At 37.5% G+C, this 144,179-nt stretch overlaps 4 protein-coding genes across 5 annotated transcripts; all 4 read left to right on the forward strand.

Moving 5' to 3' along the window:
- The first annotated feature begins 34,721 nt into the window (after nt 1-34,721).
- On the forward strand, nt 34,722-99,281 carry LOC6575887 (roundabout homolog 1). The gene is made up of 14 exons (XM_002001855.4): nt 34,722-35,304; nt 73,675-73,865; nt 75,512-75,614; nt 78,179-78,472; nt 78,571-78,711; nt 80,698-80,829; nt 80,942-81,879; nt 81,950-82,069; nt 82,138-82,543; nt 86,699-86,794; nt 86,877-87,123; nt 87,405-87,568; nt 90,579-90,843; nt 96,442-99,281. Exons 1-14 carry the CDS (start codon nt 35,064-35,066, stop codon nt 97,490-97,492), a joined length of 4,389 nt encoding a protein of 1,462 aa, XP_002001891.3. The 5' UTR covers nt 34,722-35,063; the 3' UTR covers nt 97,493-99,281.
- Nucleotides 99,282-122,013: 22,732 nt separating this feature from the next.
- On the forward strand, nt 122,014-123,257 carry LOC6575888. Its single transcript, XM_002001856.4, has 3 exons — nt 122,014-122,412; nt 122,470-122,583; nt 122,651-123,257. Exons 1-3 carry the CDS (start codon nt 122,341-122,343, stop codon nt 123,086-123,088), a joined length of 624 nt encoding a protein of 207 aa, XP_002001892.1. The 5' UTR covers nt 122,014-122,340; the 3' UTR covers nt 123,089-123,257.
- An 11,528-nt stretch (nt 123,258-134,785) lies between these two features.
- Nucleotides 134,786-137,634, forward strand: LOC6575889 (apolipoprotein D). The gene is made up of 6 exons (XM_002001857.4): nt 134,786-134,923; nt 135,015-135,132; nt 136,142-136,272; nt 136,343-136,422; nt 136,836-136,934; nt 137,143-137,634. Exons 1-6 carry the CDS (start codon nt 134,907-134,909, stop codon nt 137,364-137,366), a joined length of 669 nt encoding a protein of 222 aa, XP_002001893.3. The 5' UTR covers nt 134,786-134,906; the 3' UTR covers nt 137,367-137,634.
- Nucleotides 137,635-137,965: 331 nt separating this feature from the next.
- LOC26528154 (apolipoprotein D) lies at nt 137,966-138,909 on the forward strand. Of its 2 annotated transcripts, none has more exons than XM_032728972.2 (5): nt 137,966-138,075; nt 138,125-138,367; nt 138,430-138,509; nt 138,572-138,670; nt 138,733-138,909. In XM_032728972.2, the coding sequence occupies exons 1-5, from the start codon at nt 137,993-137,995 to the stop codon at nt 138,870-138,872; spliced, it is 645 nt and encodes a 214-aa protein (XP_032584863.1). In that variant the 5' UTR covers nt 137,966-137,992; the 3' UTR covers nt 138,873-138,909. The 2 variants fall into 2 exon arrangements, with proteins under 2 accessions (XP_032584863.1, XP_015020355.1); XM_015164869.3 differs by having other exon boundaries at nt 138,016-138,075; nt 138,128-138,367.
- Nucleotides 138,910-144,179: the final 5,270 nt, after the last annotated feature.

The raw sequence follows: 144,179 nt of genomic DNA on the forward strand, positions 1-144,179 counted from the left end.
GTCTGCCGCGACAGCCACTCAAATTTCCACACAGCCAGAACAGAGCCGAGTCGAGCAGACCTGACTAAAACTAACCCATGCAGTAGACGATGCCCCACCCCATATCATATTCCTTGGCATTCCTTTTCCTTTTGCTTTTTTTGGCAGCTACTCTACTCTGCTGGCTTTCAATGCGGCTATAAATGGAATTAAAATTCCAAATTAGCTTGCTGCAGTTGCAAATAGTCAAAAGCAGACTCTGGACATAAAAATAAAATAAAACGCCAGAGCATTATGAATTTATGTGCGGGATTTCAGAGTTTTAGAAGGCCCTAATGCCAGATGATTATTTAAAATATAATTTATAATATTAAGGAAATTAAAATTTAAAAAAAAAAAAAAAAAAAAACTATTCATATGATGTGAGTAGTTCTTGATAAAGAGTCGAGGTAATCAACAATTTTTGAGTAAGATAAATATTATTACAATATATTTTTGAGACTGTTAATGAATGAAACTAAACTTAAATCGGATTTATAATTAAATTTAAATAAAACCAAATCAGATTTTTTTATCATATTCCTCCACTTTATCTTACACATTTCTACTATATATTATCATCCAATATGACAGAGCCTTATAATATTTGCAACCATTTGGCAAATTGTATATCTCGGCTTTAAGATGATAATCTTCAGAGGAAGACAGTTCCTTCATTAGAATTTTTTTATAAATATAAGAAATAGGCCAAATGCAGCTGCCATTATCTTAATAGAAACCCTAAAAGATTTAGCTCTCTAGAGGAGGAAGTTTGAGTTGCTAAAGAACAGTTTCGAAAGATAAATATCAATCTGACAAAACCATATTAAATTTCCTTCATTCGAGAGTTAAGCTCTTTTAGTTTTACTATTACAATAATATTGTATGGCTTCGTTGAGATGATTGCAATCTTTAATCAAACTTATCGAGATGACGCTGCAGTGAATATTAAAAACATTCACAGAAATTGAGCTTTATTGAAAGTAAGTAAAAATAATAAACTAAAATTTTAACTTTTTAAATATCTATGCTATATCATGCTTATAAAAACAATAGTCTTAGAATTTTAAGAACAAACTGGTTTATATAAGTAGAGAGAGCTAAAAATCGCAGAAGCCATATATATAGTTTCCCGTCGAATGTTTGCCACAATGATAATCGAAATGAGTTGCATACTTATTACCACAATTTAGCCACCCCGCACCGCAACTGTCCAGCAGCGTCCTCCCCCTTGCCCTCGTCCGTACGCTGTGTCCCGTCGTCCAAGGCAATCAATGCGCTGCTGATTGCGTTTTGCCGTAGCCGGATTTATGCGTCATTATTTTGTGTAATCCCCTGACCCATGTGAAATAGGGGCAGCCAACACGCAATCGAAGCTCAATTTTACTTTTCGGGAAATGCGTTCAAGTGCGAAAAAAAGAAGAAAAACACAAAAACAAAAACAACAGCAATAACAACTGCACAATTGCTAATGGAAAACTGAGAAAAATCTAGGCTATCGAGGGTTGGAGTGGAAAATCGCTGGCTGAAGTGGACTGCAATCGTATGCGCACATTAGCCGGCTGTTTGTCATGGCTGTGACCAGCTGCACCGAGTGCCAGTAGCTCCTACTAACCCTCCTCCTCCTCCCCCTTCTCCGTCTACACCACCCCCTGACCGCGTGCAGTCAAATGAAATTTGCAAACAATCGAAATTGAATTTGTGTCTCGAATTTGATTTTCGAGCTTGGACTCGGACGCATGCGGCTGCAAATGAAGACATTTGACAACTTGATGACCGCGCATACATAGTTGCCTCAGTGACACGCCCACACGCGGTGCCGCACAAAAGCCGAGGAAGATGGCAAGTTGGAAAGAGTACAAATCACTCAGCAAGGCGACGTCTGCGACGCATAAATGTCTCGCAGCGAAACTGCATTTTAATTGCCCAACAAAATTGAGAGGCGCTTCGCCAACTGACAGGCCATACAGAGAGAGAAAAGGTGAGCAAAGCATGGACTGGCAGATACCCTTTAAATAAAACAATGGCAATAGTACAAGTATTTGCACTTAGTTAATTAAATTAATAAATCACTGAATGATAGAAAAACTGATTGACGGAAAGTCTCATCGAGCCACTTCAATTTTATTGACTGACTGACTGGGTAGCTCACTGAATAGCTGACTGATTGAATTCGTTTGGCTGACTGATTGACTGCGCAACTGATTGAATGACTGACTGACTGATTAATTGACTGACTGATTAACTGTTTGAATAACTGACTGACTGATTGACGGAATAGCTTATTGAATGACTGACTGATTGATTGCCTGACTGATTTTACTTTCTGTCTGATTAAATGGCTTACTGATTGACAGACTGATCGACGGACACATGTATTGACAGAATTGAGAGATTTTATTGACGACTATAGTGACTTGAGTAAATGATTGACTAAATGATTGATTGAATGGACTGACCGAAAGATGATTGTCTGACTGACTGATTAACTGAGCAACTGTCTGATTGACTTACTTGACTTACTGAATGGCTGACTGATGTACGGACTGAAAGGCTTAAAAGATTAACTGACTAGTGCACTGACTTGACGTAAGTGATTGACGGACTGATTGACTTTTTAACTAGGTATTTTTTAATAAAATAGCAAAAATATATTTATCTTCCAAAGTAATTTTCAGCTTCTGGTTCCACTTAACATACTTAATAATTTATTTACTTTTTACTCATCGCCTTAACTTACCAACAAAGCACTCAACAAAGCACTCACAATTCTACAGGGTATATAAACAACAAAGCGACCACAACGGTCACAATCAGCGTGATTAGCTCGTAAAGCTGCGGCATAAAGTAAAAGGTTTTTGGGGTTTTACAAAAAATTATGAAGTAAACATAGAGAAGAAAAGAAAAATGAAAAGACTTGAGTCTCGGAACTTGGGAATATATCATAGAGCGTTTGCCCCTTGAACAGATGCAGCCCACATGTGTTCCGGGAATGGGAAATGGGACTCGGAACGGGAATGGGTATACGGCATGAATGTGGCTATGGCTATAGCTATGGCAGTGGCTATTGCTGACTGAGTATGGGGGATCAAGCCGCGTGCCGCATATACACGTGTGCCATAAATTTTATGGCATGTTGCATGTAGCATGTTGCATGATGTTTGAATTTGAAGTTGAGTCTGAGGCCTTTCCGGGTACGCTCTTTGAAGATGTTGTCCAGTCAAAGGTCGTTGCATCATAAAGCCGCGAACATTAATGACGCCTGGACGCTGGCCAGTTACGAATCGAATAGAACTAAGAGAGGGAGAGAGAGAGAGGGAGGGGGAGAGAGTAGCAGCGACCTCTTAAGTATGCAGAGAGACATGCATGTATTGGTATATATTTGGATTATTTGTCGCCAGCGTTTTGTGTCGCCCACACAAACTTGCAATTACGTTGTTTATTCTCAATGACAAGAGCCAAATGGGAAATGCATACAAATACTCGCATGCACTGGCACAAAAACCAACTCTGGCAGCCAACATCCTCAGCAGCCTCCGCCAGCTACTCCGCCTCCGCTGCAGCTATAGCCTCAGTCTCAGTCTCATCTTCATCGTCAACATGCTCATCAGCATCATTATCATCATCATCATCATCATCATCATGATTATTTTTGTTGTCCTTTGCGAGGGCATGCAAACATGCAGACATGGATGAAAAATGGTAGGAATCAAACGGCAAATAATGCAGACAACGACAGTGCCAACAATAACATAAGTAGAAAGTAAATATTAACTATGGAATACTTGAGACTATAGACGAATCGTTGCTCTACTCCTGGCAAGTGGTATAACAACCGAGCAAAGGAGGAGGAAATAGAAATTCGAAATTCGAAATAATTAAATATAATAATACAATATATATATTATTAATATTTATTATTAATATAATATAATAATAATATATACACTAAGAAAGACATTTTTTTCACGTATAAAAACTTGGCAAAAATCGTTCATATATAAACAAATTATTTAGTCTTATATACTGAGGAAAAAAAAAATTTTGTTTTTAAATATTTAAACATGTTAATATAAAAATAAAAGAATTTGAAAAATTTGTATGCAATTTATTCTTTTATTTTATTTGTCTTAAATTAAAAGGCAATTACTAGAAAACTAAAAAAAATGCATATAAAAAAATTAAATAAAATAATAAAAGAAATTCGTTTACATATAAAGTTTAAGATAAAAATGTTATTTCAAATAAGTTAGAAAAGCAGCTTAAAAGTTTTAAGAATTTCTTCAGGTAAAAAAAAAAAAAAAAACTTTTAAATTATGTAAAATAATTTTTAAACATTTAATACCCTGTTTTTTTAATGAATTTGAAATTTGTAAATACTTGAATCTCTATTTGCTGAAAGAGAAATTGTAAAGTAATATTTCTAATAAGAAATTAATTTATTAAAATAAAATATATATATAATATATGCTAACAGTATTTAATCACACAATATTTTTACATAATTTCATTTTTAAATCACTTTATTTTTAGCTAATATACAATCGTTGACAATCGTTTTACTTAGTCTCTTACACAAGATTTCATAAATATTTGATACTCTCCATGAGGAGTTATTACAATGACGCCAACGTTGGCTTATGTCTTGTGCTAGTTTCTTGTTTTTTCATTTTCTGCATATTTTAGCACAAAATGAAGAAATAATTTGAATGATACACACACAGACACACACACAGAGACACAACTGTATACAACTATATAATATGTAGTAGAACCTAGTTCCAGTTGCTTTGCTCGACTGTGGTGTCAACACAATGGCACCAAATTATTTAATACTTCAAGTGTCTGTACTTCTAGACCCGGATCTGTGTGTCGCCGCCTTGGCTGCTGTCCGCTTATTGTATATGTGTGTGTGTGTGTGTACATTCATGTGTGTGTGTATGTGTGTGAGTTCGCTCAGCAATTGCAAAAATTGTAAAATGTTTGTGTAACAGGCCCAGAGACATGTCACACTCACAGAGAGCATGAATATTGTCGCCAGACTCCATTGCTGAGCTCTTTGAGCGCAATCTGCAATTGCTTTTAGTTTGAATTTCATATTTAATGAAGCTGCATTTCTATTGTTGTGCACCCGAAAAAAGGAGAATTTGACATCAAATTGATTATGTGTGCCTTGGATTTTTGCCTATGCAACAAATGAGGCAGCAAAGCTGAGCGAGAGAGTCGACCATGGAATACTATAGAAATGTATGTTGGTAGGGTATGAATACCTCATCATATACATATTCATACATATACATATACATATTCACTTTAAAGTTCCTTAAGATATTATATTATATATATTTCATGTTTAATAATTAATAATTTTAATAATTAAAAATAATTTGTTATAAATTACTCAAAATATAATTCTTATTTTTTAATTTTTTGGGATAAAAGTCAGAATCCTTACGGTCTCTGATTTACTCTGTAAACTCGTCACCTTATACAACGCTGCCTTAAAATTAAATTGATTTTAATAAATAATATATTTATTTATTTAATCTAAAAACTAAATTAATTCTAGATCCACCAAGTGCTTGAAAACATGCCACAGTCCACTTGTGTGAAGTGCATTTAAATGAGTGAAAAGCCCAAATTACACAATGCTTTTCCGCACTGGCATGAAAAGTGTTGCCTAAAGCTTGCAACTGCATGGCTGAATGATTCCAGATGAACAGAAAAAAGATGCTCTGACCACCACCCACAGCCTCTTCCCAAAACTATCTTCAAGCGACGAGCTGAGCATCGATTTTAAGCGTTGCATTTCAATGTTAATTTCCATTCGAGCTGAAAAGTGCAGTGAATATCAAATTTCAACTGACTGCTGACTTGCTGCTCGTCCACCACCCTGAATGGCACGCCCCCGCCCATTTCAGCCCCTTCGGGCGCTTTTACAGGCCATTGCAAGTCAGCACATTCCTGGATCATTAACTCAACTGCACAATTCGCCTTTAACAAGCAATTAAATCGAAACAAAAAAGAAATGCGCTGCACAGCACTCGAAGTGCTCGGGGTGAAGCGAATGCCAGAAAAGCTGCAAAGGTGAGCGAGAGTAAGAGAGAAAGAGAGTAAGAGAGAGAGAAAGAAGGTTATTCACAGAGCTAACGAGTGGAACAATGCAGTTCGGATAAAAACGCTGTGACATTGATTTATTTAACAATTACAACAAAACGTAAATTTTATAATTATTGCGCATGTAAACATGAATTGTATAAGAGAGAGTAGGGGAGATTGACTGACTGAGAGAGAGAGAGAGAGAGAGAGCAGGCTAATGCCTGCGAAATGTCAAAGTGAAGTGACAGCTGCAGCAAAAAGCGAATGAGTTTTGAATCTGGACAAAGACACAAACCCCTAGCGCCGTCTTTGCTTCAAATAATTACTTTTTGAGAGCAGTGAACACATCCTAGCCCACACCAGCGAGCCCTCTCCCTGCAACACCCCCTGCTAGCAACCCCGTGGCAACAGCGCCCCTGCTCCTGCTCCTGCTCCTGCTCCTGCTCCTGCCCCCAATCGCGTCGACGGGTTAGGTTGGCCCGCTCGCATATGTCGCCGTTGCGATTTTAATTTTGAAATTTATGCCAACAGCAGTTTGAGAAACTGCAAAGCGGTAAAAAAATAGAAGGAAAACAAGTTACACTCAATTTATGGGGTGTGCACGACCAGGAGATATGCTATAACATGCAATTGGAAGTAGCTGTGGATGAAGCAGCTTAAATTTTCTTTAGTTTGTCGAGTCTTTTGGTGAATTATGTGTATCCCTACTGGCTATTATTATAGGGCATTTGTTTGGGCATATAAAGGTTGAAGCATTTGTATCTTCTAAAAGAAAGTTTGGTCTTATAGTAAACTTAACATTTAAAGTGAAAAGAAATAACTAAAAACTTGTACTAAATATAAAAGGTTTTAGATTGATGTTGTATGAAGAAGACAAGGTTTAAATGCTAAGTGATAAAATAAAATAAAATTATAAAATTCACATTTGTTAAAATTGTAACGATGATCAATATACATATATATCCACATCTGTGTACCCACATGAATCAGAGATATTCTTCGTTGCTCTACACAATTTCAAGCTAGCCATTGTCTTTAACCCTTTATTTGACTACAGGGTATTAAAAAACGCAGTCAGCAGGTTGCCAAGGGGTTGGCAGCAGCAGCAGCAGCAGCAGCAGCAGCAGCGGGGATGGGGTGTAGTAGATAAGAGGTAGCGGGAGTCTGAGGGGGTGCGGGTAGTTGGCAAAGCAAATGAGGCAGCCGTATGACATTATTTGTGCAGCACTTTTTGCGTTTTAGACCCTTTATGTGTGTGTGTGTGTGTGTGCGGGTGTGTGTGGGTGTGTGCGTGTGGCGTTTGTGCCGAGTGGCTTCATCAATGGACAAGGCTCAAACGGCATCGGCAACATTCATCCTGTTCATCAGCCTCATCAACGCAAAGTAAATATTTGCATAATGTGCAACTGTGTCTGTGTCTATGTCTATGTGTGTGTGTGTGTGTGTGTGTGTGTAATTTGTGGGTGGCAACGGGCGACAGCAGCACTTGGCATGTTTACTTTACAAAATGCAATAACAGCAGCAAACGCACAGAGGAAACACAGCAGGAGGCAAGACAGTAAGAGAGCGGGATGGAGGGCATCGGTCTGTGGACGTTGCTAAACAAAACAACATTTGGTTACCCACACATAAACACACATACCAAGCACCAGACCGCATGATATATTATAAAAATTAATTGAAAAACCATTCGAGTTGTATTGAGTTCCGTTAACAATGCAATCAATAATTACTCCTAAGAAGACCCACATCTCCAAACGAGCTGAGCACTCATCAAAACTTGAAAATCATCGCACAGAACATGAAATTATGAAAGGCTAATCCTTGGAGCACCCATTTGTACAACAGAGCCAAACATAAATACACACACACACACACGATTGAGAAGTGCTCGACAATGAATCATCAACAGAAAATACCTGGAAATGATGACCGAATGCTGTTCCCTAAGACGACCTCTGTATACGCTAAGCTATAGGAAGAACTAACGAAATTATGTTAAAGGCTAACTGAAATTTAGAAAATTTTAACAAATTCAATTTTTTTTTAAACATGTTTTAAGAAATAAGTATTTGAAATAAATATAACATTTAATAACAAAAAAAAAAAAAAACAAGTAAGAAGGCTCCAGTCGAGACTGCTCGACTAGGAGATACCCTGAACCCTCCAAACTGATATTCTAATCATTCTGGACTTCTTTTATGCACACATACATACACATGCACGTATAAGCACGCGCTCTGCAAACTGCGCAGCTAGCAGCGGCTGCGCTTGGGCTGCACTGCAGTGTGGGCAATATTATGAGAATTTATTTGTTGAATAATTTCTCTGGTAGACATACGATCTTAATGAAACTTTTAGAGCGTATTCATATGGCTAAAATGTGTGTACATTCCAAAGCACAAGTCTCTAGTACTTGAAATGCGTTTTTTACAAATTGGGGGCGAAGGGGGCGTGGTATCCAAAATCTGTAAATTACAAAATCTTTGTATCTATTAACTTTATATACAACGCAAATTTGAAGTCTCCAGGTCTAAAAGTGTTCAAACTAGGCTGAAAAAACCAAGTCGATTTTTCGATTATTCTCGATAAAAAAGTTATCGGACGAGTTATCGAAAAAATAAAGCAAACTTGTACTGCCTATGGTATACACGAGTATGCATGCCAAATTTCAGCTCTCTAGCTCTTATATCTTCTGAGATCCTTTTGCTCATACGGACGGACGGACGGACGGACGGACGGACGGACAGACGGACAGGGCTATATCGACTCAGCTCGTCGTCCTGATCAAGAATATATATACTTTATGGGGTCTGCGATGATTCCTTCTGTCTGTTACATACTTTTCACAAAACCATTATACCCTGATTTCCCATTTTCAATGGGTTCAGGGTATAAAAAAAAAAAAACAAATAAAATAAAATTAACAAAAAACTAAATAAATTATTAAAAAACAAAAGATTCATTTTAGCGTTATAAATTATAACTGAAAAATCTTTTTTTTTAATAATTTCGTAATTAAAAAAAATTTTTTTTTTCGTTTTTTTTAAGTTTACATTTTTAAATTTTTACTTTTTTTTATTTTTTTTAAATAAATATTTTTTGTTTCGTTTATCAATCAATACATACATATATAAAATATTGATATAATTTTTTTTAAATAATTAGTATTAAAAATTGTAAATTATATATAAGAATTAATTTTTAAATGTCTAAAAAAATATCAAAATTATAATTAATTACACTTTATTTAGCAACTAAAAAATTAGGATACCTAAAAAGAAATAAGTAAATAAATAAAATACTTTTTAAAATTGTAATGAAAAATATAAAAATATTATTAATTCTAATTAAAATGTTCTATTGTACGACATTTAAGATGTATATATGTTTTTCGCGATTTTTTCAAAACTGATGTCAACAAGCAGACTTCACAGCGAAGTCGAAATGCTTCCTTCCATGTAGTGTAGAAAATTTTGAGAATAGTTGTTAACAGCAGCCGCTTCCTGTGCTGCCCGTGTCTTTTGTGCAAGATATTCCAATGCGAGAGCGTGTCTCGATATGGTGTAGGGTTATCTTTCATTGGGTTTCCATTTATCAAATGCAGTTCACAGCTGTCGTGGCTGGAGGAAGAACCATGCCTAAGTGTTTATCGCTGTCTCCAAGTGTATAACGCCACGCCCACTGGACAGAGATGCTACTCTTTTTCTCTCTCTCTCTCTCTCTTTGTGTCACGCTCTCCATTGAGAGCGAAATGTGTCCTGAATTGTACTTGAGATTCGTCACATGTCATTTGTGCTTATGTAAATAGCCAGCGAAGGGTGTTCAAGTGAAATTGATAGTTTGTGAATGGCATCGACACGCTGTTGCTAATTAAAATAGATGATCGATGGACCAGGAAATTTCTGGTAAGGGTAGTCAGCCTCTCGCGCGCGCTATAAAAAAGTGGCGCGTGCAACCCTTGAGAACCGGATATGACCAACGGGCAAGAAAGGAGACCAAGACTCTCTCACACTCTCTACTCAGTCTCTCTTTGTGTTGCTGTTAAGCCCCAGCTTAGCCACACCTCTCCAAGCCGAGCTGCCTGCATGCAAATCTCTTGTGACAACATAAATATAGCAACATGATTTAAGATCGTTGCGGGATCAGCCACACATTTACAGCTGGGATTACAAGTCAGCGCAGCACGCGGCAGCAGCTTCGATCGGACTCATCTATATATACACATACACACACATATACATACATATATTTGTTGTAGCTGAGAGTCGCGCACCGGGTGGTTCGTGGTTCCCTTTTTTTATGCGAGGGGTTAGAAAAATTGTTGATTAGCCTTCTGCGCAAGCGGAAATGGGATGGCACAGCGTCCCGTTTTGCAGTTGGTTTTTTATGCGTACTGCTCCCATAAATTATAACTAAACGTGCCACGGCCTTTGTTGTAGCCATGTAATTGGGTTTGCCATGGTGCTGAAACTATATACATACATACATACACAGACTAGTAGTAGGTAGAGAGACTGCCAGGGGCCTTCATAATCAAAAAATAACAAACTGCGCAGGATAATTGCAGCGAACGTTGTGTAAATTGTGTTTGCCCAAAACAATGAGAAATGCGACATTTTTCTCTGGGCTCTGTGCAAGGTTTCGTCACAGGTAGTCAAAACGCGAGAGATGTGTGATGTATGTTTGGGGTGCCAATAAGTTGAAACACAAACTAATTCGCATAGGTGATTTAGCTATGGAGCAGGGGTGCTATCAATCATTGACTCGATCAGTTTCCCTTTAACAAGCTGATGAGTTAAATAGTCGAGATGTATGAGTACATAGCTGTAGGCATATCTATCGATTCCATATGTAGACATATCGAAAAACTCTTTACCTAGACTTAATGCTCGATTTACCTCATCCATACCTAATGAAAGTAGCTTGGAAATTGTTTGTGTGGCATTCATAATTTATATCAAATTTTTTGCCAACATCCCAGCATTGAGATTAAATATTCATAATCCTAATCCTAACAAGTAAGAAGGCTCTAGTCGAGACTGCTCGACTAGGAGATACCCTGAACCCTCCAAGCTGATATTCTAATCATTCTGCATTTTTATGCACACATACATACACATGCATCCACACGCACGCATAAGCCTGCGCTCTGCTAACTGCGCAGTAAGCAGCGACTGCGCTTGGGCTGCGCTGCAGTGTGGGCAATATTATGAGACTTTATTTGTTGAATAATTTCTTTTGTAGACATAAGATCTTAATAAAACTTTCAGAGCGTATTCATATATATATGTGTGTACATTCCAAAGCACAAGTTTCTAGTACTTTAAATGCGTTTTTTACAAATTGGGGGCGAAGGGGGCGTGGTATCCAAAATCTGTAAACTACAAAATCTTTGTATCCATTAACTTTATATACAACGCAAATTTGAGGACTCCAGGTCTAAAAGTGTTCAAATTAGGCTAAAAAAACAAAATCAATTTTTCGATTATTCTCGATAAAAAAGTTATCGGATGATTTATCGAAAAAATAAAGCAAACTCGTACTGCGTATGGTACACACGAGTATGCATGCCAAATTTCAGCTCTCTAGCTCTTATAACTTCTGAGATCGACGCACTCATACGGACGGACGGACGGACGGACGGACAGACGGACAGGGCTATATCGACTCAGCTCGTCGTCCTGATCAAGAATATATATACTTTATGGGGTCTGCGATGATTCCTTCTGTCTGTTACATACTTTTTCACAAAACCATTATACCCTGATTTCCCATTTTCAATGGGTTCAGGGTATAAATATTCATAATCAAATTTAGATCAGCAATCATCCAGAAAAACTCGAAAAAACTAAGTTGGTTTTACCAGAACTCTCTACCTATACCGAAAGCTCGATTTATCTCATCTGTACTCAATGAAAGTATCTTGGAAATTATTTCTGTGGCATACATAATTTTTAAAAATTGTCAGCATTTCCACTTAACATTTATAAATCTAAATCCTCAAATTCATCAGCAATCATCCAGAAAATCTTTCTATTAACTCAATTCAAATTGCATTTAATCTCATTCTATACTTCATTAAACCTCAGAATTCATGTTAACTAAATTAATTTCAAATTTTAATATGCTTAAAGTCTTTTGACTTTACTCTAACTAACATAAGCTGCATCTCATCATAATCAGATATCTTGGATAATCTCTCACTAATTTATGCCTACGCCTAAAGACATTTCTGGGATCAATCATAACATCAACGGCATCATGAAAACTTCACATTTTGGGCAAGTTGCTCGATGCATATAAATCAGAGACATGTAAAGTTTTCTTAGTGCTGGGAATATTTTGTTTTCATTAACGATGTCAATTTCGAGGCATAAATTTGGAACGTGGCTCATAAAGTTGGGAATGCAAACAGCTGCAGCTTCTGATGTTGATGCAAGCGCTGCAGGGCAGTTCAAAGCAAGGGGTGCGGCAATGGGGGGCGGGCATTACAAATATGAATAATGTAAATACGGCAAAGAGCAGGACTATAAAATTAGCACGAAGTGCGCCTTAAACTAATTGCATTAATATGTCAACATGCTGAGCTGTCTCGCTGTATGTGAGCGAATGGGAATGTGTGTCAGAGTGGGAGAGTGAGTGAGTGCATGGCTTGCACTACTTAAGATTACACAACAGCCAACAGCAATTTCGAAAAGTACTTAAAGTTTATTTATTTTGCGTCTGCTCGACACGCAAACATAAAAACCAAAATAAAAAGGAAAAAAATTTTCGAATTGAGGGGGTGAGGAAGTGAGAGTCCGCTCACTGAAGAAGCCGCAAATTAATTCAGTTGCCACCCACTTGGCAAACGTTTGTCGAGTAAAAATATTTTCTTTTAGATTTCAAATATGCATTTCGTATTTGTCTGCTTGGTAAATGCTCTCAAGTGCTCAAAGACTTGCATTCGGGTTTTCTTTTGCTGCTTCTCCTCTTTTTATGATTTATGCGACTGCGATCGAGTCGAAAAATCAACACATTAGCAGAGTGTACGAGGCCTTTGAAGTGCCCCACGAGGAGTGAGCGAAGCAGAAATGAGGGGAAAACATCGAAAATATATAAATGATGTGATAATTTGGCACAATATTAAAACAATAATTAAAAATGCATTTGGGTGTGAATTGCAAATGATTTTTTATAAAACAGACCACAGTTTTTGGATGATTTGAGATACCCTGTAGAAAGTATATATGTAGGTACAGTGCAGGTATATATTTCTAACTATATACCATAACATTTGCTACATAGAGGAATGACATTTTCGAATTTATTTTTAATAAATATATAGAGATTACATATAATTTTATAATATTTAAAAAAATAAAAAAATAAAAAATTTTTAACTGCAAAAATAATTTTTAGAAAAGCAAATATATGCAAATAAAAAGACATTCTTTGCAATTTCAAAAATTTTATTACAATTTATTAATTATAAAAATAATAGCCGTATATATTTAAAAATATAAATGCATATACTTATGATTCAAAAACATTTTTTTTTTAAATGAAGTACAATAAAATTCTTGAAATTAAATAAAATATCAATATATAAAACAAATAAATAAGAATAAAACTTGAGCATTTAACTCCATTTTAAACTGCATATAATTTCATTTAATACTAACAGTTTCTACAGGGTATCTGCAAGTCACCCAGCCGCTTAGCTCATCCGCAACGGCTTGTTGTGTTCTGTTCTTAAGTTGTGTCTCTGACACATAAAACAACATGCGCATGAAAAATGAAATTTATGCATTTTGTTGAAAGGGTTAATGAGGCGTATGCGCAATGCGCTTTCCTATGCCGCCAGCAATTGATCATTGTGTGTTTTATTTTTTCCAGTGCACATTTCAATACATCCATGTAGTGCAAGAGGCTAAAGATATATGTTTCCATACTGAACTTTGCCCAGTAGCAAGTACTTCCCTTATTTATGTACAAAATTTGTTCAACAAATAAATCTGAGAAGTTTACAAAATTTCGTAATGAAAATAAACGATGTTTATTTATAATAAGGAAACTGGCCACCGAATTGGACCTCATTGAAAAGAGAACAATTTGTATATAGTATATATAGTAAATTAGCTATATAATATATGTGTATCAAGTTTTGGGTGTGTGATTCGAAGCTTTGCTAATTAAACTTAATATTGACAAATGATGCCAATGTTGGACAATGTCAAGAAGCTGTCGCGGGTGCACGCTTTCGCTCTCCCAGACACACACAGTCGACCGCCCTCGCACCCTTAAAAAGTGTTGACAGATCTGTGGATGCCGCATGTGTCGATGTTGCCGCCTCCGCTGATGGCGTCGCGTCTGTTGCTGCTGCTGCTGCTGCAGCGACTGTAAATGATGCATGTTTAATTGCCGTCGCATTAATTAAATTTTGGTAGAGCGTGGCGTTTCTCTTTTGTATGTGTTTGAGTGCCTGTGCGTGTGTGTGTGTGGCCTGCTCTCATTTACATACAGCGTGGGCCACACAGGCATTGTTTTTGTTGCTCTTGTTCCAACAGATATGCCCAATAAGTCTGTCAGTGCTGCAGCGATCAACTGACTTGACATCAAATTTCAGTTTTTCTTGAGAAAAAGTTTTGTTTTCTAAGCGTCGCAGTCTGAGTAGCTTTGCATGAAAAAATATTTATAGATAGTAATATTGACAAAAGCAGCGTTGACAGAAACCAAGAGAAAAAACTTTGTTTGTGATTCCTCGAAGCAACTCGCTGTGCTTCTATAGAATCGTATAAGTAGGGATTTATTCGGGGCTTATATATAGGATGATTGGACAGCAACTGCTTCTGACGTAGGTATATAGTAGTATAGTAAATATAGCTACTGCCAGTCTAAGTTGAAAATATATCAAAGATCAAAACTGTTTGGCTCACAGCAGACACGACTAAAAATACATCTCGTAGTAGTCTGTTCAATTCCTGAACTTCCTTCCCCCAACTATTCACATTCTACTACCCATAGCAAATCTATTCAATGACTCTTTCACTTGCTTCACTCACTCGATAGACATTAACTGTGATTCAAGTTGAAGTCAAAGGCCGCTCTGGCATCTGGCGCTGCACACTCATAGATACATTTGTATCTTGACTTGGCTATCGGCGCGATTGTCGCATGATTAATTATACAAATAAGAAGCCACAGGCATGGCCGCAACAATAGCGACACCTTCAATGTGCCACGCCTCGATTGAATTGATTGAATGAGCGCATGAATAATTGTTAGTTGGCAATGGCAACCGAAATGTGAACTCATCTCTCGAGTCGGCTTGTATGTCTTATCTGACTCTGTCTCGAGCCTAAGACGACATTAACAATCTCATTGTTGTTGTTGTTGCTGGTTGCTGTTGGTTGCTGGTTGTTGTTGTTGTTGTTATTGCTGTGACGCCTGTCTGCGTATTTGGCCTGTGATTCACTTTTTGGTAGACAATTTATACAATTTATCTGGCCTGGATTAGCTCCGACGTCCAGACACAAACGCACCCACAAAATCCTTTGGCCACTTGAATCATTAGGCGTACATTGATACGCCATCATCATCATCATCATCATCATCGTGATTGTGGCTGTCATCATCATTGTCAGCTGGCAGCAGCAGTGGTCAGCAGCATCTTCTGCTGGTTTGCATGATTTGCATTAATTTGGCAAATGCTGTCGATGAACGGACGCGTCCGATAAGCGCTGACATGGCTCCAGCTCCAGCTCCAGCTTCGATCCGCTGGCCCATTAATTAGCCCACGCCATGACGTTCGCATAATAAATTACCAATTCATTTCGGGGCTTAGCATATTGTTGTTGTCGCTCGTGTTGTTGCTCTTGCTGCTGCTGCTGCTGTCCGATTTGCTTTCGCTGTGGCCACAAGCCTCTCCATGTCCAACAAGTAAACTGCATTTCGCGCACCACAGCTCAGAAAACACATTCCGCGAAGCCTCATTTGGGAAGCAGGAAACGGTTTTTGTTTCGGCCACAGGTTAATTGAAACATATTTGGGGTTTTGGGCCTGATTTGGATAGAGCTGCAGTGGACCAAAGCCAAAATTATAGATTCAGATGCATCTGTATCTGTATCTGTATCTGTATCTGTATCTGTATCTGTATCTGTATCTGTATCTGTATCTGTATCTGTATCTGTATCTGTATCTGTATCTGTATCTGTATCTGTATCTGTATCTGTATCTGTATCTGTATCTGTATCTGTATCTGTATCTGTATCTGTATCTGTATCTGTATCTGTATCTGTATCTGTATCTGTATCTGTATCTGTATCTGTATCTGTATCTGTATCTGTATCTGTATCTGTATCTGTATCTGTATCTGTATCTGTATCTGTATCTGTATCTGTATCTGTATCTGTATCTGTATCTGTATCTGTATCTGTATCTGTATCTGTATCTGTATCTGTATCTGTATCTGTATCTGTATCTGTATCTGTATCTGTATCTGTATCTGTATCTGTATCTGTATCTGTATCTGTATCTGTATCTGTATCTGTATCTGTATCTGTATCTGTATCTGTATCTGTATCTGTATCTGTATCTGTATCTGTATCTGTATCTGTATCTGTATCTGTATCTGTATCTGTATCTGTATCTGTATCTGTATCTGTATCTGTATCTGTATCTGTATCTGTATCTGTATCTGTATCTGTGTCTGTATCTGTATCTGTATCTGTATCTGTATCTGTATCTGTATCTGTATCTGTATCTGTATTTGTATCTGTATCTCATCCGATTCGGATCATTGGACTGACCATCGCATTGATTGTCTTCCACGCTCGAAATACTTTGTGTGCACACATAAATCAATAAGGTAAAATAACTGTAAATTACAAAAGGATGTTTCGAGGCAATAAACGTAATTTTCAACGTGAGTTTGTTATGGCCATCAATTGAGCACAGGCTGAAGTACGTTGATAAGATACAACTTGCAGCTAGACAGTCGTAAAGGGCTAGCTAGAGATGAAAAGATACTTTTTATAGTATATAGAACGCCAGACAGGCAGCAACTGTCACGCTCAGGTAGCGCAACTCCCCATTCATAAAAACCGCTCGAGAGTAAAGCGTGCAACAACGGGTCGCACGTATCCTGCCCCCTCTCTGTCTCTCCGCCGTCTGCTGTGCTGTGAAAGTGTGAAACGTGTCCGAGGAATGCCAATGAATTTCTTTTCGCCAGCCTGACACTTGACGTTGAGACAAGCTGCATGGGAATGAAAGAGAGAGCGGCGAGGAGAGAGCGAGAGAGGAGATGTTGGTGCAAGCGGAGTTGAGTTACGCGCATGCAATGGCCATAAATAAATGCGAAATGCATTAAACGGCGAGGCAGCAGCAGCAGCAGAGGCAGCAGAGTCAACGAAAATCTGTTGTACTTCGCTCAGCGCACGTCGACGTAATTAATTAAAGCATTAAGTGCTAATTTTACGACAACTCGATTTGTGCGTCAGGCACCAGGCCCATGCCCATGCCCATGCCCATGCCGATGCCCAGGCCCTTGCCCCACACGCCTCACCTGCGCCTCTGCTGCGACCCCAAAGGCAATTTGCATGCTGCCATCGCCATCGGAATTTGGCAGCCAAGTAGGAAGCGAAACGTCTCGTCGGCTGTCAGCGGCGACAGGCGACAGTCAGAGCCAAAAAAGAAACAAGTTCTCCCCAATAGCCCACATATATATATATGTATATATACATGTATATATATATATATATTGCCCGACGATCTGCGATATCCAACAACAACATTTGTTCAACTTTTCAACTGTCGCCAAGATTTCCATCTGACTTACTGTTTGTCTTCCTCTTGTTGTTTGTTTGCCTCCTTGTTGTTTGCCTCCTTGTTGTTGTTGTTGCTGTTGCTGTTGCATCCTCCTCTCCGTTACATCGTCGCAGTTTGCACTTCATATTTTCAGCGGCCTTTGTTTGCTTTGATGTTATTTTTGGGCAATCTCTCTAGTACCACCAGAGGGCAACAAGGGACAAGAGGTGAGGCACCTTATAAAGAATGCTCGTTTGTTGTTGCTGTCACACGAAGAAGTTACCCAGCAATTAATCATATGCATTGCTTTCTTCGCCTGTCTAGCTCGAGTCACTTTTGAGCTCTTCTTCTTCAGCAACTGCTGCGCATATTGATGGCAAATCAAATGGGCATTTGACAACTGCCAGCAAAATAGAAAATAACGAAAGGAAAAGACAACAAGAAATAGGAAAAAATCATATTTCACATAGGCCATCTGCTTTGAATAATGGGAATATTTCATAATAAGCCTTTGAATTTATGGTGGGATTTCCTATCAGAAAATAATAATTTAAATATTAATTATCATATTATTGTAAAATAATAAACTGTTGAAGCAAAATAAATAATTTATGGGATTTCATATTAGAAAATAATAATTGAAATATTAATTATCAAATTATTATTAAATAATGAACAGTTGAAGCAAAATAAAGAATACACTTTAGCTACCAAATAAATCATTATAATTTAATATATTTTTATAATATAAAATAGGAAGATTTAATTTTATGTAAAACTTAAATTTATATATTGATTAAAATTTTATTTTATTCTGCTTCTTCTCTTGAGGACATGTCTTAATTTAAATCGTATCAAATGTAATCCCTTCCCTCATAAAAAAAAAATAAAATAAAATAAAATAAAAAACATTTTTATGTAAATTGTTTTCTTAATTTTTTTTCTTTTTATAAACAATCTTTTTTTAAAGAAAATATATTTTCTTAATTTTTGAAATATTTTTTTGCACCATTTTTGGCATTTCCTAAATTTGTTTTAGTTTTTCCCAATGTTAGATCTGCCATATTTATCTGTTTTTAATCTACTTCTACTTTTTTCTCTTTATCTCCCACTCGATCTCTATCTAATGAATCTTGATGAGCAATTCTCTGCCTGCCTGACTCGCTGAACACTTCAAATGTCAATTTAGCAGCCCGCACATTCCTGACTATAAAAATCTTAGGCGCATTTCTAGTTGCTTTGACATTTCTCTAACCAACAACAGCCACAAGAATAACAACAGCAACAGCAACAACAACAACCACAACAACAACAACATCATCATCATGATGTGCTTAAATGCAACAATGAGCCTTTGGGGCTTACCCCATGTGAGAGAGAGGCTAAGGCAAATGAAATGAACAGAAATTTATCAGCTTCATTGTTAGCTTTATGCCTTATAGACGCCCATTAAAGGATTATAAATGGATGGGCTATCTTTTTAAAGGGTGCTTAACAGAGATTTTATTGTGCAGAGCGGATTATTGTGGTTGAATTTTAAATTTAGTTTATAGCCGCTTGGCCATAAAGTAATATTCGAAGTGAATAAAAGATAAAATAAAGTTAATTTTACTTGACCACGTTCAGTGGAATTCTGTACTCAAACAGCTACCTACAGCTGCTCTAGCTGATGTATTTTCCAACCATTCAGCATTGGCCTGAAATCGGTTTGAGTTTATGCCAATGTGCTCGCAAATTCAAATTCAGGTAGAGAGCCATTAAAATGTAACACAATAGTTGCGAAAATGTCTATAATTACATGAAATGGCAGGGGGAAGGCAGCTGGGCGAGAGGAAGAGAGGGGAGAGGGGAGAGGGGAGAGCGTATCTTGAATGCATTGACTGCATATCCGCATTTTGCGATTGTGTGCAGGATGTGCGCAGGACATGAGTGTTGGTAAATAATTGGTTATGGCTATGCCATGCAGAGAGTAGCTGGAGCAGGAGCCGCAGGAGCAGCAGGGAGAGGTAGCAACAGCAACAGCAGCAGCAGCAGCAGCTATACGCCAGCAGCTTAAATCAAATATATATAGAAATCTATATGCCACTCGACTTTTCCCACAGCATTCTGCTGTCCGTGTCGGTGTCTGGCCGTCTGTCAATCGTTTTGATTTCTCAGTTTTTATGCACGCATTTCCAGTTTGGACGTCTGTCAGCCACAGTGAGCTGCATTTTATATCATTTGATGCCTTTCTGTCTGTCTGTCTGTGTGTCTTTTATTTAATTATTGCTGTAAATTTGTTCAGCAATATCATAAATTACAAAGCGACCCACACACACACACACACGTAGCCAATACTTTGATGGGCGTTGCTTATTTAAGAAGTGGCCAAAACGAAATTTTGTTTTATATTCTAAATATTTAGGCACACAAATTTGTGAAGACTGTTGAGTGTTTAAGTAAATGTTGGCGGAATCGGTAATGGATATTCGCTTAATTAATTTCATTATATTTTAATTAAAAATTATGTTACAAATCTGCTTGAATTTACGTTTAAAATTTTTACTATATAATTTATGAGCAATTTTTTAAACTATAAATAGCTTGGCCAGTTTGTAAAATTCTGAATATTAAAGAATCTTATACATATAAATGGACTTCAGATGTAACAGAAATTCTTAAACTCACTCAAATCTCAAGAATTTGCAGATCAACAGAAATTTTTTAGCTGTAATGATTTTTAGGTGTGCGCCTTTCTATGCGATTCTCAAACTCTGTTTAAAGGCGGGAAGAATATGGGGTTTCTTCATGTTATTCTAACTCTTCCAATAATTTGATGGGACATCTTTTGGAGAAGCGAAAAATTGTTAGTCTTTATTGAAACATGATAAGAGTCTTCCATTAGATCATAAAATGAGTACTCATATCATAGGATATGCGTATATACTAAGATTATATTCTTATTATTAAGAATCTCAAGTCATATTCATATATAAATTTTATACTCGTATTCTAAAAGACTTCAACCTTCAATGTTTCCTGTATGGCTACGTATATTAACTGTATATCACATCCACGTCACACCCTTCTATTCGCTTCTCACACCCACAAAGAACACACTCTGACAACAAATGACTTCCTTATGCCGAACATGCAAAAATGCTGAAAATGTTCAGCAAACCTTCATTTATTTTCATTTAAGAACAACATAAAGTGAACTTTAAATTTGGAGAGCAGCAAATGTGACTTAAGTGATCTTACAGCTGTATATTCCTTTGGGGCCCGACCGCAGCACAGTGGATTAAGCAATGAACTCGAGATCTTGTTGATGCGTGGGGCAAGTGGCTGCAAAGTAGCTGCCGCTATTAAAGAGCCTCCACTTAAGCTGCTGTGTTTGTGCAACACCCCCAACAGCAACAGCAACAGCAGCAACAACTGTGGAATGTTAATGCGCCAGCCAAAAAGTAGCCGAAGCCCCACTCATGTCGCTCTGTCACCGTTGAAGGTGAATCAGCGGGGTGCGACACTAGCAGAAGGTGAACATCAATTTGAAAACTGAATATATATATATAGTGTATATATATTTTGAGGAACATTCGATGGCACGCCCCCGCTCATTAGGTGCTGCCTACCCCTCTCACTCTCTCTCTCTCTCTGTCTTTCTCTCTCTGTGGCCACACAATTATCCAGCACAGCATCCGTCAACACGGCGCGAAGATCCTCTCTATAACGAGTTGTGGAAGCGTGTTAAGTAATGAGTTAATCTGCGCAGCCTTCGCATGATTAAGTGCTTCAAGCAGCCTTCGCTGAAAGGGCTGAAGGGGGAGGACGGTGTTGGAGCTGGTCGCTCATGTTGCCTGTAAATAGAAACATTTCGACTAGTCCCGCGTTCACTTGACTGATGAATTATGATTGAAGCTGCCTGAAAATGCTTGCACATTTGTTGTGGCCATCAATTCGAATACCCTGTAAAGGAGAAGCACTGTGTAGAGATGTCAAGCTATCATTGCGGCCATATTAAAATAATCCAAATTATGAGAAAATATTCAACAAATATAAATAATATGTAGAAGCCATAATGGAAATATCTCTTACGATTTCTTTCTAATATAGAAAGGTTTGTATTAATGATCTCTGAGGAAGCTTTTAGCCTTTTAATGCTGATATATATTATGTTGGATTCACAGCTTTTCTAGAAATAATATTTTAAAAATAATTCAAAATTTAAATAATAATAATAATTAAATAAGTCATTCAAAGCTTGCCTTCTATACGATTTATTATACTTTAACTACATATATGCTATATGACTTATATAGTATAAATATCGCCATTATAATATAAAAAGTTTCTGAGAAATCATATCTGAAAATCTTATATATCAATACTTGAAAATAAGAATTCATTCATAATTCGTATATACACAGCTCTTAGCATACACTCTAGGGTATCTTCTAGTTCAAACTCCATCACGTAGATTCTCTTTACATGTTTTCCCAAGGATTAATCGCGTAAATTAAGTTAATGCGAGAGATTAAGGAGAGCGCTGTGATCATTTAGGAACTGGAATTCATAGTTAAACTTATCTACAGAGCATTTAGCTACCAGTGTTGTTAAGCGGCGGTGTGTTGGTGCGGTGTTGCGGTGGTGCATTGCTGTAGTTGCTCTTGTGGTGGGTTAAAGTGGGTTAAAGTAAAAGCCGCTTTTGACGTCGCAACATTTGCGGCTTATCAATATGATAAATTACGATACAGATATCGTCGAGCGCCGCGAGCCGAGAGCTGCGTATACGCCCGTCCATATCTAAGTAGGTGAAAGTGAATACAGTAGCCACTGGCTCTGATTGACATAATTGGGCTTAGCACATAAACCAAGAAAAAAAATCAAAGAGAGCAACAACAACACGCAGACATCGCATTCGTTTATAGTTTATGATCGCCCAGACAATGATCAATTACAATGCGCAATCTGTATCATAAATATTGTCAGTTTGACTTTTATGAAGAGCAACAAAAAGCATAATTCGAAATTAAATATATACGTATATACATATGTGGTATGTCTATATGGCTTATATATACAAGTTTTTGCCCAATTAAAACTGTGATTAGCTGAGAGAGAAGGAGATAGGTAGAGAGAGGAAGCGCAGCTAACTCATTCTAGATTGTACACATATATTTGTGTGTGTGTGTTTGATACTTGTTGATTTTTGAGGTAGGTGAACACACAGCGAGCCATAAATTATAATTATCGACAAGATTAACTCTTTGCCGTAGCACTTAACGCCGATGACACATGCGCTCGGAGACGGCTTCTGCCCCTCTCCTCCTCCTGCTCTCGTTCTCTCTCCGCACACTTCTCCCAAAACCTCGAAACTCCATTCGTAGTGTCCAGCTCTTCAGCCTGTTGCTGTTGCTTGTCGAAAGAAAGCCAACCGCAGATAAGCAGCAAAGAAGACACTAAATCGTATGCGATAGCAGCAACAACAGCAAATTAAAAAAAATAAAATAAAATAAAAAAAAATTAAAGACAACTACATTTTGAATTCGAATGATCCATTTTTAAATACCCTGTAAGCTTGGAGCTAAAAAATAAATACATAATTAATAATAATAATAAGTTATATATTTTATATTATTAAAGAATAATCAAAATAAATAAGATTATGAAAAATATTGTTTATTTATAAATCTTTTTTTTATTATTTTATTATAAAAAAAATAATAATTTGTTATTTTATTAAAAAAAAAAAAAGGTTTGCTTGTTACATAACAAAAATTTTTTTTTTAAATTATATCCTTTTTTAATTTTCCATTCAAGTATAAACATGTTTTCTAGACCAAATAATATTATTATATTATATGCTATATATCACCCCATTGATTAACTTTTTGCTTTCCATTCTCTTTCTGAAGCCCACCGCACCTTGATCAATTTTTGATACCCTGTAAAAAATGTATAAATTTCTTGATAATTCCATGCGGCATAAAAACATGACACATGCCTGGCAGAAAAAAAAAAAAACAAAATCAAGTAAATAATGCATTCAAAATGTTGCCTGGTAAAAAGCTGACTGAAACATTCCTTGTTTTTGTTGTTAGCGTTCGTCGTTGTTGTTGTTTATTATTATTATTATTTTTTATTTTTATTTTCTTTTCGTTTTTCTTGTTGTTTTTTTTTTTTCGTTTTTGGCGATAACTTAAGGGAGACAATGTGGCAAGACGCTGGTCGTTGTCGGCGTTTTCATTGATATCTCCCGGGCAGTGGCAAACAAACGCAAGAAGCTCAAGAATTTATGACCCCCTGTGGCTTTATCGACGCCTCTGTCAGGGCAACCCTCCAGCGCCGATTGACAACAACAACAACAACAACAACAGCAACATTGTCACAGCTCTATAAAATGTGAAGAGAATGGAGTTTGCAATGCAATGCACAAAGGTCTGCTTACCATGCCCAATCGAATACATACATGTGTGTGCTTGAGTGTGTGTGTATGTGTGTGTGTACCCACTTCATTCAGCACACATTTCATTCATTGACTGTGATTTGAGACGCCTGCAATCGTTCGCTCTTTGGTAATTTTCAATTTTTTATTGTCGCCAAGGGTCGACGACGCTCTTGACCCGCGCAGATAAGTCTCAATGCGATGCGATGCGATCCGATCCGATCCGTTTGTCTCTCATCTTATCAGCCAAGCTGAAGCAACCCAAATCAAATCTTACTGTTCCTTTCCAGCATTTTTTTTTTTTTTTTATTGATGCCAACCTAATGCTTAATTATTGCAAATTGCATTCTGACTCTAGAATTAACACGAATTTGGAATTTTCATTCCGTTTCGTTTCGTTTCGTTTGCTTTCTGCGTAATATTTTAATTAGTGCAACGCTCATAAAACTCGAAAAGAGACGAAACCCTAAGACGTGGCAATTTAACGACCTGCCAGTAGCAGGTCCCTCCACTACGCCTAAGTAGCCCCAACTGTAGGCGACTAAAAATAAAATGTTTAAATGCGCGTAAGAAATCGTCTTAAAAAACGCACATTAACTTTCCACATAAAAACAATCGTGTGGGCCCGAGACTCAAGCATTTCTCTGCAATAGCCTTTCTGCCTCAGCAGACGAGCCGAAACGCCGTCTTAATCTCTGAGTAGAGACAAGAAAGACGTGGGCCTGACGTTGCCAAAGCCGAACAAAATTGGTTTAAGCTTTGTAGCGCTGCTAGGCAGACAAACACTCAGCTGTGAAGCTTCTAGACTTACACACATGCGGGAAGAAAGGCAAATCTGATTTTATATGTCTAATCTGAATAGCTTGTGGATCTCCACATATCAACAAGTACCAGATAGAAAAGAAAAGCCGCTTTTATATATTTTATTTGAAGAGCTCCTATGTATACATATATCATCAGCTTCGAGTGGAATAAAAGGCCCGTCCGAAATACCATTAATCATCAATAAATAATTTTAAAGCACATTATAGCGTTTATAAAAGTTTTCATACATGGTATCTTTAAAAACTTAATCAGTCATTTGATTTGAGCGTATGTCAGCCTATTTTTCAGTAAAATATGGTAATTTCTTTCATAAATTCATTACCTTTTAAACATAAAACTATGCAAAAAACAAAAATATTATTCATAATTTTTTAAAAAGCTTTAAATTAATTGAAAGTTTTTATTAATTAATTAGAATTAGTATTAGAATTAACTTACAAAATATTGATTGATATAGACTACCATATAGAACGCTTCAAATTTATCAAGGTTTCATAACTAAAGCTCTCAAATCTATTATTTTAATTTACAAAAACTTTTTCCATTATATTTTAATATTTTTAGCACTTCATTATTTCAGCAAATAATTATAAATTATACAAACAAATATAGCTGAAGATTTAAGACAAATCACTAGATGATGAAAATGTTTTATTATAATTTAATCAGAAACTTTCGGTTCTGGTATACCTCGCTCAGCTCGTGTCATTGCCGCTTAATTTGTATCCTTGACACTTTTGCCCTCTTCTGTTTTCCGCTTCGACAGCCGCAAGTGGCTGTTCGGGGGCATTAGAGAAGCGTTTATGGCGCATGCTCTGCTTCTTGGAAGTCTCTAACGATGCAGAGGTCTCTGTCTTCCTGTCTATCTATTGGTCTGACCGGGGCACACATCATAATGATCGTGATCATGATCATTAGTAAGATCATTGCTTCCTGTCTGCTGAGCTGCGATCGATCGAGATCGGATTCGACATTATTGGCGTTTCCCAAGTCGATGCCCATAGCCCGAGTCCCATAATGTCCGCGTCTGCGTTTTAAATTTATAAATTCTCAAATTATCAGTTTATGGCTGCTTTTAGTTTTATGAACCGATCACGTACGGACCATCAATGCCGATGCCGAAGACGAAGACGAAGACGAAGACGAAGCCCGATGACGATCTTCTTGGTTTGTTTTTTTGCTGCGTGCGAATCTTTATACCCAACTGCCGCCCTCTCCAGTTCACCCTCTCCCTCTCTCGCACTCTCGTTCTCTTTCTCACTTTTTATTTGTTTCGCTTCGCTTCATTTTCAGCGCATTTTTATCGACTGCACAACTAATTAAAAAACGCTTCGCTCTCGCATTCGTATTCACAAAACATACTCCAACTCCGACTGCGACTCAGCAACCCGATCTCGAGTCTAGAGTCCCCACTTGAAGTTCAAGTCTGCGCTGGCTGTTTGGCTGGCTGTCTGGCTTTGTGGCTGCCCTAAGGCCTTGCAGGGCTCTGCGCTTGGCGCATTTAGTTTGAAATTTAACAAATTATTTAATGATAGATGGTTGTTAAATTGTTGGCTACGCTTGGCTTAAGCCATGGCATCATTAGCTCTGCGGGTATTAAGTGATTATAGAGGACCTGCCCGATCGACTGACCAGCAAAAGCTGATTCATGCTTATGTGTGGCACATCAGTAGCTCACATAATTAACCAAGAACATTTTGATGTCTTGTAAGCTGAAACTGAAACTGAAACTGGAGCAAATAAATAAAGTATAATGTATAAAATTTTTTTTTTTCGTTTTTTAGGAATTTATTAAAATTATTTTAAAAAATTTTTTATTTATACTTTTACACAATTATATTATTTTATACATAAAAGTTATAGCATTTTTTGTCAACTGTCCAATATATTTTTTTTTTAATTTGAAAAAAAAAAAATTTCTAGATTTATTTTTAACAATTATTTTAAGAATTCCCTAAAACTCTTTTTCTACAGAATTTCAAAGTCAATTTTTACCATATTTTAAGCCGCTTTATTCCTTTACTCAAACACCATAAAAATGTTTTCAAAATTTCACATTAAAGTCGCCCATAAAAGTAAATCCAAATCCTATTAAACTTCAGCATTCGTAGCTAATGAAATTAAAAGTCAATTAAATTTGAAACTTGGGCAAAATAAAATGCGTGCATAAAATATTTATAAATCAAGCGCAAGAGATCACAATTTCAATAAGGCATAAATCCAGGCATTAATTTTTACTCCACATGTATTATGTTGCATAATTAAACATTAATATTGACATTGGATGTGGGCCACAAAAATATGACTGAAATGTGCGTATATAATATACATATATATATATATATATATATTTATACATATGTATATATATTTATATGCATGTATATATGTGAAAACTGAGAGACTTTAAGGATACTCTAGAAAACTAACTTTAAATCAATTAACAAAATTTTATATAAAAAGAAAAAAAATAAATATATATTATCAAACATTTTTTACTTTGAGATTGGCTTAGAATATTAATAATAATATATAGCGAAAGAGAACGTAATGGAGATTAAGGTAGTAGAGATGGAAGAATAGTTTCTTTGGTCTTTGGGATAAAGAACTAAGGATAAGGTATTTCATTTCTCTCTCTCTCTCTCTCATTCTCAATAAGTCTCATTCTAGTTACAGCTTGCAAATATTTACACTCTAGTACTCTGTCATAATACCAGCCCATAACAGCATCTCTAATCATTTATATTTGATGCTCAATAACTCTACAGGGTATTTCACATATTATTTAAAATAAGCTCATAAATTAGGCTTCATATTTGCAGGCGTTTTGTAACAATTTCATGGGCCTTAAATTGAATATTGTTGATAACTATTTATCAATATTTGTGTTTTATGGCATTTAATTAATATTTTCAGTAGTCGGCGGCGACCACCGACGGCGCGTTTGATAACAGCGCATTCAAATCGAATTCAATGGGCGTGTGCATCTGTGTGTGTGTGTGTGTGTGTGTGAATGTGTGTGGGTGTTTAAATACAGCTCATACATGAGCTTCGAAATGTTTCGAAATCTAGATAATCATAGAGTGGATTCATTAAAACGAAATATGAGCAACGATACAGCAGCAACAGCAGCAGCACCAAAAAACAATGAAGCGTGCTATGCGGGGGTATGATCGAATACTAGATAGCCTGCATGTGCGTATTGAGGAAAGGTTAGTTACGTGAGCTTTGCGTGAGCGCTCAAATGTGAAGTATTATCAGCATAGCCTTAAGAATGATCTATGTTTATATATTTCTTATCGATATTTATCGATATTAAGACACAGAGTATTACGAAACTTGAAGAGAACAATTGAATAATTTACCTAAAAGGGATAGGTGCAGAGATAGATAATTAAAATAGAGTTAGGGTAGGAAACGTTCGTTAAAAAGAGAAAACACATTGAACCTCTAGCTACTGTAGTTCTTATTTAAAATAGTATTAGAGGAGCTAGAATCAGTTGCGATCTTTACTTTATATAACATAAATTTACAGTTCTAGATAAACTTAATCTTATGTAGAAATTTGAAAAAGAGATTTCTCTGTAAAGGATAAAGATCATTTCTTAAAATTAATCTCTCTCGTTCTCACCGTTTCTCTTTCACTGTTTCTCTCTATTTCTCTGTCTTACTCGCTCGCTCGCTCTCTCTCTCTCTCTCTCTCTCTCTCTCTCTCTCTCTCTCTCTCTCTCTCTCTATATATATATATATATATATATATATATATATATATATATATATATATATATATATATATATATATATATCTCTGATATCAATTAAGCTTTCTCTAGCACCTCCACACTAACCAATCTACCCTCTGCTTTTCATCAATTTCAACCAACTACAGGGTATTACAAAAGGCACCCATTTTTATGGAGCTGCTCTCCAGCACAGCTGCTGGCGGTCCATGTACACGCCCCCACAGCCCCTGCCAAGCTCCTGCCTCGCTTTTTGTGTGGCAAATAGTTTTGTAGATTTCTATCGACGCGCTGTGAGTTGTTTTTTGGTAGCACCAAATAAACAGCAGGCGGCATAAATGCAGCCCATATAACACACACACATACATGTATATTCAAATGTACATACATATATCTATTTGGATCTATCTACGTATTTTGTTCATGAATTTGTATAATTAATTACATATTTCAATTGTGTGACATTTGGATTACGAAATTGTAATACTCATTCTTTTTGTTTAACGTTTTTTATGCTTGTTTGGTTTTTTCTTGTTTTTTTCTCGTTTTTCGTCTGTTTTTTGTTTATTTTGAACTGCGCAGCGGGTTTAATTATGTCTCATATTGAATTTCTATGCACACAACTCAATTTTATATATATATACATATTCGTTTTTTATGCCTTTTTATAATTGTGAAGCACTTCATTGAATATTTTATAGGAATTTGAATGATTCATACCATTCAATACCGATTTAGAACGCAAATCGGCTCAGACTGATTTATAAGATTCGCATGCAAAAAAATTGTTTTTTGTTCTGTTTGTTTTTTATTTTATTTTATTTTTATTTTTTTATTTATTTATTTTCTTTTTTTTACTTTATATTTTTATATTGTATATACTTTTGTGCCATTTATATTTTGCTGTTTAATAATTTCTTTTGTATGTTTTGAGCTCTCATTGAAGCTCATTGAAATGAATAAATCTATAAAGCTTTATGTCTTTACCTCTTAAAATTTTATAAATTTTAAAATAATATGTAGCATTCTCTTTCATATTATTCAGTTGTTTGATTAATTTTAATTTTAAAACTTTTATTAATACATATACGTGTATATAATATATATATTGTACAACTGAGAAGCAGTTCAAAATGCTTTATGCACCGTCATTACCGACTAAAAATTCCTCTTCTAGGTCTGCCTTCAACCACGGAACCAGGAGCTACCTCGCATTAACTTAACATTAAGGGTAGCCCCATCTGTGTTCCTGCGCCTAGTCTGTACTTTTTCCAAGCATCTATACTAGCTGTGCTCTTTACTGACTGTGCTCTCTGTAGTCTCTACTTGGACTCTACCGCGAATTTCTTTAAGGCACTCATACGTAAGCTCCAGTCTATAACCAGTTATTGAAAACAGTACAATACGTTCATATGCATAAGAGTCTCGAAATATTTGTATCGCTGCTCACAAAGTTCTCCAATCACATTTGAAATGAACAACAAATAAATAAAACTTTTTTTTTTTTTTTGGTAGAGTAAATCAAAAGGCTAGAAAAAAAACCTTGACACATTCTCTTAATAAACATGTCAGAATTATGTTCGTTTACTTTTTCCTTTATGTGTCTATCTATTCATTTGAATATTTGAGTGTTCCTTAAGTTATGTTCCACAATTGAATAATATTATGCATTATACAAAAAAAGAGCTAACTGGCTCTTGTCTTAGTCAATGAAAACACGATTTTAATCGTCGTCATATATCAAGTGAATAATTGAGGCATAAATTCATTATCAAAAACACACACAGTCAGACGGATTTTTAATTATAATCATCATTCACGTTGGCCAACTAGAAGGGGTTGGACGATGGCGCAGAAGACGACACTCCTGTACATAAATTTCACACACTCGAATCCATTTCCTGCTCATTATCATATCCCTATATGCAATATATATATATAAATATTTTTTCTTTCCAGTATTATACAATCTGCAGAGTTAGATGAGCATGCGTTATACGCACAGCAGACAAACAGACAGACATACACACAGACAGACGGACGGACCTCTTCTCCTGGGCTCCACATGAGTCCCAACCCATCTGCGAGTTTCCTCATGTGCTGCCTTGTCCAAGAAACCCACTCAATTTGGGTTTGGCTTTGGCTGTGGTTTTGGCTTTTGCGGGTCGAGTGGGCGAATCGTCTTGCCTTGCTTCGTTGCTCGACGTTGGGCTCCAAAAGGTTCGGGTTCAGCTCTTCCCTCTGGAGATCTCAGCTGGCAATCAGGCTGTCACAGACGCTAATTTCAATTATCTCGAGTGTGTGCGTACGAGTAATTTGTTGACTTTTGAGTGCCGCTGCCAAAATGTGCGCAAATTTACCCAAAAAGAGGAAGATAACGGCACAGAGGAGGCCGCCACAAGTCTACTAAATAATAAATAAATGCGGAAATATCATCTTGAATGCGTTGTTAAGTAGTCCGATTAAAGTATTACAAAAAAATTTTGAAAAATATGTATAAATAAAATGAAAAATTACAAAAAAAAAGCGAAGCAAAACAAAGAAATAAACTGAGATAAGTTACAAAAAAAATAAATAAATAAATAATAAAAAAAAAAAATTATAATAATATTAAAATAAATGTAATAATAAGAATAAAAGATATAATGTCATACCAAATACAAAAATTAAAATTACAATAAGAAAAAAATTTATGTATATAAAAATAAGTAGGAAAACAAATTTTGAGATTTAGAATGAAAATGAAATGAAAAAATTAAAATTCATCTTAATATATAAATATATAATATCTATATTACTATTATAAAATTGATTTAATATTTTACTTATATTTTTTTTATATATAATTTAATGAAATAAATGTGAATTTAATTAGGAATTAATATACAAAAACTTAGTCAATATTTAATGTTATTTATTTTGTAGTGAATGTGAAGCTTAAAAAAATGTAATTAAAAAAATTTATTTTATATTTAAAATAAAAATTTTAGTGTAAACAATATGAATTCTTATTATTAATATAATGAAATGAGATTGACAGTTAATCGCACATTGTAATATATTGTATTCAAGTGCTATATAAAACCAAAACTTTTCGGCTCTGCTTGTTAAAGCAATCATATGCCAGACGAATCAGCTTGCGGAACTCAATTAAAACAAAGTGAGAAACAAGCTCTTGGCCTTTATTTATTATTTATATCTATTAGCCTCTATTATCCCAAATGAAAACAAAAACCTCGCGCAGCCATTTGAGTCTGTTTTGATTGGCATATTAGCCGACGAGCACAAATTAATTACGAAAAGTAAATGTCGTGTTAAATAAAAACTCATTTTATAAATGTACATAGATATCTATATATATTCAACTGAAGTGTAAGAATGAACTTTGGCTGACAATCAAAATGTCATTTCAATTCGTAAGCTAAGAAAATCCGCAATTGAGACGCAACTTACATGTCATTAACAAGGGCTTAGGCGCAGCAGACAAGACACACAGTCTGAAACAGAGAGAGAGAGGGATAGAGAGAGAGAGATAGTCAGAGACAGTCAGTCAAATAACAATGTGACAAGTTGCGACTTTGACAACTACATTTAAATCGTCCCTTAAGCCAGCAAAATATTTTGCCAGAGCCAACTCCGAGCGATGTTGCCAAAGTTCGGGCAGAGGACTTGGTGAAGTGCGACAACAGCGCTGTTAAGTTATAAAGCATAGTGCTAATCCATATTTAAGGCAGGTGAATGCTTAGACAAGGTATTCAACGTTGCCAAACTTCAGTAGAGGCACAAAGTGAAGTGTGGCAACGGCGCTTTATTTCTAATAACTTACCCAGTTTCAGAACTGTAAAGTATTTCGATTTCGTTTATATTTCGATTATACGTATTAATATATAATATTGGCTATCTTAACGAAGATGAAATAAATAAATAATGTTACAGTTATTTTTATAATTTATTATTATTTATTTTCATCAACTTTGTTAAACTATTCTAAAAAGAGCGACGTTGTCAGTTTTCAGTGCTTATTGAAATACGGCAACAGCGCAATTTTCAAATATCTTCATTCCAATCGAAATATTCGCTCTTCTCCGCCTTCAATTCGCATGAAACTATTTCTCATTTGCATGCAACGTTGCCCGTTTGCAGCGCTCTGTGAAGTGCGGCAACGGCGCAGCGGTGCGCTGTAAATTGGCCAATTATCGGCCATTTGAAATATGTTTTACCTGAACGTTTGCATTCGATGCACTCGCTCTACCTGCGGCCCGCCGGGCTACGTGCATTGTACGCACTTGTGACCTTTTACGGTGAAGACAATGCGCATTGTTGTTGCCACAACACCTGCCCCCCTCCCGCTCTCTGCCTTTGGCCCTATCCCGAATACCTGACTGGACCTGAATGCACGCACAATTTTCTATATAAAAGATACACACCTTTATTTTACACTTTTCGTAAATGTATCTGTATCTCTCGAGCTGAGCTGCATTAATGAACTCAGTTCACACTCCAGGAAAGGTAGACAGAAGAGAGAGAGAGAGGGAGAGAGAGAGGGGGAGAGGTCGGTTATTCAGTTATTGATTATTTAACTAACGCTTGGGAAATTAGGCAGCGATTTATAAAACGTCTCGTTTTTTTTTGGGGCTTGGGGTTTGGGTTATGCACTTTGATAAATTAATACAATATCTATGTCCATTCAATTGATTTTGAAAATTCATTAGCGGCTTCTAACGGACGCCGATATAAAAATAATATGCAGCTCCCTCTCCCACTCTCTATCCCTCTCTCTCCCTCTTGATATCTAAAAACCTAAAATTCTGTTGTGAAATGTCTTCAAACGTTTTTTTTTTTTTTATTGCACTTTGGAAATGGATGAGCTAACAGCTGGAGAGCGAGTGCGGCACTCGTTCAGATTAGATAGCAAATGGTCAACATTATTAACTCACTTCTATTTTTGAATAGAGCTCTTTAAATGTGCGAACAACTGGAGAATCGAAAAAAAGAATGGAGAACAAGAAAAATACATGACAAGCTCAAGATTCTTACATGTTTAAAGTTTTAACGAACGCACAATTCAACGCCTTCAGAAGATATGCAAATAGTCCATAAATTGAAAATTAAATAAAACTTGGAATAAAATATAGTGTTGGAAAAGTAAAATTTTAGAATGTGCAGAAACTACCGGATGTACATATATTTCACATTTTAAAATAAAAATATGCACCCATCATCTCTTCGTATCAGTAAAAAACTATATATCAGGCAAAAAATAAAAAATAAAATTCAAAAATTAATTACCCATCTAATTAAAAGAATTACTAGAGCATGTTCGTGATTTTTACCGTATTATATTTTTATGAGCTATAAAAAATAGAGACAAAAGCGACAACAAGACATACGCTATGTATAGACATGTTCCCTCATAATAAAAATTAGATTTATTTAAATGTTCTACACAATTAATTGCAAAGCAAAGCAAATGTTGCCATTAAACACGCTTGGCAACATTAGAATGTTGCTGAACATTGCGGTGGAACGAAGCGGCACAGCGAAACAAAACAAAGCAAGCCGCTGCAGATGTAAACAAAGCGCATGTAAAGCCAAAACAGCTAACATCCACAGCATGCAACAAGTTTAACAGCAAGAACAAAAACAACACACACACAGAATTGAGTATTTTAACAGTGCAGAGACACACACATGCATAGCCAACCACACACAGTTGAGGGAGTAAGATGCTCTGTTAACAGTGCCAGTCGAGGTGCTGTGTGGATTGTGTGTGGAACGTGCGCTGGTAGCTTAACAGGCCGAAACGCTGAAAATGTTGCTAGACGGATTCAATTTGCTGCTGGTACTCGGGCGCTTCGGTTGTGCGAGCGGTTTCGTGCGCTGCCTTACGTTACGTTGCGTTACGTTCGTTTCGTCGAATTTCGCATGTTAAACGGAAAATTTGTAGTTCGTATCGTCGGCAGCGCGAATTGTCGTGCGTAACGGGCGAACGTCATTGGCTGCACGCGGTTTCCGGTTTCCGGTTCGTAGCGCCATGGCTTAGAATAAACAAATTATAAAAACGAGTGAAATATAAGTGAAAAATCGAGCAAAGTGAAACGACAAAAATCTAAGAAATAGTGAATTCTATAGAAGTTAGAAAAACAACCCGAAAAATTCTTGACAAAATGCATTCAAATGAAATGTGTGCTCACGCATTTGGCTTACAGAATAAAAATAAAATCAAAAAGATCAAACAGTCAGAGGAGGAAAATAGAAACAATCAAAATGTCGCCAGAACGTCGCCGACGCATCTAAAATTAGAGAGCGCAAAGATGCGTCAGTTTGTTGCATTGTTGCAACTGCTGCAACCGCTGCTGCTCGTTTTGGCTGGATTAAATGGATTAACACTAGTTGCCGCACTCAAGGGTAAGTTTTCACTCTGCATATTGCAACATTTCTGCTCCAACTCCGCCTCGTCTATCTTTTTGAAGGCCAGACCTGGCCTTCATTTCCGGCCATTTGCACAAATCCTTTGTGGAAGTGCAACAAAGTCTTGCGCCCTCTTGCTCTCTCTCTCTCCCTCTCGTTTATTTATTAGCCTCATTTGTTTAGTCTCCATTTGGCTATTTTTGGCTATAGCCAGATTGCAGCGGGGAAATTAAGGCAACGCGGTTTTTATTTATGCGCCGCGTTTGCTAATGGATTTTAATGCCGCTTTATAGACACGACATCATCGCACATTATTCAAAAATATGGCCAGACAGACATGCAGAGTAGCATATTGTAGGAGTGTGTTTATTTAGGTGTATATGTGAGCGTGTAGTTATAGTTCCCTGGAACATTTACCGACGGCCGCAGTTCACAATTAGATTATATAGAAAAAAATTATTAAAATTTAGTAGGAAAAAAATTGAGAAAAGAAGGGAGATAAGATTCTATTGAAAATTGTCTAAGTTAACACAATCGACCAGCAAAACATAAATGTTCAGATTGATCACGCGCCGTCAGCATGAATGTAGCCGTTCCCAGCGGATATTGCACAACAGCAGCAGTGGCTCCAACGCGCAACAATGTTGTTGCCCGAAGTAATGCGATGCCTCGCGTAAATATGCAATGTCAGCATAATCAGGGTTTAGGGCTAGCTTTGGATATAAGAATTTATGTCACTGTACTTTAGTTGATTTTTGATAATAAAGAACGTCGGTCGTCGCCACGGGATTATTGAAGTCTACTCATTTTGTGCAACACCGCACACTAACATCTAACAACTACAGCAAAAAAGCTTAATTGGCGCCCAACCGAAACGAACCCAAAAACAAAAAAAAAAAAACGAAATTAAAACTTCGATTAAAACAAGCATTCAGTGAGATAAATACCCCACAAGTGCAAAAAAAAACAGCAAGACAACTAAAACGCATAACCAAAACGAAAAAAGAAAAAAAGAAAGCAGCATTAGACGAAGCAGTACGCAGCGAAGACACCCACCACGAAGCGGCTCATCAGCGAAGAAACACACAACATACAGTCTACTAACATAATATAAGAACATGTGAGTAGAGTGTTCATTGCAAAAAAAGAAATTAAGGAGTAAAAACAAATAAAAATACAATTTCAACCTTTAAATATTAATTATTAATAACAAAAAACGCAGCACGCAAAATTCCCTGTCTTTACTTGCCCTATGAGTGATAGTGAAATACAAGATTTAATAACAAATTTTCGAAAAATTTACAACACAGAAAATTTAAAAATGGCTTTGAATTCAGATCAATTAAAAGCTATAGTAGAAGGCGCAGTCGCAAGCGCTTTAGCTGCTCAAAAAGATAGCTTTGATAGAAAATTAAACGAAATTGAACAACGTATAAATTCAGTACAGGTTAGCGCACCCGAGGTAGAAACTTTCAAGGAGGCAGAAATCAAAATAGGTGTTATTTGCAACGAAACCCTTGACATCATGAAGTCCCTCCCGGACTTTGAAGGAAAAAAGCGAAACTTATGTATCTTGGAGAAAGGCTGCGCATATCGCATACAAGGTATATGAGAAATACGATGGTAGCTCAAAGCATTATCAAGCTTTGGGAATATTAAGAAACAAAATTAAGAACGCTGCTGATATGGTACTCTCTTCTTTCGACACTCCTCTAAATTTTAAGGCCATTATAAATCGGTTAGATTTCACGTACTCCGACAAACGACCGATATACTTAATTGAACAGGAGATGTCAACACTCCGCCAAGGAAATTTGACACTACTGCAGTACTACGACGAGGTAGAAAAGAAACTGACTTTACTTATAAATAAGACAATCATGACCTACGACACCACCGTTGCCTCTTCGCTAAATGAGAAATATAGAGCAGACGCCCTGCGAGTATTCATCTCAGGAACCAGGAAGGCCTTAAGTGATGTCCTATTCTCAGCTAGACCAATTGATCTTCCCTCTGCATTGGCATTGGCTCAAGAAGTTGAGTCAAATCATGAACGTTATATGTTCGCCACAAATTTCGCCCGCAGTATAGAAGAAAAAGCGCAGAAGATCGAACAAAGACAGCAAGTCAGAGACAAGACTCTAGCTCAAGACCCAAAACACAACCAACCAGGAAAAAGCCCACACTACAAAAGACCAGAATTCTCACCACGACAAGAACAGGTAGAACCAATGGACGTTGACTCATCTTCTCGCTTCAGACAGGCTACGCAACACCAACAAAACGCGACCTTCTCGAAACAGACTCAGTGGCCAAATCAACAACGACGCACTCAATACGAAAACTACAATAACCAGGGACAGGCAAACAAACGACCAAACAGCGGTAGCGCACGGTTCACAGGACCGAAACAGCAAAGAGTTAACCACCTAGGAACAGAAGATACAGAATACGAGCAGGACAATAGCGAATACCAAGCGATCGCAGAAACCGAGACAGAAGACGTTGACAATGAATTGGACGAATACGACCAGGTCAATTTTTTAGGAATAAATCCCTGCTCCCGTTCATAGAGAGAACGATAGCAGGGAAAACCATAAAGTTGCTAATAGATACCGGAGCCTCAAAGAATTACGTGAGACCATTAAAAGAACTAAAAATATTACGCCGGTAGAAAAACCCTTTCGATTAAAATCAATCCATGGCCACAACGTAGTTGACAAGAAATGCATAATGCACCTTTTTAATACCAAGACAACATTTTTCTTATTACCAAACCTCACGACATTCGATGGTATAATCGGACTTGACCTACTAAACCAAACCAACGTTTTATTAGACTTCAAAAATAAGAAACTAACAACAAACTATGGTTCTGAGACCATTAACTTTCTAAAATGCCCAGCCGTAAATTTCACAAGTGTCAAAGAAATAGAAGCCCCTCAGGCTATAACAACGGAATTTCAAACAATGCTCAAAGCCCGAGCAGGAGTATTTGCGGAACCAAATGAAGCGCTTCCGTATAATACAAATGTCATTGCAACTATTAGAACAGAGGACGAGAATCCCATTTATTCAAAATTATATCCATACCCAATGGGCGTATCAGAATTCGTAAACACAGAAACTCAAGATCTGTTAGAAAACGGTATAATACGTCCGTCCCAGTCACCATACAATAACCCCGTGTGGGTTGTAGATAAAAAAGGTACCGACGAGCAGGGAAGAAAAAAGAAACGTTTAGTTATAGACTTCAGAAAACTAAACAAAAAGACAATAGATGACAAATACCCCATTCCCAATATAGCCTCCATTTTATCCAACTTAGGCACAGCAAAGTACTTTACAACACTAGATTTAAAATCCGGATTCCACCAGATTTTACTTGCCGAAAAAGATAGAGAAAAAACAGCCTTTTCTGTAGGAAGCGGAAAGTATGAGTTCTGCAGGCTCCCTTTGGCTTGAAAAATGCACCTAGTATTTTTCAGAGAGCCATTGACGATGTGCTCAGAGAGCAAATTGGAAAATCTTGTTATGTTTACGTAGACGACGTAATCATTTTTTCTGAAAATATGGAAAGCCATGTCAAGCATATCGCCTGGGTCCTAGATAAACTATACGAGGCCAACATGAGAGTTTCACCAGAAAAGTCGCACTTTTTCAAAGAAAGTGTAGAATACCTAGGTTTCGTAGTCTCAAGTAATGGTATAAAGACATGTCCAAGTAAAGTTGAAGCGATTCGTAACTATGAAGTACCAACAACTTTGTTTAACGTCAGATCATTCCTTGGGTTGGCAAGCTACTATAGGTGTTTCATCAAGGACTTCGCGTCTATAGCAAAACCTATAAGCGACATCTTAAAAGGCCAAAATGGCAAAGTGAGCGCCGGACAATCCAAAAAAATTCCAGTAAAATTTGACGAGAGTCAACATGCGGCATTCGAGAAGCTAAAAGAGGTTCTTGCATCCGAAAATGTAATGTTGCTCTACCCTGACTACAAGAAGCCGTTTGATTTAACAACGGACGCTTCATCCTCTGGTCTTGGGGCAGTTCTGTCACAAGGTGGAAAACCAATCACCATGATATCAAGAACATTAAAGGATAGAGAGCTTATCTTTGCAACAAATGAGAGGGAACTACTTGCAATAGTTTGGGCTTTAAAAAACCTCCGAAATTATCTATATGGGGTAAAAAATTTAAATATCTTTACGGACCATCAGCCTCTGACGTTTGCAGTATCCGACCGAAACCCGAACGCAAAAATCAGGCGTTGGAAAGCTTTTATAGATGAATATAACGCAAACATCTATTACAAGCCAGGGAAGGAGAACTACGTTGCGGACGCACTGTCACGGCATAATATTCATGCCCTAGAGGACGATGTACAGTCAGACAGAGCCACAATTCACAGCGAAATATCGCTCACATACACCATAGACACAACAGACAAACCAATCAACTGTTTCCAAAACCAAATTATAATAGAAGAAAATAATATAGCCTCTGATCGTACAGTTATCCTATTTGGTAAGAAAATCCGACATACAATTCATTTCTCAAACAGAGACTCGTTAATCAAAAGAGTTTGCGATGTAGTCAAAAAGATGTCGTAAATGCAATCCATTGCGAGTTACCAATATTAGCATTCATACAACATAAACTAATAGAAACTTTTCCAACAACAACATTTCGATATACAAAGTACATAGTAAATGACATTTTTGATAAAAACGAACAGAAAGAAATAATTGCAACAGAACACAATCGGGCTCACAGAGCAGCCCAAGAAAATGTGAAGCAGATTTTACAAGACTATTTTTTTCCGAAAATGACAAAATTAACGAACGAAGTTGTTTCAAATTGTAAAATTTGTAAAACAGCTAAGTACAATCGTCACCCACAAAAACAAATACTTGGAGAAACACCCATACCTTCCTATGTGGGCGAAATACTACACATAGACATATACTCAACCAATAAAAAATACTTCCTTACGTGCATAGATAAATTTTCAAAATTTGCAATTGTTCAACCCATCGCTTCAAGGACAATAATTGACATACAATCAGCAATTTTACAACTTGTAAATTTTTACCGGCATACCAAGACGATCTATTGCGATAACGAGCCCTCCATAAAGTCCGAAACAATAAAATCTCTGCTAAACAATCAATATAACATTCAAATCGTAAATGCCCCACCACTCCATAGTACATCAAACGGACAAGTCGAGAGATTCCATAGCACCCTCGGTGACATTGCAAGATGCCTAACAGCTCAAAGGAAAATTACTGACACTGTTGAAACGATACTTCAAGCAACTATCGAATATAACAATACAATTCACTCAGTAACGGACAAACGACCAATCGATATAATCCACTCATCCTCCCCAGAACTCGAAATAGAGATAGGAAATAAAATTCAAAAGGCACAACAACTCCTAACAAATAGAGTAAACGAAACAAGACACAATAGACAATTCCAAATAGGCGACACAGTTTTGGAAAAAACAAACAGACGCTTAGGGAACAAACTGACACCACTATACAACGAAGGCAAAATTGACGCAGACTTGGGGACAACAGTCTTAATAAAAGGGAGGGTGGTCCACAAGGACAATCTAAGATAGGCAAAACATTAAATTCCCTTTTTTTATCTTTTTAGGATTTGGACTATACTTCTTTTTGCTACAACGATAACAGCGAAATTGACTGACTATACTAACATGGACTACATACCGATCTTGGACGGATACGTAACCATTTGGACGGATTTCCAATACTTGAAGCACTCAACCAACCTTACCCTATACTCAGAAATAGTAAAAAATACGAAAGAATTAGCAAACCATTTCCCCCGATCACATATGAGAATGTTATTAGACGCAGACATACAACATATAGAAACATTAATAGCTACAGTAAATGTCCACCATAGACATGCTAGGAGTATCAATATGCTAGGCACCGTTCTAAAGGTCGTAGCTGGCACGCCAGACCATGATGATTTCGAGAAACTAAAATTTACACAGAATGAACTTGTAGAGTCAGAAAATAGGCAGATAACCATAAACACAAAAATGCAGGAACAAATTAATAAGCTAACTGACACCGTAAACCTCCTAGTAAAAAACACAAAAGTAAAACAAGTAGACACAGAGCATTTATATGAAACGCTGCTAACAAGAAATAGAATAATTATCTCAGAGTTAAAAACCTTAATACTATCAGTAACACTTGCAAAGGTTGGAATTGTAAACCCCTCCATTTTGGATTCCACTGATTTAAAAAACATTGTTAATGAACACTCTATAAATATCACTATTACTGACTTAATGGAAGTATCTCAAATTAAAGTTTTGTTAAGCGAAAATTTTCTACATTTCATTATAAGATATCCTAAGCCTAGCATAGTATGTAAAAAATTAACCGTATACCCTGTCCAACACAACGGCATCATAATAAATTTCGCCGAAGACTACAATTTAGCTGACTGTGGAAATCATGTAATATCAATAGGAAATTGTAGTACAGCCCTCACAATAACGTTCTGCAAGAAGTCACCCTACACAACATGCGCTCAACAGCTACACTCAGGTGACACCGCACATTGTTCAACTCGGCCCAGCCACCTCGAACCTCTAACCATAGTCGACGATGGAGTAATCATCATCAACGACGGAGCAGCTACAGTCAACGAGCAGATGGTAAAAGGGACGTTCCTCCTTACCTTTGACGACAAGATAAAGGTAAACAACACCGTATACCAAAACCAAAAAAACTACGTGAGGAAATCCCCGGGACCAGCGGTATCTGCGCTCTTAAATATAACAGACCACCAAGAGATACCAAGCCTGCCATACCTGCAGAAGATAAGCATAAAAAATCTGCGGGATATTGCTCAACTAGAGGAAGGGCTAGTAAGAAGGCCAATAGTATCTGGGCTAACCGTGGCCATCCTTTTACTCTCCTGCTACGCTTCGATGAAACTCTATCAAAGACATCAGAGGAACAAACGTCAACGTGATCTTCAAACATTAATTAACAGTTTCAAGAAAGCCGAGGACGTCATTCATCTAAGTGGGGGAGGAGTTAACACAATCGACCAGCAAAACATAAATGTTCAGATTGATCACGCGCCGTCAGCATGAATGTAGCCGTTCCCAGCGGATATTGCACAACAGCAGCAGTGGCTCCAACGCGCAACAATGTTGTTGCCCGAAGTAATGCGATGCCTCGCGTAAATATGCAATGTCAGCATAATCAGGGTTTAGGGCTAGCTTTGGATATAAGAATTTATGTCACTGTACTTTAGTTGATTTTTGATAATAAAGAACGTCGGTCGTCGCCACGGGATTATTGAAGTCTACTCATTTTGTGCAACACCGCACACTAACATCTAACAACTACAGCAAAAAAGCTTAATTTCTATATTGCTGTCGAATGTCTTTCAAGAATTTACAATGTATAAGTAATACATTTATTTATTAATGTATTATTATGATGCTTAATAAGTTCGACTAGATTTTTTTTATTTTTTCTTTTTTTTTAAATGCATTTTTAAAGAAATAATTGACAGAACTATGAACAGTTTGCTGATTATTAAACATATACATATTTTTGCATAGATATGCATATGGACATAGTATATTAAACCTATCAAATGTAATAATTCTTAAGGCTTGGCTTATAAAAGCTAACCTTCTTAAAAGAATTTGTGTGAAATATGACAAATTTGTTTAAATGGAAAAATCATCATCGATTTGTTAACTTAAATATACATAAAACAATATTAAAAAAAAAAAAAATAATAATAATTAAATAAAGAAATGCAAAATAAAAAAATATAAAAAATTCATCCATTTATTGTAAGCCATATGATTCCTCTTATAAAACTACATTCTACAGATATTCTTCTTATTTTTTGTGATTTGCATTATATAGGAATGACTACTATTATAAGAAAGCATAATAGTCAGAGCAGAGAAAACTATGATCTAAGGTTAAATATAACTGTTTCTAAACTATGACATATTTTCTTATTCATAAATACAACTATTTCAAATTTCCAAATCCCATATTTAATCAAAAACTAGTTCATATTATTCTCCACAACTGGATCTACTCAATGGGAAATTTCCTCCCTTCTACCTTTTGCTCATCATCTCTGACTCAACGCACTTTCATATGGCAGCAACATGTCTCTTGTCATCATCTGTTCGCTACCAAGGCTTTCGCTTAAGCATACATATATACATACATACATGCATACATATACATTTATATGTAATTCTTGTTCGATCTATTCTAAAGCTGCAACAATTTCCATTACACAAAACATTTGTTTATAAAGCTGCGCCGCATTATTTCCTCCTTCTCTCGTGGGCAATTAAATTGTCCCACAATAATCATGAAACCGATTGCGTTGCCTTAGATTCCATTTTCTTGGCCAATTACATCAAAAGCCAAACATACTTAATAATAAAAATACAAAAAAAAAAAGATCTAAAAAAAATATAGAGAAATAAGCAAATACAAAACGAAAACAGTTTTTGAGGTCTTTGTGTGGTTTTTGCGGTTAGTTTTTGACTTTACAAATTTTCAAATACACAAATACATATAGAGCTATAGACACACACACACACACATACATATGTATGCACACCTAGTATATGTCTATAGACTTAAAGACAAAGTCGATTATTTTGCTAGACTTTGTCTTCATTTGCTGCGGTTGCCCATGCAAAGGGAAAAGGGAAAATGCGCTGCTTCACTCACATGTGCTTTGCACTAAGTGGAAAAACGTGGAAATTGTTAAGGGAAAAAATTATGAAAATTTTAGCCTAGAGTCTTTTTCGAATTTAGCAGCTTATGAAAGGTAAAAAGAGGCATATTTATAATGGACAAAAATAAAAAATACAAATTTGAATGAAATAAAAAATTAAAGTCATAGAAATGAAGTGCTTAACATTTATAATTATTAAAAAAATAAAAATATTTAAATTCATTTTTAAAAATAAATAAAGAAATACAAAAAATTGCCATTTCAAACGGATTAGGGACTAAATATAAATATATTTATATTCATTATATATTAAAGTTATTTTAAATTTCCTAAAACAAGGAAAAGACAAAAGAAAAATGGTAGAATTGAAATTGAAAATTTGTGAATAAATATTAGTTTTTATTTTGATCTCTAACTAGTTAAGGAACTTTGAGTCAATTTTGTTTTATATTCATTTATAATTAGCTTATCTATCCAGAGTCGTATCTCTTGACATATGTATTTTATATTACAGCACTCGCTATAAATTTGATCCGATTTACATTTGACTTCAAATTAAAAATGTTTCAAAATTCCATAAATCAAAATCTAAAGTTTTCAGATAAACAAATTTCATGCAGAGCTTAAGCTGTGTGTGTGTGTGTGTGTCAAGGGGAAATCCCCTTGAGGTCATGTACGCTATCTTACGCTCTGTTAAAGTTCGCTGCATTAAGTGAGATAATACCAATAAAGCTTAGCAAAATGCTCACCCTTAACCCGAACAGAATCGGTTAACTGCTAAAAAAAAATAAGAAAATGCTGCAACGTGTAATCTAATGCTTATTAAACGCTTTTTAATGCAACAAGCGGCCAGCGGCACGCAACACCAGCGCCCAATGCCGATTGCCAGATATACATATATACAGACATTTATATATAACACGATTCAACACGCAGCAGTTGAGGCTGCCACTGATGAGCTGTGTGGCTGGCCATGTGGCAAGTGTTGCACGCGACGTTGATAATAAATTGTATAAAATTATCTCTCGCACACGTCACACGGCAGCCACCGAAGGGGGTGAACTGAGCAGGGGCGGGTGGGTGTGTGTGTGTGTGTCCGATTGAGAGCTGGTGGTGGGTCAATCGCTGGCTGCTTGTGCAGCACTAGCAACACTTACGAAAAAAAAGAAGCGGAATCAGAGCGGGTCATAAAAATTATCTGCTGCTAAACGCCCTCAACATGTGACAGTAAAATAGAGACAGAGAAAGAGAAAGAGAGAGAGTGTGAGAAAGGGTGTGAGACAGAATGAGCGAAAGAGCTAGAGCTAGAGCTCGAGCAGTCTGCTCTTAATGTTACTCTGGGGAGCGTTTTGCCCAGCTGGAATGCAATTTTTGAAAGAAGCAAGCGCTAGAGTAGAGCGAGACAGTCAGCGTAAGACAGAGAGAGAGAGAGAGAGAGAGCGAGAGGGAGAGCGAGAGGGAGAGAGAAGCTTTGTCTCGCGGGAATTTCTTAAACAATTTTGTTTTATTGCCTAGTTGAGATTTTGGCAGAAGGAAGGAAAGAGAGAGAGAGAGAGAGAGAGAGAGAGAGAATAGACTGTAAAAAAAAGTGTTACAATTGCTGCGGCTCAATTTTCGTCTGGCAAACGTTTTAGGCCTTTGGCGCTTTTGTAATTTTGCAAAGTGGCTTGTTTTGTAGCACAGTGTAAAAGCCAAACAAAAACAGAAAAAAAGAGAGAGGAGAGAGGCCAAAGAATTCGTTCACTGCAGGCAACTCATGTGCATTATGCGAAATTGGGCTAAGTAGCAGTTCGGCTAGCTTATGCAGTTCCTTACATTTTCTTTCCGATTTTTGTTGTTCTTTTTTTTGGGTCGTGGGCCATGGAGGCGTGGCTGATAGAGAGTTCAATCTGTGCGAGACATGTAAATGAAGTCAAGTGCTGAGGCTGCTGCTGCGGCAACGTGTTATTTGAACAATCACATGATTGGCTAACTGATTTTGTTGCCTGCGAAAAGATACTTTCAGCTCGTAAAGCCGAAAGCCCTTGAGTTATAGAAACTAGGCTAAGTGGGCAACATATACATATATAAGAAACTAGCTGTAAAGTCCCATTCTCTGCATAAAAAATCTATGTGAATTGAGTTGGGGCAGATAATTATCTGAGGATTAGAATTGGAGAGTTTCATTAGAGCATTTGGCATAAAAGTTTTCTCTGTTTGTGTTGTCTGTCCTATACGAACTCAGCTTCTACTAAAGATGCTCTATTGTTATTTAGTTCCCAGCATTGTAGTCATTATATTTGCGAAAAAAAAACCTAGAAGCTATGTTATCTATTTAAGTTTTAGTTTATTTCAGCAGCTCTTATGATTGTCAGCAGCTGAAATTTGGTATCCAGTCAAACTGCAGTGTATCAATTGACATACAATAGTATTTCATCAGTAATATACGTTATATAGACTATCATATAGACTAACCTTACTTTTAGTTCCTATTTGAACTCAACTCTTAGTCAAGTTATAGTAAAATTTCATGTCTGCTCTTATACGCCAGAGTATTTTACCCCTAATTTCCTAGCTGAACCCAACATACTTTTCTTCAAGAGCTTACTCATATATAGTACATTTACAGCTCAGTAGCCAAAAAGATTTGCATATCTTCAACTAAGTTTGATCTTTAGTAGTTCTTTAATAAATCTTATCTCTTACTTAATCTAATTCTTAGACGAAGAAGAATCTACATAAAATATTTGTAAGTCTATGGGAGTCTTCATTTTGTGCGTGAGATAATTGATATTTTGTGCTATTTTTATTATTTTTTCTTTTAATTAAGCGCTTGCATTTTTTGTGTCCACTGAGCTGAGTTATTTGATCTGCCAGGGGCAGCTCTTTCCAGCTAAATAATAATTAATTATGAAAAACCAACTAGCGAACAGGCCGAGTCTCAATTTAAGCTCTCCTCCTGCCCGCCTGTCTTCCTGCTGCTGGGAGTCGTTGTCGGGTCTGAGGCTTAGACAAGCGCCAAGTTTTGCCTACGCAAATACGCAAAGAGTTTTGCTTCCTGGACATGGACGTGATTCTGGACATAAACTTGCAGCAAGCCACACTCTATATAGATAGTGTGTGTGTGTGTGTGTGTGTGTGTGGAAAATGCAACGAGTCGCCTTTTGTAGTTGATGTTGCTTTACATAGCCGTGGGTTTTCTTTCATGTCTTCCCATTTCAGTTCGCTCTGCGCGATATTAAAAAAATAAAAATGAGTCAAAAAAATTAAGCCTGGCAGCCGCGTTAAATGCAAACTTTCAGCCATTATTTTGGCTATTTTTTTTTTTTTTTTTTTTGCAGCTCTTTTTTTTATTTTTTGGCTGCCCAAATGTTGCACAGTTGTTGCATGCAACGAATGCTTGGAAAATGCTGGAGTTTTTCCTTTTCTTTCTGTATTATTTTTGAAGAGAAGGCGTTGCTCGTACTGCCAAAAGCTCGAAGCGTTTTGCGAGCATAGAAAAATAACACAGAGAGAAGTTGAAAGGTGATTTGGCAGCTAGATTTCCCGCTGAGCTATAATCAAGCTGGCAACCAACCAACCAACACCAAGGGATACTCGACCATACGATTTGGCTGACGCCTCAAATTCTGCTGAGATTTTAATGGAATTTTTTGCGGTTTGTCGTGACAAAATGAATATGGCTATGAATTTGTAAGAAAGATTTGTATAGAAATCGAAAGACTTGGACTACATGGATGATGAGTTAGGCTCAAGTTCTTTTTATCTTATCGATGAAATTTTTCTTATATATGAATCAAATGTATATGAGATGATGATAATGATATAAAATATAAAAAAACTGGTAGATATTTTACATTCACTTCTTTCATAAGTCTTACATAAGGTATATGGTATACCTGCTGCGTTTCATAGCCTTGTTAGGGCTATTCCCGCACTGAATCTAATCTGTTTAGCCAGCTGCTTTTATTTTATATTCATGTTTTTTTGTAGTCAATCTCATCCTAGCACATTACATGAGTAATGCAGCACAATATTATTTTATGTTATATTATATTTGACTATATATATTTTGCTATTTGCTATTAAACAATATTTTTTCAATTGTTTAGACTCGCAGCCGTTTTGCTATTTTTATAAGATTTTTTATTATATTAGTCTGGGATTTTTTATGCACACTTGATAATGCTTTTCCAAGTCTGCTTAAAAATAATTTTTTGGTTAAAGAAAAAATTATTTAAAAATATTCATGTATATTTATATATTATAATATTTATATGAACTACTTATATTTGAAGAAATCGTATTATTAATAATAAAAAACGTATACATAATAATAAATATTTGACTCGAAATTATATAAATTTTATAACCAATATTTGAATAGAAATTATATAAATTATATTTAAGTATTTAAATAATTGCCATAATTGCTTTATATAAATATCGATGCAGCCTATAAATGGCCGCTGCTAATTGCCCAAAAAGCCATTTAAAGCATAAATTTCGTTGAGCAAGAGTTAATTCAAGAGTTGGAAATAGAAATATATAAATATGTATGACTTGAAGCTGGCAGCTTGATTTGCGGCTGTTGAGTAGGTTTGTGGTTCGACAAGGATTTGCTGCAGCGTGGAGCGTGCAACCCAAAAAAAGAAAAAACATTGCAGATTTACATATTTGCACTTGATGAAGTTGAAGCTGGAGCTGAAGCTAAAGCTAAAGTTTTCTGCAGCGTTTGGGAGTTGGCAGTTGCCGGCAGCGTTTCCCAGTTGCAAGTTGCAAGTTGAGATTTGGTTGGCTGAGAGGCGCTGCCTACGCGGCGGCACACAAACAAATTATACAAAAAAATTTGCTAGCCGAGTTGCCTTGAGTCATCGTTTGTGTCCACGTTGAGCGTGTGCAGCGTGCCACAGAGTCGCCAACGTTGGCGTTGAGGCACGTCGCCAACAACAACAGCAACTACGACAACAACTGCAGTCTGCAAGTTGGTAAAAAAAAAAAAGTTTATAATTTGCTAACAAGCCGATCGACGGACGGCGCCAGAGCCGTCTGCAATTATGACAAGTTGACAAACGGCTTAATCCTAATCTCTTTCACTCCGACATTTCATAAACTGTGCAATTTGGTGGCCCAAAAGCTGTGCGAGCGAGCAGATGCCACAAGCGTAGTCGACTCTGGCATTTAAATCAATAAAAGAATGCTTAACGTTTATCGCATTTCTGATATCTAATACCAATGCGAGAGCTGAGAGACAGCGAGATAATCAGACAGCCAGACAGACAGTGTAGTGTGGACCTGTAACGTTTTGGCCGCCCAAAAGCTCAACTTGGCCCAATCTCTCCCCTCTGTGGCCGTCGCTGGCATCTTCCGCCTCGTCGAGTGCGACACATGCAAATTGGCCATGTTGCTAAACAAGTTTGCCGCTCTGGCTCTGACTCCAGCCAGCACTAGCTGGCACTGGCACTGGCACTGGCTCTCTGGCTCTGGGCGCTGCTTTCTTGTAGTCACCTGCGTAAGCGACAACGACAACGACAACCATCAACGGCGAGTCGCAGCAACGTGCAGCAGCAACATGCAAAATTGGACTGCGCTGCGTGCAAATAAGGCTAAAAACGGCCAACAACTGCAATAAGAGGCAACTGGGCAAGAGTGAGCGACTAAGAGATGCCCTATAAGGCGAACATAGATTATGATTGCCATGAAAATTCTATTTTTGTAATTTATTAGTTAAACTAATAGCGTTTAGGCAACAACATACTCTAGTTCTTATAGTTGTCGAGTTATAAACAAAGAATAATGCAGTTGTTAAAGTTCTCGATCTGTACAATAATAAAAAAAGAAAAATTTATATCTTCTTTTATATAATCCAAGATCCCACATGCCAAATTTATAAGCTTTTTATCTTATAGTTCTCGAGATATAAATAAAAAATCCTAGAAATCTCGGGCAATACCAAAGCTATGAATAAAATGAAATGATTATTAGATTTCGATATTTCAAAAGGACCTCAAAATTTTTTTACTTTAGCCTTTTGAGCCTTTAGGGTACTCGAGTTTAATCTATAAATAGATATCGAGTTGTGAATGTAAGAAAGGAAATCAGTTTTGTCTTCATAGACTTGAACAGAGTCTATAAACCAAATTTGTATGTCTCAACTGCTATGTTTACCGAGCTATGCAAAAATTTCTAAAACAATATATAGAAATAGGAAAACATTCGGGAAAACAAATGTAACACAAAAACACAAATTCAAACGAAAAAGTAAAAGCATATGTCTTCACATTCCCAATTGTTCGTATATAAGAATTAAATTACCTTTGTTGGGCCAACTGTTTTCGATAACTCGTTTACCCAGTTGCAAATGGCTTTAGGGTATAACAAGTACTATAAACAGACGCTGACGCTGCCACGCAGACAATCAGCCATAAATCTAAATGACTGTCAACCCGTGCAAAAGCAGCAACAACAGCAATAACGGCAACAACAACAACAGGAACAACCTACTATGGTCACTTGGTCTTGCAACATGTTGCCCACAGCTTGAGTCAGAGTCTCTCATTCTCTCCCTCCGTCTCTGTCTCAGACTTCGACTCATTTGCCGCCGCCTGATAAGACACTGAAATATGTTAAGAACCCGCATTCGATATTGATATTGCATTGCCATCGCATTTAGCATAAACATTAAAAACTTTACTTATTGCATACGAAATATTTGCAACAAATCGTGGGCAACTCCATGAGAAATAACAAGTAGCTAACGCGAAAGACATCTTAGGAATGCTAGACTAAGTCTAGTGGTTAAGTTTGAGTTATATTTGACTTGGGGAAATTTAAGAGAATTTACATGTAATAAATTCTATTTGATTATACGGTTCATAAAAATATATAAAAATAAAATAAAATATATATATTTAAAAATAAAAATAAAAATTATATAGGAAAAAGTAAAAATAAATATATATTATAATATAAAAATACAAATATGAATAACATGTAAAAATAAAAATATGTATAAAAATAAAATATATACAATATAATAATATAAAAAATATAATTAAAAAAAAGTTTACATGTATAAAAATAAAAATAATAAGAATAATGTCTTCAAATGTTACATATCAATAGGAGATCAATCGAAAAATGATTTTTTTTTTTAATGAACACTTAAAATGTTTTTAAGTTAAAATATAAAAAAATGTTTATAAAAAATTAAAATTTATTTTTTAGTTAATTTTTATTAGAACTTATGAATACGTTTATATTTTAAAATTATCTTCAGTTAAGCTCATATCACTCATACCATACCACACATGCCATTCTCTTTATGTATTTTCTAACGAGATAACTCTTAAAATATTTCTAAATGCATAAAACTTGATTTACTGCTGCAGTTTAACGGAGATTTTAGCTTTCTGCTTTTACGTAAATGCAGCAACTATAAAGGCAACCCACGCGCTCATATATAGAGTTGATAAACCCTAGTAGCTTTTCAACTAGTTTTGTCATCAAATTCATTAGCTTTAGAGTTGCAGCGATTGGCTTCCAGAGTCTCCCCACTCCAGTACGATTTTATATATATTTTTAATAGATGCCAAGTGCGAAGCGGGTTTTCTATTTAATTTATTGCACTTTTGCGCCGTGTGGCAAATGGCTAAAGAAATGCGATAGGCCAATCACTTGCAAGAGTGCTGCGACACTTTGAATGCGACAGAGGCAGGGGCAGGGGCAGGAGGCAGCTCTCGAAGAGGCATGCATTTAAGATAAGGCGTCACTTGTCGGCGTCGCCGTCGCCTTGGCATTTCTTATATTTCCCTCGTTTTAGCATTATTTACATTTTAAAAAAGAAAGAGAGACCGTCTTGACTGACAGCAGACGCCGTGCCTCTGCCTCTATCTCTGTCTCTGCCTCTTGCTTTGTTTTTAGACTATATATAAAATCTAGCCTAGGCTCAAATTACAGCGTTCCGACATTTGTTTGAAGAGTTTCGGTTTGTTTGGCTGTTTTTTTTTTTTTTTTTTCTTCATTCTTGTAAAGTAAACATTGCAATCGAAATGTGAACTGGAGCTGGAACTAGAACTGGGTTAGCCGGGTGTGGCTCAATGTTAAATATTGAATCACTGACGCACCTTGTGGGAAATTCAGTTCGCTGTCGACTTCTAGGAAAATTTCGAAACATTTATTTGCGCAGTCATCGCGGCGAAGATCTGCAGCGCTGCATGATTTGCTCTTATATAAATTGTCGCATCGATTATTATCGATTAATCGTTTATGCCCAAGCCTAATTGGGCATTCAACTGAACAGGCTCTACGTGCGCCGACTGCATAAGCGCTTTTGCTTCATAAATTTCGCAGGAAAACCGAAGCAGCGGGAGAGAGAGATAAGAGAAGGAAAATTAATTACAAAACGCAGCTGCAATTTGTGCAGCTAATTAATCATGCACAAGAATTTGCATGACGATCCTTGAGGCCAGAGCAAAGGACAGCTGAGTGATCCTCAGCTGAGCAGACAGCAGACAGCAGAGCGAGCGAGCGAGCGGTTGGGTTGGGCGTCTCAAGAGCTGCACAGATTGATGTGCGGGCATCGCGTGTCGCCATCTCAATCTGCAGCTCGATCTGCTCACTCCTCACTCCCTCCTCTCGCTCTCTTTCTCTGGCTCTTTCTTTGGCGCTGATCTACACAGCACGATCATTAATAAACCGCTGTGAGCTGTCAATAAAAATCAACGTCGAGACTTGAAGATGGCTGCGAAGAGACTGCAGATTGTTGCTGTTGCTTTTACTGTTGCTGTTGTTGTTGCTGTTGCTGTTGCTGTTGGATTGATTCACACTGCATTGCTGTGCGGATCAACGAACAGTGATCAGTGATCACAGATCGTTGATCGTTGATCAGTGATCCCTGACAAACTGACATCGTTTGGCACTTGCTGTGATTTGGCTTATGGGTGACAATTGGCTGGCATTGATGTCTGTATTCAAATGCAACTGTTGCTGCTGCAGATGTTGCTGTCGCTGCAGGAGTTTTTTTTTTTTTTTTTTTATTGTAAATATTTACTTAACATATAAACATTCCCAGGCATGGTGCTGTTTACTCCGAGCCCAGTTCAAGTCATATTTGCAGCAGCAACTGTTGCTACCAGTGACAGCAGCAGCAGCGGCAGCAACATGTCGCCTTATAAACAATATTAAATAATGCATAGAAGCAGGGAAAATAAAGTGTGTAAGCGAGCAAGGTAAAGGCTGCTGCTTCATAAAATAATGATGATGAAAATGTTGCAACAACGACAACGACAACATAAACGCTGTTGTTGCAGTCGAGTAGTCGGGCAGCCGGCTGACAATGATGAGGCATGATGACAGACCAACAAATCGAAGGGCAACGCGCTGAATGCGCCCATATCCAAACAGATTCCCAAAGGAAGAGCAGCAGCAGCCCCAGCTCAACTGGAGGAGGCAGATTGAGCAGGGAGCGAGCCTGCAGCCAAAGTTGCCACCGTTGTTGTTGCTGTTGCTGGTGGTTTGGTGGTGGCAATCGTCATCGTTACCGCAACAGTGGAATGTATTGTAAAACATGCAGACAAAAGCGCAGCGCACATGCGACCAATCGCCAAAGCAACTCGAGGGTTAAACTCAAGCATGATGTGAGCAATTTTTGTTTCTTTCTTTCCTTTTCTGTTTGCTGCCGCTTTTGTATGATTATTGTAGAAGCCTTTAGGCGTGGTTTATGCGTGACAGCTACTCATGATTTTATAGATGGAATAGTTTAAAATGTTGATGTGCCATGTACATATATACATATATGAATTATTTAGCGATATGGCAACGCTGTATATGAGTTGAGAGCTATCAGAAATTCAAATGTGATTAAAATCAGCAATATGAATTGTGAGAAGAGTAATTCCTAAAATTTGTATGGCTTAGATAGTTCTTTCTGAGCTATGTTATTGTCTGGCAACGCTGTAAGCTAAAAATTTACTCTAAAATATACAAATCAAGTCTCTAACTATCATAAAATCTTCAACTCAAATTTGATATAGCATATAGAAAATACTCATGATTTCCTCAAATTTAAACAAATTTTGTATACATCTGGCAACGCCAATCAATACTTTCGACTCTAAATGCATGCTTATATGCAAAGAATGGCTAATTATTTTCCAACGTTGACTTGAAGCTGCTCTAAAACTGAATTTTAAACTCAAGCTCAACAATCTGGCAACTCTGTCATTGGTATGCCACTCCAAATAGCAGCTTCGCTTTTATTATTTCAATCAAATAGCTAAAACGCGTTCGCAGTCACATTAGACTATTATCGCGTTCATCTGGCAACATTGTTCATGATGCCCCTTCGATGGGGTTGCCTTTTCATGCACGCATAAACATGAACAACAGCAACAGCAAAAAAATACGTTTTCCTGACCCTGCGAAACACTTTCCATGTGTCTGTCTGACGGAGCAACAAAAAAGAGCAACAACAACAACAGCAACAACAACGTTTGCCGTCGGGCAGAAATTAATTTTTCATAATTTTTTGCGCCCTTTTTTTGTGCAAGTGGTGTTGTTGTTATCGCAACTTGTTTCCCCCCATTCGGGTCCGCTCGAGTCCTGCTGGGGGTCAAGGCTGAGGTTGAGGCTGGAGCTGTAGCTGTAGCTGTAGCTGGAGCTGGAACTGGAACTGGAGCTGGAGCTGGGGCTATCTCTATTAAAGTTGATTGTCAAATGCGGCGGCACTTAAGTGATTTTCATAGCACTTTAATTGGAGTCAAGAATTTGTGGGCTAAAAGGAAAGCCGCTCGCGCGAACTTGGCCCAAAGCCGCCGGACTTAATTGCCAAAGCCCTCTCAGAGAGGTGTCCCTCTGGTCTCTGTGTGTGTGCGTGAGGAGGCGTGTCCAGGCAAAGTTGCAAACTGTTGACAGAATGACGTGACAACATGCAATGTAAATTGTGAATTGTAAAAAAGGCGAGATAAATGAAATAAAGCCACGGTTCAGATGCCAAGTCATATCTCTATTAGGCAGCGACAGCGCGACAACGCAACAGAGGAGAGAAACATCAGATGCAGATACAAGTTGTAGATAAATGTGAGCGCTGCATAAATTGCCAAAGAGTTGACAACGGGGCAACAGGGTGCCACGGCGACAGGGTGCACCGGGTCAGCGTGCAAGACAATGCGTAGCATGAGACAACAATGCGTAGGGGTCAGCAGCAGGAAGCAGCAAGCAGCAGCAGCAGGAGCAGCAAACAGAATTACCAAGAAGAAGTTGCATTAAGTTGGCTTAGCAAATTTTCACGCTTACCTGCATGCAGACAATAACTCACGCAGCCAAAAAAGGGAGCGAGAAACAGCAGGGCATGCAGGGTATGGCGGAGGGTTTGGTAGGGAGAGACCAAAAGCAATAAGCAACAATTTTCGTAGAATCGAAAACGAAAGAAAAACAACAACGAAAAAATCAAAGGAGATTGAGAGAGCGAGCAAAACAAAGCCAAAGTTGGCAAAGTTGTATAATTTCGCATTGGCAGCCTTAATCCCACACAGAGTCAGGTAAAACCCACACACACACACACACACGCACATTTGCCATAATCTATATGGTTTTTATATACAATGATTATACTCAGTTGCAATAAAGGCCAGCGCAGTCGAACAGAAAAATGGGGCAGAGAGTGAGGTTAGCAAAAAGAATCTTATTGTATATTAAAAGTATTTATGGCTAGATATGAGATACCCTGTAAAAAAGAAAAATGTAAACATATATGAAATAAAAATTATACATACTAGTTAGCAACTTTGATATAGAAATTACATATTTTAATCAAATATATTTACTTAAGCCCATTTTAAAGCGCTGCAACCTCAAGGAACTCAGAGTTTGCAGGAGCTAGCCTCCTGAAATTTGATATAAAAGCATTTGTGTCTTTTACAATGATTATAAGCAACAAGACACCTAGATAGTCATTAACGAAACCCTAATAAACAACAGTTCTAAGTACTTAAGATCATATTATGCTGATCAAGCAACATACAAAAATACAAATATTTTTAAAATTGTAAAAAATATTTAGACACATGGAAAACTTGATTGAACTGCCATTGATCGAAATATCCCAGTAAATAGCCTCATTGAACTCAGCAACTACCCAAGCAAAGGCTTTGATATTTTTTATATAGGTTCTGCTATACAAAATCTATTTAAATTTATTTTAACTCTCATGTAGATCTTTCAATATATATAAATGATATAAGGTAAAGTAAAATTATTTTTCAATATACAAACTTCAACAATGCTCGTCAGACAGTATTTGCCCGGCAAACATGCCCCGCAAGTCAATTTTGTTTGTTTGTTGGTTTCGACAGCATAGCCAAATAAAAAACAAACCAAACAAGAAAAAATGAGAATAAAAACAGCTGCTTTTGATGTTGGCCAGTGTTACAAATTAAATTTTTAGCTCAGTTCTATTTGTATGTGTATGAGAGAGAACAAAAAACTTTACTAATAAAATTTAACAATTTTCATGCTGCTAAATTTTTATGATTATCTGTTTGAACAGCAGGAGCGAAGGGAGTTTGGACAGTTAGAGCCATTTCCATTGCCATTGCCATTTCCATTTAATGTGCAAAGTTTTCCTTTTGCCTAATTGAAGCAACAATGCAAAGGCGGCGAAAAATTATTTCGATGGAAACTTCAAAATGGCCGACAAGGCGATGCTCTCTCTCTCTCTCTCTTTCTCTATTTGTCTCTCCATCTATCTCTGTCTGTCTGTCTCCCGAAAATATTCCCTTTGACCAGACAAAGGCAAGGTCAAAGGCAATTTGTACCGCCAAATAGAGTAGAAATTTTGTTGGTGTGCCTGGGCGCTGCGAGGTCTCTAAAGAATCGAGTGCGTAGGTAGAGAAAAACGCAGCCGATTAGCTGCAGCACACTAAACGAATGCCCAAACAATAGTCAGACACGCACACACATATATCTCGGTGTGTGTGTGTGTGTGAGTAGAAACAAGAAACGCATTCTCAAGCTGAATGCAACACATGGCTTGGTCACACTCCAGACACTAGAGCCGAGACCCAAGACAACGAGTCATAAATTTCAACCAAAAATAATAAAAACCAAATAGTCGAAAAAAAAAGAAGTGCACACAATAGAGCAGGGAAAATAGAGATAGACAGAGAGAAAGAAAAATAAAAGAAAAGGTTCAACAACAATGGCATTTGGTATGTTTCAAGAGTTTAGGTAGAAGACAATTTGTGCTGCTCGATGTTGGTAACAATTTCTCTCTCTCTCTCTCTTTAGATACAATGTAGTCGATAAAGTTAGGAAATGCAGGAATAAATATATAGATATAGCTATATATATGTCCTGCAAGGCAGGCAGGCAGGTGGCTTAGACGGAGGCAAGGGCAGAGGCAAAGGCAAAGGCAGTTTGGGTGAAAGGCAGCATTTGGAAACTGGAACAGATGAAAGCAAGTAGATTAGGCATTAGTCCTAAAAAGGAAGTTATACTCAATGTAAATGGAATTTATAATACAACAAGATATAATCCAAGCAAAGAAAAAATGGTAGAGAAATATAGGTAAAACGGGAAATGTTTGCTATAAAAGCATCTAGTTCGAAATTTTATGATAGATAGAAATATTTACAAATATAAGGAATCTCTTAAAAGATACAAGTATTATATGTTAACTTGGAACTTAAAGTATTGAAAGATATATGTAAAAAATTGCTAAATTGGAAAAAACAAACGGGAACGCTGTTAATTATTCACAGACCAATATAAAAAAAATTAAATAAAATATATTCAATAAATTATGCACTTAAAACTTGTAAATTTGAATATTAGAAACTTCTATTTATTGAAAAAAAAAAAAAAAAAAAAATTAATAAATAAATAAATAAATAAATCAGAAGAAATTTTAAAAATATTTGTGTATATATTAAAAATTCAAAGAAAAGTTTATAAATAAATAAATAAAAAAATAAAAATTAAATACAAAAATTCTGAAAAATAAGAAAATACATTTATAAGCATAAAATAAAATATTGTATGCCTTAAGAAATTGATCAAATTATAGAAAATATATTTCTTTACATACATTTTAATTTTATATGATCCTTCTCCATTTTTTCTCATTTTGTTTTAATTGTTTATTTCTTTTTTTGCCCTGCCGTGCCTCTAACATCATTTTGTTGCTATTAATACAACTGATTCTCTGAGAATATTTTTAGCTGAAAATTCAAAATATTTAGCAATTAGAGCCAAGCGAAAAAAAAAATAAAATAAAAAGATGAAATCCCACTGCAGCTTTGTGCCATCATTAAATATAAATAAAATGAAAAGATTTCACTCTAATAGTTCTTTGATTAAATACCCAGAAATTAGCACGAATCCATGGCTAAACGTGCCACTGGAGGCATCATTAGAGATCTCTTCACATGCGAATTGGCCAGATAAACGAATGCACTTGCTAAGCGGCAATCGAATATGAAAGAGACAGAGAGAGAGAATGATAGAGAGAGGGAGAGAGTGAGGTGTATCTTAAGTATAGCTAATCGTAAAAACTGAGCTTCATTTAACTGATAATAGCTGCAAAATGGCCGTGGGCTGATCCACATAACATCGTTTATAAAGATTTGCAGCTGAATGAGATTTTAGCGAAGCAAGGCCCACTTAGCCGCCACTGACTGGCAATATCAGTGTTTAGTTAAATTACAGGCTTGAAGGAAAGAGTTGGGTTATTTTGCTGTTTTGAAAACGGTCTAAGCGCCCACACGCGGCCAAAAATGGCAGCTAATTGGCAGTGAATCGAGTTAGAGTTTCCTACACGCATGATGCTCGCCAAATAACATGCCAAAAAGCAGAAAAAAGCAGGCCAGCTAAGAATAAAAGGAAACGGCTAAAAAAAAAGCTAAAAGGAATGCCAAAAGTTTAGCTCTTGTATCTTGCGCTGTGTATCTCATAGTTTGCATAGCTAATTAGCCAAGCAGCAGTCGCCCTGTGATGTCGGTGTCTGATCATTGATCAAGTCTCTGGAGTCGCGAGTCTCTTGCCGCCGCTGCTAACGAACGGCGCGACGTACCGAATGTATTATCTGCTGGAACGTTCTCACATTAGTCACGCGTTTAACATATTTCGTTTCGTACGTTTAATATATTTTGTATCTTGCAGATACAAAACTCTGCAGACGTCGCTGTCGTCGTCGTATGCAAATAATTTTCACGTATGCTGCGTAGCGGACAAAGGCCTCTCTCTCTCTCTGACTCTATCGCTCCTCTTTCCTCTCTCTCTCTTTCGCGCCCCCTCTCTGCTGCTATCTGATTTGCGACAGTCGAGCGTTTCTCGCTAGATATCTGCCTGTTTATATATGGCCAGGCAGCTGTAGCTGTAGCCGTAGCCTGAGCAAACGCGAATTAGGAACGCGGAATGCGATCGATACGTGCGGTCATCTCTCCCAGCAGCCAAGTAGCAACAACAGCAGCAGCAGCAGCAGCAATAGTTGCTGCTAGAGACTTGACTGCAACATGTTGCACATGCTGGTCAGCGATTCGTTTGGCAAGACAAAGTCGTGCGCCTCGGCCAAAGGGGCAGCTGCATAGCTACGCCGGCCACAGGCAGACAGACAGACATGCAGACATTGCTGGCAATTAAGGGGCGGCGGGTGCGGGGAGGCGTGGCAACTGTTCTGTGCAACGCGCAATTCTTAACGGTAATTATGTTGTTCGTTTTGGCAGCAAAAGCATTTTGCGTAGCCCTAGCCAAGCAACAATTGCCACAGCAGCAACAACAACAACAGCAGAATGTCTGCAACAGCAACAGTTGCTGTTGTGTTAAATTGGATTAATTTGACAGTAAAATGCAAATGAGCCCAAATGCCAAATGCAAAATGCAACCTGAAAGATGCTGCTCCATGTTGCTGGCAACAAATTATGTTGCTGTTGTGTGTTGCTGCTGCTGCTGTTGGCTGTCGGCCGTTGTCCTGTTGCTGCTACGTCTGTCGCAAACCCTGCACCGCCCACTTGTCTTGCACGCCTCGCAGCAGCCAGTGCACTGCAGTGCTGCTGCTGCTGCTGCTGCTGCTAAATAATCAACATGTTTGGGGCAGGCACATGTTGCCGCCGTGCAGCAATAATTTTTAAATTGAATTTTTTTGTGCGCCCAGAATGAAAAATAAAAACAAATACGCAAGTCAAGTGAAGCCTTGGCTGTTGTTGTTGTTGCTTCTCTTATTGCTGCTGCTGTTGCTGCTGTTGCTGTTGCCCTGCAGCAACATGCATAAAAAAGCCGGCGCCCGTTTTTCATATTTCTCGGCTCACATGTTTTTTGCATTTCGCCTTCTCCTCTGGCTGCGCTTTTAATTCATTTTCGCTCAACTCAGCTGCGTCCACAGATAGCTTAATCGATTTGCCAGCAACAGCAGCAACAACTTGCTGCAGCAACATTGCTACATGCCACTGATAAATGGTGGGCAATGTGTTTATTAATTATTGTGAAATAAATAGAAATGCAAGCAGCAACCACCAGCAACAATAAGAACTAAAAAATAAAAAAAGAAAGAAAAAAGAAAAATGAAAGACAGCAGCAAGTGGCTTTGCTCTGAGGTGGTCGCTGGCTGCAACAAGCAACATGGCTGGCAACATTTGAGTCATGTATTGCCTCAAATTGTATGCAACCGACTGACAACAACAACAACAACAACAACAACAACAACAACAACAACAACAACAACAACAACAACAACATTCTGTTGTTCATTTTTGGTCATTTACAAATAGAAATTGCATTGATTTTGCTGCTGCTGTTGCTGCCGTTGCTGCTGTTGCCTTTGGCTACAGCTACAGCAGCAACATCTTTGGCTCTCTTGATCTGGCCTGCACTTTGATGATATATCGCCGCCAAGCCAAGCCAGCTCAGTCTGCTGCTGCTGCTGCTGCTGCTGCTGCTGTTCCTCTTCTGCTCTCTTCCTCTTGCCATCCATATTTGATGTGCAGTTGCATGTTACATGACGTTCTCGTAAGTTGTCATTGGCCAAACGAGCCACAATGTTGTGTGTTTAGCGTTTTCTTTCTATTCAGTCAGTCGCTGTGCTGTGCCCCATCTCCCTCTCTCTGTACACTTTTTTTTTTTTTTTTTTTTAGCATTTATTAGCATTTTGCCCTTTACTTGGTCCGCTGCTTGATGTTGTCCTCAGTTGTCCGCTGTCAGTTGCTGCTGCCGTTGCTGTTGCTGCTGTTGTTGTTGCTGTGTGTGGCAACATTTTCAATTCAATTATATTTCATGTTCATGTTGCATCGATTTACATTATAATTTGTGTCTGTAACGGAAGTCATTTGTGGCTGCTTTTATTACAGTCTATACTTAAAGCTGCTTTCCAGCTTGACTCTGGCTTAGTTTGTTATAATAATCATTTTTCCCCTTTATTTCAAACGATCTGCTAAGAGATAATATGTAGCCAATTAAACGAGCGTTCAGCGTGTTCAATCAAGCTTCTAAGTGATACAGCTTTGTGCTCTACCAAGCTTTAATGAGCTTTAGAATTTACTTTATTTATAGCTGACAAAAGTTTAAAAGCTTTTTACGAAGCAAAAAACTAATTTGTTGATTAATTTACAAGTTTTACTAAAAAAAAAAAAAAACAATTTTAAGAAGTTTTTTATTTGTAATCATATTCATTTTAAGCAACATTCTTGGGATTTAAGCTCTCAATTATCTTCATGCATGATATAGAGGCTTCCAAAGATATACTATGTACCTGGAGCTTTCATAGCCGCTTGATCGCACCAACTTTTTAAGCGATTTTTGCAGAGCTTTCAAAGCTGCTTAATATACGCATATCACATATACATATGTAGCTCTCATTCTAATTCAATAGTCAATAAAATTAAGCATTTTCAAATCACGAAAGCTTGAAGTTTCTAAGTGCTTTCAAAGCAGCTCAATTTCTAATGCTCAATCTCTATTCAACTCTCGTTTAGATTCAGCTCTACTCCAGCAAATAGTTTTCCTCCGCCAGTATAATTAAATTTCAACTTTCCCATTCTCAGTTTCTCTTTCAATGCCCGAATTCTGATTAAATGCCAGCTCGATTTCAGCGCCCACATCTCAATCAAGTCGAGCCCCTCTCACTCCCTATAAGTGCTACTTCTGCGCCGACAATGAACTTAATATTTGGTGTAACAAATCGTCTCATAATTTTTTGATTAGTCAGGCTGGCAAAGAGGCGCAGCCCTATATGTAGATATATATATATACATACATATGTAAGCCCAGTCAAGTGTCGCTTTCATTAAGCGCATCGAATTTCCCGCGCACTTAAAAACAATGACAGCTGCGAGAAAATTTCTTGATGAAAAATATATTTCTATAGAGAAATATTTATCTCACATATTTTTTTTTTTTTGTTTTTCGAAAAATATTTCAACAAGTCCCAAAAGTATTTTTAGAGATATTTGAAAAGCCATTTTTCTAAACACCTTTGACATTCGTGTTTGACTTCTATAGGCATTTAGCCAGGCAGTCAATCACACTCCATACATCAATCAATCCATCAATCAATCAATTAGGCACTCTATTACATTCCAAGTTCCCATTTTGCCCTCTCTCTCCCATTCGCTGTTCTCGTGTTAATTTTGAGCTAAAGTTTTTAGTTGAAGCATTTTTCCTCGGTTTTCCCCCATTGCAGTATTTTCCCTTTTTCCTTTTTCCTCGTTTAATGTTTATAATAATAAGCAGAGTAAACAGTTTTCCACGACTAATGAGCTGCCCTTCTGCTGTTGCTCGCCGGCTGCAGCCTCCTCCACATGCCTCGCAGACATGATCTAATGTTATGACAGCTCATCAAGTGTCAGCGCAGAATGGCATACGACCCGAAACACCACGGCCACCTCCCGCCTCCCGCCTCCCACCTCCTGCCACTATCCTAAGTGTTTCAGCGTCTCTTTCACTAATGACATTTACTTTCAACGTTTATTAAATGTTGTGTGAGCTGCTTAAATCAGTTTAGCTGGACATGGCCTCTGATAGAGAGAGCACAGAGTGGTGTAGAGGGGGAGCAAGTGGGCGGATGCAGCTGAGGCAGGAGTCTGGGCATTTAGATGGGAACTGAGCGGACTACACTGAGCGAAAAGGCTAGGTTTTTTGTATAGAAATGAGATTAACTCCTTGTCTTGAACCAAGCTCAATAAATCATTTCTGTTCATCATTTTCTCTCTATCTCCAGCTCCCTTTAATTATTTCTCTATATCTCCCCTCTCTTCTCTCTCTTTCTCATTTTCTTCTTCAGTAAATCTACCTATTTTCTTTTTTCCACTCATTTTCGCTGAGTGTAGCTCTATTAACCTAACATATTTCCTATATCACATATCACATGAGATGTCTCTCCCTCTCTTTCTCTCTGCGTTGCTCCCTTTTCGCTTTTATTTTGTGCGGCTTATAAACCCTCTCTTCTCTTTCTCCCTCTCCCCTGTTTCTTTCTCTTTCAACCTCTACTCCCAATTTGTATTATCATCAGGTTCGATATTAATAACTTTGCTAAGCATTTTTGTTGTTCTGTTGCCTTTCTGGCTTTATCGTGGTTTCTCTTTCATTTGAAGGCGATTTCATGGCTCTTGATTAAGTTAGTTTTTTTTTCATTTTCTTTTTTTATTGTGCTCGCTCTTCTCTTCTTTAAAAGCCTATTAGCTTTTGGGCTTTATCTTTGTGGGCTGGTTCAATGTACGCGCCATAATTATGCGCTTTTGGCAATTAAACGACAGTCGGACCCCCGAGACGGCTCCAAATATGGAGAGTGTCATAATTCTTGTCAGTTTGCGAGCCCCCAAGGGCACCGGCCCAGGCAGAGAACTGAAACAGGAGGAGGATAACAAAAAATGAAGGAGGGAAAAAACGAAAACTGCATAAACATTTGCTGATTGAAATCAACTTTGCCATGAAATCAATCATCGCAGCAGACGGCGGCCCTTTTTTTTTTTTTTTTTTTTTTGCCCTCGAGTCGAGTCGACTCTGTGTCCTGCTGCCGCTTGCTTATCCAATGCTAAAATCTTTTGGGCCTGGCGGCTTTGTCGTTTCGAGCTTCAGTGTTGAGTTTCGCGCTTCAAGTGGCCCCCTTAACAATTGTTGTTGTTGTTGTAGTTGTTGTTGCTGCTGTTTGTTGCCTGCAGGACATGCAACATGTGACATTGAAACCAACAACTTGAACTTTACTCATGACTCATTGCTGCAGCAAAAACTTCACTCTAGCTAAAGTCTCCCCCTTGTCAGAGTTTCCCTTCTCCCTCTCTCTCTCTCTCACTCGCTCTCTTCCGCTTAGCTCATTTATTCATATTTACATTTAACATGCGTTTTTCTCGTCGACTCTTCTAACGAAGTCAGCGTAAATCGATATTCAATAAACGACATCTGTGTGCATTTTTTTTTTTTGTTCCTTTTCATCTCTCAATCTCCCTCTCTCTCTCTGGCTCTTTCTCTCTCTACGATAATGATCTCTTTGTTTGAGGTAGAAGCAGCTGGGCCGGCATTCAGTCAGGCAGTCGGGCTGGACTGCGCTGGGTAGCTGCGTAGCTTGTGCCCAGGGGTCGATGCATATCTGTCGTAGCTGTCAAAACGAACATAAATCGAAAAACCAGAAACGTAAAAATCGCATCATTTATATGCGGCATATGCGACAGTTCCCTGAAACAAAGCTAGCCCATTCTCTATAAGAAAACTACAATTTATACAGTGAAATAATTAAACAACACTTTTTGAAAGATTTTATACAAAATGTAGCAAAGAAAAAAATTTTTTTTTTTTTTTAATTTTTCATAAAAAAAGATTAAATTGTATAAAGATAAAAATAAAATAGATCAAGTATTTAAAACTAATTAAAAAAAAGTATTTAAAACTAAAAAAAAAATTAATTAAAAATAAAAAAAATTTAATTAAAAATAAAAATATTTTTAAAAATAAAATACATTTTATTTATTTTTAAATTTTGAAAAAATTAAACTATAAATAAGTTTTTATAAACAATTTTGAAATAAATAAAAAATGTATAATTATTAAATAAATGTGAAAATATAATAAATATTTTTAGGAGTCCATATATTGAAAATCATTAATGAAATTAAATTATCGATTTTGAAATGAAATAATATTTTATTTCTTTAATTCATAAATTTAGCTTTGTCTATCTATCTAAACTCTTTTATGAAAGCTTCCCAAATATAAACCCAAAATCTAATCACACTCTCCTCTCCTCTTTCTCTTTTTAGGTAAGCACCACAAGAATACCTAAAATATGCCAAGGAATACCACAAAAAATACTACAAAATACCAATAGACTGAGAGCAAATAGTTAACAATCTATTTCTTTCTCTATTGGTGCAGGCGAGTAAAATAAATGTGGAGCATTTGGAAACTGTGTCACGCCCATAAATCAAGCCTCGCACGACTGACACATTCAAAATTTTCAGTGGCCCTCCCAGTCGCAAGAGACATCAGCCCCCAGTCCCCACAGTCCGCGCCGTCTCCCATCCCACACCGCACATCTATCAAATATAATTAATAGAAAAGTTGTCGAAATGTCAATGGCTATGACAAATCTAATTAATTTTAGCTTTTTTTCCACTTATTTAAACAAAGAGCAAGCACATTTGACAAATTATGAAAGCAAGAAGAAGCAGAAAACCACAAAATATGAATTCATATTGTCCTATAGAGTAGACAGGTTCCTAACTCAGTGTGTGAACTATGAGATTTGTTGAAAATCGGCTTACGAAATCTGAAACGAAATTCAAATCGAAATACTATAAGACAATTCAGAGATTAAGCGAAAATGATTAATTGGATTTCACTTGATGTTATATTTTCTAGCTGTCATATGCGAGCTATTTGTGAATGTTAGGGTAGGCCCCAGACTTATCAGCTACAAAAGGTCTGACAGCCGCGTATTTAGTGTCAGCTCTTATCTCCGATTTGGTTCATTCATATGAACTGCTTGTCAAGTATTTCATTATAAGGCAAAAATGCTGTGGCTGTTCTTTTAATAAATAATTGAATACATTGCATTGTCCGATTATATATAAGAATTTTTACAATATATGTATATTGTATATTTTCAGTATAACCTCGAAAAGGCAAAAAATTTGCTTAGATAATTGCTAAGAAAAATCAATGATTATTACTTATGCTAGAAAATTAAAAAAAAAAAAAATGATTATAAATTTTTTCCAATTTTAACATAATATTTTAAATATTTTGGAATATTTTTTTTTTTAGTTTAATTCCCCCTTTTCACATTGTTACTTAAGATCTCTGACTTCTACGTTCATAATATTTTTTAACAAATTAAAAATTTGCTTCAAAAATGCTGAGAATTTCATAGAAGTGCTCTTTTATCTGTTAAGCGCACTTCTTAGGCGCTGTTCTATACGATTCTCAAAGTTATATAAAAGCAACCTAAAAGCTCGAAGACACTTCAGTATTTGCTTTTGAGCAGTGTGAAACTTGCATAGGAGAGCTATTGATAGTTATCTAAGGCGTCTCCTGAAGGCGCTCTTCTCTGCAATTTTCACCATAGCATAATTCTCAAACTTGTAAAGCTGTCTGCTAACTTCTTCCATAAACAACTTTGCTCTTATAATTCTACAATTTGAAGCTCATCTTATTGCTCATGCAGAGCATTTTAGAGTCTGCTTTGGGTAACTCTAAAACCCTCCATAACTTTTCATTTACACCAACATTTTCAGTTTTTTGACAAATGGCGCGCACATTGTAATGCAGATTTTCGATTCAAGGTAACCCGAAACCGGCTAAGCTGAGCGGTTTATCCACTCGCCGGGCTTACATCATTTTTAGGTCTATTTGCATAAAGCACTTAATAAGTTTATGAAGAGTGAGATAAGCGCCTATACAAGTTCTTAATGCAATTTGGAAAAAATGGAAGAAAACCGAGATATAAACTATAAACGATGATAAAGCCTGAATGGTAAATGGATGCAAAGGAGGAGACGTTGGGCGGGAGCAGGGCGGAGCAGGAGGCTCATATAAATATGCGATGTGACATTGATCGCTGTCCCATGTGTGAGCGTCCTTTATTTTATCTCCGGCAGCTTTAAAAGGATTTCAATGTTTTTTTGCTGCTGCTCCGGCTCTTCGGCATTTATGAATTTATTGATAAGCGAACGCAGAAACGAACCCCTTTTTTTTTTTTTTTTTTTTTTTTTTTTTTTTGCGCCGGGGCCTTTCATTCATTCATAAAAAAGATAACAGCCAATGCATATTTTTTGAACAACTTGCAGCTAAGTAAAAACAATGGGCGGCGTATGTGGGGGAATCGAGGAGGCGTGGCTACACAAACACACACAAGCACAGGGAGAAGGCTGTCGAATTTAATTAACAGTTGAAAAACAGAGTCGCAGAGGGAAAACCCCAAAAGTCAAGACGAAAGGAAACCAAAAGAAAAAGCTCAGACAAAACAACTGAAAAAACTGAGGGGGTAGTAGACTAAGAGATGACCTGTAAATGATGAGTATGGGCATGTGTATTAAAAGATGAATACATAAATATATAAATATATGATATAATAAATAGAATTATGCATAGGAGCATTTGAAAGTCGTAGAAAAAATATAAAAAAAATTATAGAAAATTTCAGAGGAAACGGAAGATTTGAAGAGTATAGAAAACGGTTTGAAAAAATTGAACAAAATTATTAAAATATTTATAATGAAAAGAACTTACAGAGACTAAAAAATATTAAAGGATACTCAGAATTCTAATCGAACAGAGCAAAAGTTTAACAGAGCTTTTACTAGGATTTACATGAAAAGCTACCCGCTTGCTTGTCCTTCTTTCTACAGGGTATTCGTTACAATTTTGAGTGGCTGGCCGTGTGGTTCGAACCCCAAAGGCGGCGCCAAATTAACAAAATGCGTACAATGTGCGAAAAAAACAAGTCTAATGGAAGAGCGAGAGGGAGAGGGGCAGACAGAATGAGCATGTGGGCGAGAGAGACAAAGCAAGTATATGAGTTTGTCTGCAAAGCTGTCTGAGAATTTTCCCTATTCTCAACATTATCCGCACCTTGGGGCGTTTTGGCTCATTAGCGCGGCAGACAGCAGAGTGCGCGTGGGTGTTGGTATGGGGGCGTGGCGCCGATGCCGGCGTTGCCAGACGCTCGGCGTGCTCTGGCATAAATTTGACATTGAAAATATTGAGAGAGCAAAAACCCTCGGGAATTGCCTTTGCGGTCTCTTCATTCCAATCAAATGTTTCTTGCCCGAAGCGTTTTTTGTTTATATGCAATAAGGATATACGCTATATCCTCATATATCCCTACATACCCTTCACATATCCTTATGCTATTCGGCATTTATATTAATATCAGCTCGCCTTGAATAATTTATTTGATTTTTTGATTTCTTGCATTTTGTTGCAATCAAAATAAACAGAAGGCAATAAAATTGTTGTCTTTTGCTTACATGTTATTCTCCCTCTCCTTCTCTCTCTCTCTCTTTCTGTCTCTCTGTCGCTGCTACCCTCAATGAAAGTCCTCATATTATGGCCATAATCCCCGTTGGTTTATTGCGGTTTTTATGGCCCGGCTGTCGGCTGTCTTCTGTCTTCTGTCTCCTTTGCTCCTTGTGCATATTACATAAATGTGATAATGATTTATGCGACTCCAGGTTCCGAGTCACAATTCCGACTCCTGGCAACTGGTTCCGTGTGCTCTGCCTCCTCCAGTGTCTTGGCCCACATCCGCTTTAGCGTAAATACCAGCATTTAAATAATTGGCAGCCAAGCAGCTTCTGCTCTCTCCCTGCCCGCCCTAACTCCCTATACCCATCTCCCTCGCCCCCTGACGAATGCCTAAGCAAACAAACAACAAGCGAGGCGCGCAAACACAAAAAACAAATACAAATAAAGTCCCACTCTCTCACACACACACACACACGCATACATGCATGCTGTATAACAGCACCGGGAAGAACAATGCGCACTTTACACCATTTTTCTTACACTTTGCATTGCAACAACAACAAATTCCGTTACCCTCACACGCCTTCTCTCACCTACACTCTGGCAAAGTTTTATTGCACTCTCAGATTTGCAGGAGCAAGTTTTGAAGTGGAGAATCATTTGTTTCGCCTCTCGTGAATATTGCAATGCATATTTGTTATACGGGCTTCCAATAGACAAGGTAGCAGTTGATTCGAAGCTAGTATTTGAGTTTTAATGCCGTTATGCAGGTGTACACGTACTTCTATTTACAGTTGAAAGATTCTTTGGCAGCACCTCAAGCGCGCATAACCTCAACAACGTGCAATGGAAATCTTATTAAAAAGTATTTAAGCTCTTTTATAAGATTTGTTCTTGTATGCTGGCGAACTTATAAGAGTTACCAGCAAGTATAAGAGCTTTTTTTTTTTTTTACCAATTGAGTATGCAAATATACTTATATGTGAATCTTCTAATTAGAATTGTTAACATAACAGTTCTTATACATGCATAAATGTAAAACGATTACAAAATATAAGAGCTAAGTTCATGCTCACTTGTGAAAGGACACATCAATAAGTATAAGACAATCTGAGCTGCATGCTAAGTTAATCTTATACGCTGCTTATATCTATTCCTATTTCCTTCCTCTCTTCAACGCATTCAATTGTTGAATTTAAAGAGATTTTCTTTGACTTATGGCAGGTTTTTCAAAATTTTATGTAGTCAACTACAACAATATGTAAACACACGCCCACACACTCACACGTGCAGACAATGCTCTCTCCCCCCTACCTCCTTTACACAAACATATTTACTTACATAAAGCTTAAGTGGCAAAAGTTGTGCCAGAGGCTTACAAAACTCTTAAGCCCCTCGCCTTGCCCGACGCTAAGGCAACCCTTTTTCGCCATTTCAGCTGGCCCCCATGCTCCTCTCTTCTGCTCTCTTCCACTCTCTTCGCTCCGTTGCCCTTTGGCATTCATGGCTAGTTCTCATAACGTTCGCGTAAGTTGCATGCACATTAAAAATTAAACATTCAACATAAATAAATAAATGGTAGCAGAAGTAGAAATAGCAATAACAACAGACAAATCAAAAACTTAGCTCTCATTGTTGTTGCTGTTCTTGTTGTTTTTATTGTAGCCACTTTGCTGCTGCACTAAAAGCTTATAAATTATTGTCGAGCTGCCATGTTGAGCCATTGCAACAACAACAAGAACAACAACAGTTACTCTATTGGCAGAGAAGCACGCCCGTTGTCAGGCTTTGTTAATTTTTTAACAGCAACGCCAACGCCGCAGTCGACGCAACCGACGGAAGCAACGCCGCTGTGTCAACGATACAGTTAGTTGATTCCAAAGAGAGCTTTTACAGCTATTTGAAGCTGTCACAATTTGACTTTTGTGCCTAATTTCTTTACAAAAAGTTTGCCTTGCCAACGCACACTTGGCTCGAGGCGCAAAACTAAGGAAATTGTATAAAATTTAAACAAGCAAATTCTATTTTCAATGTGTGTTAGCTAAGTCAGCTGGTGTGAGGGAGACAAACATATCATAATCAGTGGTTTTCCGGCAGGCTGCATTTACAGCTAGCACAAGAATTTGGCTCAACAGCTGGACATTTTCCACCTGCACTCGACTCCATGTCCAGACGGGCAGTCTATTTGGTGTTTGTTTGATTACAAACAGATGCACAGGGACAGGGGGAGAGAGAAAGCGATGGAGTAGAAGAGTGGGCGTAGAAGAGTGAGCGAGAGAGGGCAAAGGTATCATAGCGATGGCAGCACAACTACTTACATATTTGCATACAAGTATTTATGTATGCATTTGTGCAATTGCTTCATCTCCTGTTGCGGCTTTGTCATGTAGCCGACGGCGCGTCGTCATCGACGTTGATGTCTTCGTCTTCGTGTTCGTCTTTGTCGTTTGTGTTTGTCGAAAGTTGTGATTTTGTTGCTGTTGTTGTTGACATGCTAATAATGATCGTATATTGGCGCAACTGCTCTTAGCACCCAACAGAGCCGCAAATTAGCAGTGGAAGAGAGTGGCAGAGCGAGGACGCAGAGCGCATATAACAGCTGCTGCTGCTGCTGCTGCTGCTCGGGCTGCTGGGATACGCCTCAAAGGCAGATATTTTTATGCTTATGCCAGAACAATAACAACAACTGCGGCAACAGCAACTGCAAACAACAACAAAACGCGCAAAAGCACATAAACTAAGATAACATACGCACAAACAGCAGCAGAAGCAACAGCAACAACAACTGCATCAACAGCAGCCGTAGATTTCTTAACAGCGGCAACAACAAATGCACTTCCTGTTATTATTGCTGCTGCTGCCGCTGTCTCTCTCTCTCTCTCGCTCTCTCTATCTAAAGTTTCTGTATGCATATGTGTGTCTGTTTGCATAGGTGTATGTGCGCTTGCATGATTTCAACGCCGGCAGCACTTTGCTGTTTATTTACACAGACTTCTTTTACATTATTTCATATGCATAAATTGCCACCCACACAAACAAATGCACTTGTACACACATGCAGCAGCACGCACGCACACACGTACAAAGTGCGTACACCAAATGAGCGTAATTAAGTGCAAAGTCAGACTTCCTTTGCTGCTCACACTCCCACTCACCATCGCGCCCGCACTCTTTCATTTATTCTAGTGCTAGCTTAATAACAAACGAAGACCAGAGCTTTGAAGCTGTTGCGGTTTCTCTTGCACCGCAATTTTCGACTGGCATAGCAGAGAATGAGAATATGCTACACAGAGTGCGCAAAATCAATCAGTTATCTATTAGTAGAGTATTCAAGAGTCATCATTATGTATACCTATTTGTTATTTTTAGAAGTTTGTGCATGAAAGCAACGAAAAAGAAACTTTCGTCTTTCTGACTTTGCGTAGAGATTCTTGTTGTAAATTCTTATTTGATTCACGATGGTTTTTGCAGTTCGGCTGCTCTAAAGCTTATCAAAGCTTGTTTTACTTGAATTTTCTACCTTTTGGTGCATGTGTTAAAATTGCATGCATTGCTTTTTCTTTTCTATGCGTGTTTGTGTTGATTTAGCCTGCAACATATTTTTGCTTAAATAAATATTTTGTTAGCTGCCCAACGAATTTTAGTTGGCCAAAGGTGCATACATATGAACTAATAAAAAAATAATTGAAGAAATAAAAAAACACACAAATAACGCTCTGGTTGGTTTGTGAATTTTTAATAATCAGTGCTGCCGCAGTGCAGAGGTTTGTAAGAGCGAGAGAGATAGAGAGAGGGCGAGCTTTTCAGTTGACATTTACTTTATATTCAACTCGTCTCTTCAGGCATTTCATCATTTAAATTAGCAAGCGCTGTCGCCTTGACAACAGCAGCAACAACAACAACAATAGAAAAGCACGCAATGCACACACACACAGACACAGAGAGAGTGAGCGAGAGTGAAGAGAACGCCCAATCAGACAATGGCCACAGCATTGCATCAAACAAAAGCGTGAAGCGCACAAAAGGCTGATGCTTCTGCTTCTGCTGCTGCTGCTGTTGTTGCTAGCAAAGCACAAAAGCAATTGACAAATTTACCAAGGTGCGCTCACTCACTCTCACTCGCCGCTCTATCCCGCTCTCTCGTGGTAGAAGGCATTTGAGAAATGGCTCACAGTGAATTCACTGAATAGTGATTTTTCATAGTGATAACAATGGCTCGCTCTGATTTGATTTGATTTGCATGCGCCATACATATATCTGCCGTTATAGTTTTTTCTACCCATTCTCTTTTGCATTGTTTTTGTTGTCGCTGGCCTTAAACTCTTATACGTTCGCTTTAGTTTCCATTTATGGGCCGCTCTCTAACTCTTATATCGCTTCAATCATCGCTCTCTGTCGCTCAGCTCTCATTACTATCCGCTTTCAATAAATCTGCAGAACTTAATTTCCGGCTGAATGATGTTACTATCCAGCATCTGGCAGCCAGCATCGAGCATCGAGCTTCTCCCATCTCCATTTTCCATTTTCCATTCTCTCCCACACATACATAAATTTTCACCTTTAAGCGCTTTTTGTAATTACATTTCAGTCGGTTCTCCATTTCGCTGGACATTCTTATACTTGTTGTTGTTTTTGGCTGCCGCTTTTAATAAAGTTTATCTAGCGTTGTCCTTTGTTTCATCCTTATCGACATGCTTGTAAATTTATGTTTAGTCTGCTCTCTCACTCTCACTCCCTCTCTCTCTCTCTTTCTGTCTGCACCGTGGGCGAGCAAATATTTTCTTGGAGTTAATTGAATTTGTGGGGTGGACCAAAATTCAAGTGAATTTCAGTCAAGAAAATTTCAATGCTCCTTAACAGAATTTTAGGTGCTTGATGGGGGGCGACTTGTTCTACATAAGAACTCCTAATGGCGCATTAATTGCTTAAGTGACAAAACTTGTTTTAAGGAAAAACGATATACGACCTGTCCCTAGAGGGAACCACTTAAGAGAACATGCACATATGTTAAATCTTTAGTCTCTGGGTGGGATCTGTGCTAGAAAACTCTAAAGTACATATTTAAATATTAAATCACCCCAAGAAACAATAGACATCAGTTTGTAAAACCTTTTTCTTCCTTTTTTAATTTTCCAACTCTTTTCTGCTCAACAGGTGAAAATCCACATATCATCGAACATCCCATGGATACTACGGTCCCCAAGAATGATCCATTCACGTTCAATTGCAAAGCCGAGGGCAATCCACCTCCAACGATTCATTGGTTCAAGGATGGACGCGAACTGAAGACGGACGCGGGCTCACATCGCATAATGCTACCCGCGGGCGGTCTATTCTTTCTGAAGGTAAGTCTTCAAGTCTATCATTATATTACCAGACTCCCTCAATCCAGCTGCTCCACAACGATTTCTCCTCTCGTTTCATCATTTCTTGGGAATCGCAACATTTGTGCATCAAAATTGTTGCTCATATTATTTTATGCGCTTCCGATTCGTTGCATTTCGATCGGCAAGTAAAACAAAGTGCAGACAGCTCGTAATAAAAACAACAAGCGATAAGAATGGAATGGGCATAAGTATGGGCCCCCCTTTACAAGCCTGCCAAAATGTCTAGGCTGAAGAACTGTTCCTGTTGAGCATTAGGGATGACATAACATTTAAGAAAAGGGGTGGGAAAGGGAATGCCAGAAAATATCGATGAGGCAAAATAAACTGTGAACTGTTTTTGACATAAATGATGGGGGTGAAAGCCATATATAATATACAGAAAATATTTTAAATACTTAAAGGAAATAGAATAATATGAGGTGCGATTATTATTTTTTGTTAAAAAAAAAATAAATAAATATTTCTAAAATTTCCCCGAAAGTACTTAAATCTATTCTATTATAAAAAATAAATATGTTTCTTTAATATTAATATAATTTATATAAACTTAAACTTTTTGTAATTAATTTTGATTATTCATTTCATTTGCATCTTAATGATTTCACATTGTATTTAAATATCGTTCCTTTTGCCATCTCTAATTTTTTCTGCATTCTCTTTCCCTTTGCCTCCTCGTGCGTGCACATTTCACAATTCAAGCTAACGAGTCTTAATGCAGGGGCAGACGATGGGGGGTTGGGCGCAGTCACCCTCTGCTAACCACCCCCAACTCCCACCCCTGCACTGCAATTTTTGTCAGTTTCTTTTTTTTTTTTTTTTTTCCTTTTTTGCCCCGCCCTCGACTTTGTTTATATTACATTTTTGTATACCCCCCGCTCAGTAGATTTTCATTAAATGCAACAAAAATGTATTTGATATAAAATTTATTGTTACTTTTTCCTTTGCTATTTTCCACTTTAATGGAATTTAACGAATTATTTCGAGTTGAGCGCGTTTTGAGTTCAGTTTTTGTTAAATTTCAACAAATTATTTCTTTGACGAATGGGTTGCAATATTCTGGACACCAGTGTCGAGTGTTCCATGGGCCATGGGGCAGGGGAGGAGGGCTATCATTATCATTAAAAATCATCATACACTCACTTGCGCATATCTCGAGCTGAACAGAACCCGGAAATTCGAGAAGAGCTGCCGTCGCCTACCCCTAGTTAATTTTTATTGTTTTCAATGGCATTTTTGGAGTCGTGCCCCAATCCTAAGTGACTTGTGGGCCGGCTTACAGTTTGTTGCCAATTAAAACTGAAGAGGCCAAGTGATTAAGGCACAAACATACACACGGACAGACACGACCCTCTGTAGAGGGTACTTGTTCTTGTTTTTTTTTTTTTTAATTAAATTAAATTGCGTATACGTCGAGTGGACTGGTTGGTCAGCAGTTGAATTTTGGGTCTAGAGTTTTATTTGATTTTTGGTCGAGCGCATTTCGTTTTTGATCTCTGCACCGACACGTGTCGCTCTTAAGCTTATAACTACTCGCAATAATATTACACATATCTCTTCTGTAAAGTATCTAATCTCTAATTCTCCCCCTCCTCTCTTTCTTGCAGGTCATACACTCGCGGAGGGAGAGCGATGCGGGCACGTACTGGTGCCAGGCGAAGAACGAATTGGGCGTCGCACGTTCCAGAAATGCAACATTGCAAGTAGCATGTAAGTAATAAGTCTATAAGTCGGGAATTTTAAGGACAGTCTATTAAGCTCTTTTGTATAAGTAAATATTCGATAGTCCTCGAAATTTACTGAAAATTTCAACGAATTTGTATGTGAGTTTAGGGATACTGATTTAATGGGCATCGATTTATTATAGCTATATCCTATTGAAAAGAGTTATCATAAAGTGGGAAATTTAAATAACGAAAAGACTGGCATATATGAGCAGGAAAATGAAAGTCAATCAAGTATGAAGATGTTTTAATAAACATAAGCATTTGTATCATCTACAATTTTAGCTCAATCATTGTAAAATACTTACGAAATTTATGAGGAAGTAGCCGAAATCTTATATATATACGATTTTAGCCAAATCGCGTGTAAGTTAAGGGTTGCTGTTTTAGGCAAGATAGGATTTTAGTAAATAAGTTTGAAATGAACAGGAAAACTTATAAGTTTTAGTTAAATTGTTGTGTGTTAGAGATATTATTATTCATATTAATTGAAAATGGGGTCATGTTAAACAGAGGTGCATATTAATTATAAAAATCATCATGCCATACATAAATTGAGATATATCCTTAAAACCGTTTGACAAAACTTACTTTAAATCCTCCTCAAACTTATGTAAAAGGTTTTATAAAAATCCTATGTCATTTAACCTTTGCTATTCCATCAAAATGAGGTTTATCTATGTAAAAATGACTTTTTAACTAACTGCCCGACTGCCTTAACTCATATTCCGACATCATTTAGTTGCCAGCATAATTGTCAAAAGTTTTTTGTAGTGTCAAGCCAAAAAGAACACAAAACTTCAGATAGGCACAATGCCAAAAAAAACGAAAACTCACTCAATGACGTTGATCGATTGACGTTGCACATTTACAGCTAATGAACTTTTGTGGGCAGTCTGACTGGCCAACCCTTCAGCAACTGCATTGCATGTCCAGTTGCGAGTTGCTGTTTCTGTTTCTGTTCCTGTTCCTGTTCTGGTAGACGCAGCACGTCATGCACTCGCATTGCTTTCTAATTAATAAAATAAAGCAGTTCGCAGTTCGCAAAAATGTTTTGTAATTGATATCCAGAGCAACAGCAGATGGAACGATTAGGTTGATGAGGGGGCGGAGCGCACACGTTCACTGTATACTGTTTATTTTTGGGGCTGCTTTGCGTTGCCAGGGGCTGTTCCCAAGCAGATTAATTAATATTGCGTAGCCGCAGTCGAGAAAAGGATTTCAATTTCAATCCTTGCAGTCCTTGAGCCTCGGTTGAAAAGGGCCATCAGCTTTCGCATTTAATAGTCTTCACCTGGCACTCTCAACAATTGTTTATCTTTAACAACATTGTACGGTCCACTTGGACTGAATGCTGGATTGGTTCGTAAAGCTCGCATTTAGTTTGCGAAGCTGCTTTTTGTGTTGCCTTTGGCGTCCAGTGAAGCGCATTATGCGTTTATTGAAGTGCATTTTGCATTTTGCATTCTGCATTTCACATTTCGTATTTTACATTTTGTTATTCTCCATTTAAATACCCTGTATATGTAATTGGCATGCAAACGTGGTGCTTGAAATGGAATACTTTTTGTATATTCTATTTTCTGCGATTATTTCTTGTGGATAGGTATAGCAGGAGTTTCTTCTGTAGAAGTGATTGATCGGGAGCTGAGGAACAGTCGTATAAACACCGCAAAGCTGACAGTTAACAGGCCGAAATTAGGAAACAGACTATCTGCTTAACTATATAATTTCCTGATTCTCATTCCTCAAGTTTAGAAATTGAAGATCGTCTTGGCTTAAATGTAGATTTGAAATAGGGTCAGTAAGTTTTGCCTAAGATAGCTGAAAGACAGTCGAAAAAAGGTTTTTAAAGAGTATTTTCTATAAGTCCAACTAATATCTAAGCTTATCCTCAAAGTACTGTACGATCTATGAAATATGATATATGATCTATTAGTGTTGTAGAGCCATTATCAATAGTTTCTATAGCTACCATTCAAATTCAGTTACCTTTGACTATTCAAACTCTATGGTTAAACAACACTCACAGGATATTTGCCAGTCGACCTTACTCGCTTATTATCAATTTTGCAATTTCTGTTAGTAAAATAAGTAAAAAGAAAAATAACAGCAGGAAAATACGCATTGCAAATGCCAAAGCTTATTAATATTGCAGCAGCAACAACAGCAGGAGTCGAAATAGCAGCAGCAGGAGCAGCAGTAGCAGCTCAAAGCTTGGACAGCACATCATTATCAAGGTTTTATTGGCATATTGAGCGCAAGCAGGTGGGCGAGGGCATGGGCGTGGGCGTGGGCGTGGACGTAGCTGTAGCTGGGTAGCTTTCAAATGGCAGAGGGCATTAAGTATGAAGAAGGGATAAAGCAAATGCTGCAGGATGTTTGTCTCTGAAGCCGGTGTCCGTTACTCCAGCTCTCCCCCCTCACTCAGTCGGAGTTATTAATATTGAATCAATCAAAGCTTAACCCATAACAAAATTCACTCTCTCTCTCTCTCTCTCTCCTTCTGTGCCTCTCTCTTACACACTCTCCCATTTATTCTATTTACAGTTCTGCGCGATGAATTTCGACTGGAACCGCAAAACACACGAGTGGCCCAGGGCGAGGTAGCGCTGATGGAATGTGGTGCACCGCGTGGCTCACCGGAACCGCAAATCTCCTGGCGCAAGAACGGACAGACTTTGAACCTGAATGGCAACGGCGCCAACAAGCGGATCCGCATCGTCGATGGCGGTAATCTGGCCATACAGGACGCCCGTCAGTCGGATGACGGAAGGTATCAGTGTGTGGTCAAGAACATCGTGGGCACTCGCGAGTCGAGCACCGCCTTCCTCAAGGTGCACGGTAAGTGCGATGAGCTCCCATACCTGAAGTACTTAACGAAGACGGTTTTACTACATATTTTACCTCTCTCTCTCTCTCACTCTCTCCCTCTCTTGTAGTTCGTCCCTTTCTCATACGCGGACCACAGAATCAGACGGCTGTGGTGGGCAGCTCCGTTGTTTTCCAGTGTCGCATCGGCGGCGATCCCTTGCCGGATGTTCTCTGGCGTCGCACAGCCTCCGGCGGCAACATGCCTCTACGTAAGTATCTGCAGAGCCCTATTTTACTATTATTATAGCCATCAACTAAACTAGTGCATAACTAGACCTGTGGCCGTGTCGCTTACGTGTTCAGTCAATTAAGCGGAATTTAGTTTCATTTCAAATGAAATTTAAGCTTTTGCTTTGCCATATTTGCATAGGGCGAATAGTTTTTATAAAGGCAGCTGTCATGGGTCGAAAAAAAAAAATGGCAGAAAATAAAAACAAAGTTAGTTTCATGCGGTTACTTTGGCCTGTGGCCTTTCATGTTTACACTGCAATAGCATTTGCTGAGCTACACTGCGAGAAATTATTGATTGATAGATAAATTTATTGAATTTTATTTATGTATCGGAAAGTTAATTGTCTATGAAATAGCATAGATGCATTGAAGGTCTTGAGGGTATTTAAATCATAGAGTTGAAAAATGCATATTATTTTTAAATTATGTTTCATATGGTATTACCTTATATATAAGACTGATTACCCCATCCGCTTGCTGAATATTAAGGTGTTATTTTTTCCATTCCGAATCAACTAAATTTAAGTATAATTTAGTTCCATTGATATCTTAATTTAGCTCTAGACTGATAATTAAATAGAAATTCGTTTAAAAATCCCTTGTAAATACCTGAGTCTTAGAGCTCCACAACATTCTTGAATTTGGGACTTCTCATAATTTCTCTATAGCATCTCTCTTATTTCCATATAATATCCAACATTAGCTTGGACTAAGCTTCACTTTCTTCGCTCTGTCAACTCATTTCGCTCAGTGTAATAAACACCTATACGAACAGTTAGTTAGTTGTTGTTGTTGTTGTTAGTGCGATTGTGGTTGTGGGTGGGCCATGCCACGCCTCGTTCGTCGTAGCCCCCTTCCGTGTGTAAACACAACTGTAACTTTTAATTCCGTTAATTGCCAATCTCTGTTGGCAGCAATCAACAATTTTGCTTGCACAACACTCGACTGTTGCAATGTTGTCCTTCAGACAGGGACGCACTTTTCCCCCCCGAAACGCCAACGCCAAAGAGTGCAACTAACCAGCACGAGGGAGTGGGGAGAGGAGCTACACAAATGTATGGAAGAGTGTTGGGGAATGCTCAGCTCATACACACACACACACACACACTTAGTCTGTTTCCCCTCTGCGAGCTAGTTACGCTTCTTTAAACTGCCCTCGCAGCCAAAAGCCGTAAAAGAAAATACGGTAAAAACACATTCCGTCAGCTCAGACGAGACTTGAAGTTAAGTGCGAGAGAGAGAGACAGAGAGATAGGGAGAGCGTGGGCTAAACTTTTGTTAAGCAAACAATTGGCACAGTGGCCACTGAAGGAGCAACAACAACAGGAACAACATCCCGAACAACTACAACAACAACATTTAAAACCTATTTCGCAGTCAGTCAACCAACCAAAAAGAAAGCAACTTACCAAGGGGTAGTTAGAGTGAGCCAAGAGAAATTCAACGCATTGAGCAAAACATCTGCTGGAAAGTGAGGAAGGGAAAATTCAGTGCCATGAAGGAAAGTCTGGCTGAAGGAAAACACAGGAATATTCATATAACTCATATATAGTTTCTGTTCTCATCTTACAGGGTATTAGCGCGTCGATATCCATCACAAGAGTTTCCTTTCCTAGCTTCCTTTTGTTATAGCTCAAGCTCCGTTTGTTGTTGTCGTCTATCTCTTATTGTAGGACACAACCACAAAAGCTAGCTGCTCAATGTGTGTATCCGACCCTGTGTCGACGACTACCCCCACCCCCTGCTCTGCCCTGCTCTCTATCCACCTTTGGCTAGCTATTCTTGGCTTACTTTGCTGCGGTTATTTGAACTCCTTAGCTGGCAGTCTTGGCCATTTTTACGCTACTTGAACTACTAACGAAGTAGAAGAAGACGTCCGAGTTAGTTGCTCGTTTCTGACTTGCTCTCACATGTTACTTACCCCATCTCTCTATCTATCTCTCTCTCTCCTTCTCCCATTGCAGGCCGTGTGCACATACTTGAGGACCGCAGTCTGAAGCTGGACGACGTCACGCTCGAGGACATGGGCGAATACAGCTGCGAGGCGGACAATGCGGTCGGCTCAATTACAGCCACGGGCATACTCACTGTGCACGGTAAGTTAATTGCCCCAAAAGCCAGAAGCCGGCTACCCTCCCCTCTCCCCTCCCTCCGCTCACTTTACTTTAAAACTAAACAACCCGCTGTTTGCTTTGCTCCCATCCACAGCTCCGCCCAAGTTCATTACACGGCCCAAGAACCAGCTGGTCGAGATCGGCGATGAAGTGCTGTTCGAGTGCCAGGCCAGCGGTCATCCTCGGCCCACACTGTACTGGTCCGTCGAGGGCAACAGCTCGCTGCTGCTGCCCGGCTATCGAGACGGTCGCCTGGAGGTCAGCCTCACGCCCGAAGGTCGCTCGGTGCTCTCGATAGCGCGCTTTGCCCGCGAGGACTCCGGCAAGGTGGTCGTCTGCAATGCCCTGAATGCCGTCGGTAGCGTTAGCAGCCGCACCGTTGTCACGGTGGACACACAGTTCGAGCTGCCTCCACCCATCATTGAGCAGGGTCCGGTGAATCAGACGCTGCCCGTCAAGTCGATTGTGGTGCTGCCCTGCCGCACGCTGGGCACACCGGCTCCACAGATTTCCTGGTACCTGGACGGCATACCCATCGATGTGCAGGAGCACGAGCGTCGCAATCTGTCCGAGTCCGGCACATTGACCATTTCGGACTTGCAGCGCCACGAGGACGAGGGCCTGTACACCTGCGTGGCCACCAATCGCAATGGCAAGTCATCGTGGAGCGGCTACCTGCGCCTGGACACGCCCACCAATCCGAACATCAAGTTCTATCGCGCCCCCGAGCTATCCACCTATCCGGGTCCGCCCGGCAAGCCGCAGCTGGTGGAGAAGACCGACGATTCGGTCACCCTCAGCTGGACGCGCAGCAACAAGGTGGGCGCCTCCAGCCTGGTGGGGTACGTCGTCGAGATGTTCGGCAAGAACGAGACGGATGGCTGGGTGGCCGTGGGCACACGCATACAGAATACGACGTACACCCAACTGGGCCTCGTGGCGGGCGTGAACTACTTCTTCCTGATACGCGCAGAGAACTCGCACGGTCTATCGCTGCCTAGTCCCATGTCGGAACCCATCGCAGTGGGCACGGTGAGTAGAGGAGGGATTAAGGAAGCCACGCTTGAGCCTAGCTTAACTTTAATTTCTATTCGAATTGCAGCGGTATTTCAACAGCGGCTTAGATCTCAGCGAGGCACGCGCCAGCCTACTGTCCGGCGATGTGGTGGAGCTGACCAATGCGAGCGTTGTGGACTCTACCAGCATGAAACTCACTTGGCAGGTAAGAGTCGAGAGCCTAAAAGCCAAAGCCCAGCCACTGGAGCTAATAAATTTTGTTTGCTTATGCAGATCATCAATGGCAAATACGTCGAGGGCTTCTACATCTATGCGCGCCAGCTACCGAATCCAATAACAAACATGCTCACGGCCAATACCAATCCACTGCTAGCCTCCACGTCCGCATCGGTGTCGGCCTCAGCGTCGGCTTTGATTTCGACAAAACCAAATATTGCCGCTGCCGGCAAACGTGATGCCATGGATGGCCCGGAGTCACAGACGCCGAGCCAAATCCAAATCCAAAGCGCGTACAGCACCAAATATCGCATGCTCACCATATTGAATGGTGGCGGTGCCTCGTCCTGTACGATGACGGGACTCGTGCAGTATACGCTCTATGAATTTTTCATGGTGCCATTTTACAAGTCAGTCGAGGGCAAGCCGTCGAATTCGCGCCTTGCCCGTACCCTCGAAGATGGTGAGTACTTCATTTCAATTCCCGTTGTGGGAGCAGCCTTTTGCTGCTGCTGCTGCTGCTGCTGCTGCTGCTGCTACTTTGATGTATTATTTATGCGTGGCAAAAAGTTGTCTATGCAGTTGCCTAATGAACCGGCTAAATCGCAGCCCGAAATCTAACAAACCATATAAATGCCAGCACAGGCCACAGCCACACACAGCAACCCTCTGTGTGCCGCGGGGGTAGTTCTATGTGACAACCAATGCAGCTGAGGAAGGGATGGGGCTAGAGCAGTTCGCATTGCAACAATAGCCTAATACAATAAAAGGATATGAGCGCGTTACATAAATGCCAAGCCAGGACCTCTCCCCCCCTCTCTCTCTCTCTCTCTCTCACTCTCACTCTACCTCTCCTTCCCTTATCTCAGCCTGGCATCAGCTGCTGGGATGCGGGTCCCATAATCTCATATAATTTCGAGGTTCGCATAAAAAAGGGAGAACTCCTTTCGGATATGGCAAATAAAAAGTATGTCAATCATTGAACACTGCAAAAAGCGAATCATGCGGAATGTTTAGGCACAGCAAAGGAAAAAGGGAAATGCGAATGCCACCGGCCCTCGTCCTGGCACCGTCCCTGGCCCCAGCATAAACGCGACAAGCACGTAGGCTCAGGTTTTGAGCACACGTGAAGCAATTCATCCGTATTGAATACCTGATGTGATGATTTACATGTGTCGCAGGTGAAAGGATTCATTTGCCCAATGACTCGACAGAATGTTGTCTGCAGCTGTAGCTATGTAGCTCAACTTGCAATTACAATATTTTTCAGTAGGCGTTTTTAATGCAGGAGTAGAGAAACTATTTCTGTTGCAGAGAAATTTGTTCGTTATGTTGTGTGCGTGCTGGCTCGGAGATATTTGGGTCGAACTAAATCGATTAATGATAGGCTACGATGAGAACATCGTAGAGCAGCTCATGTTGAAAATGAACTACTACAAATACTTACACATCTTCCAGTATTTATCAGACGAAGTTGACCAACTAGATGTTAGAAATTATCTCAAATTTTATAGAGTTCTCATATGCTAAAAAATAATACTTAGACATAGACATATAGACGGCCAAAGCGAGAAAGGATTGACAATAAACTAATCCTAAGAGAACGTTTAGACAGGCTTCAAGTCAATGACTTCTGATTAGGTTTTATCTAAGACATAATGAGGTATGAGGCTCCTACGGAGAGCTAGAGCTCCATCATGTAAAACTTTCTTAGTTGCAGCAGTCCTAGACTAGGCTCTGCTTGACTCTATGGTTTGCTGAATTTCAGACAGAGAAGGGATCAACAAGGCCATAGAATTTCCTAGATCGTTAAAAATATAGAGACAATATTAAAAATATGCTAACTAGCAAGAAGAGGATGTCCATGGAATATTACTCTTCCCTTTCTTATAATGATATATGCATATGGGATCATCTGTGTCTGCTTCTGTCTTTAGAGACCTTAACACATATAAGTTCATGTTTCCCAAATCTTAAGGTACAACCCAGGCAAGTTTTCTTTTTTGTCCATTCAAGCTCGCACTTTGTGTAGCTTAAAGAACTGTTTAGATATCACAGTCGAGTTCGACATATCTCAGCGAAAAGTTGGCGGATTTAGTCGACTTTAGCTGATATTGCGCCGAACTTCAGTTGACTAAGACACATGTCCTGCAGATGCGCGTTTGCTCCAGCTGCAGCTGATAAGACAGTCCAAATATTCCATTCCGCTCTCCCTCTCTCTCTCTCTCTTTGCCTACCCTCTCAATGCTTTCTCGAGCTGCAAAAATGCAAAGACTTCAGCGAAACTTTGCAGACAGGTTTATCGCTGCATTTTATCACCCGAAAAACTTCAAAAGAGCGCACAGTTCTCAATGAGACGACTTTTTACGAAATAATTAAATACAAAAATAGAGAAAGAGCAGCAAGAGTGACAGAGAGAGAGAGAGAGAGAGAGGCGACTACAAACAGCAACGAGGCAAATGTCAAGCAATGCAAGCCGCAGAGGCAAACACTGAGCGGAGAAAGGAGGAGGAGGCGCGACACGACAGTGCCGCAAATAAGTCAACAAACGCTCGACTGCAATATAAAATGCACACCCGTCAACGGCAAAGCGCCCTCTGTCTGCGAGTAGATGCATTTGTCTAAATTGCGCTGCGTTGCGTTGCTGCTAACCAAATCAAAACTCATTTCGTATGCATCACATTTCCACCTGCGCGTCTGACTTTTTCCCCACTGCCAGCAACAACAACAACAGCTCAAAGAAATTGCCAACGCAATTGTGTAAAGATAAACAACAATTATTGCTGCCTGCGAACGCAGGAGTTGTTGCCTCTTTGGTGTCTCCGCAAAGTGTTGCAGCGCCTTGCCATGCAATTTTGATGCGCGTTTGTTAGAGCTTGTTTCGAGCAGGGGGCAGGAGCAGGAGCAGGGGGTGGGAGCAGCTAAGCACAGGAAGCATTTGGCACAGCTCCCACAGCAAAGGCGGAACTGGGCAAGTAAAGGATATACAGCTAACAGAACAGAAAAGAAGTTCAGCTGGGGAGTGCTAGAAGCAGCCGACAGGCTGAAGCTGACTAGTGAATACGCTGCAATTCCAGAGAAATTTGGGGATATTAAATTGAAAACGAAATGAAAAAAAATACAATAAATTTTTTTTTTTAATATTTCAAAATTATTTGAGCTAAATTTATTAAAAATATTCATTAGAACAAAAAAAAATTCATGTGAAAAATTATATTTTATATAATTTTTTTGCATAAAAATTTTAATTAATTTTATCTTAATATATTTCTTTAGAATATAATTTTTATAAAAAATATAATTTTTATAATTTATAATTTATATTCATTTTTACTTTTGTTAGTAAAAAAAAATATTTTCTTATTATGCAGAAGAAAATTTGAGAAAAAAAAAACAGATTAAATAAAATATTTATAAACATAGGGACGATCTGAACATAAATATGTATATATTAATATAGGCTCAACAAAAAAAAAAAAAAAAAAAAAAAAATGCAATTTGAAAATTAGAATAGTTTCTTATGTTAGTTATTCGCTAAAATAAAAACAAATCGCAAATTAGGGAACACGGCAGAAAAAGCTAAGAATTCAAGAAGAATTTGACAACGCTATAAAATTGTGCTATCAATTTGCCAGTGTAAGCAGCATTCAAGTCAGCAACTCAGTTGACGGACAGATGATCCACTTAGAGCCGAGTTGGTTTGATACGATTTCGGTAGTGCGCGACTGCAAAAACATCGAGTGAAATGCGTCGTTTCGATTGCAATTTTCCAATTGGTTTGTCAAATGTGATGTGCAGCACATTTTTTGCTCCTTCATTGTGTTGTAGCTGGGTTTTGCTTAGCTACAATTGGCCCGAGGTCGTGTATGCCACACAATGGCAGCTACGTGTTAAGCGCGTCATCAGACACGGCTAGCAAAAACAGAAAGGAAAATACGAAATCAAAAAACGGGAAAAATGGAAAGCAAGAGAAAACCCCCATAGACAAAAAGCCTGACGAGCACTTTAGCATGTCGCAGCAGCAGCAGCAGCAACAAAGCGAGCACGAAGAAAGAAAAAACAAAAAAACAAAAACAAAAAAAAGTGAGAGAGGAATCGCAGCAACACGCTTCTAAGTACACCTAACCCTATACATATACATATGTATATGTATATAGCTCCACCTAGACGGTCGGCTATTTAGAGACGATGTCGTTGCTTTGTTTTGTTTCGCATTCGCACGTGTGTTTATTTAAAGAAATTGCCTCAGACGGAGCAGCGAACGGTGCTGTGACAGCAGGAAATAAATAAACAAATGAAGATGAGCTTTTGAAGTGTGCCCAGAGCAGGAGTTGTCGCTGATGAATGCAGCTACTGCATAGCCATCTAAAAATATAACCCTTTCCCCCCCTCCACCTGTCTCTCTCGCTCTGCCACAATGGGCTGTCTGCCTCTACCCGGAACTGTTTCCGTACTACGCTCAAGTGCTAAACCCACTAAATGGCAATTAATTAGAGCAGCAGCGGGCGCGACTCATTAGAGCAGCTGGCGCAACAATCAAAAACGCATTTCAAGCCGTAGACCCAAAAAGTCCTAACCCATCCGAACTCATCTTTCATTTTTTTCCTTTTCCTTTTAGTGCCCAACGAGGCGCCATTTGGCATGGAGGCCATACTGCTTAATGCCTCTGCGGTCTTCTTGAAGTGGAAGGCGCCCCAGCTGAAGGAGGAGCATGGTAAGTACACCCGCCCCTAGCTGCCTCCCGCCCTAATCAACCCCTCATTAACCTTAATCCTCATGCTTAACCCCAATTGCAGGTGTTTTGCTCTACTATCACGTTATTGTGCGCGGCATCGATACGGCTCACAATTTCTCGCGCATTTTGACAAATGTGACCATCGATGCTGCCTCGCCCACTTTGGTGCTGGCCAATTTGACGGAGGGCGTCATGTATACGGTGGGCGTGGCAGCGGGCAATAATGCTGGCATTGGACCGTATTGTGTGCCAGCGACATTGCGACTGGATCCCATAACGAAGCGACTCGATCCGTTTATCAATCAGCGGTAAGTTGAAAAATTCTACTGAAAATACTGTGAAGACTCCATATGAAGAACTGTGTATTCATTTATGATGATGATGATGAGAAATCTTTGAATATATTCCAGTAATTCCTTTGGCAAAATATCTCATCTGTTTCCTTTAAGCCTTCTGGCACTGCTCAGGCGCAGCCAACTTAAGCTCGCATGACAATTGAGCGTTGCCAGATCGTTTAGCCTCAGTCTCAATTAATGACATTTCATAATTTTGATATTTATTTGCATTTTTGATTTGGTCTCTTCCACAGCTATCCCATCAATCAGGATCATGTGAACGATGTGCTGACGCAGCCTTGGTTCATAATACTGCTGGGCGCCATATTGGCCATCATGATGTTGTCCTTCGGGGCCATGGTGTTTGTGAAGCGCAAGCACATGATGATGAAGCAGTCGGCACTAAATACCATGCGAGGTGAGTACGAGAAACCGTAGCAATGCCAGCAGAGGGGGACGAGGAGACGGTGCCCGGCCACATCCGAGCTGCATCCGTTGCGTTCAGCTAGTGGCGCTTCCTTCCCAGCCAGACTTTTTGCATTCTCCCACACACACACACACACACACATACAGAGATTTGCATATATAAATAACACTAATTTTCCATTGTTCGCGAGGCACACACACACATACACACACACACACACACCGGCACAACAAAATAGGTGCGAATAAATATTTTAGCAGGCAGCACAGCAGAAATTTTCGTGCCGGGCGCATAATAGAAATTAACATTTTGCACGTGACGCTCCACGCCGGAGAGGAACTCCTGCCGCTTCCTCTTCAGCTTTTCCCTAGAGTCGGTTGCAATTATGCATTTAGTTTTGTGTGCATTATTAACCAACAAGTTGAGTGTGTGCATGTGTGTGTGTGTGTGTGCGTGTGCGTGTGTGTCCCTGGCATGTTCAACACTTGCATTTGAGGGCAGACCTTGTGGTCTAATTGAAATTAGCAGAATTACGAGAATGCCAAAGGGCCGCACCGAGAGGGGCGGCCCCCGCTTTGCATGTGGCAACTGGTGCTTAGGCTTTCCGTTTAGCTGGTTGCAGCACAGTAAACGCAGCTCTTTGGCTTGTGGCGCGACGCAATAAACAAGGCCCCTGGCAAATTAAATACTGACGCAAGTGGCAGATACGATTCCAATTTGGGTGCACAAATGGGATGTGATTAAGTGGGAAATCGTGTATATTGGGAAGTAAATCAATGAGCAGCAAAGGACTTGGAATAACATTCCAAATTTAATAAAGATTTCTTATAGTTACTACTACTAAAGAACAAAGGACTACTGCTATTCTTGAAGCACTTCATACTACTTTTTCATAATCATACAGCTGCTGCTTCTTCATATTCATACTAGGACATTTTCATCATTAAAATACTACTAGTACCTCATACATATACTACAGGTAGTAGTACTATAACTATGTACTGTTACTACTATTTCTAAATACTGCTACTATGCACAGCTATTACTATTTATACATACTCCTTATGTGCACTTCTACTACTTTTACTATGTACTACTATTACTACTACTAGTTCTACTACTAATTCTATTACTACTACTGATACTATTATTACTACTGCTACTATTATTTCTACATACTACTACTACTATTTCTACGTGCTACTACTACTCTACTTATTACCTTTCTACCTACTATCGTTACTGCCTGCTACTACTAATATTCCTACTATCAATATGACTGCCTAATACTACTACTATTACTAATACTATTAGTTCTACTAATAATTCTACTACTACTACTACTGCTACTATTATTTCTACATACTACTACTACTATTTCTACGTGCTACTACTACTCTACTTATTACCTTTCTACCTACTATCGTTACTGCCTGCTACTACTATTATTTCTACTATCAATATGACTGCCTAATCCTACTACTATTACTACCAAATACTGAATCTATCTACTATAATGACGACTACTACTACTACTGCCACTATTTCTTACTCCTATTTTCAATCTACCTAATATGACTACTACGTTCTCCACAACTACTACTACATCTACTACTGCTAAATAGCATAGCATACTTCATCTCTGTTTTATATTTATCCATCAGATAGTCATCATGAAATGGAGCTTAAAACATTTATGAAAACCTTGCAAAACAGTAGCTTTATGGGAAAATAACTTTTGCATCGAAAGCGCATCAAGTACAAGCCCGTAAAAGCTGCTGGCTATTATTTTCAATTTCCATAGTTTACACTAGTTTACAATATAGTTGTGATTTTGTTTTGAGCTGTCCCCGTGGCAGCAACAACTGCAACGCTGCTGTGCAGCTTTGGCATTGTTCAACAAGCCGCAGCTAAACGGGAAGCACGAAACAAAAACACAAAAAAAAAAAAAAAAAAACAAATGAAATGCTAAAAAAACGGCGCCCGTTGCATATTCATTGGGCGCCAGTTGCAATAAACTAAGCAGCAAAAAGCGCAAAGCTCACCTGGATGGCCGTAGACAATGAACAACAACAGCCCGATTGCCACGCCCACCTCCCACCAACCCCGAACAACAACGGGTGCCATAAAATACTCGCTTGATGCGCAGTTATAACCCGGGGACAGTTTAATTGCTGCATTTTTTATGCAATACGTTTTTTTTTCTTCTCTCCTTTATTTTATTTGAGCTGCTCGAAAGTATGCAACACATTTTTGCACAAGCGCCAACTGGAAAATTGACAATAATTTATTTGATTTTCAACTGTGTGTCTGAGTGTATGTGTGTGTGGGCTGTGACAATAGGGTAAATTGCGCATACGCCTCCTGCGACCCGCCCTTGGCATAATATTATTTTTAATGCGCTGAATTTATAGCACTGCATTGAAGTCCCACAAGTCAAACGAATACCAAAAAATAAAATACTTTCGCCCTTAAAATAATTGCTAGAAACTCTTGTTAATTATTGAAGAATATAAGAAAATTTTATAATTGCGTTTTGCTTATTTATTTATTCTTTTTTTTTTTTTTTTTTCTATTAATTAAGTTGTTAAAAATGTTTAAATATCTACAAATACAAAGGCTTGAATTTTATGTTGATAATAATAAAATTACATATTTATAACAGCATTAGAAATTAAACAAAAATTTTAATATGCATATGAATAGAATATTCGTTTGGGACTACAACTTATTTTAGTGGAAACAAAATATTTACATTAATATAAAATAAAATTCCAAAATACATTAAATTCCACGCAAAAGCTGTTTTCGCATATTTGCGAATTGTTTTTTCAGAACATTCAAGAAGGACTTACGTGGAGCTTGTCTCTACCTATGTTTTGTTTGTTCATTTAGGGCAACAATTTATTTGACTCACACAATTTGTAGCAAAACATTTAATTGCTCTCACTCACACTCTCCACCTCTATCTCTCTCTCCCTGTGTGTTCTCTCACCTGTAGGCAATCACACGAGTGACGTGCTTAAAATGCCGAGCCTATCGACGCGCAATGGCAACGGCTACTGGCTGGATGCCTCCACGGGGGGCATGGTCTGGCGCACTTCGCCCAGTGGCGATACCCTCGACATGCAGAAGGATCACATAGCGGACTATGCGCCAGTCTGTGGTGCCAGTGGTGCCGGCTCTGGCGGCGCCACCACCAGCAGCGGCAACACAGGCGGCATCGATGATATTCATGGACATGCCGGCGAACGCAATCATCAGCGGTAAGTTTTTCCACATAGTTACGTAGGTAGACACGCCACCGCCCCGTCCAGGGTCCACCTAGAGTAAATGCGCAAAGCGAAAAAAGAAAGGGAAATGGGAAATTTAACTGGGGACCCACTCAAAGCGACGACAATAAAAATTCACCAAACTGTGAAATTGCATTTTTCTGGCGCGTCGCAAAAACAATTTTTTAACACAACTTTTGTAATACCGCGTGGTTACTCAAAAATGGTATATTGAATAGGTGAAGCGCTAGGTAACACTCTAGAGTAGAAGTTCCTTATATAATTCGTGAATAACATTGATGGAGCAATCGAAGAAGTTGCAGTCGAAATAGATAGATCAATCGGTATACCTTCAATTTTTGACCTAAGTAAAACTCCGAGTTTTTCCTCCTCATATCGATATATAATGCAAGAACAGCTTGAGAGACAAATTTATAAGCGCATCGGTTCATATTTTATACATCTATAAAAAGTTTGCAATTTATCGATCACTTTTTAACTAAATCGATATAAAGCAATATCGAAGTCATTTTTATTCCTTTTATTAGATAATTCATTAAAATTGATATTTTAATGAGATTTAAACTGAGTAATTTAATAAAAAGAAAATATAGATATTCTTTAATTTTATATGATAATTTATGATATTTCAACTACTTCAAATAATTAATAAAAGTCCGATAAATATCGATTTTCCTTAAGAAACATTTTTATATTCTAAACACTTTTAAGATGTATTTAACTTTTTGCCCAATAATGCTTGAGGTATATCCTAGTCGCATATACCCCATCTAATGGCAGCATACTCCCACTTTGTTTTTGTTGGTAGATTTTCGTTTTCGCTTTTTAGCAGGCGGCGCCGGGCCAACAAAAATCAAGTTAGAAATGGAGATGTTGGCGCGCTATTTATGTTGATTTTTGCAGCAGCAAGTGGACAGCTCCCTGGCGCTCTCTCGCTCTCGGCGGACAGTTCCCATTGGCTGCATAGTTTTTCAGGCAGCTCCAGCTCTGGCACAAATGTAATTATTGAAGTGTCGAGCAGTTTGTGCTGCTACCTGCAGCATATACATTTGTCTAGCTTTAAGAGTTAATAGCTTTAAATTGCTTTCGAGTAAAGTTGAGCAGAGTCCCATTTAGCTGTTAGCTAACTATGGGAACTAGGAGAACAGGGAATTTATATGGCTAGAGTTGTAGTGAGATAATGTAAACAGAAATCAGAGCTGTTTTAATTAAGCATGAATTGTTTATATTTATAGAAAACTCTTTGTTCAATGTTTTTATCAGTTCAATTGAAAACAGGAAAAAAAATTGTCTAAGATGTTGTTAAATAATATAATTTTCTAGCTATTTAAAAAAAATTAAATATAAATCCTTTGAGCTATTAATAACTCTCACAATATTTCTAGCTTTAAAATGAAATACTTCTTTGATAATTTGAGCCACTTTAATTTGTGCAAACATTTTGTTTGTCCTGCCCGAAATATGTTTTGGTCAAATTATTTTAATGTTTTCTTTTTTGCTGGTTACATTTCGTATAAATCATTTTCGACTATGGTGGAATGGTTAATCAAAGCTGCAAATATTATATATTTATATGTAGAGGCTGCTGGTGGAGCTGGCAATTGCAGGCGTGGCTAATTTATTTGTCTGGCAATCAGAAGGCATAAAATAACTGTTTGCATTTTGTTAGATTTGTTTAATTTTTCCGTTGATTCGCGCTGCCGAAAAAGCCGTAATTGTTATTTATTTGTGGCCAATTTTACGCACAGCAGAGCTCATAGATTGAATGCAATTAAATCACTGAGAGAGAGAGAGAGAGAGAGAGAAATATATATACTTTAAATTAATATTCCATCGATGCTTAAAGTGCGATTTTTAGGATCGAATAAATTCGAGAGTGGATTGTAATAACTCTGCACGGCGACTGGCAAAAATCACAGCTGTCCGCTGAAAGGCAATTAAATGCCAATCAAGCATAAAAAGCAGCTGAAGAGCAGCGGGGCGGGGGCCGAATATCAATAAAATAAAAATAAAAATAAATGTAACGAGCAAATGAAATATATATAAATTTATATAAATCTCGATATATCCATAATTTAAATGCAATTTGCATGGCCAACTACTGTATATGAATATATAAGTATGTATATATTTGTATATATCTGCAGCGACATAATTAAAATTATTTTCGCACACTTAATTAGACATTAAAAACACAAATTGAAAATGTGCGCAAATATATTAATAATAATTGCAACAAACACATTCACGACTCACTGAACGAAATGTGCACTGACAATGGCAATAACAATAACAATAACAAGCGCAATAATCATAACAATAACAATATAAAAGTAATCACACTTTAGTGAGTGTCATATGTGTGAAAATAAAAACAGCTCAGCGTGCAGAAAATGAATGCATTCGTTAGGTTTCAATTTTAATGCTGTTTTAAGGGTCCGCTAAGAGCCTGGGTAGCCTCATTAAATATTCTAGTTATGAGAGGCCATAATGAGTGGAAGAGTTGAGTATGAATTATATAAAAAAAATGTATGCAAAATACTTTTCTGAAAAGGAAACTATTCTGAAAAAATGTATTCAATTTTAACAAGTAAGAAGGCTCCAGTCGAGACTGCTCGACTAGGAGATACCCTGAACCCTCCAAGCTGATATTCTAATCATTCTGCACTTCTTTTATGCACACATACATACACATGTATCCACACGCACGCACAAGCCTGCGCTCTGCTAACTGCGCAGCTAGCAGCGGCTGCGCTTGGGCTGCACTGTAGTGTGGGCAATATAATGAGAATTTATTTGTTGAATAATTTCTTTTGTAGACATACGATCTTAATGAAACTTTTAGAGCGTAATCATATGACTAAAATGTGTGTACATTCCAAAGCACAAGTCTCTAGTATTTGAAATGCGTTTTTTACAAATTGGGGGAGAAGGGGGCGTGGTATCCAAAATCTGTAAATTACAAAATCTTTGTATCGATTAACTTTATATACAACGCAAATTTGAAGACTCCAGGTCTAAAAGTGTTCAAATTAAGCTGAAAAAACAAAATCAATTTTTCGATTATTCTCGATAAAAAAGTTATCGGATGATTTATCGAAAAAATAAAGCAAACTCGTACTGCGTATGGTACACACGAGTATGCATGCCAAATTTCAGCTCTCTAGCTCTTATAACTTCTGAGATCGACGCACTCATACGGACGGACGGACGGACGGACAGACGGACAGGGCTATATCGACTCAGCTCGTCACGCTGATCAAGAATATATATACTTTGTGGGGTCTGCCACGCCTCCTTCTGCCCGTTACATACTTTTTCACAAAACCATTATACCCTGATTTCCCATTTTCAATGGGTTCAGGGTATAAAAATAACTATTTATGAAAATATTTATTTTTATGAAGAAATAAATATTTTAAAAATATTACAGATCTGGGATAATATTTTCTATACAGATATATTTAGTAAAATTTAATATTTATTTTATGAAAAAAAAAAAAAAAATAATAATAAATAAAAGATATTTGACCTGATTATTAAATATCATTATCATCACTGTTTCAAACAGGTGAATAATATCAACAAATTTTTTCCCTCTTGATAAAAATCCATTTTTATTTGAAGTTTATATACCTTGAATACATATTTATATACTTATATATATAAATGTTCAATTAAATACCTTTCATTTTATAATTTTATGTACAAATACATTGAGTATCTTGCCAAAAAACTGTAAATAATTTTTAACATATGTCATATCTGGCATTTTTCAGCACTGCGCTTAATTCCATTAAAAGTAGAGCTGCATTCTTTATTTGTATATAATTCTCTATACAAAATTTCAACAAATGATATGTAAAATAATACATGCATATATACAAATAATTATTTGATCAGCTTACGAGCAAACCAAATCGTTTAAATTTTTTCCCACTGCTCAACACTGTAAAGTATTTCAGACAGGTGGCAGTCCTTGCAGGCTAGTGAAATTCCTCCATTCAATCATTTTTTGTCGCTTAAATCAATTTTAATTCAAATATATTTTACGATAATTACTTTTGTTTTTAATTTTTGCTATTATTTTTATTTTTTTTAATTTAAAAATATAGCTATTTTGAAAATTCCCAAAGTAAGCTCCACCTAAACTATTTACGCCCTTGCAGTTTTTATTTTCGTGCATAGTTTCCATTGACATTTAACGCTGACCCCAGTCAGTTTTGCTTTCGTTTTTTTGGTTTGCCTTGGCACAAAGGATTCATTCAGCGCGCAGACATTTCCCTTCGCCAAATGAAAACTCATTAAGGGCATTAAAAGCGTATTTTGAAATGCACGCACCAAAGTGTTTTTTGTTTTTTTTTGTATTTCCACCTCGACTGCACCATGGCGACTCCATCAATACGCCATATATACATACACACATATATAAATGTGCATACATATTTTAGTCAGCTTTTAGCTCCACTCGGTCTCTGTCTCTGTCTCACTCACTCCTTTCTGGTTGCTATTTAATCCGCTTTCAGTATTTAAATACGAAAATAATGTTAAAAATTTTTGTGTTCACCTCGGTTTTTTTTTTTTCTGTGACCTGTAAAAGTGTTGTTGGAAGGGTATTTTGACAGACTGTTCCTTAGGTAATAATTTTTAACAATTTTTAATAAAAAATAAAATAAAATAAAATTATAAATATATTTATATCGCTTACATAGACTCTGAATAGTTTCATATTTCCCAAGAACTTGAAAACTTAAAATTACTGTTGTTTGTTCTCAAGAATTTTTAGATCTTGACTTAAGAAATATGATTTTTTTTCATTTTTCTAAATCTCAAGACTTTCTATTAGAAATGAAATACTTGACTTATCTTGAAGTATATAATATAATATATATAAATACTATAATGAAATAAAAAAATTCTATATATAAATTTAAAAAAAAAAATCGATATATATAAAATAATATTTCAGATATTGCAAACAAATCAAGTGAGTTGACAAAGGGTATTTTCTAGTTCAGCACTTAGAACCCTCAATTCGTTTTTCTGATATATTTCGCTCAGCTAATTTAGGTGAGTGCGTGAGTTTCATTCGGTTGCTCTGTCCAGGTGCAGCTGATGATAAGCATTATCTGCTGCTTAGAGCGCCAACGCTAGCTCCAGCTTCAGCTTTGTACATTAGTTGGGTTTAACGGCTGGCGAATGGAGTCGGGCAGTTGTTCAGGTGTGAATATGTAAAATGTTAAATCCGAAATATAAATTCCATTTTTACACATGAGCACGCGTCCGCCTGCATGGGAACTGTGCTTCCGTGCGGAGGCGAATGCAAATTTCCGCTACGTATGCCGACCGCACGCCATAAATTCTCGACCTCAAGCGCAGGGCAGGGCAGACCCAAAAATTCGAAACGAACCGACAAATTTATAACCGAAAAATGTTTTTACCCCCTCACCTCTCTCTCTCCTTCTCTCTCTCTGTCACTCTCACTTCCCCCTCTGTGGGAATATTGTAATAAACAAGCGACGGGCAATAAATGATGATTTTTTGTTTTTGTTTTTATCTCTTCATTTGCAGCTACGTGGGCGAATACTCGAATATTCCCACCGACTATGCGGAGGTGTCCAGCTTTGGCAAGGCGCCCAGCGAGTATGGACGTCACGGCAATGCCTCACCCGCACCCTACGCCACCTCCGTCATACTCAATCCCGGCCAGCAGCAACAGCAGCAGCAGCAGCAGCCTCGTTATCAGCAGCGTCCAGGCCCGAGCTCCTATGGCATGCAGCGACCCATGCATCCGCATTACCAACAGCAGCAACAGCAACAGCAGCAGCAACAGTTGCAGCTGCAGCCGCACTCCAGCGCCAACATCTATCAGCAAATGTCCACCACGGGCGAGATCTATCCCAGCAACACGGCCGGCGCACGCTCTGTTTACTCCGATCAATATTATTATCCAAAGGACAAGCATATGCACATGCACATCACCGAGAACAAGCTGAGCAATTGCCACACCTATGAGGCGGCCCCCAACACCCATCAGCAGCAGCAGCAGCAGCAGCAACAGTTGACGGCGAGCGTGCGGCGGCAGCAGCTGCCACATGGCTGCAGCATTGGTCGGGACAGCGCTCGGTTCAAGGTGCCGGATCAGACGCTGGGCAAGAGCCATCAGCAGAACTTGCTGGATCTGGATGGCTCCTCGTTCTGCTACAACGGCCTGGCTGACTCCGGCTGCGGCGGCTCGCCCTCGCCCATGGCCATGCTGATGTCGCACGAGGACGATCAGGCGCTGTATCATACGGCCGACGGGGATCTGGATGACATGGAGCGCCTCTATGTGAAGGTCGACGACCAGCAGCAGCCGTCGCAGCAGCAGCAACAGTTGCTACCTCTGGTGCCGCAGCAGCAGCAGCCGCAGCAGCAACATCTGCCCCAGCAGCTGCCACTCGACTCGCAATCTTGGCGCGCACAGAGCACTCGCTCCAGCCGCAAGGCCCATGTGGAGGAGCCCCTGGCCAAGGAGGCCGCCGAGCTGATCTACGCCCCCGGCAGCGTGGCCAGCGAGCGCAGTTTGCTAAGCAACTCCGGCAGCGGCAGCAGCAGCCAGCAGCCCTGCCACAATGTCTGACCCCTGGCCGCGGCCAGCAGCAGCCAGTCGGCGGCGCAGGTGCAGGAGCAGCTGCATGCCAGGGAGGTGCGTGAGCTGCTCGCCTGGTGCGAACGCTTCAACAACGGCGGCGCCGAGAACTTTGATTAAGCGCAGAAGTGAGCAAAGGGCGCATACTGAGCGCACTGACTGTAGAAAAAGCAAAGAAATAACGAGGAGTTCATACCTTTTGGTTAGCTGAAAGAATAAAGCGAAGGTAGATAATAGAAATTAAAGGAGAAAAGTAAAAGTCGATTGAGCTTTTGGCTTTAAAGCCGAAGAATGAAGAGCTTCAAGTTGAGTTTTAAGTTTTGTTTGTTTGATCAAACTATGCCTTCTATATAATGCAATAAACTTTTTAGTGGAAAGCTTGAATTTTTAAACGATTAAGAGAATGCTTGAAATTCACTTGGCAAGAATATATTTTATAGTGAAATTATAAAATTGCATAGCCTTTCAGTTTTAATTGATATTTGAAAAAAGACCTTGAAGACCTGCCTTGAATACATGTTCTTTGTATTAGAAGCTTTAATGAGCTTTCAGTGCGCAGACCTAATAATATTTTGAGATACTTTCAGGTCCCATAAACGATGGAGCTTTAGACTCAAAGCTCAATACAAGATTTCCTAATGCTCAACAGCTTTTCTTCCTTTATTTCTTTCCTAAAACTTTATTCCATTCAGTTAACCAACATATTTAAACTCAGACGCGACAGTTTACTACAAAATTGATTTGATATATGATTGATATGAATATTGTTACAACTAATTTTCTTTAATGTGACTAAGACTGAGAGCATTTTCTGAGTTAAAGCTGATAATTTGAAAGGAAGTAAACAAGTTACTCTTAAAGGTTTCGTTCGAACTAACTAACTACTCATACATAAAGCTGACTTGCTAAGAAGTGCCAATATCTATGCCTCTATGCTAGTGATAGACTAACTAACCCTCTCTCTCTCTCACACACTTTCTCTTCTACTATATCACTCTCTCACTATAATTGCTTTACACCCAATTAGGCTTAGGTTTTAGTTGTAGATGATTGTAAATGTTATCGAAACGTATGATAAGTTCCTCCAAGTATGCGGGCAGCTAAAGGCCGGCGCTTAAATGATGATTAGTTAGATTGTTACCTAACAGCTTAATTACGAATTACTAAAATTAACAAACCATAAATTTAATAAATTATGTAAAATGTAAATAGTTGATTAAGCTAGAACATAGACGAGTTTTCAATTGAATGTATTCGCATATGCAAATAGGACGACGAATCAAATTGTGCATATAGTAATTAAAAATCAAATAATTATAGCAGAGCCCATTTATTTAGTTGTAGTACACAAACACAAGCACATATTACTTATAAATATAAATTTATACATACAATACATACATACTATATACATACAGACTTACTTATGTAATTAGTGCGTAATTACCAGCAGGCATATATAACAAAACTCCTTCAATTTAATGGCTAAACACGATTTGTAAACCCCATTAGATATGCATTTACACACACACCAACACACAACAACAACACAAATAAATAAACATATATATTCAAGCAAATAATGTATGAAGCATAAAATATTAAGTACATATATATTGATGTGTTTATCGTAAAATATTCGTATGTTGTTTATCCATTAGAAAATACAGAAATTCAATGTATGTCTATGTGTAATTATTGATATTGAATACGCGTATTTACAATGTAGCAATTAAAATGCAAATAAAAAATGCCATAATTATGAAATTCACAAAACAAGCACTCACGTCTGTTTATTCTATTATTGCCTATCTGCATTGTGGACTTCATCAAAGATGAAACTGATTCGAAATTTTAATTAAATTAGCTCTTTATTTACTTTATGTGGGCAGAGTTGTTTAGCTATTAACTAATGACTGGGTTATTCAAAGAGCATTTATCTATATATTGGTTGGTTACTCAAGCTTGTGTGTCAAATGAGAATTGAAGTCACTGTTATTGGTAATTAGACTAAAACAGCGAAGGATTCAAGGACGTGAAGGTCTCCAGGTATTGCAGCTGCAAGTAAAATATATGAAATATATCTGATTTTTACTATGGTCAACAAAAATGAGCTAAGAGGGCCCAAAAATGAATAAAGCTCTACTACAAAACATTTATTCACAGCCAGCAGCTGAAGTCCTCAACCAGACGATTTTTGGTGCGCTTCAAGTGCAGAGACGGCATCAACGGATGGTATTAAATCTACTTTTTTACTTATTATTTAAAAAATATATTTTGTATTCATTTCATAAGTCTTATTCATAAGTCTTAGAGCACTTAATTCAAGTCATTAACTCTCAATAAAAAGTTATAATAGTATTATCGTACAAAAGTAGAACAATCGGCAGCATAAGCTGCAGTACGATCAATTCTGGCATTCACTTTGATTTAACAAACATTTGATGTATGAAATAAATTCATAAAATCCAAATATAAATGTCTTCAAGCAGCAAATGTGAAATATAGAATAAATAAATGCAATTTAAGTAAGAAATATTACCTGCTGGTATTCGTAAGTATTTAAAATATACAAATATTATACAAAATTTTATTTATACATATTTCATAAATTCTAATACAGAGCATTAGCTTAAGAGTTGCACTCAATATATTTCTGCCATTTATTGCTCTTGCAACTCGTTTTAAGCCCTGTCCACAGTCAAAGCCAATTCGCAAATGTGCCAAGCCCTAATTTTATCAGCGCACAAAAGTAGGCAACATAAATTTCAATTCCGGCGCACCTGCCCACCAAAACAAATGGCCGACCAAGTGCAGGGCTAATTGAAAAGTTGCTGCCGTCGCGACGTTGCAATGGCTACCCTTACTTAACTAAGCTGCAAGCCAACTCTCCCCGCGGCGCGCTGTGCATCTAGTTTCAGCAGAGTGACGCGCTTTTAATTAGCTGCAAAAACCCAAAATTATGCATGTGTGCGCGCGTGTGTGTGTATGTGTGAGTGGGCTGGGCCCATTTTAACTACAAAATAATTACGTGCTAGGCAATTAATTGCCAAGGGGTTAGAGGAACGCTGAAAAAAAGAGAAGGACGGACAGCAGCAGCAACAGTGAGAGCGACTCACGTGCGCCATTTGGCAACATCCGGCAGCCATTTGTTGCAAATCGACAGCCACTTCCGGTGCGTGTTTTGAACAGAGGCCACGGGAGACGGGCGGCTGCCTGGCAACATTTGTTATGAGCGGTTTGCTTAAAAGAGAGAAAAAAATATTAAGGTAAATGCATTGCAAAATGTGCTTAATGTAAATTTAATCATCAGTTGGAGTGGGCGAGGGCGAGCAGGGGAGAGAAGAAGCCAGATTGCAGATGCAGAGAACTATGGTATATGAAAATATGCTGCATATAATAGGAGTGAAATTTATGAAATAGAGACTAGATTTGTGTGTTTATTATGAGCCAAAAATTAGGTTTTATATACCCATTCTTGAATAGAAATGAGTATATTGGTTTTTCATCTATTCATATGAATGAAAACGAAATTAAGTTGAATATAAACTTTACTTCTAAGACCAGAGAAAGTTTACTGTATTTCTTTAATATATTTGTGCATCTCTAATTTAGAAATAAGAATAATATGAATTTTTTAATTATAAATTAGTATTACTCCTCATATGGAAGAATGTATGGTCGGCTTCTTAAGATCTTATTTCACTCTAAATTAGAAAAATGTTGTCATGTTCTTTCAAGTCTCAAATATATACAGCTCCGATGTCGTCTTGCCTCTATATTGTGCTGTTATAGTTGGCCCACATTGCAGCCATTCAAGGCAAGAATCTGCTATTTAGCAAATAAGCTAAAATCCACGTGGAAGTAGACATAAACTTGATTTCTGTGTTACATCCAGAGAGCTTTTACAAATATAATAATTTCCACATCAAATCAATTTCAATGAAATTCTATGTTCAGCTGTTCATAGACCAAACAAAAATTGACTGCTTCCATCTGGCTGATTACACTTCACATGTGCCCATCACTTGGGCTGCCAGAATATGCTTTAGCTGTGAAAAAGAAAAAGATGTGCGCAATTTGCGCTTCATTTTCAGCCGGCGTGAAATGGCGTTTTATGCCCAGGCACTTGCTGCGGCATTCAATTATGTAGCGAAATGTTGGCAGTTCATAAAAGTAGCTGTCATTAATATGTAAACAATCGCGGCAATTGTTTTCGAAAGTGCCAGCCAGGCCGAGAGACAACAGCGTTACGATGTCTTGATGCTGCCTGCTGCTGCCTGTTGCCTGTTGGCTGTTGCCTGTCTGCTGGCTGCGAGCACTAAAACAAACACATAATCATTTTATTAGCAACAGGACGAAACGGAGGCGAGGCAGCCAAAGGATTCCAGCGATTCGCTTCGAATGACTGAGCAGCTCGTATTGGACTACGTGTTGGCCATGTTTCGTGTTGTTGTTGTTGTTGTTAATGCTACTTGAGTTAACATGTTGCACCCGAGATCCCCATCATGTGTCAAGTGTGATGTTCGTTTGTGTGTGTGCATGTGTGTGTGTGTGTGTGTGTGTGACTTGGCCAGCACGTGGAATTTTTCTCGTTAGCGAAACTAATTATCCGTTGTCGCTGTCAGCAAAATATCGTTAAACGGTAGGTGACACTCACACGCAGCTGCATCCAACACACACATATGTGTGTGTGTGTGCGCAGCACTTGAAGTTGCTTGAATGAGCGTGTGCATGTGCGTGTGAGGCTGACCGCCATTTACTGCCAACGTCAACAACAAACTAGGCAAAAATTCAACTTTAGGTGTTGGAAAAGCAAAAGCTGAGAGAAATTAAATTAGACCAGCAATATTTTGAGGAAGAACTGATTTTTCTACACTGAGCTACAGTGTTATCAAAATATGGCCGAAACGCCGAAATAGTAGAGACTCAACTGTAAAGCTATCGAAGAGCTTTTGCAATAGCAGCACTTTATAAAACCTGTAATGGTTTTACTTATTCTGCATATGCTTTTCTAGATTAAAGACGTTTCTAGATTAAAGACGTTTGATTTTTTTTTAGCTATCCATATATCCAAGCCTATACAGTCGCTAACGTCTTTTAACCTGACATGAAATCTACCTACTATATGTTACTATTACTCTAATATGCCTTAACCATATCAATATTATTTATATACAATAATACCTCAACCAATGAAAGTGATATCAAGGTTCTAGAAGGAGAGAAAAACACCAATACGAATCCATTAACTTTTAAGAAATAATATGGCAATTTATATAGTTATTTCATAAAATTTTTTATATTCATTTATAGTTTCTTACCCTATTAAAATAAATTACCTAAACGAACTATCATTCAAGTTAGTAAAAAACTGATGCAACCATACCATTTGCTCAACTTAAAAAATTTAAAAATATATGTATGTATGTATGTATCTTGTATTTCTTTCTTTATTATTATTATTCATCTATACAAATTACTACTAAATAATATAGTAAAAAAAAAAAAAATTTTTTTAATTAAAAAAAAATTTTAAAATAATATATTTAATGTATATTCCTCAGGTAAAAATATTTCTTTTGTATTATTTATTACTACTAAATAATGTATATAATTTTTTAAATTTCATTCAAAAATTTTTTTTATATACACTGCTGGTCTTAGTTTAGACGCACCCATATTTTTTGTAAAAAAAAAACGGTTTTATTTAATTATTAGGCATGTCTTGGCTGTCAAAACTTTTTATTATTAATATGTATATAATTTTCCTTTTTTTTATTCAATTGAGATTTCGTCTACCTAGCTCTGATTACATTTGTATCGATATCCTGTTGCAAAATGGCATTTTCATTTCCAATTCGAAACAGGTACGTGAATATGGACTAACTGTTTCTTCCCTTTGCATTCTATTCGCACTTGTTAGGCCTCAGAGCAGAGGGCAGCTCTACAATCTAAGAATTTATTATGTACTCATAGAAATGCAATCAGCGTAAATGTCATTTGGTGCCTGAGCCTGTTAGGCTCAGCTGACTAAAAAGTCATTGAGCAGCCTGTCCCACAGGTGGGGCAAATGGAAAAATAAAGAAACGGCTGGCAAATGGGGCAACTGTTTAAGTAAATTAACAATTCATTGCATGAAAAGTTTTGAAAATTTTGTTTGCGCACATAGAGGAAACAGAGCTCGCCCATTGACAAGGCAGTTTTATTGTTGCTGGGGACAGAGAGAGAGTGAAAAAAAAAAATGAAAGAAAGGAAAACTGAAAAGCGAGTCACAAACGAACAAACAAACAACACAAACGGAAGCTGGCAAACAAGCGGAAGGCTCTGGCACTCAACTAATGGCAGCATAATGCGTTTATTGTGGAATCACAAGAGCAACAGCCAGCAGACAGTCACAGATGTGGATGTGGACCAGGCCGCCCATTGCTACGGGGAAAGCCCCGGCGCCTCAGTGCCGGCAAAACTCCCCTAGCAAGCAAAGGGCGGCGCGCGATAACCCAGCGCAAATGTCAACGCAAAAGTCAATCAGAGCGAGGTGCGGCATGCTCAGTGGGTGGCTGAGGGAGTTGCTGCTGCTGCACAGACATTTCACTGAAACTTAATAGAAACGTGTGCGACGACCCCACCGATAGCCACCCCCTCGCTGCTGCCCTTGGTGCCCCACCAAAAAACACGCACGCACTTTTCAATGGGCAGCAGACAGGCGGCAGACAGCGCAGCATTCAAAATAAATTCAATTGAAATACGTTTTTTTTATGCCCTGGTATTATTGATTGAGAGGGTGTGATGGTTGTGCAAAAGCGTATGGCACAGGCTAGGAAAGAATGTCAGATTGGCTGATATATATTTTACATTGAACGAGATGGGACTAAGACGATCGTGTTATGTTTGTCTTTCTAGAGGTTTGCTCTTCCATCTCTCTCTCTTCGTCCGTCTTGCTGTCTACTTCTCTTCCTTTGCTCAACGATATTAGCGCATCAATCCATCATAATATTAAAATCAGAGCTGTAGTTTAACTACATTGTTAATCATGCTTTTTAATTTGTTAGATCAGTCTAAAGGCCCCAGTTGCCAGTGGTTAATTCTTAACTTAATCTTAATTTTAGATGAATTCCAGGTCTTTGATAAAAAAAAAAAAAAAAAAAAACTATTTTTGTATTATTATAATTTACAAAAATATAATTTTGGGTTTTCTTATTATTCTCTTCATTGCTAATTTAATAAAATTTTATATATTATTTTATTTTATTTACATATTTTGTTTATTATTATTATATTAAAGCAATTAATTTTGAAAATTTTTTTGGAGAAGTGCGGAGAAAAAGTTCATTTCCCTTAACTAAAGGTATATTCTAGTCAACCATAAAATGATAGGGCTAGCGATAAAAATGTAGCCCATCTCCTTTTTTTTATTTATTTGTATTTTATTTTCTTTTCTTTTATTGCAGCTTTTGTCCTTAACTCTATAGCATTAGAGTATCTTCCAGTTCAGAAATGCTTAAGGATATTCAATAAAGAACGCAGCGCAATCAAAGAAAATTGATGAACTTAAGGTATATGCTAGTCCAGCTACAAAATACTAGATATACCCCATAAAGAACTGAGTGCATGCAGAGAGTATAGACTAACTTAGGGTATTTACCAGTCAATCACAGCCAATCACATCAGCTCTGGGAATTGGGAAAGTTTAAGCATCCACCACCCACCCAGCCCAGTCCGCTCCCCCACAGAGATTCGATGACAATGTCGCTTTTTGTTGTTTGCTGCTTGAAAAACTGCCGCTGAAAAGTGCCGAAAAACTGTTCATTTTCATTTTCATTCTCGTTCTCATTTTCATGTTGAGTGCCGGAAATGAATGATTTCCGGGATGCAGCGGCAGCCGCATTCACAGCCACAGCCACGGCCGCTAATGAGACGTAATGTGACGTTCATGACTGGTGCTTACGCAATGGCCACCAATAGGCTGCCAGAGTCGATCTGCTGTCTCATCGCACTCGAAATTAATTGCCAATGGCCGTAATGTCGTTTGTCAAAAGTTGTTGCATACTTAGCGGCGCGATGACAAACCAAACGAGTCGAGTCTCGACTGACGCCAGATACTTATAGCTCATTAAACAGGCGCGCGCGCACGCTCTCACTATCAAAAGTGCAACTCATGGCACGCCCACCCAGCAGCCGAGCAGCCCCCACCAGCCAAACTGCAGGGCTGACAGCCAAAAATATTTGAGAGAAAAACCGCTAAACGTTTAATGAATCACATAATGAGGCGGAACGACGAAAGATTTGAAAAACTTACTTTGAGTAGCTGCTATTTTTTTTTTTTTTTTTTTGTTTGTAGTTAATATTGAGGAGAAGTAAATTCATTAATTTCGATGTCTGGATGTGGACTTGGGTATGTAAAGAAGAAGAGAATGTACGTACATATACATACGTACATATGTGTGTATATTTATATCTGATAGCATTTAGAGCTGGAGAACCATGAATAATAACGATAGTTATTCAATCAATAGTCAGGATAGTGTTTAAAGATGCCTCTTTTGTCGATGAGAGCGCGATAGCTGCAGTCGAGGGTCTTCTGAGTAAAAGCAAAGAGAAGAAATACTATAAGAATATTGGGTATGTTTTCCTTTATAAATTAGCGAGAAAACCCGTCACCAGAATAAGTATCCCGATACATCAATATGAATGAATATGTGCATTGAGTGCGAATATGGCCATAAAAACGACTTTTCTAATAAAACAATACATATATCCGTCATAATCTTCTTTTTTTATTTAAAAGAATTTACCTAAATTTCCTTAGACTCTTCAGCTGTGAAGTGAAGCTCGCTTTGCCTATTAAAAATAAAGCTTGGATAACATTTTTTAAATACCTTCACAGGCTTGATTATTGTATAATTTTATATATTTTTTTTAAATGGCAAGTCCCGTTAAATTTTAATCAATTTCCTTAAAATAATAGCTTAAAAAGGTAGCTATTCAAACCAGTATCAATCTAGCTTGGACGGCAATCAAATGCCTTCGCCCTCAATCCCAAATATATTTACATGTTCCTAAGGCCAAGTATTTGTCTTATTAATATCTTTAATATATTCACATACTTCGCTGTGGTAACTTTAATCTATGCCTATCTTAGTCCATTGTCAAATGTCAACTTTATCTCCATTCGTCTTCAGTATCTTCTGCTTGACCAGCCAGTGGAATCTGTTCAATTTATTACGTTCAAGAAATGCTTAGCCAGATTTGTAAATCCTTGGCCGGGCAGCACATTTGTCACATGCTCGCTTTCATCAGTTCCATCATCTTCATTGAGTTCAATCATTCCTGCGGCAGGGTAGCCACCCTCAAGCTGAGTTGCCAAGTTTTGCGTAGTGCTGAGCTTTTCAATATTAATTGCATAGCTTTGGCCTGGGGTCAAGGGACATCCTTGGCGAGGTGGGGTCAGAGCAAACACAAAAGCCTTTTGACCCATGTCCTGTCGCCCAGGACTTTTGGCTTTTGATGAATAGACAAGAATTCGACATGGCATGAACGAGCATTTTAAATAAATTAGTTGTATTACAGTTGCATTCGCTTCTCTCCTCTTTTTTCTTTTTTTTTTTATGCCTTCCTTTTTGTGTATGCGAGCAAGTAAATTGCGTTGTCAAATTGATTGGGTTCTGATAGAGAGCTTTGATTAGCTCGCTAATAAATCAAAGTGAAAACTCTTGACGAGAAGTGAAGACGTTCATATCAAAATGAAATATAAATGAAGACGGAGAAAAGTTCACAAATGAAATTCACTTAAGAGTTTAATTAGAAAGCAGACGGCGCCAGACAAAAGAGTGGAACGATTTATGCCTTCAGGTTATAAATTAAGATAATAAACCACCAAATTGTTATAAGTTAATTAAGCTAAATGAAAAGCTTTTAAGCACCGAGCACTCGCAGGCATCCAATGTGGAGCCTGAGACGACATCAAGGTGAAGTTGGACGAGCAGAGAAAAAAATAAGCAAAACGAGAGCAAGGAGAAATACCAGAGATAGTATAACTGAAAGCAGGCGGACAGGTTGAAGGATGTCGGTTGAAGTATGAGCAATGACAGCCAAAGCAGTCCACGAGGACTCGAGGACTCCAGGACCCGAAGTTGGAGTCTGAGAGCGAGCTGCAGCAGTAGTTAGCTCGACCCGAAGACAAATGTCTGCCAATTTGGCTAAATGGCAAAACTCGGATAAGTAAAATAGTAAAACATGCACAGGAGCATAATAAAGACAATAATTATTATTGTCATGTGTGTGCACTGAGAAAATCTGCGCATGGAAAGATAACAGAAAGTTAAACATATATATAAATGAATAGCTGAAATAAACATATTTATTATATACAATTGAAGTAGAAAAAAAATTAAAAAATAAAATAAATACAATAGGAAAGGAAAATAAAAAATCGTTTGAAAGTCTAAACAGATTATGAATATAAAATTTAGATTTAAGTATAAAATTCATTATTTTATTTTTATTAAATAGATAATTTTAAAAAATAATATATTTTGTTTACATTATTTGAAAAAAGGTTTTTTTTTTTTTAATTTACTTAAATACTTTACCTTTTATTTATTTTTCCTAATTTCAAACATGGAATTTATTTCATTTATTTATTTATTTTTTATTTATTTTTTTTTTTTGAATTGAAATTTCTTTACAATAAATATAAACCCTCTGCATTAAATATATAGAAATATGCATTAAATATATAATTGTGAATAATTTTTAAACTAACACAAATTCTCATCCAAATGATGAGATTGAATATTCTTGATTTTATATGCCAGACTTCTTTTTCATAAATTATTTGTATGCATTTTTAATAAATATGTACTTTTCATTAAACATACATACATGTATAAAATTTTTCACATAAGAAAAAGTATGGAATACTATAATTCAGTACACTATAATATAATATTTAGAAACACATACATATTTAGAAATAACTAATAAAATATTAAATTAGTGAAATATGCGCAAAAAATATAAATATACATATAATTAATTTTATTATTGCTATATTTGATATATTATATTTATATTAAAATTTTCTTCTTTTTCAATATTCTCAAAACATTTTGTCTCAGTGCATACGTCGCAAAGTTTCTGCGTGTGTTCATAAAGGAACTTTGCTGAACCAAAATGCCTGACAGACAACGTGCGTTAATTATGGCCATCTGCTAGACGACGCCAGACGCTCCTCAAATAGCATTAAGGAAATTGCCTTGAATCGCATACCTATGTGTATTCACCCATACATACACACACACACACACACACAAACACACAGCGATTCTCACACTCATAGACAAATAGTTGTTTGTTGTTATTGTAGTTGTTATTGTTGTTTAGCCTGTCATTGTTTGGCCATCAACTGTCTGAGTCGGAGAACCGCTTAAAGGTTTTGCGCATATTTAAACTGAGCCGCTTAATGTTGGTAACTGGCACTGCATCGGCTTTTGACTGGAAGCTATTACGGTACTCGTTATTGACAATATGATGTGCTGATTGGCATATTGAACAGTTAGCAGCATAGCAGACAATGACTCTCGATAGCCCGCAACGAGATAGCTAAGCCAAATGCCATAAAATGTGTGGGCAACTGAGAGTTTCGGCAAACTGCGTGACTGAAAGCTATCGATCGATATTTATTTTAAAGTCTGCGCGAGAATTTTAAGTTGTCACTGGGAAGTTGAAAAGCAGGCGCTTATAGACAGAGTAAAGCTGTACTAGTTGTCTTGCTTGAAGATAAATTTATGTAGGATTGTAGGTAAACGAATGTTTTCAATTTTGAGCGTAAATATATATATCGATAGAGCTTTAAATCAGATGAGAAACAGAATTGCATTGTTTAGACCAAAACTCATTTGGCTGAGACTATATTATAGAGCTTTCAAAATTTAATTAATTCTACTGGGTACCAAGTTTCTAAATGGGTAGTAGTAGGGTATAGTATGATAGTAATATTTTAAACGTTTATTTTATTTATTTTTTATTTTTATATATTTTTATATATTTTTTTTTTCGATTCGATTATTATGTAATAAAAAAATAAAAGTATAATAAAAACTTCTCTTCATAAGGTAAGATATAGAATCAATTCTCTAATCAGTATATTCCGATATTTATTTTAAATTGAGAATATCAAGCAAAGCTTTCACACAGATGAGAAAAACATAAGAACATTAACAATAAAATCTCAATCACTTTCCATATAGAGCTTTCAAACCTCAATAATACTAAGACAATACGAATAAATCTCTCTCTGGTTACTTGAAATAAATCCCTAATCTGCTCAGATATTATATTTTCCCTATACCATAATACAGTATAGCTTAAGTAAGATCAGAGCTCAGTCTAGCACACTCTTTAACAGTAGAACATTCAGAGACTCACAAATATATCAACCTCATTTGGAACACTTCCAGCTCTGTTTATCATTTCAATTAGCATGCATTTGGTTCAGTCTAGCCAAGCGACTCACTTTAAATATGAAAACTACTAAATTGAATCAATGTACATGACCAAATCACATACCAAAGCATGTACACACAGCCACACACAACCACACATGCACACATAACCACACACACTCAGCAGATGCGTAAGCAAACATTTGAAATGGGAAACACTCGAAGCATACATCGAGCATATGTGCTTAAACAGATCTATTTGTGTGCATTCAGCAGTGCCACACATTCAGCCACACGATATTTGCGAATGACAGTTTATATATTATATCTATCTATATTTATATATATATTTAGTTTCAGAGCTGCGCTGACAACCCTGGCGCCTTTTGCCTTGCAGCTAGCTACTCGGTATTGACAGGGGCCAGATTCTGTCTGAATGATTTCTCCTTTGCGATAATATGAAAGTGAATTCTTTGACGCTTTTCATTCATTCGCATTCGCACGGCGCTGCAGGCCATATTCTGTTCTGGCCATTGTTGTGTGTTCCCTTATTTTTGTTGACTTGTGCTCTTGCCGGGGTGGAGCTGCGATAGTGGCTGGAGACTACTTGAAGTTTGGCGTAAACTTTGTTAAATACACAACATTAATTTGATTACAAAATTACAAAGCAGTTCGAGGAGTGCCGCCGGTCATGATTTGTTGTTCAGCTATAAATACCCTGTAAGTAGTGATGAAAAGGGGTATAACAGAGCATACATATTGAGTTTCATAATGTTAAATGTAAGTCAGGTTTCTTATTGAAAATTTTCATTACTGACGTTCTCAAATATTGAAATTCGATAAAGCTTTCATAAAGTCAAGATTTGATCAATTTTTCCGCTCAAGATTTATAGAATAGTTATTGATTCTTCCCATTTCTTGGCTTGTTTTACTAAAGTCCATTTGTATTAAACAAACAACTAGATATTCATAAATACAAAAATTCGATAATAATCGATTATTAGTCTTCCTAATTTATAACACAATAGTGTTAGCTATTATAACTTCTTTAAAGAATCATACATAATTTACATTCAGACTCTTTTATCTTCACCAAGTTTCTGCTAGTCGAACAAGTCGATACTTTTAGATATAAAATTTCGATAAATATCGATTTTAAAATAATTCACTTTACGTGTAAACCGTTTAGCTGTTAAAGGGGCCGCAGCCACAGCTACAAATCAGCACATCTTTGCTTCTTCACTTCTTACACAAATTCATCAAAAATTCGTTTCGATCAAAGAGTTGATAGGCAAAGAAGCACAAAGTATTTGTGCGTGCAGCATAATTTTCTGAAATCCTCTCGCTCCCTTAACAATGTGTCAAAACTTGTGCAAAATATTTGACTGCTCATCGAGGTGTTCGCTAAGTGTAGCCGCAGGTCAAATGCGGCTCATCTTTGAGCAATGGAGCAAAGGAAAATACAACTTCAACTGTTTCGAGCAACTGTTCAAGTGCTCTTCAGCATTTAATGAGTTGTAGCCGACAAATAAACGCTGCCACCCCAAAGTATATTAAAGTACTATGTATATAAATATATGTGTTTAGATGTATATATGCATGTGTCAAGGTATGCGCTCTTAGTTCTCCTGTTGTCAACTGCAATTTGTGTGCTTAACGCTGCCTGCTCATGTGGTTATTGGAGCTTACTGTAATGGAATTTTTAAGTGAATGTCACAAATGCAGAAGCAGCACAGCAGCTGCTCAAATATGCAAAGACTTTCGCCCACCTAATGTTACGTTACGTATACGACCTGCTGGCATTATATATATGTATTCTTTTTTCTTCTCCCGCTTCGCGGCCCACCTCACAATATGCTCAACTTATTTTGTAGACAATAGCGATTTTTGTGTTTATTTGAGCTTATATGCACATCATCTATCATCAGCTTAACACAACAACACGCCCAGAGTGTGTGTGTGTGTGTTTGTGAGAGTGGGAGGGGGAGGGAGAGCTGCATCAATTTTCATAGTTCCATTATTATGATTGTTATTAACTTAAATAGAAAATACTCGACTGTTTCATAAATCTTGGCTCTCTCGGCACGCCCGCTGCGCCACACACTCAGACTCTCTGAGGACTCAATCTGCAGGGGTTTGGGGATTCTTGTTGTTATCTGTTTGGAGTGGCGGTCGGAGGCACGTTGCGTCAAGTAGATTTATGTTATGTTGTGCGTATGCTGGCTGCGAGTTGTATAATTCGCAATGATGAGTTCTGTTGTGATTTATTTTTTCTGCTCGCAGAGTTCTTTATTTGATTCCCAGCTGTCAAAAGTACAGCCACAGCAGCAGTTGACACGAATAAATATATTCAAGAATTTTTGGGTAAGTGGGCAACAATTTTATTTAGAAAAATATAATATAAAAAAAAAAATGAGAAAATAATACAAAAAATTATAAATAACAAATATTGATTTTGCTGTGCGAAAAAATTTTAACAAATAAATTAGATAAGTAAGAAAATTCCAGTCGACTCTGCTCGATCTGAACCCTTCCACATGCTCATATACACGCACACATACGCGAGTACGCATGCATACATATGTCTATTCGTATGTCTGTCTCTCTCTGTCTCCTTCTCTATAAGTCTCCGCCTAAGCAAGGCAAATAATGGTGAAAAACTACAGAAGATCGTTTATGTTCTCCCTTATGAATGCAGCAGTACTCATCTAATATTTATACTTGAGTAAAACGGAGGTAGAATGCTCGCAGCAACAGAGAGTGTTCCCATTGGTCACTGTAAGCTCGACTGTAACAATCTCTACCTGACGTCGGGCTCAACATTTGAGAGAGACTTAGTGCTTGAGTAAAAGTGGCCCTATATAAAGGGCAGCAGCTGCAGCATTTCTTCAGTCGCCCAGGCCTAGTGGGGGTCGGTCGTGCAGTGCAGTAAAGTGAAGTGAAGTGTGTGATCGTTCAGCTAAGCATTGAAGACGTGAACGAGGAGGAAATACTTCGAAAAATACTTTGAAGAAATACTTAGAGGAAAGAGTATAAAATACATACATACACACATAAGAATATACATATATACTTTATGTTTAAATGCTAAACACAAAAACTAAACTTAATATACACTTTAATAATATATCATATTAATTTTACATAAGTAGAATCAAAATGTATAATATAATTTTTATCATTATTATTATAATATAATTTGTATGTTTTTAATTATCAATATTACTAAATACTATACTACTATACTATATACTATACTATATAAATGAAATTAATTTATTTTTATTATTTATAATTTTTATTATATAAATTATACAATTCAAACAAATATAAATTTGTTAATAAAGTTAATTATTATAATTATCACATATTTTATTAAAATCTTCAACATTTGTTAATTAGCTATTCAGTTAATGCAAGATAGTCTCGTTCATTTGCCATTTGTGTGCTTCACCTCGACGAATTAGGCAAGTAATTAGACGGCACAATTAGAACTCTGAAAGCGAAGACAAAGAATCGCGCCGCACAAAAGGCGCAAACTTTTAAAAAATCCGTAAATTACTTAATTAATAAGCGACTGCTTTTCGCGGTGACGACAAATGCGATAAGGCCAAAAAGGATAAAAGACGCGACCATAAACAAAGCGCCCTAAACTATGCAACGTTTGCCAAAGGTTTGTCTGCATGGCTGCGTGTGTATATGTGTGTGTGTATGTTATGTATGTGTGTGTGTGTGCAGCTGTATAGAAGGAACGAGTAACTTGGCTGTTTAGCATTAAGCCAAATTGCGGCAGATGGTGTTTAAGCAAAGCAACAACTGCAGCAACAGAATGGGAGAGGGAGAGAGTGTGGAAGACAGATGAGAGACACAGCGTGCAAAGGAGACTAAAGAGTCAGTGCAGCGTGTGAGTGAGATAGAGATATAGTGACATAGACAAAGGCCACACGTTGCGATTAGCGACCGACAGCTACCCTTTGTTTAGTTGTAACTTTGTGAGTTAAACGAATATCGAACAATTTTAAGATGTAACAGTATTGTCTATCTGCCTAAGATATAATTGTAAATACATATTGCATTTCATTTGAATACTCAAAATGTGCCAAATAAATTAATTGAGAATATAAATAAATAGAAGCACAAGCTGAATTATCTATTGATACTTATGAAGGTGAGATCTCAAAATATTAGATTTTAACATTTTAACATAAAATAAGAGAAAAGTTAAAATAAATCTAATTTTATTTTATTTGACATATTTCAATATTTTAATAAGTTAGTATTTTGTTTCTATATATTGTGGTATATGAACTAAGTAATCAACTTTTTTATACATAGATTAATAATCAATAATATATATTCCATTTATCTAAATATAATAGAAATATAATAAATATAGCTAAAGTATTATTCATGTTATTATAAATAAATATTAAGTGCCAATAATATAGCCAATTAATGGATCAACAGATCGAAGTAAGAGATGACTATGATTAATTCGAAACGCCTATATACGAAGCCTGCAAATGTTAGTTTGACTAAAAACAGATTTGTCGAATTTTTGCAACCATTAAAAATAATCAAATCATATACCAAATTTCTCAAATTAAATAATACTAAACTTAAGTTAAATATCAAAATTTTGTTAAGGCTCTTCTGAAAACGGAGGAAGAAGACATTCAGTATAAACAGCTACACTCGCATATCCACTTTATCCACCATATATGTACGTTCCATGGCAATACTCACCTCAAAAAAAAAAAAAAAAAAGCCAATATACCCCGCTTCACTCACATTCCACTGAGTATACGAACATATATCAGGTTGTAGTCGCTGTTAAAAATGGTCGCATAAGCGAATTTTATTTCGCTTTTGCAAGTTAATTTGCGCACTATTGTCCTGCCCGAGGGGAGGATGGCCGAGTAGTTGTTTCGCTGTTGTTGTTCGCTTTGTTCTTGCTGCTTTTGTTGTTGTTGTTGTTGTTGCGGATGTTGTCGCATTTCAAGTCTAGCTTCAGCGTGTGCTTTTGTACTGCTTTTTCGCCTTTTGCACTTTTTAATGTAATTCAATTTCAATGAAATTTAATCGCCCGTACATGCGGTCTACCCCAGCGCACCCCCCTTATCCGTTAACTAGTTGTACCGCCTCCCTGCCACCCCACTGACGGACTACTTCATGGCTGACATTTTAACATTATTTGCGTCATTTGTGGTGGTTAATTTTCAGTGCGCGCTTTTACTATTCAATTATGTTGACCTCCCCAGCTCCTTCTCCTCTCCCTGCCACCCCTCCCTTTAGGCGGATCACATTTTTTATGCACTCTTCTTTATGGTGGTCCAGCAGAGCCGTTCGTCCTGTGGGCAGGTCCTTTTGTGCGGGCGGCGCTAATGCTGCGCCTGTTGTCACATTATGTGTAGTTGCTCTCATTGTCCTTGCCCATTATCCTTGCTGTGTCTGCGCCTGTGTGTGTGTGTGTGTTGGCTCGCTCGCTTGCATTGTTATGAAAAATTAAATAGGCATAAATCATGCTAATGGCGCATTCAAAAAATTTATTATGCTTTAAACCCAGCATACAGCCATCAATTTATTTATGCATTCGCAATTATGCGTGGACCACCCGTTCGCCCACCGGCCACGTCCAGGGGGTGGATTCCGTTGACAGCCGATTGAGTCATAGTTTAATCGGAATGAGTCGCTGCAAGTGCCGCTCGCATATTTGTTGTTTCTCCATTTCAATGGCAATTAGTTGATTGAAATGAAGGCACATTAGACGACTTTAGGGTTCGCCTAATGCATTTTTCTTTTCTGAAAGGTCATTTAATTTATTAGAGCTTTTAACACTTATACCTAAAGAGTAATTGGCGTTAAACGTAACTTTTATAATTGTTTTGAATAGTATAGAGCTAGTTTATTTTAACCAAGATAAATTCACTAATTAGATTTTCCTTGGGTTTACTTCTAGATTTATTTAGCAGTTAAGGTTATTTTAATTTTAATTTTCATACTACATTATATTCTTACTAAATAGTATATTTTTTATTTGCCTATTTTATTTTATTTATTTATTTAATATTTATTTATTTTTTTTTTTTTTTTTTTTTTAGATTTAAAAATATCAAATAAAAATAATACTATTCGTCTATTAACAACAAATTATTTTAAACAAAGTTGAAATTAATATATTATTTGACAAATACATATATTTTATATGTTAACAATTTTTACACTATATTCACTTAAATATAAAATTATTCGAAATCTGGTAAGTCATCAATTTTTAAAATACAGAATAAAATGTAAAGAAAAATTTGTCAGCTGAGAAAAATGCTATAAATTGATTATACATATTTGCTTATATTTACACGATATTTAAAAAATTTTCACATTTTTGTTCACTACAAAAATAGTAAAATTCTCAAATAAATATATTACATATCTATATATATAATATTATTAATAATAATAATATTATTAATAAATTGTGAGGCTTTATTTAGTTATTTAATTATTAGATTTCCGCAGCTCTGCTTATAATATTCTTCGCTTTTACTTAAAATGACGCTCTCCCCTTCTTCCTCTGCTTATGCTATTCACGATCATCGCACTCACGCCACTCAGCCCATCGATATGTTTCAGTATCGATATATGCATATCTATTAATAGTTAACCATAGTGCTCTTCCCTCTAAACTCTTATTGGCCTACTACAAAATCAAAACAAGTTTTACATTTTCTGGTTTTCTGCAAATTTTCAACAACAACAAAGTTAATTTGACTATGAGTTCTGACAGAGTACAAATCATAGTCTTGCAGTGCAAAGCTAATTTAAGGCCAAAGCCAGCAGCTAACGACTCGCAAACAATGCCTGAGCGTGAATAATTTGTTGGGTGGGCATTGAGTGGGGGTGGGGGCATGGTACACCTCGTGGCTTTATGTACATTTAAGCCAGGACAACGGCGACCCACATAATGCAAATTGCTTTTATAATTTGCACAGCAGCGACAAGCGAGAGAGCGATGTCATTCATCAGCCTTACGAAGGACACGGAACGACGCGGATTTTCGGGTTTTTAGACAAATTTCCAGGGATTAAAAGCAGCAGCTGAGCTTGGCTTGCACTTTTGCTTGCTGCTGCTTTAGCTGTTTGTGTTGCATGCCACGCAATGTTGCAAATGCGTTGCAGCATTCTCGACGCGCGAGTTTAGTTTCATTCTATTTATTATGTCTGCGCTTATCTCCTTTTGCTTATATTTTCATTGCCAAAAATATTTCAAGTGGGTTTCAGCAGCATTTTATTTGCTTTTAGGATTTCCCCTTTCGTTCCAACGTTCACTGCAAATTTTTCATACACGCCACAGCTCGAGCTGCAGCTACAGCCACAGTGACTGCAACGGATACAGATACAGATACAGACACACATACATATGCACTTGCAGCTGCAGATACAGGAAGCAAGCGTTGGCATTGAATGCGCCCAGCGGTGTCTGTCAGTAGTTTTCGGCCGGATTTGCCAAACTGATGCTGAATATAGAGTATGTCTAGACGGATATATTAGCTGCAAAATGAAACAGCTTAGGGATTTTTCAACATTAAATTAAAAGAGAATTGATGGAAATTGTCTATATCAATAATAGATCATCCATCCATGCATCAGTAATAAATAAATAATCCAACTGAGTTAAAATTGATTTTTTGAATAGGGTAAAGTAACCTGTAAACAAATAATGATAAGAAATGTTTTGTATATTAAAGAAATCGATAAGTATTCCCAATTATTTGTCGTACCCATTTACACCTGAACTCTCTGTCTTACCTGATTTAAAATGCCCCAACGGGCATAGATTTTTAATTTAATATTTAATTTTTAATCTTGGGCTGCCAACACGTTTATACATTCCATAAATCCTTGATCTTGTATCTTGTAGTCAATCCGAGTAATATATCCACATCAACTAATATGACTTCTAGCATACTGGCAAATACATTTTCCAATTTTCCATGCGCCTTGTGGCCGTATTGGAAAAATGTTTACACTTCATAATTCGAGGGTATTGAACAGCCTATTTTCCGTATTTCAAGTTTCTAGCTTCAAACGCGTATAAATAGGTTTGCATTCATACGAACACAAGGCGGACATTACAGAAACCCAATATACTTATTTCAGTTCCTAGAGTGAGTGTAATATGATTGTGGCTGAAAATTTTGAATTAGCGTATAGGGAATTTTATTTATTATCATTTTACAATTTATAACTGCGATATTTATAATTTAGCTAGTTGAGGATTTTCTGTATATAATTTAAACACAGTTTTAAGATGAAGTACTTGATAGCATTATTGGCTTTCATCTTCTTCTTCATTTGAATATGTTTACTATCAAATTTCTAGTGTATTCGCTAGTCGAATATTTTATGCCTCGAATCAATCTTAGTCGCCTCGGCTTGTGCCTTTGTTTTAACGTTGTTGTTGTTTTTGGCCTTTGCCCACCTATCGTGGCATTGTTGTTTACATGTTCATTCGCGGGATTTTTCACTTGAAATTGGAAAGTCGACAACGACGTTTTTCGGTGCTCCACACACACACACACACACACACACGCACACACGCACACATACACACAAAGAGTTAAGTCCCCACATGAAGCATGGCCAAAGCGCCGTATGTATGTATGCATGTATGTGTATCTGAATGGGAATTTGTATCTGTGTCTATGGCTACATAGAGTCGAGTCGAGTCGAGTTTGGGGGTCGCTTATTGTTTGGCCAGCATTGTAGCATTAAATGAAGTTTTTGGCTTTGGTTCGGGGTCCGTCTTCCGTTTTGCGGTTTTGGCGTGCATTAAGCTTGTTATAGCTTTAATTTAGAGCCATGCTTGCGAAATCGCATCAACGCAGCTGGAGATCGTTAAATAATTCATGTCAGGCCCGCCAAGCAAGGATTGCAAAAAAAAGGAGAGTATAAAGAAAAAGACAAAAGGGAAAAGAAAAGACGCAATGAAAGCCAAATTAAGCAGTTGCAAACGTTTAGCCCTAGGAAAGCAGCTAGCGCAGCTGGGCGTCCGGGACGCAGCTGATTTACGGTGCAATAATTTTCATCTCATTTTCATTACATTTGGGCTTAGCTCGAGGAGGATGCGCGCCTCTCTCTCTCTCTCGTTATCCGCGCGCCAAGGTGACTAGGTGTGTGGGAGCTCTCACGGTGCCCTATGCGGCCTCTTTAGCTCGTATGCTATTTATCATTTAGCCAAGTGCTTATACATAAGTTCAAATGCTATTTGGGGTTGGGGTTGGGGCTGGAGGCCAATAGGCCCGACTAGAGCTAGACAGCTGCACGGTTTCCACATAAAAAGCTCCTTTTTTCATGCATTTCTTTTTTCGAGTTTCAAGTGGAGCCATTGGAGCTGTGCAAAAAAGGATCAACAAGGCACTCAACATGAACGGCGGCAACAACGATTGCAATTGCAAACGGCAGCGGCTGTGACACTTCACAGCCTCGACAGACATTACATCAATTACTACACAGGTGGGCAACAGGTGGCAGGCAGACAGCGCTGCGCATAGTACAAATATTATCATGTTAAACAGAATGTCCATGTCTACGGCTGTTATTGTTGCCTGTAGGGCTGGCTTGAGCAAGGGGCCCTCAAGAGTTCCTAGTGAACTGGGAAAAAGGTTAAAGCTGTGAGGAAACTTCCTTAAATATTGAATTTTGCGGATGTACATGCTTTTCACGTCAAAATTTTTTCCATAAAATAATTTAATAAGCTTATACAAAGGCTCGACAACTCTTGAAAGCTGAAAGCTGTTGCCATAGTTTTATTATCATTAAGTAAACCTGTTACAGCAAAACAAACAAGTAAGAACGTTGCAGTCGGGCGTTACCGACTGCGGAATACTCATTCACATCCCATCAACAATTTAGTAGTTAAGTTTCGCTCTAATACTGTAGAATATACAGGTTTTTCCGATTTGCCACGCCCCAACTGGGCGTAGACACCTCATTTTTGGTCAGTTTTTAGAAAGAGATAACGGTACCCTAACTGCAAAGTTTGAATCAAAAAATGTGAAAATTACAGGGTATTTTTCGATATGCCACGCCCCTAAAGAGGCGTAAAAATTATTTTTAGGGAATCGATAGAGGAGGCTACCAGTAACTCAACTATCCAAATTTGAAGCTTCTAGCTATTATACTTTAGGAGATATAAACTTTTGCGGTTTGCCACGCCCCCTGTGGGCGGACATATATCCGATAAAACTTTTTGGTCTTGGGTGATCATTCCGAGTATATATACAAAATTTGAGGTCTCTGCCATCAATAGTGTCCAAAATATAGGACAATTTAAAAAATCACTATATCTTCAGGTCCGATTTGCCACGCCCCCAATGGGCGTAGACTTATAATTTATCTTCAGACTTTATAGAATCATACCATTAGCTGACGTGCAAAATTTCAGCATTCTAGGTTTACAACTTTAGGAGATACAGTTTTATCCGATTTGCCACGCCCCCAATGGGCGTAGATATATCCGCCATAGCTCGTGATCTTGGGTGGTCAACGCGGACCTACATACCAAACTTCAGCTTTCTAGCTCTTCAACAAACATGATTTCTGGTATATCGGAAAATGCATTTTCCGATTTGCCACGCCCTTAGTGGGCGGATCGGGAAAATTTTAACACTTTATAAATCGGAGATATACACGAGTATGTGTTCCAAATTTCAAGTCTCTAGCTTCAATGGCGCCGAAATAGATTGCGTTCATACGGACAGACGGACAGACGGACAGACGGACGGACGGACAGACGGACAGACGGACAGACGGACGGACAGCAAGACGGACATTGCACAAAACCAATATACTGATTCACTTTCGTGAATGAGTATAAAAATATGATTACATGATTATAAGGAGTTATTTCGAATTGTGGGAATATACATATATAATAATTGCGTACAAATATATAATATACAATATACAAATATATAATATATATATAAATATGTAAGAATATACATACATACAAATATATTTCTGTAAAGGTATATGGACATTACAGAGCTTTAAAATTGTTCCGAGTTGCTGGAACTTATTGTAACTGTAAGCTGATTATTATAATATAAAAAGTACAATATAAAAAGAAAAATTTCAAATACAAAAATAAAATAAAAATAAATTTATAAATTCTATGCATATAGATATGAATATAATGTATAAAATAAAAATAAATATATGTTACAAAAACTGAATAATTAACATAGTAGCGTATAAATATGACGCAGACGAAAAGGACAATTGAATAGCTAGACAAAGACAAACAAAATTAATTTAATATTATATGTGGAATTAGACGGTATAGCTTTGGGAATATGGAAATTATACTCACAGATTGTATAAAATTATTAAAAGAAATATAATATAAATAAACTAGTGCCGTTCATATGGGAAATTGAGTTTAAAGACTTTCTTTTAATAACTTCCCCAAATGTTTAAGAAAAGTATATAAGTATTTATGCAAGGCTTCAATACCTACAAAGAGAAGTAATATACCAAATCTGAGGACCGCAGTAACACTACTTCCCATAACTGCTGCCGCGTAACATCACTCAAATACCAAAACTGCAGGGACGACTCAAACCCAACTGAACATCATGATCACAATAAATGTTTTGATGAGTTCTGATGAGTGAAAAAAAGGCTTGCAAAAACTATATATAATTTTTGTTGATAATATATATGTATAAAAGAATAATTTTGAAAATAACACAATGTACGTGATAGTTCTTGTTATAAGGCGTGTTTGATTAGCAAAAAAATTCTAATATATCAAACATACATATGTATCTCGTTTCTATATACATTTTTATTGTTTATTGTTTATTGTTTATTTTTTTTTTATTGTTTGCTGTTCTCGTTAGACCGCGAAATTTCGTAAATTGCGAGTAGTCTAGTAAATTTATGAATGATTACTTAAATGAGTTCAGCTCATTTTATGCTTTGAACAGTTTGACAGCTTTTGCTCTGATAAATAATCCGGCAGCACTGCTTTCAAAATTTTGCAGTGAGAAAGTCTGGCAGCACTTGCTGCCATTATCAGGCAACTTCGACAGTCTGGCAGCACTAACTATAAAATGAGTTCATTTTATATTTAACAATTAGAAAGTCTGCCTATTATTATCCTATTAGAAATTCAAAGTAATATTTCCCCATATCACTCCGTATATAGTTATCGATAGACCACTTCTGTCGATCATTTTTGCAACTCTCATCTCTAGCTTTTCGCGCTATCAAAGCTGTTAAGGCTCAACAAATTCTTTTCAACCGAACTTCTGACCAAGGAGGTTCCCCTGAGATCCAACCATAAAAGCAATAGTACTATCACTCGAATTCAATAGAAATCAAGATGTTTCTCGATGCATTTGGTGCCCCGAAGGATATAACTCCTGAAAATCTGCACGAATATCCATACCACCTGGTAAGATTAGCAATAAGCAAGTAAGCCCTTAATGTTGTGATGGCAAGTGCTTTTCAGCATGGCGTCATGCTTTTGACCTCGGCCGACCAGGAGGTCTTCATACCTCCACGCTGGCATGGCACCATCTATAGCACTGAGGATATTTTAGATGGCTATCGCAAGCGCTTTAAGGTATTTCTGAGCACTATCCAGTGCATCTTCGGATCTATTGGTTTTCTAGCATATTTCATTCTTTTAGCCCGACTGCACGCTGCTGACATTCCATGCCATGGAACCGTATGAGCCGGAGCTCATCTGCTGCGAACGCTGTGTCGTCGAGATAACGGTGCTGCCGGCTGGGCAGACCCTGTACAGCAGCTCGGAGATAGTCGTGTTTCTGGTGAAGATCTATGAAGTGAACACGCTGATTACCAAGGAGCTGGGCACCGAGCTCAACTTCTTCCCCAGCAACCATCACTACCATGTGCGCATCATGAACGAGGGCATCGACATACTCTATGTGGATGACAAGATCTACACGGGCCAGGCGGCCCCCTCCATGAACTATCAGCATCAGTGCATCCAGAATCTGCTGAAGAAGCTGCAGCCATTGGGCGTGAAGAGCCTCTCGGGCAATCCGCTCCCGGAACAGTTAGTCAACTTGTGCCGCAAGGTCGAGTCCGCTGCCAAAAAGTAACAATGCATAGGAGATTCCATTTACTTTGGCCCGGGCTGAAGCAATTGACTGAACGAATAGACCTACGTAGTTCTTAAGTGGAAGATTGCAGCAATATCGCGTATCTACAAGTTGATTTAAATTTATAGATTATACTCCTCAATAAAAAACTCGCAACTCAGAATCTAAATAGCATAACATAGATCTTTTCGATAGGCGTGGTTGATGTTTGAGATTTTCTAGTTCTAATATGAGAAACTTTCTGCGATTTTCTTCTCATATAAATAATCTTGAATGGAGATGCAATATTTTTAATCAATTTTAAAAACTGAACATGTCTCCAAATACAAGCAGACCTCAAATATATTGTATATTTTCTATAGCCAAAAGTACACCCAAATTCTAACGCACTTGAAGACGCTTAGAGCCCTTCTTGAATTTCATTTAAAATTCACATATCATAACTACTCTAAATCAACAAGTCTTGCTTACATTTCTTATTTCTGGAATACTTGTCAAGCATTCATAACATTTCACGCAATTGTCCAAGTTATGCAAAGTGTGTAAGGTTCGGCCCTTTAAAGTTCTGCCCAGATTAGTATTCATAACAAAATGTCATATATATGCATTATATATAAATATATGTATGTATGTATTTATGTATATATTTTGCTGTGCCATGGCAAATCCCTGGGGCAACCCGCTGCGTGACATCTTTGGTCTCATTTTGTTTTTTGGCTGGCCCAAAAATAATCTTCTTTTGGTCTTTTCAATGCGGCCTTTGGCTATTTTATGGCTTTGCAATCGTTCTGCAACTGTGCCTGGAATATCTAATGGATGCGTGCAACTAATTGAGTTGCTACTCCTTGCTGTGGCTGCTGCTCTTGCTCCTGGCCAAAGGATTTGCGTTCGCTATTGTGGATTCATGTTTGCATTGCGAAACCAAAACCTTTTTACATAAATTCATTTTTGGCCAAAATGGCTTAGTCTTTAATGGCATTGGAATAAGCTGGAGAGGGGAAAGAAATAACATATTAAGAGATTCAAAAGTCATTTCGAAATGAATAGAAATAGCTAAGCAGTGTCAAGTCAAGATTTGGGAATTTAAGCAGAAATAAAAAATAGTTTTAACAGCGTTTTGCGTTTACAAAGTTATCGAAAGCGAATATCGATGCGACTGAAGTGATGTGAAGGAGAATGGGAAATTGGATAGAGGAAATACAAGTAATAGAAATAAAATGTAAACTCGAATAGAAAGTTCAGCAGCTTGAGCAAACAATGCTGCTTGTAGTAAAATATGAGGACCACATAAATTGGATCAGATGCACTAGACTTGAACTAGTTAAATAATTATTGATTTAAGCCGAAATTGAAGACAATATTTACAATTATTTTTCAATAAATTGTAATACACAATCCATAATTTTGTAAGTTAGCATTTCCCAACACTATGTTAATAATCTGTTCGATATACTATTGATAAAAGCTTTTTGCAAATATTTTTCAAAATGCCATTTAGAGTGACCATATTCAAACGGCATTTTAGAAACTTATTAGTTATCGATAACATTTTACTGTTAAGAAATATAATAAGATTATCCATTTGTTACAACAGTCTCAGATTATCAATAAATGCTACTAATATAAATAATGATTTAAATCAGTCAGGAAGAGTAACGTTATGTTGATCAAGCACGAGTGATACCGTTTCCGATATTTATATTTCAGCAAATGTTGCAGATATCGATAACATTTCATCTGAAAAATATGATTCGCCATCTCAGTGCTCACAAATTAAGTGAGGTTTGGCTCTAATTTTATGTATATATATGTCTTGTTAAAGTACTATATGTGATTGTACAGTTTCTACACTTAATAAACCAAAATTAAAAAAAAAAAAAAAGATAGATTCGCCATGTGATTCAGACTTCAATCTTTTGATATCAATTTCGTCTTACCAACTCCAGCACCTTCGCCCGAAGCTCTATTGAGTGTAAACTCTTAGGAATTGGTAAGTGAGAACCTTTAAGCTGCCTTCTGCATCCTTGTACAATAGAGCTGTTCACGCAATACAAGCGCCCGAGTTGGGGCCTGTGTAGCTCATAAATTTGTACAGCACATACTCGTATGACAACTTAAGTGCGGTCAATGTTTGGGGTGCCGGTGCCATTAGGAAAACAATTACAGACCACGACCACTGACGGCCACAAAAGCAGTGCGTGAATGTTGTTAGCAGGAGGACGGCTGGCGAGGCGAGGCCAGGTCCGGCCAGAGTCTGTCCACCACGGTGTACGCTGAGATATGTTTGCGTCGTCCTGGCCGTCGTCCTTTACAGTGCGAAGATAACATTGAGCGCGTTGCCCGGCTCGGGCCATAAATTACGAATATGTCGTCGCTGGTTGCTGCCGCCGTCGTCGTCGCTGACGCTCGGCTGTGTCTATTAGCAGCCTTAGAATGTCCGAGTTTGACAGTGCTTAGGCTTAGTTTTGGGGTTTTGCCACTGAGCCTCGAGCCTCGAGCCTTGGACGTGGCGAACCCGTTTGTTCTTGCCAAAAAGGGGGCAGCTCGTTTATCAAGTGCAGCCAGCCGCGACAGCTGCCCGGACATCTCTTGGTCGTCTCTCCCCCATGCAGGACGCTGCTTAAACGGATTTTAAAGCAATGTTTGAGTTGTGATTGTGGATTAGAATGCTATATCCGGTGACATTTAACAGGCAGCAGAGAGCAAGGACATATTAAGTTCTCTGCGTTTCTTTCTTCAAGATGATAAGCGTGCTCTATTTTTTGAGGTCGGCCAGTCTCTAATCCCGTACCATAGAGAGGGAAGGAGTCAATTGAGCAGCTGAAAAGGTGAAGAAATCCACTGGCTCAACTAGAGTACTTGAGCGTTTGGTTGGCTTTTATCAATCCCACTGCAGTTGTAGCTCATGCTGCTCTATAGTTTCAGAATGGAGTAGAGAATCTCTAACGTTTGTCCTACAGTCAATAAAGGTTAGATAAGAGATTATTTTTGGATTCTTATTGAATTCCCGACTCGTGTATTTGGCGGCTGTAGAAGATTTTACAAATAAATAAAGTATAACTTATTCGTCTAATCAATATTCACATTTCCGCATACTTGATTCAGAATTAAATAATATCAAGCCAGCTGCTAATGCCTATTCTCAATGAGTTGTGTGCCTAATGAATGTAAAATAAGATTTGTTCGATAATCTTAATGATTTATGTTGGGTTAGTATTATAAATATAAATAATAATTAATTTTAAATAAAAATATTTATTCATAAGGCACTATTTTGTCTATTTTTTTTTCTATTTTTTTATTTTATCATTTAATTAAGTAAAAATATTTAAACTAAATTTTGAATGCAGAGATGCCTGTAAATATATTTGAATGCTCTCAAAATGTTTATAGGCGAGCAACTATAATTATTATACCATTATATAGAACTCGTATAGCTTTAATATTTTGATAAGGTATGCTGAAATGCCAAAACTTATCATAGCATAGTCCTTCAAGGGTCTCAAATAGAATAAAGCAGTCTCATTGAAGTAAAGAACTTTCATTTCATTATAAGCATTTTCAAATTATCCTCACGACCCATCATAAAATTACAATAAATACCCACACTTAATACTTTCCCTAAAGAGTTGTCATACTTCAGTTACCCTTCTGAAATCAATGGCAAGTTGTAATTGCCTTAAACAATTTAAATCGCTTCGACTGGTCACAGTTTAGCCACGCCTGTCATGCCCATGTCAGGGCAGTTGGTTCACATAAGATTAGCTCGTGCTGTGTGGCAAGGGGGGCAAGGGGTTTACAAATAAATTCTAATGCTCAAACATAAATTATACAAAGTGGGCAGAGAGACAGAGAGAAGGAGTTTCAGTTGTGCGCTCACGTAATGCATTGGTCCCCAGCCCGGGCCATGACTCCGACTCCGACTCCAACTCTGACTACGGCTCGAGCGTCACATGTGTGTCTAAGTGATTTTCAATAAGTTGGCAACAGTTCGAGTTTGGGGCGCGGGGGTCGAAAGTTTTTGGGGCACGATTTTTCACAGCTACAGATGTCTATATACATATATATATATTCGTGCGCAGGCCATACGCAGAAAGTGGCATAATTTATGGCCCCAGCCGGTGGGCGGGGCAGGGAGTGGGCGCTGGTGACGGGGGGGAGACATGTGTGTGCGTGTGTGTGTGTGTGTCGATTCTAGCGAATTTTCGCAAGCGTCAATAATGACGAGCGATTTCTCACAGCGAATGGCTGGCGCTCATTTCGCCCAAGCACCAGCCATTTGCAGCAGCTGCGACCTTTGATATCCGCTGCCAAATTCCCACACAGCGGCGATGCGATGCCACGTCCAAGTCCAGCTACGGCTCCCGCGTCTATTCCTATTGCTTTTGCTGTTCCTATTCCTATTCCTGTTTCTGTCACGTAAAAACAAACTTGATTCTCGGCCATCAAAAACGCCATCAGTCTTCCCGATGTCTGACAAATGTTTTCTTTGACTTGCCCCGCCCAGCGACCGCCTTTGCGCCCGTCACTGCGAATTGGCGACGTGCTCGCTAGATTTTCATTTCGCCTCATATTTTTCGCTCAAATTATTTTTTAATCACAGCTCAGATGTCACTTCAGACAAGCTTCTCGCTCTCTCTCTCTCTTTCTCCCTCTATGTCTCCCTAATCTTAAATCAATATATACTAAATTAAGTTATACAAGTTATATATTAATAATAATGCATCTGCTGGAACATTCGACGTGCTCTCCATGCTCAGTTTTTGTCCTCTATGGGCCCAATATGCATTTATCATTTATGAAAGATAATCAAGAATTAAGTCCTTATGGGCCCACATCTGTCTTCCAGTTTAGGAATACTGTGAAGCTACATATATCAGTTTAGTTGTCCTTTTGTTTGCTTTTATAAGTAATTTTATTGCAAACAGACTTTAATATTATTTATATTAGTTATTTTTATGGCTAGCTATCGGCCATAGTAACTGATAAGTCAGCCAGTGGGCTGTGATCATTTAATAAGGCTTATATATAATCTTTATGCTTTATTTATTTTTAAAGTAAGTTAACAAAATTTTAAAATAATATAGAATAGAAAGCTCGAAGTCTTGGCTAGTCCCCATTCAACTTATTTGAAAGAGCTCCTATTGGATATAGTGTCTTCCGGGTATACCTATGTAAAATCTGTGGTTCCTTGAACGTTGTTATTAACGAACTGCAATACATATTTACTTACTTAACTTACAAATATGTATACTCTATAAAATGTAGTCCATATTAGCTAAATTTGATGTGCAAATCTTTGAGATCTTTGCGTTCAATACTTAACTAAAAAATTGGCATAAACATTAAAAAAAAAAAATAAATAAAAATCTGCATGTCTGGTTTGTTCTTATAATATTATTTTCATGTGTATTTTATACTCCCCATGCTCTCTCAATAGTTCTTCCCCTTGTTTACCGTCTTGCGCCATTTTATTACCTGATTGAAGCATAGCAAACATATTGTAAAATATCATTTGAATAGTTTCCAGTTTCTGTTTGCTCTGCTGCATAACCCTGTACGATGTTCGCTTTATGCTCTCTTTTATTCCCAGCCAAAGCGATTCTGTTTCACTGCAAAAGTTCTCAAAAGTTTACACAATATATACAGACACTATTCGTGGACTAATTTAAGTATCACTTTCCAGCTGGCTACACACGCTTACAATATGTATGTGAATACACACACACACATGCACACACATACAACTAAACGACATAGTGGAAAAATGTTTGTTTGGCAGCAGTGGAAAAGTTTTCTCATTTGAGATATTTGCAGCTGCTGGCACTGGACGCACTTTGCTCTGCTTGGAGCTGGCCTGCTCGGCTATTAATGCAATCGAAGGGCATTTTGGCTGAGGTCCTTAGCTCTCGGTCGGTATGGTTATGGCCGCACAGACGCTTATGGTAAATGCCACAAAATGGCAAGCAAATCAGCGCCAAACTAAGAATTGCAATTGTGACAATGCTGACAATCTGCAGGCGACAGGCGAACACTGCGAAAACAGGAGGCAGCTAGACAAACAGACGGCAGCAGTGAAGACTCCCCTGTCTCCCACTCGCTCCTCTCCCTCTCTGTCTTCCCCGCGCCCCTCCTAAAGGACGTCTTCATCTGCTGCCTGAGCTGCGACAACGTCAACCAAAACGGCGACACTTACAATCAGTATGAAATTTACGCGATTTTCATTGCGGCAAATGGTTCGTTTTTGGTATTAACATTTCTTGCCAGCCAGCGGGGGGTGGATGAATGGGAGAGGAAGTGAGAGAATCAGAGAGAGGTGGGAGTTGAGGGCTTGGCTGCATTCGCAGGAAATGTTGATGGGTTAGTTAGGGGATGCGTAACAGAAGCTGTGCCAATTCCTATATTTATAAGAGCATTCCGAAGTGGAGCTTGGCACATTTTGGCATACGATTGGAGATGAAGCGAAAATATTAAAAAAATATTACAAATATATTTTTAGAGATTTTTGGGATAAGGGAATTTAGAAATGCCAAATGTTCAGCTAGAATATTCAATCAATAAGTTTATATTTTTTAATACATATTAAGCATTCGATTTATGGATAAGAAGTATATATTGTATATGTCTGTATTCATATATATTAAATGTTTATCAGTTTCTATTTATTTCGTTGAATACTTTATCTGAAAGATTATTAATTATATATATAAAAAAAAAAAAGTATATTGAAAATATGTTAGACGAATATATAATAATACTGAATCCAAAATGATTTATATGCTCTAAGCTCTTAGACTTTCAGCTATTAAAGCGTTCTTCTGATAATATTTTCTCTTCTAGTAACTTGAATTTTCTATAAAAGAAAGTAAGGAAAGTAAGAAAGTAAGTAAGAAAGTTTTAAGTGCTAGATAATATTTAATTAATTAACATTACATAAATATTTTTATTTTATCTTGTTTTTACATAAAATATAAATTATATATATTTTTATTTTTACATAAAGTAAAAACTCTAGGTTTTATTATACGTCCATGCCGAAGCTTTGAAAGCACATTAATGGCTTAGGCCCGTTCTCATTAACACAATTGTAAGCTTAATGCCACAAAGCTTAAATTGAGTGAAACTACATTAAAGTTTTCATTCCAATAAATTTTCATTAATGAACACTTCATCGAAAAAAAAAAAAAAAAAAAAAAAAAAAAAAACTAAAAGCTTCCCATTAGTTAGGGTATTTGCAAGTCCACCGGCTCCTGGCAATGCTGGCCGTTTCTTGTTCTTTTCTGGCGCTGAGTTTTTCTTCTTAGCACGCCATAACCAACAAGAGCAAACAGCTCGCGACTGCCACGGGCCAAAAATGGCATCAGCTGCACTTGGCTGAGGATATATCCTGAGCCGTTTCCTGCCAGTCGCGCCTCCCCCACGCCGCCAATCCGCCGCTGTGCACGCACACCGACTGACTCGCGCGAGTCGCTGGCATAATGCAATAAGCGTAGCCAACGATAGCGACGACATCCTTAGTCCTTGCTCTAACTTTGAGCCTTACAACAAACAGCGCACAACGAGTGCTGGCAGCGCCCGGCGCTGCGGGTAGCTCCACGCCAAGTGGGCGGCTGGGGGGCGTGGAGGGGCGCATGTGTGCCAGACAGGTTATGCGCTATAAAAAATTTAAGAAATTGCCGCCACTGGCGGAGCCAAACGACAATACTTTTGTGCATTGCACAAATCAAAATACTTTAGCCGGCTCCACACTTTGGCCTTTGTTGTCTGCCCCGAAGAAGCCCCAAACTCTGGCGAGAACTGAGTGAAAGTTCAGCTGATGCCCAAAACCCAACAAGGACAACAAGCTGCTAAATAAATTATGTATTTTGTATTTATAGCATCAATACGAGAATTATTTTTTGTTCCAAAGTCAAATATAATAAATCAGTTTTTGATAGAAGCTTGTTTGTTGTTGACTTTTCTTTATTGATTTTTGAGTTGAGAATATTATTTGGGAAATTAAAGTGAAGAATTTAGACTTGGTTTTGTTTGTTGTTTATTTAAGACAAATACAAAATTCTTAATTAAAGCGAATGAATTTATGGAAAATTGAAACGATTTCAGTTAGTTTTATGATAAATGCAAGTACTAAAACAGTTGGAAACTTTTATCTATCGTAGTTTTGTTTTATCTATAATTGTCTTCTAATAAATATAAAAATGCAGGTCAACAAAGAAATTTCCGAAGAACTCGAAGTCCCTTGGATCCATCAGCCGGTTTCTAAACAAACCAAAGCCCATGTGGATCACATAGACAGGCAGAGAGGCAACCTCTTTGTCAACAACTCAATTAATAACAACAATAGAAATGAATAGCAACAGCAGCTGATGACACTGAATATCCTTATCCTTATCCTTAATAACTAAAATGTAAATCATAGACGTTTCTCTAAAGACTTCATTGATTAAACTGCAATACAAACAATTTGTTTAATTATTTGATAAATCGATTTAATTAAATGACTAAATTTAGTTCAATTTAATTCATTGCAATTCAATGCAATTCAAATCTGTATTGTCGACTTGCAGCTGATGTGAATCCTGGCAAAGTCCCTGTGACAAAAGCAGGCAAAAGCGCATTTACGTTACGAATGCCTCAGCGAATGTGTGTTAGTGCTAGTCTGCGTTTGTGTAAGTGTGTGTGTTTGTATTTGTGCTAAGCCAAAATTGCGTCATGTTGTGTCATTCCCAGGCTCGGGACATTTCGCAGCTAAGCCCAAAGGAATTGGGTGAAAGGTCATTATACAGTAAACGCCTGTCTCTGTCTTCGTGTCTCTCTCTCTCTCTCTCTCTGTCTCTCTATGGTCACTTGCCGTTTAGTACTTGCTTAGTTGGCTTAATCCTGCTGTCTTTTGTCAACTGTTGCATGCAGCAGCAGCAGCAGCTGCATAACAATTAACAAATTTAATTCGATTGGTTAGCAACATTTAAAATTGCAGCAGCCAATTAAATGGCACACGCGCATCCTGTAGCCAGCACTCTGATTTCTTTTCAATCAAAATAAGATAAACTGAGAGCGAAAGAGACAGCAGAGTGAGAGAGAGAGAGAGAGAGAGAGATATTGGCATATAAATCAAATTACATGGCACAAAATGCCCATAAAGCGCATAACCGCAAAATACACTTAAAATGCATCCAAAATGATTGAATTGTGTGTGTGTGTGTGTGTGTGTGTGTGTGTGTGTGTGCGTTTGCATATGGCAAAGCCCACTTGTTCGGTTTATGGCAACTCGCTTGCGCCGCTTCGTGTCGGTTGCCTTTGATAAAATTATCCGCATCCGCATTCGCATCCGCCCATCGCATCGTCCCGTTCCGTTGGCTCTGCTGGCCGCTTCGGCACCTGTTTCAAAACTCAAACAGCCGTTGTACATATTTTAAATTTAATTACTGCATGCAGCAACACAACAGCCAACAACCAAATCCAAGCAGCCCGCCAACCAGCCAACCAGCCAGCCATCCAAGCAGATCAGCCAACCCATTTACCTATACTACTCATCCACCTCCCCCTCCGCATTTACCCTTCTCCTTTGGCTTGTCCATTTCATGGATCCTTTCATTTGTCGCAATGGCTCAGCTCTGGAGAGCATCATAAATTTTCATTCGAAAATAGTTGGCAGGCCATTCAGATCTATCCACACACATGCAATGGTGGCTTGTTTAATATGCGAGGGTTGCTCGTAAATATGTCAGTTTTAATTATTGACATTTTTCTTTAATTTTTGTTTTTTTTTTTTAATGTCACAAAAATATTGTTAATTATTATTAATTTATTTTTATACACATACATATATTCATATATAAAAAAAATTTTATTTCTTATTTAATATATATCTTAATTTAAGTTACTTTTAGTATAATTTTCTTTTCCTTTTATTGAATGCCTATTTCTCTTCTTTTAAATTAAAAAAATTTAAAAAACAACTTATTTTTTAGTAAATCTGCAATAGAAAATAATTGAATTTATTGTTTCCCGATTTTATATGTATTTTTGTATCATTGAAAATTTTTAAATAATTTATTTTATTTTGTTATGCCTCACAGTGTGAATCCATAAATATTGTTTCTAACTTTCTTTATTAATATCACCAATATATGAATCACTTTATACACATATAAACATCATATAATTTGAAACGCAATTCTTCAGGCTGCTCACTTAAATAAATATGTGTGTAAACCTTTTTACCTAGGCCATATGTATATGAATGGCTTGTAGAGCGCTTCGTCCTTTGCCATGGGCGCATTTTTTTACATTAAACTCAATTTGTGGCTTACATTTAATTAATTTAATAATACGAAAATGTTTTTTATTTCTCTCTCTGTCTCTCTCTTTGAAATAACCGCAACACAACAATTTTCCCCGTGTGCGCGCATATGTGTGTATGTGTGTGTGCGTGAGTGTATGCAGGTGTGTGTATTCCAGAGATTTCCATAAATAATGACCAAGACGACCACAAGCTGGTTCTATTAAGGATTTCACTCGTGATGGTAGTGCTGCAGTTGCTGCAGCACAAAGCCCTGCATAGATGGCGCCACTGTGCATGCGAGCTGCGCTGCCAGTAGATGGCGCTGCAAACACATTCCACATGCGAACAAAAGCTTTGCTCGGTGTGGAAGTTAACCGAAGAGTGTGAAGGGGGTGGTATGTGTAATGTTGTTCTTGTTATTGTTATTGTTTTTGTTTGTTTTTATAATTTTGTATGTATGTGTGTGTAGGTGAGATAAATACGGCAAAGGTTGTTCGCCTTATACTTATTTTGTGTTCTGGAAGATTTTAGCAAATTTACTATCATTATGCTCGAAATGGTTATTTAAAAATTGAAAAAATAATAATAATGCTTTTACTAACGTTTATTATTATTATTGTTTATTTAAGACTTTAATATATATTAAAGACCTTAGCATATCATATGACTAATGTTTTGTAAATTATATTATTTTAAAGCTATATATTTTTTATTTTATACCATAACTTCCAGAATTACAGCATTAGAGTATAAAAAAAAACAACAAAAAAATCTCATTTTCAGTTCAAGTTAGCTATAATGAACTTGTATCGAAAATTACTCAGTTCAGTGACCAAGGAACAGTTTTTTAAGTATATTTCCCTGTTTCAACATAGTATAGGCTTGAATAAAAAAATGCATTAACTTACAACGAATAAACTTACGAATACTTGAAAGATTAGAGACTTTACGATTGTCATATAACCGCAAAGATTTAATCGTATGCATGACTTATATATACTATAATATATGTACATATACATATATAGGAATTGTAATCTAATTGAGCTGCACTTGATACATTTATTATTATTATTATGATTATTGTTGTTGTTGATTCAATGCATAATGCCGCTGGCGATAAGGCGAGTAAAAGCGTCGCGTGCTGCCAAGTGAAATGCAAGCAGAGCATCGACAGCTCGCACCTGTTGCCCCGCAGCGCACAGCGAGCTTTGAGCCCTTCCGTTTGGATCGTCAGAATTTCACTTTTCATTTGTTTACAACAAAGCAGCGCCGGCGCAAAAAGTGGCAAAAAGCTTCGCGAAGTCGCAGAGGCCAACAATCAGCAACAGAACAAAAAAAAAAAAAAAAAAAAAAAAAATTTAAAAGCTTTGAAAGATGAATCTATAAATGATGCACTGCAGCCGCATGAATTTTTAGTGTTCAACGAACGAGCCAACAGAGAATACAACGAGCTGTAAATATTCTAACCTTCAGTTCTAATATAAATATACTATAATAATTAATTTAATTAAACAAGTGTTTTCAATTACAATGCAGAAATCTATCAGGTAAATAGACATATATATATATATATGAGATTATATAGAACATATTTACATTCCTTTTCTCTGACTCTTCACCTGTAATTCATGATTGCAGTTCGTCATATTGGCTGCTGGCTTTTGTGGCCATCAATGCAGTCCTGGTAACAGCACAGGTACCCTTCCCCGGACAGTGTCCAGAGGTTAACATACCGGAAGACTTTGACTTGGAAGCGGTAAGTGACACACGCACACATACCCACGCACATAGAAACTCACACACACGTGCCTCTGTTAAGCACTTGAGCACTTGAAACTATCTTGAAATTAATAAATTGTAACGCTTTTCAATCGCGCTTCAATTAATTATGCAAAAGCCAATTATCAAGTTGGCATTCTAGTACTTTCTGTGCCTGCTTATCATCCAATTACATTCCATGAAGTATTATTGTTATTCGACTTGATAAGTCGTGATTCCACGTTTCTTGGTTATCTATTGAATAACTTTTTAATTAAAATTTTCGTTAATTGATATCGATTGACTTACAGCAAGATATGAAATTAATAAAAGCAGATTTTCAATTGAAAATAATTAATAATAATTGCAGTAAAATAAATCATTTTGTTATTGATTATTATCATAAAATTAATATGCATTTTTGCTTTCAATCAAACAATATTTTTTTTCCCATTAAAAATCGAAAATCAGGGTAAACAAAAATTTTTTTTTGTTATTACTATTATTATTTTATTTGACTTATTTTTATTATAATAATAGTAAAAATTTTTGCATAAAAGTTATAGCAAAAAAAAATAAATAATAATAATAAATAAATAAATGAATAATTACAAATACTTCATATAATTGCAATAATAAAAAACTCAACTCCAATATATGATGAAAATACCGTACAAGTATTATCGAAATTCTCATTAATGTAATCTAAAAACAAACTGGAATAGGCTCAACAAAATCAAATTTAAGGTTTTAAGTCCCTATGTCAATAAACAAGAACTGTTTGATAAACCAAATTTAAAGAGAAAACCGTTTACCGCTTATCACCAACTGGTAATAGATTAGATAGATAGTTTTGATAAATGAGTTTTTAATCCATTATAACAGCGTTGAGCCTGTTGACCTGAATCTATTCAATCTTTTTTTCTGGAACAATTCATGATATAATAACGCTTCAGATAGTAACAAAAACAGCTGATTCATTTGACTTGTTTTCAATTGTCTTTCAGTACATGGGCGTCTGGTATGAGTATGCGAAGTATCCGTTTCTCTTTGAGATAGGCAAGAAATGTATTTATGCACGCTACGAGATTGCCGATAACAACACAGTATCTGTTCTGAATGCTGCTATCAATAGATTGTGAGTATTAAAGATTGTACATAAGTTGTAGAATAGATAAAGAGCTCTATCTGAATTCTTTCATCTGTAGAACCGGAAGCCCATCGAATGTGACTGGCACTGCCAAGGTAATTGCACCGGGTCAGCTGGCTGTCGTCTTCTCCAAGAATCGTAAGTACTATGAGTGTATCTGTATCTGTATCAGTATCTGCATCTGCATCTGCATCTGCATCTGCATCTGCATCTGTATCTGTATCTGTATCTGTATCTGCATCTGCATCTGCATCTGCATCTGCATCTGCATCTGTATCTGTATCTGTATCTGTATCTGTATCTGTATCTGTATCTGTATCTGTATCTGTATCTGTATCTGTATCTGTATCTGTATCTGTATCTGTATCTGTATCTGTATCTGTATCTGTATCTGTATCTGTATCTGTATCTGTATCTGTATCTGTATCTTTATTTGTATCTGTATCTGTATATTTATCTGTATCTGTATCTATATCTGTATTTCCGTAAGCATTTATGCATCTATCTGTATTTGTATCTACATCTGCTTTTTTTGTATCTCTACATTCCAGAGCAAGCTAATAGGGCGAACTATCAGGTGCTGGGCACCGATTATGAATCGTATGCCGTTGTCTATAGCTGCAGCAGTCTGACTCCGTTTGCCCATTTGAGTAAGTATGCGGAAGCCCATAAGCTTAGGCCAAATTTGGCGCTGCACGTCCCGCCTTGGCCTTGTCTAATTTGGCATGCAAAACAGTCGAATCAGTTATTGCATTTGGCATAATTATGTTAATGCAACTGCATAATTAACTGGCCAATGGTCAACGAGGGACGCATTGCTGAACACGTTAATTACAATCATCTGATTTGCCATTGCAGAAATCGTCTGGATATTGACGCGCCAGCGCGAGCCCACCAAGGAGGCCATCGAGACAGCGTACAAGGTGCTGGACGATAATAAGATCAGTCGCGCTGTGCTCATCAAGACCCACCAGAAGCACTGCCCCCAGCTGGAGGGCAATGGCAGCGAGGTGGCCTCGACTCAGCTCCTGGACGAAGACTTTGTCAGCAATGCGCTGCCAAAGGCCATTGAGACAGCATGAGAGTGGCTAAGGCGCTTCAATGAGCGTCTTTTCGATATATTCATGAACTTCTTAAACGATTAGCTAACAATACGGACATTGTCTATTCCTAACATATACTCAAAATACTATATATCCTTGATTTAAAAAGAAAACGTCAATTAGTATGCACCAAATTTATAATTAATTAATAACCTTAATTATTTAAATGTTTGATTAGCAGCTCCATTACGAATGTTCATAATATATTGTATATACGTTCTTAAAAAAATAAGAAAAACAGTGTAAAATGTTATAAATGTTTAATAACTGTTCTCTTAAAATAAATGCAAAATAAAAAAATAAAAAAAAAAAATAAAAAAAAAATAATATAAAAAATATATATAATTTTAAATTTCTTTTTATTGTATTTTATATATTTATTTAGATTTAATCTAACTTTTTATTTTTAAAGATATCGCTGTGTAGACAAGAGCATCTATAAATTAAAAACATATTTGATATAGTATTATTATTTATATTTAATTTTTATTAATATAAATTTTTCTTGTTCAAAATGTGTATATTATATAGCTATATCGAATATAATATACCTACATCGAATCAATACTTCAAGCTATAGAGTATATCAAATTAGATTTTAAGAAATGTCTCGTATCTATATCGTCTTCCGTCAATTGGCATTGAACAGTTGTGTCTTAGCAAACATGTTGAATCAAGTGTTTTACATGTAGGTAAATATTCGTATCAGTGTAAACTATTTATAATAATATATTCAGCAGCTCGGTGATATTGATGCTCTCGCTTGGCAGTCATGCACTGTCCACGAGGATCTCAAGGGGGCCGTGCCAGGCGAACCTGACAGCCGTTGGAGACTTGAATATGAGACGGTATGAGGGCATATGGTATCCACAATTTGCGTATCCATTATATCATAAATCACTGCCCAAATGTGTAAAGTATAATGTTACTAAGGACATAAGTGGTAAATATAGAATTCTAAGATCGGATATCGACAGCCAGTAAGTGATCTTTAATCAAGCTGAACTCTAAGGATACTTAAATGTTTTGTTCCTAAATATAGGAGCGGCAATGTGCGTCGGCGATCTACATTGATACTGAGAGTGAGTCGAAAGGGAGGAAAATACGCAATAAGAACTGATAGTGAGGCTTTTACACAAGAAATGCAAACAACAAAGAGAACTCATGAAAATATATTTCTTTAGATTCACCAGACGGCCTTAATATGTATGTGCTGGACACGGACTATAGAACATATTCAATTCAGTACGCTTGCATAGAGCTGGAAGGCATCTTAAATATAGGTAAGCGTGAGCTTGTTCGTTAATTAGTGGAATTAGAAGCCTGAACGGTTTGTGGATTTCAGCATATGCCGTCATAATGACACGCGAGCGGATGCCGAGCTCCGAAGTGATTCAGAAGACTAAGCAATTGGCCGAACTCTCTGGAATTGATCAGAAAAAGATGGTACCCATTTTACAGGGTGCCTGTCCGATCGATGTCTAACAGACATTGGCCTCATCATTAAATACCCTTCACAAAAGTTTCAAGCTTGTTTCTATTCAAATCTTATTGAAGTAAATTATCTGACGCTCTTATGAATTAGCTAAGCTAAAGTCACGCTAAAGATCTGTAGAGAATTCATTAGGTAATGCAAATCAGCACTGTCTGATATATATAGTATGGCATAATGAAAAGCTAAAGCGATGCATTCTGGTATAAAGTTGAATAAGGTGCTGTGCGTATCGATAAAACGGCACAAATATTATTATTATTTTTTTTTAGTTATTTGCGGCATTTCCTAATTATCAAAGTTTAAAAATATATATATTTAAAAAAAAATATATATATATGTATGTTGTATAAATAATATTTTCATTTGCTTAAGTATATAACTAAAATGGATATATATAAACATATTTTGAAAATGAATATAAAAATAAATAATAAAGGTAAAATAAATATTTACTTTTTTATTAATGAAATATATATTTATATACATATTTTGAGTATTTATTTATTTATTTGTTAATAAAATAAAATTAATTCAAATGTATCTATATGACTTTTAGTTTTTTGTTTATAATAAATATTTTAAATATTTTGTTCTTTATATACTACACATATATTATAAATATGTGCATATATATATACAACCATATATCTATTAAATAAAAAAAAAATATTTTTACATTGTTCTTTATTTATTTTCTTTGATGATTTTGCTTAATTTGTTTAAAATTTCATCATACCATTTTGTAAGAATAATAATTTCACTGCTTGTGACGCATCGAACTTTGCGTTAACTTCCAAGACCTGACCCGACTCAACAGCAAAGCTTTTTTGCTTTAAAATTTTAATGACCAATAATGAGCACAGATGAGACTTAACTGCGTCTATTGAAACATAAAGTTCAGAACTGGTTTACTATACACATTTTCTTCTTCTTCTAGTTCGCAATGAATCAGATTAGCTAAATGAGCATTAGCAAAGCAGAACGAAAACTGGTTTCTCGTTGCAGTTCTAAGTACAGCTTGGCTAGAAGACAATTGGATTATTATGATTTAAGGTAGAAATAATCAAAATTATGAATACTAGAGATACAAAGCTTAAGTAAAGCATATTTATAGATAACATAGTAGAGAGACTGTGTAACAACTTGTCTTTCCCTTTACAACAAGAGCAATCTAAGCCAAACTAAACAAAAATAGAATTTGATTTTTGGTTTTGCCAAGGTAGTGAGTGGAGCGACATGCTAAGCTGTTTATTTGCTTTGGCGTGTTTTTTATTATTTCTAGTATGTGCGGTAAATAAAACAAATGTTGAACAACATAAACAAACATAAATCAGTAACCGCAACAGCCATGACCGGAATAGATAACTCCCACTCCCACACTCCTGTTCTCACATTCTCCAGCTGCCGTTCCAGTTCTGTTCGAGTCGAAAAGGACAATTGCAAAATTAAACAGCAAAAAGGCAAAGAGAATCGTCCTTGCCTAGAGTGGCATAACAAAAACCCAAGCGCCCAATGGGGAAATTTTATGGTACAGCGATTTTAGAATTTTATACTATATGCATTCATCTCTATTTTATTTTTTTGTATTTTCTGTATTTTCTGTTTGTTTTTTGTTCTTTGAGCTTGTAGTCGCCTTACCGCGACTGCACGACTTGCCAGCGCGTCGCACACTGGCTCCAGTACAGACTGAGACCCAGAGCCAGGGCCAGCGCCTGAGCCTGAGCCAGACCCAGACAGAGATGGAGATAGCGAATGGTAGAGGGACCAAAACTACTCGCTGTGCATACAAAATTTATTTTGTAAACAAAGTAAATGCCATTACAAACAAATTGGACTTTGTGCCATGCTTTTTGTACTTTGTTGCGGGACTCTTGCATTTTTGGCCCAGGCTCGAGCTGCTGCCACCGCTGGGAAATCGCTCAACTGCGCCTCGGGGGCGCCCATGAGTCGACTCTTCACTTCACATCTCTGCTCTGCCTTCCTCAACTCTCCATCTGCTTGGCTGTGCGTGATGCCTTGCCAGGGATATGTGACCGGCCCTCCGTCCGGCCGACATCTGAGACCTCGATGAGCGATAGATAGTCTGCGGTCAGACAATATTTATTGAGTGCAAAAAACACTCAGCATTCAATGTGCGTGCTGCCTGGAGCTAAAGTCAAATGAGGGTGCCCTTATGACAAGGATTAAATGCCATATGTGAACAGCTTTATTACAGACTAACTGCAGGCACATATAGATATCATGCTGGATATTCTATTATATATGAAAATATGAAACGCTAAGCTGAAAATTAGATATGCAGGGATATGAAGAGAGAAGTTGTTGACGAAATATAAATTTATTAAGAGTGTCACGACACGAGAGAGTATATTGTGAATGCTGCAATGACAAGTCTTTAGAGAGAAATGAGAGAGAATATAAAAAGGAAGACATCCGACCAGACTAGACTAGATTAAACTAGAATATAAGAAATAGAAACTCTGCGCGAGTTATTAGTAAATTTATATCAAGAGTAACTCGAGAGAACGTTGTAAAAACTTTTCGCTTATCATTTGAGAAGACAAACTGAAGAGAATCGAAGGAGAAACTTATGCCATAATGAGGGATACTTAGCAGACAAATGCTAGAGTTCTAATATGAATTATAGTCTAATTGATAAAGAAGTTAGCCAGAGAAGAGATAAGAAAAATACTTACGGACAGACGTCAGAAAAAGTTGTGATTGGAAAAACTTTTATATACCTAAAAAAAAAAAATTAAAATAAAATAAAATAAATAATAATAATTAAAGCTTAAAACTATTAATGTTTTAGGAAAACCACTCATGAAAAAAAAAATTTATATATGTACATATATATCTTCAATATATTCAACTTTTACATTATGTCCAAGAAATAAATAGTAAACAAAAAAATTAATATTTAATATTTTTATCATTTACCGGTAAACGATAAATATTGGCTATAAAAGCAAGAGCTAAGATAGCGTAACAATCAATAACTTGATATACTTTTAAGATGCTCCGCAGCAATGCCCTGAGAACTCTCCACACTCGCATTCTCTTGCCCACCACTAACAAAACTTCCTCATAAACTCCTGACCAGCTCTTGTAGTAATCAAAAGTTTCCTGTTCATAAAGTAGATCCACTAAAATCTAGAAGTCAATCTCATCGACTCTGGCAAACTCCAGCAACTGCAGCCTATGGCAGAGAGCTTATTTTCCCCCGAAAGCGAATATCTTTCCATTTGATTTCACCTCCAGCAACTGCAGTCGACGCAGCCTGGCCACGCTGGCAATGCTGTTCTTTGAGTTTTATTAGCTTTTATTGGCACACTGTGCGCTGAATGAGTGCTCGGGCTTGCTGCAGTCAAAACCATTGACCGTTAAGCATTAATGTCCTGTGGCAGCCAAATCGAATCGAACTTTTACGTGTCTGCATATTTTATGGAGGAGACTAGTCGAACTTTAATTGGAACAATACCAATAAATGCCAAATGCAGAGCGAGCCAAAAGTTTGATGTGCATTGACCGGGATTTTGCAGCGACCAAAGCGGACTCAACTCAAGGGACACACACACACAGACACAGAGACACAGAGACACATGGACACACGGACGCTTACACCTGCACACACATAGATAGAGTTAGAGGATAGCCGCAGTAACCACAAGGATAACAACGGCTTTTAGCCGTTTTCCCGCTGCAAGTTGCGGTTGCGGCCAACAGCTAACGGTCAACAGCCAACGGCCAGTGGCCAGCTGCCAGCGGCTAGCCGTAGACAACGAATCCAGTTAACAATTCAATGAACGCAATTACAAGCGACCAAGCAGCCAAGCGACCTGACTGCATGGCCGCCACAGACGTCGCCCGCTGCCCGCTGCCTCTGAGTGCTGCCCGTTGCCGGGACACCGATTAGAGACGCGCTCAAATTAAACGTTTACAACATATTGTTGCTGGCCAGCCAGCCGTTTACAGCGCCATCACACACACACACACACACTCCCAGAGATACACCCACTCCACATCCACACCCACACCCACACCCACAGCCGCAGTCACAGTCGCAGTCGCAGCCCCAAAAATCGCTGCCCAAATGGCTGGCTGCATAATTTATGCGCACAATTCGTCGCCGCATCCAAATGCCCCAAATGTCTGCCGCCCATTTGTTGGCCCTTTGTTTTTATTTTTGCGGCAACAGCTGACGCTGCGCTTCCGATTAATTAAAGCCATTTTATTGACTACCCGGCGCTGCTTTTTGCTGCATGCTGCTTGCTGCTCTTCACTGTGGTTTTTGGTCGCGTGTTTTGACCAAAATACGTTCAAATTATTATGCGGTTAGCCTTTAAGCCGACAAATATTTATGCTAGAATACCCTGTAATTGTATTAGTTGAGTGATGAAATGTACAGATTTTAGAGCAAGTAATTAGAGCTGTCAGATCAAGTTGCCCCAGATAGTGAAGGGAGCATAGAGAGAAAGAGGGAGAGAGAGACAGAGAGAGAGAGAGAGACAGAGAGAGAGAGAGAGACAGAGAAAGAGAGAGAGAGTACGGCTTGAATGCATAGAGTATTAAGCATACGTACATTGCATATTAAACATATAGAGAGCAGATAGAGTAGAAAGAATATAGTAAATACTTTATATAGAATATGTAGACACTTCATATCATATAAAATTTATATGGAAAAATAGAGAATGGAATTTAAAATATATTTATATATGTATTTTAAGTATATATATTTTTTTGACAATTTGAATTATTCGTAATATTCAGAGTACTTAGAATTCATACTTGGAGTATTTAAAGTACAATATATAGAGTATTTAGAGTACCTAAAGTATTCAGAGTGTCTATGTACTGTACTTTGAGTAAATTAGTTTAAAGTACTTAGAGTATTTAGAGTACTTGCAGTATTTATAGCATGTAGAGCATTTAGAGTGTACAGAAATATAGCATTTATAGAGTGTTATGTATACTTCGAGTAATGAGAAAACTTAGAGTAAATAGAGTATTACAAGTAAATAAAACATTTGAAGTATTTAGAGTATTTATTATATTTAGTTCATACAGAAAATATGCAGAAATTTGAATAGTTAAAATTCTCCGAGTATTTAGAGTTTGTAGAGTTTTATGAATTTCAAAAGTATTCATCTTATTTAATGTATATAAAGAATTTTTACTTGCCCATTGAGAATATGGACAGTTAATAGTCAACTATAGACTACGTACAGAATAAAGTAAATTTAATAACTTGAAAATGGGCTTGCAGCAAAAATTAGAGCACTTTGAAGTTGTTT

Source organism: Drosophila mojavensis, unplaced genomic scaffold (genome assembly GCF_018153725.1).
Source record: "Drosophila mojavensis isolate 15081-1352.22 unplaced genomic scaffold, ASM1815372v1 contig_36, whole genome shotgun sequence".
Classification (NCBI taxonomy): Eukaryota; Metazoa; Arthropoda; class Insecta; order Diptera; family Drosophilidae; genus Drosophila; species Drosophila mojavensis.

Excerpts from the sequence above, each read along its gene's own strand:
- LOC6575887 (XM_002001855.4), top strand. The coding sequence starts at position 35,064 with ATGCATTCAAATGAAATGTGTGCTCACGCATTTGGCTTACAGAATAAA. Across the intron at positions 87,124-87,404 it reads GATCCGTTTATCAATCAGCG|CTATCCCATCAATCAGGATC; the intron begins GTAAGTTGAAAA and ends TCTCTTCCACAG. Across the intron at positions 87,569-90,578 it reads GGCACTAAATACCATGCGAG|GCAATCACACGAGTGACGTG; the intron begins GTGAGTACGAGA and ends TCTCACCTGTAG.
- LOC6575888 (XM_002001856.4), top strand. The coding sequence starts at position 122,341 with ATGTTTCTCGATGCATTTGGTGCCCCGAAGGATATAACTCCTGAAAAT. Across the intron at positions 122,413-122,469 it reads ACGAATATCCATACCACCTG|CATGGCGTCATGCTTTTGAC; the intron begins GTAAGATTAGCA and ends AGTGCTTTTCAG. Across the intron at positions 122,584-122,650 it reads GCTATCGCAAGCGCTTTAAG|CCCGACTGCACGCTGCTGAC; the intron begins GTATTTCTGAGC and ends TCATTCTTTTAG.
- LOC6575889 (XM_002001857.4), top strand. Across the intron at positions 136,423-136,835 it reads TGTCGTCTTCTCCAAGAATC|AGCAAGCTAATAGGGCGAAC; the intron begins GTAAGTACTATG and ends TCTACATTCCAG. Across the intron at positions 136,935-137,142 it reads GACTCCGTTTGCCCATTTGA|AAATCGTCTGGATATTGACG; the intron begins GTAAGTATGCGG and ends TTGCCATTGCAG.
- LOC26528154 (XM_032728972.2), top strand. The coding sequence starts at position 137,993 with ATGTCTCGTATCTATATCGTCTTCCGTCAATTGGCATTGAACAGTTGT. Across the intron at positions 138,510-138,571 it reads ATACGCAATAAGAACTGATA|ATTCACCAGACGGCCTTAAT; the intron begins GTGAGGCTTTTA and ends ATATTTCTTTAG. Across the intron at positions 138,671-138,732 it reads GGAAGGCATCTTAAATATAG|CATATGCCGTCATAATGACA; the intron begins GTAAGCGTGAGC and ends TGTGGATTTCAG.